This window comes from Octopus bimaculoides, chromosome 22 (genome assembly GCF_046866305.1).
Source record: "Octopus bimaculoides isolate indiv1 chromosome 22, ASM4686630v1, whole genome shotgun sequence".
NCBI classification, from domain to species: Eukaryota; Metazoa; Mollusca; class Cephalopoda; order Octopoda; family Octopodidae; genus Octopus; species Octopus bimaculoides.
In genome coordinates this window covers 12,544,169-12,663,705 of record NC_142949.1, presented here as the reverse complement: position 1 = coordinate 12,663,705, position 119,537 = coordinate 12,544,169, and the positions used below count along the sequence as shown (strand labels likewise).

Sequence of the window (119,537 nt, the reverse complement as noted above, 5' to 3'; positions counted from 1 at the left end):
GCAGGTCATGCTACTCCAGACTGATGACGAGCAAAGACTCAGAAACATGTCTCTGGATGCAGGCTTAGCTGGATGGAGGTGCTTGTCTCCCCCTTGTAAACATAAGGACACAGGAAATGTGTCAAGGCCGACAGGAAGCGGTGCAGCTTCCTAGGTCTAACCAACAGTATTAGTATTCCCTTCAGGGGACTGTCACATTAAGTTGACAGCATACAACTACTGTATTGAAAATATTATTTGCAGATTTATGGTATAATAAAACAGAAAAGTATATATATATATATATATATATATATATATATATATATATATCATCATAAATATACAGGGATTAGCATTGAGTTGCTTCTCCAACATACTGAAAATTTAGAAATAGCAGTCAAAGAACTACTGATTCTAAACTACAAATTTTTCTCTAAACGGATGGCGATATTTATGGCAAACATAGAACAAAAAACCGGAGGGAGAAAAGCATAAACAAAACAAGTCTTTAGTTAATCGGATACGATCGTTTCATGGTTAAGAGAATGAAAATTTCTCTATTCCAAATCTTCAGTCCGATATTCTGATAAATTTGAAAGTGTCTCTAAAAAAATTCACGGTAACTTTTGGCCATGCGACACCAAAAATCAACGATAAGAAAGGCACTTACGAATTCATCGGCTAGTGAGTTCAGGCATATGTGTGCCATAAATATCGCCATCCGTTTAGAGAAAAATTTGTAGTTTAGAATCAGTAGTTCTTTGACTGCTATTTCTAAATTTTCAGTATGTTGGAGAAGCAACTCAATGCTAATCCCTGTATATTTATGATGATAAATGGTTTTACCGATAAAGGTTTTTTCATACTGAACTACTTGGCAAAATTGTTAATTATATTATTAATTGACGATTCCCTGCCCTTATTCTTGTATATATATATATATATATATATATATATATATATATATATATATATATATATATATATATATATATATATATATATATATATATATATATGGGCATAGGTGTGTTTGAATTGATTTTGTGGAACTCTTTTTGCTCATGTACTCTAACCTATTATGGTTTTTAAGAATTGAACTTTTGGGATGTACTCTTGTGTGAGGGGAGTAAAAAACTTTTTTTTAATATTTTTAGTCGATTGATATTTTATTTTATCTTAGTTTGTTTATTTACTTTTTTAGTGGCATGACACGGTTTAGAATTTTTATGAATTTTTAGTCGTTTATATTTACCTTTTTTTGATAGGCCGTTCTATATATTTGTATTTTATTCACATATATATTTTTACCTTCTGTGTTTTTATGTATATTATTATTATATGTTTAAGAACCATGGTAATATTTATATGTGATCAAATGTTAGAGGTATGGTGTTATATATAAAGTCGTTGACTCGAATTTGATGTCTGTTCTATGATCAATGTTTCTTTATATGTGTGCGTGTGTGTGCGTGTGTATGTATGTATGTATATGTATATGTATATATATATATATATATATATATATATATATATATATATATATATATATATATATATATATATATATATATATATATATATATATACCTGCAGGAAAATGGTTTAACTTCCAAGAACATTCATGCTGACATGGTTGCAACATTAAGCAATGACGTTCCAGCTTTTATCAAAAGAGCAAAAGTGGGCAGGAGAATTTAGAAAGGGAAGAGAAGGTCTTGAAAATGACCCAAAGTTTGGGTGTCCTGCAACTGCCACCACATTGATCGTGTTCACCACAGGGTAATAGATAACACATGATTGACTATAAATCAAATACCCAATGCTATCAGCATATCCTGCGAGAGAGTTGAAAATATTCTGTAAATGTAACTCATATCCATATAGAAGTAAGAAGCGATTAAGTCGTGAAAGTAAAGGGGTATGTCTACTTAGGGCACACAGTGAATAAGTACCGAGACATGGATGCTGAAATCTCAAAGAAAATAAGGGGAAGGTGTTTACTTCAAGAGAGGATGTACTCAAAACAAAGCTGGACAAGTCCATACGTGCCAGATACTTCAAGAGCATCGTCCTACCTGCGCTCTTATACACAAGTCAAACATGGGCAACTACGAATAGGAAAGAACAGCGATTGGCTACAATGCAAAAGCCCATGGGACAGATCCATGCTAGGAATATTATTACTATAGCACATTGGAAATTAGATCATTCGAGAACGGAATGGAATGAACAATGTGAATACAAAGTACCGACACAAGCACGAGGTAGGATCATGCAATTTCAGAATGGTGTCTAAGAGATGGGAAATGGCCATTCGGGAAGACGATCTAATTAATCGATTTGAGAGGAGATGGAAAAGAATGGCGCAATCAAGAAAAAACTGAAAGCGCATTGTGACCAGCGATATATAGCAACATCTAATGGCCAGATCGATACAATGATAATTATTAACATATTAGAAAAGTTAAAATATATTTTACCTTAAAGCACAGAGTAAAAAGAATTTTTTTAACGACAGGCTCGTCAAGAGAATGTAGCTTCTCAATGACTCGTTAATGAGCGAATTATCAAATAAAAGAACAAGAGATGCACTTAATATCGTCACAAGAAGCTGGATTCTACAGTTTTTCTTCAGTACATCATCTTGGGTTGCATCTGGACACATCATCAATGATATTTCTTGGGGTCATTGGGTAATTCAATTTTTTTCAACATCAGATGCCCTTACCTTTGTGACCCAGAAACGTTTGATCAAACCGAAGCTTGTATTCAATTACCTCAAGTAATATTAATCTAACTCAAACTTCCGTCCCCACGGCCAACCTGATACCTTTCTCTCTATAGGCCCTCGGATGTCAACCATACTGTAAACTCTTGCAACTTTTCACTCATTTACAGAAGTTGTCTCCTATATTTGCAGATATGAATTAGTCTTAGCTATTCGCTTCAATTTCCTTTTTAATTTTTACTCTTTGCCTAAATAGATTTTAACTTTAAAGCCATAACGATGTCTCCACGTCATAACTTTATCGGACAACGTCTGTTAAGGGAGATAACTTTTGTAAGCAACAAGTCTAAGTGGAGATAATTCATACTTTAACCGCGCTTGTTTCTATTTCTTGATGAAGTTTGCCTAACACTTCAGACGACACTAGAAAATTGAAAAAATTACGTTAAGCAATCCAAAGCTTAATATATATAAATACATTACGTAAACCTGATGAACCTGAGATGAGGCAGCAGTCACTTTGATAGTACTGTAGATTGATAATTTTAACACATTCCTGTTTTTGCGTTTTTTTTTTGATATTTTCAACGACGGCTTCGTTATATCACGTCTCAATCTACAAAACATGCATAAACTTTCTTTCAAAAAATGTTAAGGCTCATTTTCGTTTTCATGATAAACCAAAGTGTTTTATTGATTAGTATTTTAAATCTGATGGCAAACTAGCAGAATCGTTAGCACACCGGGCAAAATTATTCTGACTTCAAATTCTACGGAGGTCGACTCTGCCTTTCATCCTTTCAGGCTCGATAAAATAAGTACCAGTTACACATTGGGTCAGTGTACATAACTTACTCCCTCTCCTGAAATTGCTGGCCTTGTGGGCTAAAATTTAACACCATTATTCTTAATCTTGAGATGTTATAGTCTTATGAGACGAAATCGTCGCAGGAGTGGCTGTGTGGTAAGCAGCTTGCTTACCAACCATATGTTTCCGGATTCAATTCCACAGCGTGGCACCTTGGGCAAGTTTCTTCTACTATAGCCTCGGGTCGACCAAAGCTTTGTGAGTGGATTTGGTAGATGGAAACTGGAAGAAGCCCGCCAAACTATACATATATATATATATATATATATATATATATATATATATATATATATATATATATATATATATATATATGCATGTGTGTATATGTCTGTGTTTGTCCCTCCACCATCGCTTGACAACCGATGCTGGTGCGTTTACGTCCCCGTAACTTAGCAGTTCGGCAAAAGAGGCCGATAGAATAAGTACTCGGTTTACAAAGAATAAGTGCTGGGGTCGATTTGCTCGACTAAATGCGGTGCTCCAGCATAGCCGCAGTCAAATCACTGAAACAAGTAAAAGAACCACTTCTGGTCGGATGTACCATATACGTATAAGAAGATTTTCCCAAGTTAAAACATAAAGTCAAAAAGTGATACCCTCCGTAAGCAATTAGAATTACGTTTCCTCATGCTTAAATTTTGGCACAGGGCCAGCAAGTTTAAGGGGAGGGGCTAAGTCGATTAAATCGATCCCAGTGTTCAACTGGTACTTATTTTATCGACCCCGAAAAGGTCGAAAGACAAAGATATTTGAACTCAGAACGCTGAGTCGGACGAAATGCCATAAACCATTTCGCCCGGTGTGCTAACGATTCTGCCAGCTCGCCGCCTTAAATAATTGTAAAATGTTAAATGTTTATTTGGTAGAGGAGTATGCGTGGGTCTATGGTAAGAAGTTTGCTTCCCAATCACATGGTTCCAGGTTCAATCTCACTGTGTGGCACCTTCACCACATATCTTCTACTGTAATTGACGGAAACTGAAAGCAGCCCGACGCTTTACAAATATGCGTGCGCGCGTATGTGTGTGTGTGTGTGTGTGTGTGTGTTACAACTGCTTGACAACCGGTATTGGTTTGTTTACGTTTCCACAACGTAGCAATTCGGTAAAAGTGACCGATAGAATAAATATCAGGCTTTTAAAATAGGTGCTGCAAGTCGATTCGTTCGACTAAAGCCCTTCTAGGCGCTGCCCCTGTATGGTCGCAGTCTAGCGACTGAGACATGTAAAAGATAAAAGAAGTATACAGTACATCGTTCATTCAACATTGATGATGTTTAATTGTGAAAGATTTCGATTTCGAATACAAGGGCCCCGAAAAGGGGTTCCTCTGAAGGATCTCTGGAGTAGTGTTACTAGATATGATGCGTAGGGTTAGGGATCAAGGAGTTTCTTCGGGCCGAACCAGTGCTTCTCCTCACTGAACGGTCACAGCTCCGATAATACAGACATGTGATTAAAATGTCGCGGGAAAGAATTTCAAAACAGATTCTTCAAACCGAGCCAAATGGCAAGAGACCCAGGAACTGACCAAGAACGAGATGGTGGGAGAATATCCATGGTCTTAATTGGTGATGCTTAGGAATCCAGCCAGAAAATGTATTGCTTCTGAAAGGACCTTATGGAGACAATACCTGAGGACTTTTCTCCCGTGACTCTTCCAGGAATAAGGAGCAGAGAAGATGGATAGAGTAATGACTAGATGAATGGAGGGAGAGAAGGAGTTGATAACGGACGGACGGACGGACGGATGGACGGATGGATGGATGGAGGGAGGGAGGGAGGGAGGGAGGGATGGAGGGAGGGAGGGATATTCCAATATCTCATGATTTGGCATTGTACTGTAAGTGTGACGCTTGTGTTCTTCCTTTGAGTATTATTGATGCAAGTACAACATCGATTTTCCGGAACCTTTGGTTCCAAATTCTTTCTGGATTATTGATTTGTTCCAAACCAGAGATAGTAAGTAACCTTTAAATTAAACAAATATTAAATTTATTTAATTAATTTAATGAAATACAGATACCAGTTCATTAGTATAAATGATACGAGTTTACTTATACTGTACTGTGCAGAGTATTATGACACAAGACCACCTCGTAAACTAGTCCGGTGGGCACAAGAACTTGAAGTTCTTCCTTGTAAATTAGGGCGGATGAAAAGACGTTCCAGATCATCAGGGCCTGGAAAGTCGTTGTTGCCTCTGTATCGGTAAGCTTCTCTGAAAATCTATATCATAAAAATGGTCTAAACCTTAAGATCAAAACACTAATGTTATATTAATTGTTTTTTAGTACCCAATAAAACATAAGACATAAACTTAATTTAGCCATAATGCTTGTTTAGTGATATTAATCATTTAGTGATATCAATCATTAGTCGGAATATATGTGGATTAATAAAGTAATAATCATGTCTTTGTTACAACCGATTAGTCTTTAGTATTTATTCTGCTATTCACATCAACCTCGGGTCGCAGTTTATAAAAGACAATTTTGAACGTTATAAGAATTGCATAAACCTTTGAGAGAACGTGAAATAATTCTTTGGGGGGGAACAATGGATCTCGAGGCACATAAGGTTATAAATAACGGCATGTAAATATTAGATTGAACCCCTTTGAATGCAAAAAGTTCAAAGCTGCTTCTGGGATTCGAAACTACATCTGTAGACATGACAGACTTCGACTCTTTCTGTCCAAAAGGGTTTTTCAACATGGTTTATAGACGTAGGAGTGGCTGTGTGGTAAGTAGCTTGCTTACCAACCACATGGTTCTGGGTTCAGTCCCACTGCGTGGCACCTTGGGCGAGTGTCTTCTACTATAGCCTCGGGCAGACCAAAGCCTTGTGAGTGGATTTGGTAGACGGAAACTGAAAGAAGCCCGTCGTATATATGTATATATATATATATATATATATATATATATATATATATATATATATATATGTATGTGTGTGTATATGTTTGTGTGTCTGTGTTTGTCCCCCAACTTCGCTTGACAACCGATGTCGGTGTGTTTACGTCCCCGTAACTTAGCGGTTCGACAAGAGGACGATAGAATAAGTACTAGACTTACAAAGAATAAGTCCTGAGGTCGATTTGCTCGACTAAACGCGTTGCTCCAGCATGGCCACAGTCAAATGACTGAAACAAGTAAAAGAGTAAAAAAATAAGAGTATGCAGTTATCTATAGCGTTGTGTGCTTCCAGATCCATTGTTCTAGAAAAAAAAAAGAATTATTTCACAATCTTAAGCGGCAGCGCTGTTTGTGTATAGCACGGATGTGTAGCTAAGACGTTTGCTTTCCAGCTATTTGGTTTCCAGTTCAATCCCGCTTCTCGACACCGCGGAAAGTGTCTTCTACCACAGCCCTAGATTGGCCAAAACTTTTATAAATGAAGAACGGTTCTTAGACTTAATCGGTCTCTGGTTTAAAACTATTATTTAGTCTTTCAGCGCTTTTCAGGAAAGGAACTCCGAGTGAACCAAGTTAGCATGTTTTAAAGGATCTATTTTCAAAAGATGTAGTAATGAAAATACCTTTGTAACGCAAGATAATACCTTCGTAACGCAAGACGCTACAAAGTATATCAGCTAATTACAAAGAAAGATAAACTACACATCAAAATGTAATATATGATTGCTGTGGGCATCTTATTCGTCAAATATGGTGGCCGGGCTCCTGGCTTACTCGCCTTGGTGGCATTTCACTCATCGGTGACCTCTTGCCGTGTCCTCAAAAATTTCAGGCCTTGTGTCTAGAGTAGAAAAGAATATATCATCATCATTTAATGTTCGGTAGTACAGTGAAAGTACGTGATTAAAATAATAATATTCTTTTCTACCCTAGGTACAAGACCTGAAATTTGTGGGGAGAGGGCCAGTCGATTAGATCGATCCCACTATGCAACTGGTACTTAATTTATCGACCCCGAAATGATGAAAGGCAAAGTCGACCTAGGCGGAATTTGAACTCAGAACGTAAAGACAGACGAAATACCGCTAAGCATTTCACCCGGCACGCTAACGACTCTGCCAGCTCGCCATCTTGACGTAAGCTTCAATAATAAACTGCGATAGGTGAGCTGCGATATGGTGAGGCATTCCTGTATTTTGTTTGAAGGCTGTCAATGAGGCACCATAAAATATACGTAGCATATTTGGCTAACGTTAACTCGAAAATAACAGCAATTGCTTTAAAATCGATACATGGGGCTTCTACAGGCGTAGCTGCTCTCTTCTTAAATTCAATTTATTTCTGAAATAAGCCACCTATGATTGGATCTCAAAGAAAAGAAAGACTTGTGGAACAATCGATTGGAATCTGATTAGGGTTAGGATTATACCTCATTCCTCACCAACACCATTTATGTGTGCATTTATTAACCTCATCAAAAATCAAATATTGAATGGCAAAGAATTTAATGAAAGTTTGGAAGAACTATAACTGGAATATGGTGATTTATTGTAGCATTATGTGGTTCACTGATTAAGCAAAGTGCCATATTATGAACTGAAAATGAAAGAAAATACTTAATGGCTATTTAAGCTTTACCTAATATGGAATTAGAGGTTAGAGGATTAAAATGGTTAAATGGTAGTTAGATTTGGAATTTTGGGGCAATCACTAGCCATGGAAAGAATTTGATTTTGGAATTACAAAGGCCAAATAATCTTATTGGTTCACTTTTCGCTCGTTTCAACAGTTTTGAATCAATGCACCAACTGTCCGTGAGTCAGCTGTAAAAAAGCACTCATCCTACATTTTCGAATTCCAAAAGACCAGAAAGCAGAATCGATGATGGAATGTTCTATAGACTGTTCCAAATTCTGAGATTGATTCCATGATTTACAAAATTCTGACTTCCAACAATGAATGTGCCGAATTCCTTTTGATGTGGTACCAGGTGAAGCTCCTGGCAATTAGAATTAATTCCTTGAATTTTATATCTAAATTTACTTGATTATAGAATTTGGTTCTATATATTCATTTACTTGTTTCAGCTCGAGGGTTGTGGCCATGCTGGAACACCGTCATTGATGTTGCTACATTTTCATTAATCCTCCTTAGTGAACGAGGGAGTTTGATGTTGCTGCCTTCATTTGTGTTTCCTGTCATAAAGTTGGTTCATTCGGAACTCTTGACAACAAAAGGTCCAGTTCTATTTTCAAGGCCTCTACATGCACCCCGTGTAGGTCTCTCGAGTCTTTTGGGGGCAGACTGCAGAGCTGCCGGTCCTTGGACCCCAAACTATTGCAGTATCTGGTCCAGTATTTTGATGACAAGGGTAGGATCTTAAGAACTATGCAATGTTACCTAGTTCTGGATATATTAAATATTGGTTGTTCTTGTTGCAGATACTAAGTCGGGATCACATTCTGCCGTTTGTTGGCTGATAACCAAAACCCAGAATTCCAAACACATCATTAATTCTGAACTGTCTGTTAAAATCATTTTTAATAAAATGATCCACGGGAATTAACTCTTTTTTACTGTGGTTATTTCCCTCAGATCTACGGTTTCCGGTTTAGGCAAAAGACCAGCAGATTTTCGAGGAGAGGTGACTAGTTGATACCACTGACCCGAGTGTTTGACAAGTACTTTACGTTACCGATCCTGAAACGATGAAAACCAAAGTTAACCTCGGCGGGATTTGAATTCAAAACTAAGAACATAAAGAATTAAAATAAATACTGCTAAGCATTTTTTTTCAGCGCTGTAACTTAGATATATAAAATTTCAGACGATCAAAGTTTTCCAACGGACATATCTCATACGCTGTTTTATTTCACAGTTCAGCGGTTTTGATGCTGAAACAGAGGACATCCATCATCCGTACTGATCCTTTGTTCTCTCCAAAAGATCAATATTTAAATTTAGGTGTCAGCGATTTGTGTGCAATGGTTAGAAGAATTTCCACTGGCCAGTATACATAAAAGAAAAATATTTAACATGACAAGGTTTTTACTGACGACACAAATAAACGCATTTAAACAATATAAAAATACAAAAATATTGGGGTCTTTTTGCATCAAATTTGAATGAATTTACTCAAGTCTTAATTTATGACACCCAGAGAAATAAGATGCAAAGGATGCTACTTTACCATGCGATCAACCGCAGTATCCGTAATGTACACTGAGAAATGACCGGTTTGGGCTATGATTTGGATTATAGTTTAAGGTTAGGGTTAGGGGTTAGTTTTACGGTTATCAGTTAGGGTTCAGGGTTAGGGTTAAGATTGGAGTAAGGGTTAAGGTTAGACTGCTAAAGTGTAAATGGCCAGGTAGACCGCACTCTAAAGTTACGGTTTACCTGGTCATGCAAAGTTGATTCCCTTTGCATTGTAAATAAGAATGTAAAGAGGCTGGAGTAAATATTATAGTGTAAATCACCCCTTTAGTATGTTGGAAACTACTAAGGTTCTTTTGAAGTATATATTATGAGCTTCAAAATTTGGTGCATTATTTTCTATCTTGAAGAGACCCCACGGTTGACACGGAATTTGAAAACCGTGCAACCAGCCGAAAGGGTATTAGTTAGTACCCGATCACATGTAGTATATCGCTTCTTTCACAAAATAGCGGGTTCACATAGATGAAAGTGGATAAAGAGAAATCGTTTTTGTCTACTGGTCATTGAATTCGATCTTTGGTTCTGATTTTGAGCCGCATAAAATGTCTGGATCGCAATAATGCATTTCATACATTATACACAAGCATCTACCAAACGAAGAAAATATTCTAGAATTTTGAGGCTTGATATGTTGTATCCAATTAACACACACACACACACACAGAGGAAAATTCGCAGGACCCGACATTTTCTTCCTAACTTTCTGGAAAATAGGTATTTTTTAATGAAATTTTATACAAATACCTTTCAAACAGTGTAGATTATGATTACAAAGAAATTTGTCGGCAAAAATTTTCGGAAGGGGCGAGGGGAGGAGTTTTGGAAAAACGGAGTTTTGGAAAAACGGAGTTTTGGATCAGACGACCCACATAAGTTGGAATTTTTCCGTTTTGGCGGGTTTTTTCCAATATTTTTCACCAAAATCTTCAGAATGATGGGAGGCATCTTTTTCACGTCAAAAATTTTTTTTTTTTTTTTCACTCCCGCCACTCTCTCAACACACCTGTCCGAAACGATTTTGGCCATTTTTTTTCGCTACGCACCCGTGCGAGAAGCATTTTTAACAATTGTTAATAATTTCAGAGGAAAATGTGTGATTTAAGGAAGATCTGGCTGTTGTTTCTAGCACATCTCAAAACCTCCCTCCTCGTTTCTTTCTCACCCACACATCTATTGATGTTTTTCAGTATTTTCCTCCCCACAAACAATTTTTATGGAATGATGATGCGAAAGTAACACACATGTAGTCCCAACCGAGCGAGGTCGTGTTGTATGTGTGTGTGTGTGTGTGTACGCGTAGTACCAATGGCTGGTTCACAAGCCCCAACATGCTAGAAATAGCAGTAAGAATTATAACCATGATACACACAAAGAAACGCGCTTCTCTTTCTCTCTCTCTCTCTCTCTGTTATAAAGTTTTATGTCCCATCATGCTTGAAATAGCAGTGAATCACACACACGCACGAATAGTCTGTGCAGAGTGACCTCGCTTGCACCGTCAACTGAAAAAGCGCCAAGCGATTTCCCCTCTATCCACACTGTTGAAAAATTCTAGGTTCGTAGCTTATGACTGATGCTGCAGTGTGACCCGATAAAACTCCTTAACAATCGGTTAATTTAGATGTAAACATGATTCCATTAACTTTTATGAGTTCAGTTGAAATCCTTCCTGCAATAAAAGCGAACGACGAGCACCGACTTACACAATACAGGATATTATTTGTGGTCGCTTACGGACGAAATAAACTAATAGACGTAGTAGCTTAAAATGTTTTATGCAGTTTTAATTAAGTACCGAATAAATATTATAAAGTAAAAAGGATATCTATTTAATTTTACATAAATTTTTAATAGCATTTTTAAAACACCTTATTCAGTTACTATAACACACACACACACATACAATGTGGTAGTGGTTCTAAGCGACCTTCACTACCGCCATATTTATGTTGTGACGGAGTCGGCGAAATTTTTACCTCGATTCATTAATCAATTAACTAATTAATAACTGTTATTTTTGATATATTATTAATTGATCGCCATGGCGGATGCTGCGGCCAGGTCATTACAATATGAGTACAAAGCTGTAAGTATTGTTTCATTGGTTTTGTGTTGATATTTTAAATGTCTCCACACGTGTCTTTCTCGTTTGTTTTGCTGTGTTACCAATTGTTCCTTAATTTGACTTGTACAATATTAATTATCGTTCTATTAAAACTGGATGCCCGATATTTATGTACCTGAATACCGAAGTAACTTAGATTAGAGGAGTAATTTTTTTTTATTTGCTTTGCAACCTTAATACCGTACATTTTGTTGACCGAAACTGAAAGCAATCCTATCATAAATATATATATATATATATAGTTTGTGTTTGTATCTCATCAACGCTTACCAACTTGTGCTTGTTTTTTACATCTCCGTAACGTAGCGGTTCAGCAAAAAGAAACCGGTAGATTAAGAACCAGGCGTGAAAAAACATAAGGTACTAGGGTGGGGAGGTCAATTTGTTCGACTAAAACCCTTCATAGCGATGCCCCAGCATGGTCGCAGTCTAACGACTAAAACAAGTAATAGATAAATTAAAGATCAAATGGGTTGTTTTTTTCTTTTCTTTAAACTGAATGTTGAAAGGATAAATACGTCACTGATGTAAACTTGTGATCCAGTTCAATTAGCAATTACTAATATATTTCTCTTAATTTGTTTAAATGAGAGACAGGCTAATACAATAAGAACCTTGATGTTTATTCTTTGTTATTCCAGAAGTTTTATGTAATTTCTTTATGTGTAAGATTAGTGTGGAAATGGAATTTTTAGGGGAAAAGCGAAAGTAGCTTCCCATTAATTTGTGAAGATATTTTGAACGGAAATTTGTGATTTTAACAATTATAAGAAAAGTATTACTGCCTTCAACACAAATTCATTAATGTATAATTGTCTTCTTTGTGTTGAAAAATCGGCACAATTTTTATAAACGATGGGGCTAATATTCTTAACATTTAATTTGCGCCAAATGTCAGAATCTTCTGTGGTGTGGAGGGGGGGGGATGTAGGTCATTGTTCAGAGAGTGCGCCTATGTATTCACTGGTCCTGCTCGAAAGAGCTGTCAAAAGCCCCTCAAATAACACGCTACCTTATTTTTTTTAAATGTAAGAATACTTTGGATAAGGAATACAACGGGTGGAAAACGGTGTTATTATATATTGGGGAAACTGGTAAAAATTTGACTTGGCTTTTTTTTTTTAATTACAGAAACAAATGAGGGCGAAAGTAAAGAATTCGCACACCCGGTGTTTAAGGTTAGGGTTTTTGTTACGCTGAAAACGGGTGGTGTACGTATTCTTTACTTCGGCCACAAATGAGTAAATACTTCGAAATCGGTAAATTCAGTTGTTTGGTTATTGCGAGAGAGAAGCTACGAAAACATATTTTTAAAATATATAAATTTGGGGAATTTTTTTTTTTTTTTAACTATCTGTTTTAAAACTACGAGATAACGATTTTACACACGCACACACAATTTTCACTGTTCGTTTTTTTTTTTTAATTCACCCCTACACACACGTACCGAGTTCCGCCAAATATTTCGTGATTCCAAATATTTATAAAAGTAATGTCTAATGAGGACTTATATATATATATATATATATATATATATATATATATATATATATATGCATGAAGTGGATTCGATCCACTATAGCTAAATTTAAATCAACACTGCAACAGAACTTTTCCCACGGTGGAACAATAGTTTTTCTCTGACAGCAGTTTAATATTTTCCAGATGCCTTTATCTAGGCCGAAACAATGTCTTCACCACTTGACACTTTCTAACCTCTTCTACTCCACGAAAATCTAGAATAGAGATAACAGGACCACCAACTCAATCCATTGTTCTCAATAATATATCTATCCTTCTGGATTGTTATAAAAGCAAGGAAATCTCAAGAAAAATTTAGTTTAGTCACCAGTCGGTGACGACTCAACTAGTTTAATGAACGGACATCTAGAGTCATGGTCACAAGCAGGCAGCCCTCATCGCCACAAACAAAACCCAATTGTTACAATTGGTGGGATCTTGCATGCATGAAGTGGATTCGATCCACTATATATATATATAATAGTGTGTGCACACGTATCATTCAGTCGGCCTATATAAATGTAATCCTCCTTATTTGAAACCAGTTTGATAAATGCCAGTGCACAAAACTTTCGGCCCTTGGGTCACTTTGTAACTTTTGCCAAATATATATATATATATATATATATATATATCATTATGATCATTTAACGTCCGTTTCCTATGCTGGCATGGGTTGAACGGTTTGACAGAAGCTGGCCTGCCAAAGAGCTACCCAGTCTCCTTGGCTTCTACAGCTGGATGCCCTTCCTAATGCCAACCACTTTACAGAGTGTGCTGGGTGCTTTTACACAGCATGGGTGTGTTTACATGGCACCAATACAGGTACTTTTTACATGATACGAGCCCACAACATTAGGAATGCTCACCTGTAGAGGAATGCAGGAGACATGCCTGTATGCAAGGACAACCATGATTTTAATTAGCTTGATGTGTCTTCTCAAGCACGGCAAACTTTGAGGAGTCTCATTCCACTGTCATCCCCTCTGTGAGTCCCAACACCTGAAGATCCTTTTTCACCCCATGTCTTCCTGGATCTACCCTTTCCTCTACGTTTAGGGATTGGTACCTCTTCATGCAGCTGTCTTCGTTCATGTGCCTTACATGACCATACCAGGGCAGTCTTCTCTTTTGCACACATCTGATGCCTCATATACCCAGTTTTTCTCACAAATTACTTCTCCATTGTATTTGTGCACTGACATTACCCATCTAGCTGAGTATACTGGCGTCATTTCTTTCAAGCCTTCACATATCCTCAGTCACAGCCCGTGTCTCACTGCCATGTAGTATAGCGGTTCATACACAGACATCATAAAATCTGCCTTTCACTCTTTGGGAGAGGCCCTTCATTACCATCAGAGGCAAGAGCTCTCTGAGCTTTGCCCAGTCTATTCTTAATTAAAACAACTATGCTTTCAGAACAACCTCCATCGCTTCTAACTTACCCATCTAAGTAACAGAAACTGTCTACTACTTCTAAGGATCCCGTCCCCTGACATTTGAGGGAGTCTGTTTTTTGTACATTCCTGGTGTTTAATGTACCTGCACATCTGCTACTTGTAAGGACTACTTTCTCTGTTAGTCGTCCAGTAATACTGCTGCACCTCTTGCATGTCCATGACTTGCACTGAGTACACTGTAGGGAGTTTCTCCTGACACCTTTTCTACATATTGAGCAGGGCCGTCTCCCTGAAGGGAATCTGTGATTTGTCTGTTTTCCTACCTATCAAGACTCTCGTCTTTGCTAAATTTATTCTAAGGCCCTTTGATTCCAGTCTGTGCTTCCATACCTGGAATTTCTTCTCTAGTTCTGGTAGAGATTCACCAATAAGAACTGGTTTAGAGGAGCTTTATGCCAGTGACCTTTTGAAGTATCTACTCATTTGTGGCGGAAGTAAAGAATACGTACACCACCCGTTTTCAGCGTAACAAAAACCCTAACCTTAAACACCGGGTGTGCGAATTCTTTACTTTCGCCCTCATTTGTTTCTATAATTCAAAAAAGCCACATCAAATTTTTACCATTTTCCCCAATTTTTAATAATGCTGTCTCCCACCCATTGTACCTCTTATCCCAAGTGTTCTTACATTTTTTTAAATAAGGTAGCATATTATCTGAGGGGCATTTGACAGCTCTTTCAAGCAGGACGAGTGACTACATATTCATCATCATCATCGTTTAACGTCTGCTTTCCATGCTAGCATGGGTTGGACGATTTGACTGAGGACTGGTGAACCAGATGGCTACACCAGGCTCCACTCTGATCTGGCAGAGTTTCTACAACTGGATGCCCTTCCTAACACCAACCACTCCGAGAGTGTAGTGAGTGCTTTTATGTGCCACCGGCATGAAGGCCAATCAGGCGGTACTGGCAACGGCCACGCTCAAAAGGGTGTATTTTACATGCCACCTGCACAGGAGCCAGTCCAGTGGCACTGGCAACGATCTCGCTTGAATGTCTTTACAAGTGCCAGGAAGGAGACGCTGGGTACAGGTGCCCTATTTTTTTGTACTATTCTGGTGTTTAATGTACCTATGCATCTGCCACTTGTAAACACTTGGGTTTGAAAATTTTTTTCTTTGTAATCATATGAATTCCCATGTGTAGAACACAAATTCTCAAAAATTTTCTGAAATTTCCAAAAAATAAAAATGTTAGGAGGGGTTAAATGGGGTGCTTAAACCAGAACTCCACTTTTCTTTGTAATAAATACTCTTTAAAATCAAAGAACACCTGATTTACTATCTTTACAACCAGTGCCAGACCTTAGTTTGGTAAGAATAGCACCTGTTCAGTCTTTTGCTTAATCCATTTTCCCACTTAAATGTTTTTTGTTTTTCTGATTCAACTTTCAGAATTCCAACCTTGTACTTCAAGCTGATCGATCTCTTATTGATCGAAGAGCTCGTGATGAAGCCACTGGTGAAGTCATATCATTGGTTGGTAAACTGGAAGGCAGCCGGATGGGGGACAAATCGAAAAGAACAAAACCACCTCAAATGGAAGAACGCAAAGTCAAGTAAGTATTACATGTTTCAGGATGTAGTTGTGTGTATTTTATATTATATGCTTCTGTAAGAATGTCTATTTTTGGTGCATGCATGTATAAACAATGCAATTTACAGCACATCCTTCAAATCATACAAATATGAAACCGGTTGAGTATATTAATATAATTACACTTTCGGTGCATTTTCAACTTGTTTCCTCACACACCCACATATGTTTTGCTACCAGTCAAAAGCTTCGCATACCAGAAGTCAGCAAGTGTATGGGGTCATCAGGAGAGAATGCACACGGTTTCAGGGCCTACCTCTCAGTGGCATCATTGTGCACTGGCCCTTCTCATTGATATGAGGTCCTGCTTGCTAGATCAACTGGTTATCAAATAAATCTCAATATTCTTCTAGCCATCGCTCATTGTCTTTTTTTAACCAAATACAGTGGCTAGCCATCAACATCATCATCAACATTTAGCATCTATTTTCCATGCTGGCATGGGTTGGATGACTTGAGAGGAACCAGCAAGGCCAGGGGCCGCACAGCATTTCATAGTCTGTTTTGATATTGTTTCTACAGTTGGATGTCCTTCCTAGCACCAACCACTTTACAGAGTGTACTGGATGCTTTTTACGTGTGTGTGTGTATCCAAGATCAAATAAAACTAGATTTGATTACTAAATTAGATTTTCATTATAATATCATAAAAAAAATTTTGTGACTTAATCTCCAGTTTTATTCTCTTGTAATCTATTCAAAAGTGTTTTAATAGCAAATTAAGATTGGTTGACAAATTATGTTTAGTACTTGATGGAAAATTAGACGTAGTTGGAGTTCTAAACAAACCTGTTATGCTATTTCATTTATATATATATATATAATCATCATCATTGTCGTTTAACATCCGCTTTCCATGCTGGCATGGGTTGGACGGTTTGACTGAGGGCTGGCAAGCTCCAATCTGATCTGGCAGAGTTTCTACAGCTGGATGCCCTTCTTAACACCAACCACTCCGAGAGTGTAGTGGGTGCTTTTTATGTGCCACCAGCTCGAGGACAAGTCAGGCAGTACTGGCATCGACCATGCTCAAATGGTGCTATTTACGTGCCACCAGCACAGGAGCTAGTCAGGTGGCACTGGCAACGATCATGCTCGAATAGTGCTTTTTACGTGCCACTGGCACAGGAGCCGGTTAGGTGGCACAGGTGCCAATCAGGCAGTACTGTTATCAGCCATGAGAACAATTTCACTTGCTTCAACAGGTCTTCGCAAACGCAGTTTCTTGCCCGATGATTGAAGGGTACTCTTAAATGGGCTGGTTACGCTGCACTGGCATAGGCCATGATTATGGTCTCACTTGGCTTGCCGGGTCTTCTCAAGCACAGCATATCTCCAAAGGTCTGAGTCACTTGTCACTGCCTCGGTTAGGCCCAGTGTTCAAAGGTCGTGCTTCACCACCTCATCCCAGGTCTTCCTGGGTCTACCTCTTCCACAGGTTCCCTCAACTGCTAGGGTGTGGCACTTTTTCGCACAGCTATCCTCATCCATTCTCGTCACATGACCACACCAGTGCAGTCATCACTCTTGTACACCACATCTGATGCTTCTTAGGTCCAACTTTTCTCTCAGGCACTTGCACTGTTGTGTATGCACACTGACATTACACATCCAGCGGAGCATACTGGCTTCATTCCTTGCAAGCTTACGCATGTCCTCAGCAGTCATGGCCCATGTTTCACTGCCATGTAGCATGGCTGTTGACACACATGCGTTATACAGTCTACCTTTTACTCTGAGTGAGAGGCCCTTTGTCACCAGCAGAGGTAGGAGCTCTCTGAACTTTGCCCAGGCTATTCTTATTTTAGCAGCTACACTTTCAGAGCATCCACCCCTGCGACTGACTTGGTCCCCTAGGTAATCGAAGCTATCAACTACTTTTAGTTTTTCTCCCTGGAATGTGACAGAAGCTGTTTTCCGCACATTTTCAGTGTTTATTTCTCCTGAGCATTTGCCACACACAAAAATTTGACAAAAGAACAAAAGTTATGTAATTGCTTTCATTAGCTTACATCTGTTTCAGCTTTATTAGGCTCTGTTGAAGCTATAAGATGTCACTCTGATAACCAACTCTGTGAAAAGTGTACCTGGTGGTAGGCCTGCTTTTAAATATTGCCCTGATGGTGTCTGCATCACAGATCATCATAATTATCATTTAACATACATTTTTCATGTTGGCATGGGTTTGACAGTTTAACCAGAGCTGCACCAAGTTCCTGTCTGATTTGGTTTCTACAGCTGGATGCCCTTCTTAATGCCAACCACTTTACAGTAGGCTCTGGGTACTTTTAATGAGGCATTGCACAAGCACAATGTACCAGCACAAGATTCTTGCAGGCCAATTCTCTTAACCTGGAGGAATGGTCTTCACACTTCTGCTGTGGAGGTTGGGTCTTCTTGAGAGCACAGCAAGGCATCAGGTATCTTGGTCTTTTGTCATCTCATCTGAAAGGTTCAGTGTCCAAGGTAACCCTTCAGCACTTCATTCCATATCTTCCTTGGCCTCCCTCTTCCACTTGCTCTATCCACTTTGAGAGTTCAGCACTTCTTTATGAAGATATTGGCACCCATTTGCATCACACAACCAAACCAACACAGTCTTCTTTCTTGCACACTGCATCTTGCTTCTAATGTGAAGTAGAGCAATTTTGGCAGTTTTTTTAGTTAATGGTCTTGACCCATGAATCACTGCCCTTGGAAGATATTCTTGCAGGGCAGTTGTTTCTCTAAAGAAGCTTTCTACTTTGGGCCCTCTTTTGTTTTGTTTTTTGTGTCTACTAATTCTGGTCCTCTGTATTTGGTTCAACACTAATAACTTTTCTGGATCGTGTAGGAAGCCATGGGTTCTTTCTTTAAACTAACGCTCACCTTTATTTTGCAATGTGCAGACGTAAGAAACGTGATGAAGCAAAAAGAGAAGTGATGAAGATGAAAGGAACAACATTGTTGTCAGAAGGCATCAATGATATGGTTGGAATCGTCTATCGGCCAAAGACCCAGGAGACTCGCCAGACCTATGAAGTTCTGCTGAGCTTCATACAAGCTGCTCTTGGAGATCAGGTAAGTTGTATATATGTTGTTTTGAGGTTAAGTGCTTGCTAGTAATCACAATTATATGATAGCAGAAGATTGAGTCCCACTGGTAGTCCAGAACCTGTTTCAAACCTCCAAGGAGTGAGATCAACATGAGCAATTGGCCGAAACATGATCTCTTCAGGCCTAAATTTTAATATTAGAACATTATTTTGAAAATTTCTAATATATATCACTCAGTAATGTTTTGTCATAGCAGGGCCAGTGGGTGAAACAATTCCATACAGATTGTTTGCCAACATAACATGGCAGTCCAGGTTTAGGACGAATGTTGCTGTAATTTAGCCCCAGGAGACATCGTCTCCAGTTGGCTATACAACACGATCTATGTCCTTATATTTTTGAACAAGGGACACAGATCATGTCATATAGCCAGCTGGAAACGATGTCTCCTGGGGCTAAATTACAGCAACATTCGTCCTAAACCAGGACTGCCATGTTATGTTTGCAAGCAATCTTTACTACAAAGTACTGTTGCTAACTATCTCTCATGAGATTAAAAAATAGTAATTTTCTAAACAATTCCATGTTTAGTAAAATTGAGAGGATTTTGTATCAGCAGACTAAGAAGAGAATATAATGATCAACTTGTGGAAGTCATTGGATATCAGATTGGGGATATGAAGACTTTTATGAAAGAGTTGCTTTGGTCTGGGCAAGTCGTCCAACCAGGTAGATAGATGAAGACTATGACATCGAACTGGTGATGTTGGGAGCAATGAAGAGAAGTTGGAGGAGAAGGGAGAGGATGATTATTGTCAAGGAGATTTTTAAAGTTATGATTATTATAATGTTTTTTTGGGGTTTTTTTTTTTTTCAGCCACGTGATGTTTTGTGTGGTGCTGCTGATGAAGTCCTTTCCGTGTTGAAAAATGACCGAATGAAAGACAAAGAACGCAAAAGAGAAGTCGAGAGTTTGATTGGTTCCCTTGCAGACGAGAGATTTGCATTGCTTGTGAATCTCGGCAAAAAGATCTCTGACTGGGGTTCAGAAGAGAAAATGCAGACAGGTAATTAATAACTTCTATTCAGATGGTCTAATTAGTTTGAGAATTTACTTTATACCAAGCAGAGCTCTTAGACTATGGAAGGGAATGGATGAAGTCCTGCAGACAATTGAGTTTATTTCTAACAATGGCTTTTTTCCTGTTTTTCTCATCTAAATATGAAAAACTGACTGTAATGAAGTGTTTGTAAATTGTGTTGATTAATAATTAAACAATTCTTGAAAGGAAGGAATTAAAACCATGACTTTGAAAGTGTGTATTGTGTAGTGTTTGCCACATCTTTGTGTGGTTTTTAGTGGCTTGTCTAACTTATATATTAAACTTTGAGAAGTTTATCTTATTGACTGGAAGGGAGCAAATGGCTCTCTCTCTCTCTCTCTCTCTCTCTCTCTCTCTGTTTTGTTTCTCACCTGTTCTACTTTTTTTTTTCCAGATGAGAATATTGATGAGACATACGGAGTTAATGTTCAGTTTGAGGAGTCTGAAGATGAGGTAAAAATATGTCATTGTGGTCTGAGATTATGGAAGTATGGCAGTGCTGTGAAATTATGTTTTATGTCTGCTATATTTCTGTTATATGCTTGCTTCACATGTATTTCAAGTGTGTGCTCCTTCCATACTTTACTGTTTCATCTACAATAGAATTGAAGAATTGGAGTTTTACTTAATTTGACAATGTCTTTAGAAGCTGGATGCTTTTCCTGTCACCAACCAATGCTCAGAGGGCTTTACAGAAGTAGTTGACATAATCCACATTAGGGAAGAGTGTATTAAAAGTATCGTAGCCCGAGTTAAAACAGGATGGGAAGAAATTGAGGGAGTTATCACATCTGCTGTCAACAAGAGAATTCTTTCTCTCCTTGCAAAAGGTGGATTGTAAGAGGCATGTGTATGAAGTATGATGCTGCATGACAGTGAGATATGAACACTAAATGCAAAGGATGGGTGGAGTTTGGAAAGAAACAAGAAGAGCACCATCTGTTGAATGTGTAATGCTAATATACATGAATGTCAAGGCAGAGATGAGCTGAGAAAATAAAAACTGGACTTAAACCAGCCATATCTGACTCAAATACTCTTTGTTTTATGTTCAAACCCTCTAGATCTGGCCTCTCACACCTACCAAACCAAGTTGGTCTAAATATAAGCAGTGACATCACCGAAATCTAAAAGCTGCATGAGTAATTCAAAGTAATGTAAATAAATGATCGTTACATTTGACGGAGTAATTTGAATTCTAAAATGTTAAGAGCTGTCAGTTGTAGTGTGCAAGAGAGATCTGTAGACTGTTCTAGACATGTATATGGATGATGATAGGTGAGTGAGGAAGAGCCAGGAAATTTACATGGTTGGTTGGCGTTAGGAAGGGCATCCAGCCATAAAAGCCATTCCAAAACAGACATAGAAGTTTGGTGCAATCTTCCGCCTGGCCATCTCCTGTCAAATTGTCCAATCCATGCCAGCATGGAAGGAAGACGTTAAACAATGGTGATGATGATGATCCAATGGAAAAGAAAGACCAAGGAAGACTTGGGTGGAAATGGTGAAGGCTCATCTCAAGACTACATTCCTCATACACAAAATATTGGTCATGTATCTAGTGATTTGAAATCTATACAGGGACATGACTGATTTTGCAGCAGTTGATGATGTTCTACCTCTTTTAATCCTGACTTATTTGCATAAGGACACTGAAATTTTCTGTGACCATTTTTGATAAGCTTTTCTCTCCCAAGCCTTCATAACACGCTTTGGTTTATTCTTTAGTAACATATCATGAAGGCAGAAACACTCTGGTGACTTGCTGTGCTTGAGAAGACATGTCAAGCTAAGTGAAATCACAGTGGCGACCAGTGCTAGTGGCACATGACAAGCACACATGTCAATTACACATAAAAGGCACAAATGTTCTGGTGATGCATAAAAGGCACCTCTGCTAGTGACGTGTAAAACGCACCCACTACACAATATGGATTGGTTGGCATTAGGAAGAAGAGCATCCAGCCATGGAAGCCAAGCCAAAACAAACGGGAGTCTGATACAGCTCTCTGGCTTACCAGTTCCAGTCAAACCATCTAACCCATGCCAGCATGGAAAACAGACGCTAAATGACGAGGATGATGATGATGCGAATATTTAAAATCAAATCTAACACCATGTACAAAACCTGCTGAGGATCCTCTCTCTTTGTGAAGATCAAGTTAGTAGACAACTTACCTGAATACAGTGTCCCAACATGAAAGAAGAAAAGACCAATATATGCCCTTCGCAAATAAGTTTCAGTAGAGGGTCCAGTGGTTTGGGGGTTAACTCTTAGCTTCACATTTTGTTTTAAATATTTGCACCTTCATATTATTATGTTTTAATATATCATCAGAAACGTTAGCACAGCGGGCGAAATGCTTAGCGGTATTTTGTCTGTGTTTACGTTCTGAGTTCAAATTCTGCTGAGGCCAACTTTGCCTTTCATCCTTTCGGGGTCAATAAATTAAGTACCAGTTATGCACTGGGGTCGATGTAATCGACTCAATCCCTTTGTCTGTCCTTGTTTAGCCCCTTGTGGGCAATAAAGAAATAAGAAACATTAGCATGCCGGGTGAAATGCTTAGTGGTATTTCATCTGTCTTTACATTCTGAGTTCGACTTTGCCTTTCATCCTTTTGGAGTCGATAAATTAAGTACCAGTTACGTACTGGGAATCGATCTAATCGACTGATCCTCCTCCCCCAAAATTTCAGGCCTTGTGCCTAGAGTAGAACAGAATATATCATCATCATTTAATGTCTGTTTTCTGTGCTGGTAGGAGTTGGACTGCTTGACCAGAGCTGGCAAGCAGGGGAGCTGCTCCAGGTTCCAGTCTGATTTGGCTTGGTTTCTATGGTTGGATGCCCTTCCTAAAGCCAGTCTCTTTGCAGTGTGTGCTGAGTGCTTTATACATAACAGTTAGTATAGCTGAAGAGTTGGAAGAATGTTTCCACCTTTATAACAGGTATCTAATGTATCTTGGAGGTTTAGTAATGAAAAAGTTATGAATAACATGGCAGTTGTCTCGTAAGAATTTACCCTCAGTTATTATTGTGCTGTCTGTTAATCTGGTAAAACAGATAATTCTACTTGGGTCAGAAAATTGTTGATGCACCTGTAGTAGTCATATTCTTTTACTTGTTTCAGTCATTTGACTGCGGCCACGCTGGAGCACCGCCATTCAGTTGAGCAAATCGACCCCCAGGACTTATTCTTTGAACCCTGGTACTTATTCTGTCGGTCTCTTTTGCCGAACCGCTAAGTTATGGGGACGTAAACACACCAGCATCGGTTGTCATGGGATAGTGGGGAGACAAACACACACACAGAGATATATATATATATGACGGGCTTCTTTCAGTTTCCATCTGCCAAATCCACTCACAAGGCTTTGGTTGGCCCGAATCTATAGTAGAAGATACTCACCCAAGGTGCCGTGCAGTAGGACTGAACCCGGAACCATGTGGTTGGTTTGCAGGCTACTTACCACACAGCCACTCTTGTGTCTCCATTAACTAAAGGGTTTGTTTTTTTTTTGTATTTATATGATTCTTTTGTATTTTTCATAGGATGATGCTGATGTTTTTGGTGAAGTCCGTGAAGAAGAGGAAGAAGAAGATGAAGGAGAAGAAGCTGAGATGGATGCAACTCTCAGAGCAAATGTACCTAAGTTCTTTTCCCCTCTCAATTGTTTAACGATTTTTTATTCTATGTGCACACTGACACTGCTGCTATTTCGAATACTTTAACTCTTCAACTGCAAAATTAAATTTCATGATTATTCCAGTGTTGGGATTTTAGTTTTGATCACATGGCTTTGATTGTCTTGATTGCTGTTATTTGCCTGAAGTGCAACTGCACAGAGTTCTGTTCTGTTTGCAGCACAATGTGTTCAGTGTTGGTTTTTAGTTTGTCGAGACTGTGGCAATTCGCTGCATAAAACTGTTATTGTGTTGAAGTTTGGTTTTGCTTACAATTTAACAATCTTTGTTTGTATTGTAGATGACTTTATTTTTAGTTGATTAAAACCTTTTAAGCTTAAATATTCCAGTTTGGGTTTATAACATCCAGTAATGATGTTAAGCATCTACCAAAAAATAAGAATTGTACAAGTATTTGACTTTATTTTTGTTTCTTGTTTTGTGCAGTTGGCAGAAAGAGAAGAAAACAAGAAGAAACTAGAAGGGGGACTTCATCCTCGAGACATTGATGCTTTCTGGCTGCAGAGGAAGCTCAATAAGTATTATCCTGATGATCCAACAGTGGCACAAACCAGGTCGAAAGAAATCTTAGAAATCCTCAAGGTACGTGTGTGATGCAGCTCATTCGTTCTTCATCCAGACTCGCCTGGATGTGGATGGAGAGTTATTTGAGACAGGGTTTTACAGCCAGATGCTCTTCCTATCACTAACCCTTACCAGTTCTTCAGGGAACAGATCTCTCTATTCCACAGGCCTTTGAAAGTACTGAGTGACCAATCGCAATGTCATAATTCAGATTTGCTCAAGCAATGACAATATAAACATGTGTACACACTCTCACACACACACACGTGTGTGTGTATAATCCAAATAAGAAGACAGAGTTTATCAAATCTTTAATGACGAGTTACAATTGTTTCTGTACCAACTCTATTTTTAACACCAGTTCATGTAAAAGTCCCTTGCAAAAAAGCTAGATGATTGCAGTTTTAAATATTTGGGTGGTACTTCTTTGGACCTCCATCAAAGATGTGCTCTTACATTGTGCATCTGCCAAGCATTGTATTTTCCTTTTATTCATATATATCATCATCATCATCATCGTTTAACGTCCGCTTTCCATGCTAGCATGGGTTGGACGATTTGACTGAGGACTGGTGAAACCGGATGGCAACACCAGGCTCCAGTCTAATTTGGCAGAGTTTCTACAGCTGGATGCCCTTCCTTTCTGTTCTCCTCATGGTGTCTTTGTGGTTTCACTTTCAGAATGCTGTTGACGATCGAGAAGCTGAGAACCAATTAGTGATGCTGCTGGGAGTCAGTCAGTTTGAGTTTATCAAAATTCTGAGACAACACAGACAAATGGGTAAGCATGAATTTCGTAATGTTGTCATTGCTGTTGTTAAGGATGTTCTTGTTAGTGGGGTTTGGTATGACATATTTCTTATGACCACACACACACACACATTCACATCCTGGACCAAATGTTGAGGAAGGTCACTTGGTTGCTTGGCATAAAATCAGACATACTCCAGCCTCTGGCCCACAAGCGTCCTCTCTCTGTCTTTTCTATTGATACTGTAATGGCCTCTATTCTTCAAATCTGGCTGGTCTCATGCCACCACCACCACCACCACCACCACCACCACTCATGCATTCATGACCCACTCATCTCTCCTCCTCCCACTCCCCTTATGTTCACCATGCCTGCTCCTAATGCCACACTAACCTTTAGACCCAGTTCCTTCATCACTTGAACATCAGCTGTGGTTTAAATAGCACCAATCAGTTTAATGCTTCATTCTCTTCAGAGTGGATTAAATAAATACCAGACATGCCATGGGGTAATTTAAATCACATTCACTTTTTGTTTTTTTTATATATATACTTGTGACCTGCAAATGTGATAAATCTAAGAAATTTGTCACTTTTTTTTTCTTTTTCTTTTCGTACAGTATTGTATTGCACGTTGCTTGCTCAAGCCCAGAGTGCTGCAGAGAGGAAAGAAGTTGAAGAGAAAATGGAAAATGACGCAGACCTGTCAAATATCTTGATGGCATTGCAAGCCACCGAGAAAGAGGACATTGTCAGTGAGCAAAGGGCTCGCAGACATCAAGCACGCCAGTCTCGAATGGCTGCAAACATGGAGCCCATGCTTGCAAATGGTGTAGACCAGGTAAGCTCCAGGAATTTTGTCAGGTCCTTCTACCACCACCACCATCCCTCCTTTAAAATACAGTGTAATAGAATTTCTAAATATACCATATATTAATTCTGCTGTTGCATTTTCCTTGTCTGGGGCAATATTTCTGAATGAATTATTATTTCTTCAATCTACTTGGCTGACAAACAGGTTCCACTTCTGACTTTATATTTGAGTGATCAGCTGTAGGAAAGAAAACTTAGGCTTAAAAAACAGTTCCTTCAATATGTAAATGTCATATTGTGTAAAAGAGAATCTGTGCCATTACTGAATCATCATCATCATTGTTTAATATCCGTTTTCTATGCTGGGCAGTTTAACTGGAACTGGTAAGATAGAGAGCTGCACCAGGTTCCAGTCTGAATTTGGCTTGGTTTCTATAGCTGGATGCCCTTCCTAACACCAACCACTCCACAGAGTGTACTGGATGCCTTTTATGTGAGACCAACATGGCTGTGTTTTACATGTCACCGGCACAGGTGCGATGCCAAGTAATTTTATCTATCAAAATATAATATTGGGGATGCAAGTATTCTTGAACATACCTCCTGGAGTGACAACCATGCCCTGCAAACTTACAGGCCACCTTGCCTGGGATATGGTGAAGTCATGAGACTGCAGCATGGCAGATTGTGAAGAGGCAGTGGAGGAGCTCAACTGAGCTAACAGTGCTTCTTAACATTGATGCTGAACCGAAGAATCCTAAAAGATCAATGGTCAGGATCACCAATCTCTGTCAAGAGAGTAACTGCAACGCATCCATAGCGTCCCTGGTTGTGTAATCAGTTAATGAGTCACTGTGACTCAAACTCCCAATTGAAATATGAATAATAGAATTGGTTGGCAACAGAGAGTTGCAGGAATCTGTGCAAATAGCACAAACGGAGGAGGATCAAAATTTATGTGAACTAGAAAATTACAATTTTTAAATCTCACAACGTGAGATATTCAGCAACAGTACTTTTTATCAACATAACATGGCAGTCCTGGTTTAGGACGAATGTTGCTGTAATTTAGCCCCAAGAGACATCATCTCCAGCTGGCTATACGACATGATCTTGTATTATTATTTAAGGCAGAAAGCTGGCAGAATTGTTAGCATGCTGAGCAAAATGCTTAGCGATATTTCATGTCTTTGTGTTCTCAGTTCAAAATCTGCTGAGGTCAGCTTTGCCTTTCATCTTTTCCGGTTCGATAAAGTAAGTACCAGTTGAACACTGGGCGGGGGTCAATGTAATCAACACATCTCCTCCTCCCAAAACTGCTGTCCTTGTGGCAAAATTATCAACATCATCATCATCATTATTAACATTGTTGGTTTTTTGTCAGGTTATGAGCCAAGTGCAGTTGTTGGACCTAGATGACTTAGTCTTCTCCCAAGGAAGTCATTTGATGGCCAATAAGAGATGCCAACTGCCTGATGGTTCTTTCCGGAAGCAGCGCAAAGGTAATTTCTCATATTTTTATTGCCTTCATACCTTTTGTCCCTTGATGATTTTTTTTTTGTTTTTTTATATATTTTGGCTTATGACAGAACATAAATGTTCTTTGTACAATGTCCAGGAAAGGTTTTCTTTTAAACGGTGGGCCATAACTCCCTCCCTCCCCCCATACTAGTGTTCTGTTAGTCTTGTTTGTTAAAATACAAACACAAATGCTGGGAACCTAAGAGTTGTCCTGTATTGAACTCCTAATCAATGTATAACAAATGCTAATTAAAAGCTGCCAGTCACATGGTACGCACAAGTTTTATGTGACCTTGTCTGTTTTTTTTTTTCCTTCTCTGCACTCCTGTCAGAATTGAACCCACATACAGACATTCAAGTGCCAGAGAGTCCTCAAAGCACTCATTGGTAATCTTAAGTAGTCCCCTGATACCTTTTACCATATTTACAGAATATTGGAATTTGAGTTTTTATCTTCTTTTTTTCCTTTGTTTACCATTCTTTGTTGTGATTTATTCTCTGCAGTTCCTATTTGGACCCTTGAATTAGAATATAAAACAAAAGGAAACCAGTAACAGGTTTTGAGTCTTTAGGAAGACTGGGTCGTGTTTCTTCTGAAAGGGGAAGTGGTATGGAAAGAGGTGGCCTTGTGCCCCCGGTGATAAGAGGTCAAGCTGTGATACAGGGCAGAAACAGATGCCTTGCAATAGAGGAGACACATGGATACCCCAGTTGTTGGAGACAAAATGGTGTTTAATGTGCCAGGGCCTAAAATCAAGGTATAAGGAGGTGAGTCTAAGTGGTATGGTACGGAGGATAAGGGAGGGGGGTAAGAGGAGGAGAAGGGGAATACAGTAAGTAATGAACACGGGCGTATAGGAGGCTGACAGGATAGCAATGATACAGTTGGTGGTGGGCAGCGCAGGAGTGGAGATGTACATCAATATTTGTGTTTAAATACAAACAGGTGATTATGGACAAGTTGGTAACATACACTTAGGGGCAGTCTCAGGTAGTTTGGTAACATAGGACCAATGGCTGTCTCTGGTAGGTTGTTGGTGAATGGACTAAATGTTTGTTGCTATGTATATGAAGGTACCTGGCCTGGTGGTTGGGGTGTTGCATTCTCAATCGCTAAATCAAGGGTTCAGGTCCTGAACTGGGGCAGCATGTTGTGTTCTTGAGCAAAACACTTCATTTCACGGCACCCTGCAGACAAGAGGGTGACAGAATTGCTGGTCCGATGGCAGAGATATTTTACAGTATATCTCCTGGTTCTCTACATTCTGAGTTCAAATCCCAGCTGCCTGGAAAAGGCAACAAGAAACCACTCCAGTATTCATCCCAGGTTTAATCATTGTAGCCAAAGTCTGAGAAATTTACTTAACAATGGCAGGGGAGGGTGCACGGCCCCACACCACCTCAGGTCATATAGAGAGTGCTGGAGAAGGGTCACATGCACAGGGCCTGCCCATGGGTAGGTCACCACTAGAGTCTATATGTATTTAGGTAAGTAGTGGTGTGTGTGTTTTATATATATTGTGAGAGTATCCACTCTGAAATAGAATCTGGTCATGGCCAGTTGGCAGTGTTGCTTAAATAAAGGGCTGGTTCCAAAATACAATGATGTGTGTGTGTGTATCAATATGGCTTTTATATCAATGTATGTGTGTGTATGTGTAATCTATGTTTGATATACAGAATGATCAGAACCACAATTACACTGTGTTGTGGTCAAGAGTCACAACACCTCCTGCAAGAATAGACTTGACCGAACGACTATAATGACAGACAGAGTAGGCATTAATCGCAGTAGGTCATGAGGTGTCGTTTTGGTAGTTTGTTGGATTGTTACATTGTTACCCTGCTTCATCATCATCATCATCATCATTGTTTAACATCTGTTTTCCATGCTGGTATGGGTTGGACAGTTCAACTGGGGTCTGAGAAGCTAGGAGGCTGCATCAGACTCCAGTCTGATCTGGCAGTGTTTCTACAGCTGGATGCCCTTCCTAATGCCAACCACTCTGAGAGTGTAATGGGTGCTTTTTACGTGCCACCGGCACAGGAGCCAGAGGGGGCTGGCATCAACTCTGTTTGGATGGTGCTTTTACGTGCCACCGGCATAGGAGCCAGTCAAGGCAGCACTAGCATCAGCAACATTTGGATGGTGCTTTTTATGTGCCACCAGCACAGAAGCCAGTCGGGGCAAGGGGGCTGGCATCAACCATGTTTGGATGGTACTTTTTACGGTTATAGTGTAAACAAGTGTCATCATAACTAGTGGTGATACAACAATAATTGCTGACGAGTAACTACGTTACAATACACTGTAACAAAATTTTTATTTTATCTTGTTTTTTTTTCTTTGGTCAGTAAATGTTATTTCCTATTTGCTTTTATCTAGAAATCAAAGGTAATGGCTACTATTCCCTTCAAACTTAGCTTTTGTGACCAGGACATCAATGTTTCGAAACTGACCAATTTTCCATTACATTTCAGTCAGATTCAGCAGTGAGTTGCTGAAGCAGAAATATCATTATAGCAAATATTCTGCTCAATGCTGCAAATTTGCTCATCAGTTGCTTGACCTTAACCAGTTGAGCGTGTCCCTTGGTGGCTGACGATATATGCCTCTCTGATCATGAGCAGGAATAATGGGGGAGCATCATAGCCATGTGTTGAGAGGGATTCTTTTAAGGTTTGAATAAATTTAATAAAAGCCAAGTTTGAAGGAAAGGAGTCAGAGCAAATAGGAAATAACAGTTGCTACCCAAAGACAAAGATTATGTAACACAGTGTTATGGAACCCTTTCTGCAAAGCTAACAATCTCTTTTTTATCTCAACAGGATATGAAGAAGTCCATGTTCCTGCCTTGAAACCCAAATCATTTGACCAGAACGAGGTACATGATGAGACAACTTTTTCATTTGTTGTGTCTGTTTCTTGTGTTTCTTTTTTCTTCTGTTCGTTATAACAATTACTGTAATCAACTTGATGTGACTGTGTGGTTATGAAGTGTGCTCTGAAACCATGTGGTTTTAGGTTCAGTCCCTCTATGTGGCACCTTCTGCAAGTGTCTTCTATTATAGTTTCAAACTAACAAATGTCTTGTGAGTAGATATGCTCAATGGAAACTGCGTGGAAGCCTGTCCATGTACACGTGTGTGTGTGTGTGTATGTATGTCTGTGTAAGTGATTGTTTGTATCCCTTGTAACTTAGTAGTTTTGCAAAAAGATACCAGTAAGATATGTAGCAGTCTTTAAAATAAGCACTAGGGGGTCGATTTCACCAACCAAAACCTTCAAGGTGATGACCCAGCATGGCCACAGTACAATGACTTAAACAAGAAAAAAATAAAGCCTGACAGGTACTCTATGACCAAAGTAAGTACCTTATCATGTAAGTACCTTGACAGTAAACTTATAAAAAATACCTTTTTCGTTAGCATTTGTTAATTACTTCTCTGCACAGCATTCATCAGTGTTGGCGCTTCCTCAAGAAGTGGACCATTCTACCATTGAGTGTTAATTGTCTTGGAGACAGAGAATACTGTACCAGCAGCTGTTTTGGTGATAGCCGTGTTGATGCACTACCTGCAGTTTGGAAGATGTCCATTGAAACACAGGAGATGAATGAATGACATAGTCACATGACATGTCCAAATTCTCATCTAGTTATTGAAGACCTATTCTAGTGCAAGTGAAAGAATATGGTAGCATCAGCTCCTTTAGTGCTAACCCTTATTCACTGGCTAACTACAGTCTGAAAGAAGTCCTTGGAGTACAGAAGGTGAATGAATGAATATGCTCAGAGGTGTCAATTTTTTTTATTTACCTCTCAAAGACACTTGTGAAGGTGTCTGGCCTAGTGGTTAAGTGTGTTGCTCTCATGATCATGAGATTGTGGTTTCAATTCCCAAACCAGCTGTACCTTGTGTTCTTGAGCAAAACATTTCATTTCATGTTACCCCAGTCCACTTATCACTAAACAGGTCACCCTGCAATGGATCAGCTTCCCAATCAGGGGAAATGTTGGCCTGCTTGCCTAACCAGTGAGGTGGCATTATTCAAAAGCTAAAACAACACAAAGCACATTGTGATCAGAGATGTGTAACAACATACAATAGTCTGGTTGATCACGATCATGTGATCAAAGATGCATACTCTAGTGATTTTCTATAAATTAGAATGCATTAATTTAATAACCCTTTCAAAGTTTAATGAATACTTTTATTTATTTTCTTATTTTCTATTTTGAAGTGTTAACGGTTATTTTATGCATTTATGTTTTTCTTTCTATTTTCCTCGAAGACTTTGATTCCAATTGAGCGCTTACCAAAATATGCTCAACCAGCTTTTGAAGGCTTCAAGAGTCTGAACCGAATACAAAGCAGACTTTGCAAGACTGCTTTGGAAACATCTGAAAACATTTTGCTGTGTGCCCCAACAGTAAGTACCATCACAGAAGACCCTTCTCTAAACATATTGTATGTCCATTAACCCTTTTGATACCAACCTGCCCAAGATTGTCTTTGATTCTGTGGTACACACTTCTTGTTTTAACCCTGTATGGAATTGATCATGCATTATCTTGTAGCTTTGAGATTTTGAAGAAGTAATCGTTCATTTTTAGAATGATATTGTAGGGATAGTGTGAGGGGCCAGATCTGGTCAATTTGAACATAAAACAGGTCGACTATTTTGACCAGATATAGCCAATTTAGATACTAAAGAGTTGAAGTGATCTAAATTTAAATTTCCAATTAAAATTTCTTGCTAATTTAATGTTCTAAATAACAGGTTAATAATGACCAAGTTTTTTTACTATATTCGTCATTATTTTCAAAATTATCTATAAGGTAAACAGTATATTTCAAGAAGAATATGGTAATAAAGGGGTTAAACATTCTATGTTCCAAGTGGCAAGAATACCGTATTATTGGCAAGTGTTCTCTTGGTTGTAATGAGTTCAAGCCCTTGTATAAGTACCACTTATGGAAGTATGATCTCAGCCAAGCAGGTCTGTTATAGGACTCATTTCTTTTAACAGTTTCTTTCATTACCATAGGACCTTCAATTTGTAAAGATACTTGTACATAACCTGGTTCTTTATCAGCCAATCCCTGAAGTGGGAACCAAAACAGGGACTTATTTGATTTAAGAAATGTTGGGAGGTCAGAAAAAATATTTCACCCAACACTCTAGTCATGTTCTTTTTTTTATATATAAAATTCAATTGAAGAATTTATCTATCATCTCTATATAACATTCTTTTTTTCCTTCTAGGGTGCCGGTAAAACCAATGTGGCATTACTCTGCATGCTGCGAGAAATTGGTAAACATGTAAACAATAATGGTACCATTAATACGGATGAGTTTAAAGTTGTTTATATTGCACCCATGAAATCTCTTGTACAAGAAATGGTTGGAAATTTTACTGAGGTAAGTTTATTTTCAATATATTTTTTTGCTTCAATTATTTTTATACTTTAATATAGATTTATATATTTTACCCTCATAATTCTTTTCTTGCCAACTATTTTCCTTGGGGACATACCCCAACACATCCCTGCCATCATCTCTCTCACTATCACCCCCTTTATCTTACTTTTTAACTCACTTTCTTTTGTTTTCCAACTGGAATATTCTTATTATAAATAGCTTAATTGCTACATAAAAAGCACCCAGTACATTCTGTTAAATTACTTGTGTTGGGAGGGACACCAAGCTGTAGATACCATACGAAAGCAGATTTTGAAATTGGTAGAGCTCTCTGGCTTGTCTATTCTTGTCTCCTCTGTACCTTAAATCTCTCAACTGACACAAAGCCACACATCCCTTAATACTACTCCCCCACTTCCCAGTTGAAGGGTTTTTGTCTTGCTAGGTACTTGGTGACCCTGTTGGTGATGGTGTCATGTAAAAAACACTGGTGTTCATGCCTTGTAAAAAGCATCCAGTACACTTTTGTAAAGTGGTTAGCATTAGGAAGGGAATCCAGCCATAGAAACCATGCCAAAACAGAGTTAGAACTTGGTGCAGCTCTCTGGCCTGCCAACTCCTGCTTTACTATCCAGCATGGAAAATGGACATTAAATGATGATGATGAACAATGTAAGTATTAACAAGTGTCCCCAGATGTTAATTGTTTTAGAAGATGCAGGTAAACAAGACACCTGACAAACCACAAAAGGAATCCACCACCACCACCACCCCTTCAACAATCACAGTCAAGAAGCTGAATTATTTATACAAAACCCTTATCCAGGTGCTTCCAAGGCAAACTTCTTGATCACACAATCATCTCTGTACCTATGGGGAGGAGAGCATAACATTGAGGTTAAGAAGTTTGTTTTAGAGCCATGTATTTTAGAGCTTACTTCCATTGCATGGTACTGTAGGCTGGTGCCTTCTACTATGGTCACAGACTGACCAATACTTTGTGGTTAAAATTAGTACCAAGATTTGAGTCAGTTGAATTGGTGCACATAAAAAAAGGAAAGGTAAGTGGCACCAAAGACTAATGGGTGATGTTAGCAAGTCCACAAGGTCAGTTGAATTGGTGGGGTTGGTTGGAGGAGGGAATACATAGATGATGACAATGTTCAGAGAAAAGTAATAAATGTTATGATTTTGGTTTTAAAATTATAAAAGTTTACTAAAATTTCCATAAGGGTGAAATTAAAGGCCCCATCCAGAAATTAGTGGTCATAGTTTCCAATTTCCATCAGTGCCAAATTATGTAGAGTTGCCATAACACAAGGGATGTCTAATTTTAATTACACATTTTATGTTCTTACATTCTTCTAGAGATTGAAATCATATGGTTTGAAAGTTGCTGAACTGACAGGAGATCACCAGTTAACGAAGGAACAGATTACTGCAACTCAAGTAATTGTCTGCACTCCAGAGAAATGGGATATCATCACTCGTAAAGGTGGTGAGAGAACCTACACTCAAGCTGTGCGACTCATGATTTTTGTAAGTTTCCTTTTACTCATGTTTGCAGTTTGATTTTCTTTCTCTAATGTTTTTAATATTTTGCAACCAAATCTCTAAAACGTTTTTAAAAAAAGCTCTTTTGCGTTGTTAAAAGTGTGGAACTTGTATCTTAGATCTCAGATTTGAAGTTTGTCTCAAAATGTTGTCAACAATCACTTAATCACGTCAATGATTTAATCATTATTTAGTACTAGCTGACCACATGCCATCAAAAATGACGGCTAATTATAGTATTTTATATATAAATAAGGTACATAATAATCACACATATAAACATTCACATACATCCCTTGTACATGCACACACATATACTCACACACAGTTGAAACGCTAATTTTTTTTCACCCCTTCTTTTCTTTTACTCCCTCTCAGTCAGGGCTATTACTCTCCTTCACTGAATTACTATTCTCTCTCCTCTTCTGTGCCTGGCATGATTCTGGACAAATATATATATATATATATATATATATATATATATATATATAAAAACACTACGCTCGTTATTATATTAGGAAGTTTTGACTGAGTCTAATAAGGTAAAAAAAAAAGTGTCTACTCTATAATGAAGAAAGCTGTTTATTAATTAATTTGATGTTTATCACTTGCTAAAAGAAAGCAATTATTAAAACTTACATTGTTTATAAAATGTGGTTGTCAAGTTATTTTTATTATTGAAGATTTCAACCACAGGAAACTAATTTCAATTCATATCAAGGCTGGTTTTTTAATTTTGTTTTAACTACACGGTAGCTTTCCCTCTTCGACTTTTCTACAATTGTATCAGTAAAAACATTTCTCCGAGCTGTAAGTTTGATCCAGCATCATCCTAATCATATTGATTCCAGTATTCTCTCGTATTTGTCGAATGTTTTCAAAGAAATAGAAAGCTGAAGAATATGGAATAAGAAAGTCAAAGACTAGTGGACCTCAACTAGAATGCAATCCCAAATCTCTTCACTTATTGTATTGGTCAGTTCCATCCAAACTGACCTGCGACTGCTCCCTAATGATTGATCATATTGACATAATTTCTATGTGTGCGGTGGGAGGAGAGGGGGGGGTACCCAGTCAATTGGATTTACCCCCAGTTTATTATAGGTACTTACTTTATCAGTCAAAACAAGATGAACAGTAAAAGTTGGTTCCACCGTGATTTGAAATCAGATCATAAAGGAATTCAAAGAAATATAGGCACCCTTACCATGACTACCATCACAGTTAGTGATTTCAGATAGCAGACTCTTCTGTTACTTCAAAATTTTCTGGACTGCAACATTTCCATTACAGAAGTTGCCTGTAATACAAGACACTCGGTTTTTCTATCTTTGCTGCTGTTTCACCATAGTTGGGATGGCAGAGGTAACCTTATAATATAAACAGCAATCATTATAATCATCATTCCTTCTGTATATGTTTTCATTTTCTTTCTTTAGGATGAGATCCACTTGCTACATGATGACCGAGGGCCTGTCTTAGAATCTCTTGTATCCCGGTAAGGGCTTCCTTTTCTTACCTTCATGCCAGCTGGTTTTTTTTTTTAATCTTGTTATCTTTTCCTCGTGATTGCCCATCAATAAATTGAACTGTTATTTCTAATGTCTCCTCTGGTAGATTGTCTCTTAACCCTTTAGCATTTACACCACTCATATCCAGCCCAAATATTCTATGTGCTTTATGTTCAAACAAGACAGATCCATCCTCTCACACCTACCTAACAATGTTATTCTAAAACATAAACAATCACATCATCAAAATCTGAAAGCTACAAGATAACGTATAATTCAATGCAATGTGAATAAAAAAGCATTACATTTGATAAAGTAATCTAAATGCTGAAGGGTTAAACAGTCTGGTAATCACTTAGGCCATGAGGTTACTTTATAGGTAGTTTGCTTCCCAACCAGATGGTTTAGGGTTCAAGTCCCACTGCATGGTGTCTTTGGAAAGTATCTTCCAGTGTAACCCCAGGCCAACCAAAGCCTTGTGAGTGGATTTAGTAGACAGAAAGAAGCCTGTCATTGCATGTGTGTGTGTCTATATATGTGGCTTTGTGTCTATCCCCCACCACTGCTTGACAACCAGTGTTGGTATGTTTACATCCCTATAACAGTGGTTTGGTAAAAGAGTGAGATAGCATAAGTATCTTCTTTTAAAAAATAAGACCTGGGGTCAATTCATTCGACTAAAGATTCTTCAAGGCAGTGCCCCAGCATGGCCACACTCTAATGACTGAAAGAAATAAAAGATAGAAAGAGAGGAAATTGTTCATCTTTTTTTTTTTTTTTCTTTCTCTCACCACAGAACAATCCGGAACATAGAAACAACTCGGGAGGAAGTTCGTTTAGTGGGTCTCAGTGCCACACTCCCCAATTATGAAGATATAGCAACATTCCTTAGAGTTGATGCCTCACAGGGCCTCTTCTTCTTCGACAACAGCTACCGGCCGGTGCCACTGGAACAACAGTTTATTGGAATCACTGAAAAGAAAGCTGTGAAACGATTTCAAATTATGAATGAAATTGTGTACGAAAAAGTAATGGAACATGCCGGTAAAAACCAGGTACCTACAAGTAATAACTCTTTCATTAATAGCCGTCTATGGGTCAAACCCATGCTAACAGTGGGAAAAAAGGCTACTAAATGACAATGATGGATTGTACTTAATGTATATACATAGTTGGTAGGCCAGTTATTGCAGTTTTTGTCCCAAGATGACAACTGCTATGGACTTGCTGTGTTGAAAACAATATTGGAAGGAGACGAAAATTTGTCCCAGTGAAAGTGCCTGGTACATTTCACCTGTACGTGTGACTGGTTGAGAGTCCACACCAATGAAAAAGCTCAAAAAGGCCAGTACACATCTGGTGTTGTTGGCTGCTACTGGCATTTGTTTCCATCTAATATTATTTATTGCATTTTTAACAGAGCGACTCCATGAGAGATGTTATCTCAGAGCGAATACCATAGTAACTGGCCTATCAGATGATGTATATACATTAAGTATGATACATAGGTGGCTATTTTAATCTAATATTGTCTCAGTTGTATATACCAGATGCTGTCACTGATGCTTATTAACTGATTCCAGTGGCGTTCTCATTTGTGCAAATTTTCAGATATATTTACAAATCTTCAATTCAATTTTCGTGTGTGAAATGCTTCCTAAGCAAAACCCTGGTTCTATATTTTCCCTCCAATGTTGTTTTACAGGTTCTGGTTTTTGTTCATTCCCGTAAAGAAACCGGCAAAACTGCCCGTGCAATTCGAGACATGTGCCTTGAGAAAGATACGTTGGGGTCTTTTTTGAAAGAAGGGTCAGCTTCTACTGAAGTATTAAGAAATGAAGCAGAGCAAGTGAAGGTACTGTGGAAGAAGTATTTTCTTTGGCTTTTACATCCTGTTGTGATAAAACGCATAATATATAGGTGCTGGCATGGCTGTGTTGTTAAGAAGTTTGCTTTGCATGGGTTCAATCCCTCTGTACGACCAGTGTCCTGGGCAAGTGTACTGTAGATCCAGGCCTGCCATTTTGTTTTGCTTTGCAAGTGGATTTGGTAGACAGAAACTGTGGAAGCCTGCTGTGTGTATGTGTCTTTTACTATAACCCCAGGCTGACCAAAGCTTTGTGAGTAGATTTGGTAGACAAAGACTGAAAGAAGCCCATCATGTGTGTGTGTGTGTGGCTGTCCTTGTCTTGACATCGCAGCATCATCATCGTTTAACGTCTGCCGTCCATAATAGTTGTAAATGAGATGTCGCCATCATACAAGCTGTGTCGTTTATTTCCAATATTCTGCAAAAAGATGTCTGGCCATAGAGAAATAATTCCATCTCAAAAAACTCCACCCTCTGTAAGCATGGAAAAGTGGACATTAAAGCAATGATGATGATGATGATTAATATTAATGTTGATATTATTGCAAAATATATTGAAATCAGATTTATTCTTTTCCATGTTTATTCTATGTTGCCTGTTATTTCACTTCAAAACTTTTCTTTTTTGTTTTCTTAGAATCTCGAGTTAAGAGATCTGCTTCCATATGGTTTTGCCATTCACCACGCCGGAATGACTAAGTAAATTCTTTTTCTATTCTTCTCTCTCTCTCTTTCTTTTTCTGCCTGTCCTTTTGTCCATTGTCTGTCTGTCTATCTTCCTCTATGTGCAGTTATTTTCAACTATGTGTAACTCAGCAAACTGTCTTTGTCTTTTCCTACAACTCTCTTAGTTTCATCTTACACACATTACTAACATTTGTCTGCTTTTGTCATCATTTTTCTCCCCTCATCTTCTCCACATTCACTGTCAACCTGGTAAATTGTTTTATTTCTTGTTCACTTTCTTCCAAATATATATATATATATATATATATATATATATATATATATATATATCAATTCAAATTACGATAACTGTAAACAGACAAAGTTTGCTTTTAGAAGCGTTGAGATGTATTAAGAAAATAATTTGTTCTCAAACGCAGAAATGCTGATAGAACAGTAGGAACAGGATAAAATATCCATATTTTGCAGAAAAATTGGTCAGTAGCCAGTTGACAAATTTTTCCTGCTGTTCTGTCAGCATTATTCTACGTTTGAGAATAAATTATTTCCTTATCTGTATCATATGTATATAACTCCTTCATTTCATGGCAGCTTTTACGATTGTAATCCTCACTTTCCAAATATTATTTCTGCCAAGCAGTTTTGTTATAATTTTACAGACACTATATTTTAATCATCCTTTTTCTTACACATCTCTTCCAACCTTTTGTCTCGAACATTCTAGTCTCTACACTTCACGTCTCCCTTTCCCTTAGAAAAGCACTTAGAACCTGATGAAATATCACAGCAAGATTGATGCTTGATTTCACATGCATTTTTCCGTGCTAACATGGCTTGGACAGTAAGTGGTTTTTGTGGCCGGATGTTCTTCCAATGGCCAACCATCACCTGTTTTTCAGCTAAGCACAGGGCTTCAGGTGTGCAGAACATCTGGTTATCATGTTAAAATTGAATGTCAGAACCAGCACTGCTTCACTCAAATGGTGGCAAATGAAATATTTATGGACATTTGCATACGCAGACACACACACACATCGCGTACAGTTCGCATTTAACAAATACACTTAGGATAGTAGTGGAGGATAATGGAGACCTGCCCAAGGTACCATGCTGTAAGACTGAACCCAAAACAACATGGTTGTGAAGCTAAAACTTCTTACCAACCCATACAGCCAACTCTTCATAACACTCTGGATGGATGTTAGAAACCCTAGGCGTAGACTTAGCCCTGGTGGTTAAGTTCTAATTCTTATTTAACTAAAGTTCTCTTTGTGACCCCAACACCTTTTCTATTCAGTTTTTGTGTCGCTTCTTACTTCATTATTATAATTACCTTTAAAAACCCGTTTATTCTCTTTTCTCTTTCAGGGTAGATCGAGCTCTTGTGGAAGATCTCTTTGCAGATCGTCACATTCAGGTGTTGGTGTCCACCTCAACCCTTGCTTGGGGTGTTAATTTACCTGCACATACTGTAATCATCAAAGGAACACAGGTGTACAGCCCGGAAAAAGGAAGATGGGTTGAATTGAGTGCTTTGGATGTTATGCAGGTAAGTCTCCTTGACCAATATTTAAACTCTTCCATCTATTCAGTTTGGCAGAGACTAGAATTAAAACGGTTTGGTGGGTATGCTACTTGATTCCTTGTTCATAGGTTATCAACTGTCAGCAATTGGCGCCAGATCATTTGGGAATGTTGTCTGCTGTAGATTGGTGTCTGATGAAGGATTTGCTTCATTTGATGAACATCATGAAGTTTTTAAGAGCTTCTTAAAACTTAGGTATCATATTACAGTTTTGAAAATAGTTATTTCATCATCATCATAATTGTTTTAGCCTAGATTCTTCCCTGTTAGCATGAGATTGCAGTACAGCATATCAGATCTTCACCTGTCTGAATCTTACTTCATCTCTATGATGACAGTATGATATAAGATCTGACTTCTGAAGTAGTTCAGTCAAGTATGACTTAACTCTTTAACATTTAAACCTTTAATGACTTCAAAAAAAAAGTAAGTAAATGTTATAATAGAATATAATTATGATGCTAATAGGAAGAAAAAGTGGAAAAAGAAAACGATTAAAAACTATGTAAAAACAAAACATTTAAAATGGTACTGCTTAAGAGTGGGGTTCAGTGCAGCCATTTCATTATCATAAATTTTATACATTTCATGTCATGTTTTATGTTTTTGTCCCCACTGTGGTGTTGTGTCTGTCCTTGTATTGTCCCCTCTGTGTTAGAACCTAAGTGCTTGTTATAAAGAAATAAAACATTTAAACCAGCCATATTCAACCCAAATATTCTATCTATTGTGTGTTTAAGCTGGCTGGACCTGGCCTCTCACATCTATGAGATCCCAAAGCAGTTATTTACTGTCCAAAACTCAGCTTGGATCTTGTGTGACATGAAAATATGGATACTCTTGGGGCCAACATACTCAATGAATGTATTGAGGCTAATGGAAGGAAGAGTGAAGAATGGCTTTTCGTGTATTTTGTTGGCATGAGGCCATGTAGTTAGGAAGTTTGCTTTGACATCCCCATGGTTTAAGTTTCAATTTCACCGCGTGACCCCTTTGGTGAGTGTCTTCTACTATAGGCACAGACCAACCAAAGCCTTCACAGTGAATTTGTTAGGTGGATACTGAAAGACTTCCATTGTGTGTATGTGTGTCTCCTTACTTGGACATTGCATGCTTGCTGTAAACAAATACCAACACAACACAAGCAGTGTCTTTTGTTTGAAATCTTCTGTGAAAACACATCTGACCATTTTACTATTCATGTTTGAGGGACCAACCCTAACCCAAACTCTCGCTTAGAAACGAGTGAGGGTTGGCATCAGGAAGAGCATCCAGCCATAGAAAATAACTCATAATGCTGCCACTGCTGACCTCACCCCCACTTTGTCTCCATAGTTGTTGGAAGGCAGCAGTGACTAAGCGATTCTTCTCAGTGCCAAATAGTGACCATATAAAATTGCAAGTTGGAATGAACATGGCAAGTTGCAATTGATACTCAAAAATGCCACATGTTACCTGAAAACCATGAGCTCATAAGATTTAGCCTTCTCCCTTCACTCTTGACCCTTTAGCATTTAAACCAGCCAAAATATTCTACCCATTTCATTTGAAACCAACCAGGTCTGGCCTCTCACAACCAACTCTACAATATCATTCTAAAGATTAACAGTTACCTCATCAAAATCTCCAAAGCTGTGAGATAATCCATGATTAATTCAAAACAATGAATAAATATTACTTTTGACTGAATAATGTGACTGCTAAAGGGTTAATCATCACTAGTTTCAAGTTAGTTTGTTTGTCTTGTTTAACTTTCCATGTTTCTCTTCTTTTATCCAGATGCTTGGTCGAGCAGGTCGGCCCCAATATGACACAAGAGGAGAAGGTATCATGATAACAAACCATAGCGAACTTCAATATTACCTTTCACTCATGAACCAACAGGTAAGGATTTAGTGAGGTTTCTTTTCCTTCTCCCCACCCCCTTATCTCTTAATATTGTTAATTAGTTAGGTTAGAAAACATTATATTTGTCTTAATGTGTTGTCAGAAATTGTATGAAAGGATAAAAGACAATGTTGACCTCAGCTAGGTTTACAATAAATAATTATTATAATACTCTCTACTATGGGGGGGGGGGGCTAGTCGATTACATTGACCCCAGTGTTTCACTGGTACTTATTTTATTGACCCCGAAAGGATGAAAGGCAAGGTCAGCTTTGAAGGAATTTGAACCACTAAGCATTTCATTTGGTGTGCTAACGATTCTATCAGCTCACCTCCTTAATAATGATTACAGGATTTTTTAGGATTTCTCTACCAAGTTTGTCCACACTATTGAAGCAAAAAAATCATATATAATTACAGAAGACCAAAGAAATAAACAGTGTGTAAGTTTGTAGGCAATGAAAAAGGTTGAGGTGGTTCCCAGTTGTTGTTAGGGCACTTGGTACTGTGAGTACCAAAATTGAAAACTATTTTTAAAAAATCGGGAACTATATCAGGGTGGAACACCTGTAAAAGACAACACTCTTTGGAACTGCTAGAATACTTAGAAAACTGGTTGACAATTGAAAGTGCTACATCAATGCACTGGTTGTGGACAGATGTCACCAGTATTACACAACCTGCAACAAATACTGTATAGCAAGTGGAATAATAATAGCAGCAGCAATAATTCATTTATTTCATTGTAGTAAAAATCCCTCCAAATAATTATATGTTTATTTTATTTGTCTTTTTTTTTTTTTTTTTAAATTTTTTTTTTTAGTTGCCCATTGAAAGCCAATTCATAACAAAACTTGCTGATAATCTCAATGCTGAAGTGGTCCTTGGCACCGTCCAGAACATGAAAGAAGCCATTAATTGGCTAGGCTACACATACCTCTATATCCGCATGCTGCGTTCTGGCCCTCTTTATGGTGTTAGTATTGACCACCAGAAAGACGATCCTGTTTTAGAACAGAGACGGAAAGACCTCGTCCATTCAGCTGCATCTTTACTCGACAAACACAATTTGATGAAGTATGACCGTAAAACTGGAAATTTTCAGGTAAGTCTTTTGAGTCTTATTTCTTTGCAAAAATAAACACCATTTTCTTATCTAATGAACAAATAGCAATGTATCAATGCTTCATCTTGCACTGAAATATTTCTGAGCTTAAACAAACAGGTCCAACAACCCAAAAATTCTGATTCCCAACTAGTTGGGTCTTATTCATCTTCATTGCTGTCAGAACCATACATACAGTCTGAGATTGTTTATGTATCAATTGTCTAAAAACTAATTATTCACTTGGTTGGAGTTTATGAATTAACATCAGAAGTACAGAGATAAATGATACTCAGTTGAGTTTGTAGAATAATGCTAGGAGTATACAGATAAACGATACTCGGGGACCAAATTTATTCCAGTGTATCTTTATTGATATTAACGAAAGCCAAATGAAACTCACTTTGGTCAAAATTACTCTTATTCAGTTATCAGATCAATTTGTTATGATTCCACATTTATTTTGGAGCAAGGTTTTAGCAAAAAATGTTGGTCAAGAAAACAGGTTGCAGTTTCAAGTGATGAAAATTTCCACATGTTCTTACAAATAAATGTTTACATGAAGTTGAAGGTCTTTGCGCAAGAGGATTTCACAGGTCTGAATTGTATTGGATTAACCCTTTAGCATCCAAATTACTCTGTCAAATGTAATGCTTATTTCTTGATATTGTTTTGTATTAATCATACATTGTCTCATAGCTTCGAAAATTTGTATATGCTTTTAGAATGACATTGTAGGATAAATGTAAGAGACCAGATCTGGTAGGTGTCAACATAAAATAGGTAGAATGTTAGGAGTGTGGATATGGCCAGGTTAAATGCTAAACGGATAAAATTTAAAGAACTCCTTTGGAAACGATGCCTTGAATTCTTTGCTTTTTCCTTTTTTTCAGGTAACAGAACTTGGTCGTATTGCTAGCCATTTCTATTGTAGTCATGAAACTATGGCAACATATAACCAACTTTTGAAACAAACTCTTAGTGAAATTGAACTCTTCAGGGTTTTCTCATTGTCTTCGGAATTCAAAAACATCACTGTTCGTGAGGTAATTATTGGTCTTGTCTTTTATTTTCATTATCAGTTTTTATCGTTCATTGGGTTTCTTTTCCCTTCCACATTGAAACATCAGAACAAAAGTCTGTTGTGAGACTCTGTTAATATCGTAAGATTGAAGGCAGCGATCCGGAAGAATCGTTACCACACCAGAGAATATGCTTAGCTGCATTTCTTCAGATTTTATGTTTTGAGTTCAAATGCCGCCAGGGTCAATAAAATAAGTACCAGTTGCGCATTGGGGTCAATGGAATTGATTTACCCATTCCCTGAAAATTGTTGCCAAAATTTGAAACCAATATTGTAAGGTACATAACTCTGCTTGTCTTGATATGCCTGACTAAACAGGAAAAAAGGCATTTATTCTCTATGGTTGAATAGTTTGTAGGAAAGACACCGAACTGTAACAGTAATTGCTCCAACATGTAGGCCATTTCTTTTATGCAAGCTTCAACAACAGTTGGTTTTTTTTTTTTAATATAATTTGGTTTATTTAAAGTATTTCATCATCATCATCATTATTTTTACAGGAAGAAAAACTGGAATTGCTAAAGCTTCTTGAACGTGTACCGATTCCAATCAAGGAAAGTATTGAAGAACCCAGTGCCAAGGTAAGTGTTAGCTTTTCATTTGTTGAAGCTGTGTCTATCTTGCATGACTCCCTCTCTCTCTCTCTCTCTCTCTCTCTCTCTCTCTCCCCCACCCACCCACCCCCTCTGTTTTTCTATCTATCTATTTCTGCCTTTATGTGTGGTCAGTATGCAAATGTGCCAGCATAGATACAGGTGTAGCAATGTGGATAAGAAGTGCACTTCAGTGTCTTGTTTCTATGTGCAGCGCCTTGAGCAAGTGTCCTCTACTCTAGCTCCAGACCAGTCAAAGCCTCCTGATTGGATTTGATTGACGAGTGTGTGTAATATATATATATATCATCATCATCATCATCATCATCATCTAACGTCCGCTTTCCATGCTAGCATGGGTGGGACGATTTGACTGAGGACTGGTGAAACCGGATGGCAACACCAGGCTCCAATCTAGTTTGGCAGAATTTCTACGGCTGGATGCCCTTCCTAACGTCAACCACTCCGAGAGTGTAGTGGGTGCTTTTACGTGTCACCCGCACGAAGGCCAGTCAGGCGGTACTGGCAACGGCCACGCTCAACAATTTCACATTAATGTGAGGGGTTACTCTATACATTTGTAAAGTACAAATTTATTCTTCAACAAGAATGTTGTTGACAGTGACTTCGAAGTTAACTGACTAAAACCTCAAAGTCACTGTCAACAATATTCTTGTTTAAAAATAAACATAAATATATATAGAGAGAGAGAGAAAGAGAGAGCCATAATGGACCATTGAACTCCGTACACTTTTCTCTCCATTTTTTTCCCTCTTAATCCTTTCTGTCGAAGAGCATTGGCTTGAAATGTAAAAGACTTTTCTTTTTGAGTGTTAAACTAATACACCTACTTGTTGTTCCTACACCTGTCTTCGTCTTTTGTTCTTTTGTAAATTTGAACTAATATATATATATGTGTGTACGTATGTATATGTATGTGTATATATATCCAAATTGTGGCAGGTAAAATTCAAGCTACATATGTTTCCTGCTCAAAGCTTACAAACTGCTCGAAGTAAAACCTTAAAATACTTCAAATACCTTAAAAACCTTTAAAATATCTTAAAGGCACAAAACAGACTGCGCATCATCATCATTTTGCGTCTGCTTTCCATGCTAGCATGGGTTAGACAGTTTGACTGGAACTGGCAAGCCGGAGAGCTATACCAAATTCCAGTCTGGTTTTGCATGCTTTCTATGGCTGAATGCCATTCTTAATGCCTACCATTCCAAGAGTGTAATGGGTGTTTTTATGTGCTACCAGCATCGGTCATCATTATGCTTTCACAGAGAAGAGTACAAACTTCCTACACTTAGATCCCTGATCTTATTACTATGTATATATGTGTGTGTGTGTGTGTGTGTGTTTGTCTATTTCCATCTCCTTACTTTGAAATTACATACTGATTGTAAACAAACATCATCAGCAAGCAAGTTAATGCTATTTGTCTGTAATGTCCTGCGAAACTATGTCCAGACTAAGAGAAAATATTACTTTGTTCAGCAGAAGGTGAATGTTGGTGACAGGAAGAGTATCCAGTTGTAGAAAATCAGTCTCGGTGAATTGCATCTAACCCATGCAAGCATAGAAAAATAGACGTTAAAATAAACAGTGATGATGCGTCAGGTGCTAGGTTTTGGGTTGTTATGATGGAAGTTGATTTTGCAATTGTGACTAATACTGAAATTTTGAGCTGAAATGTACCACTATTGGTACATTTCTAATCTAATATTTGTGTAACTTGCAACTTCCCATTTTTAAACTGCCTCATATTTACAGTTCTATATTTAAGAGATGAGGAATTATGTATATTATTTACATTTGACATATTTGTCCTCATCTTGTTTGTTGTTAACACAACATTTCAGCTGATATACCCTTCAGCCTTCATCAGGTGTCATGGAGAAATTTCAAACCTGGGTTCTCATTCCTAACGTATTTTTCAATGTTATTATTATTATTCAGGTCACTGCCTGGAATCAAACTCGAAATCTTGGGGTTAGTAGCCTGCACTCTTAACCAAACTATATGGCATAATGGTTAAGAGCGTAGGCTACTAACCACAAGATTCCAAGTTTGATTCCAGGCAGTGACCTGAATAATAATTTAATAATGATAATAATAATAATAACATCGCAAAAATACCTTAGAAATGAGAACCCAGGTTTGAAATTTTCGCAAGACACCTGATGAAGGCTGGAGGGTATATCAGCCGAAATGTTGTATTAACAACAAACTGGATGAGGACAAATATCCATCAAATGTAAATAATGTGACTCATAATTAATTCAGTATTTCCACCTTCACTTGATCACCCTTGGTGTTCTTTCCTCTCTTTCAGGTGAATGTCCTGCTACAAGCCTACATCTCACAATTGAAACTGGAAGGCTTTGCATTGATGGCTGACATGGTATTTATCACTCAGTCGGCCGGCCGGCTCATGAGAGCTATTTTTGAGATAGTCTTACATCATGGTTGGGCCCAGTTGGTAGACAAAGCCCTCACACTCTGCAAGATGGTTGACAAGCGAATGTAAGTTGAGATTCATTAATTTGTTTCATTTAGTGAAGGTGCATGGCTTAGTGGTTCAGGTGTTCAGCTTACAATCATAAAATTTGTTGTGCCCTTGAGCAAGGAACTTGATTTCACATTGCTGCAGTCCACTCAGCTGGCAAAAATGAGTTGTGCTTGTAATTCAAAAGGGTCAGCCTTGTCACATTCTTTGTTGCAACAAATCTCTCTGAGAACTACATTAAAGATATGTGTGTCTGTGGAGTACTTAGCCACTTCCACATTAATTTCACAGGCAGGTTGTCATCTTATCCGACTGAGCGCCAGTTGTAACGTATTTTGTATTTAACAAAGAAAGCTGTACATTAGCAGTTGTTACAGCAATAAAGAAAATGGCATACAGCATTACGTTCTGAGTTCAACTCCTGCTAATGCCAATATTGTCTGTTTTCCTTCTAGGTTCAATGAAATAAACTACCAGTCGAGTGATGAGCTCAGTTCAACCCTTTTTGTATCAACTCACTTGAAACTGTCCCTCATTCTTTGATACAAACTTCCTGTTTAAAGTTATTTTAATCACAGCCTCTCATCAGAATGTCATGTTCATTTATACCCCAGACACCAGATAATGACAAAATTATTTTACTAAATTTTTAATTATTTTCAAAATTACTTGAAACAAAGACAATGTCTTTCAACAGAGATATGGTAACAAAAGAGCCAAACCGTTTGGTACCAATTCACCAGAGACTACCCTTGGTTCTATGGTGCAAACTTTCTAATTTAAAGAAATCTAAATTTAAAATTTCCCATTAACATTTCATGTCAATCTATGTCCCAAGTACAGCTTAATAACGACAAAATTATTTTAATAAATTTTTTTTATTATTTTCAAAATTAATTGAAACAAAGGTAGTTTATTGTAACAGAATTATGGTAACGAACGGGTTAATCAACTAACCTCTTCCCACAATTTTGTGACCATTTTCTGCATAATAAATCATTAACTGAAAGAGGTACAGGGATTGTTCATAGAGAATCAATAAGTGATCAAGGCTGGAGTATTTTCTGGACATAAAGAGGAAACGTGGGGTTACCACAAAAATCATCAAATATTGATGGTGGTAGGGTTAGCATGGACAATCCTACCATAACTTGAGGCTGGTTCAACAATAAGCAGAGTTTGCATGGTATGTAGTGTATGAGTCTGGATTAAATACAGTTGGAATGGTTAATTATGTTGACGATTGGGGACTTGGGGATTTATTAAAGCCGAAGGGCAAGATGGGGCCAGGAACTGTTTTATTGGCAATGGCCTGCATCTAACAGAGTTCAGTGAGTTCAAGACAGATATTGAAATTGCTCTGCTTCTTCTCAAGATCAAAACCTTGATGGCATTTGTTTACATTTTTCATGTGGTAGAGCAACCTGCTAGAAATACCAACCTAATATCCCTATTTTCAAAGAACAGGGAAGGTAAATATTGGATAATGTAGTCCTGAATACATAAGTGGAGGGGGTGGTCACAAGTGGCACACTTATGACTATAGTTGGGCTCAATCACCAATTGACCAAAGGTGTAACACATTACCATTTAAACCAGCCACATCAGGCCCAAATATTCTACTAGGTTTATGCTTAAAACTGGCCAGATCTGGCCTCTTACACCTACACTACAATGTCACAGTAAAAATAAACAAGCAATACATTTTATAGAATAATCTGAATGTTAAAGGGTTAAAACAGTTGTGGTTTGGGTTCTCTTTTTTTATATATGTTCTAAGGTAAATAAATATGAAAAATATATTGAAAAACTTTGCTTATGTTGTCTTATTAACCCTTTAGTAATTAATCTAGCCATATCCCAGCTCAAATATTCTATCTGTTTTATGTTCAAACTAGCCAGATCCAACCTTTCACACCTACCCTACAATGTAATTCTAAATATAAACAATCACATCATTGAAATTCCAAACCTATGAAACAGCAGTTGATCAATTCAAAACAATATGAATAGATAAGCATTAGATTTGACAAAATACCTTGAATGGTAAAGGGCTAAACTAACTGATGTTTTTTTTTTTTATTCCAGGTGGCAATCCATGAGCCCTCTGCGTCAGTTCCGGAAAATTCCTGAGGAAGTAATTAAGAAAATAGAGAAGAAGAATTTCCCCTTTGACCGTCTGTACGATTTGAACCCTAACGAAATTGGTGAGTTCATACGAATGCCAAAGATGGGCAAGACCATCCACAAATACGTGCACCAGTTTCCCAAACTGGAACTTTCGGTTCATATCCAACCAATCACACGATCCACCCTCAAAGTCGAACTGACCATCACTCCTGATTTCCAATGGGAAGAGAAGGTTCATGGCCACTCTGAGGTGAGTCTTTCATTTATTAATCTTCAACAACGTATGTAAGTGCAAGCATGGCTGTGTAGTTAAGAAGCTTGCTTTCCAACCATGTGGTCATGGGTTCAGTCCCACTGTCCAGCACCAAGAAGCTTGCTTCTCAACTACATGGTTCCAGGTTCAATCCCACTGTGTGGTAGCTTGGGCAGGTGTTTTCAACTACAGCCTCAGGCCGACCAAATCCTTGTCAGTAGATGATGATTTATATATATATATATATGTGTGTGTGTGTTTTTGTGCCTGTGTTTGTCTCCACCACCACTTGACAACTGGTGTTGGTGTGTTTATGCCCCCATAACTTAGCAGTGCAGCAAAAGAGACCAATAGAATAAGCATCAGGTTCAAGAAGAAAATAAGTATTAGGCTCAATTTGTTTGGCTAAAATCCCTCAAGGTGGTGCTCCAACATGGCCACAGTGTAATGACTGAAACAACTGAAAGATAAAAGATAAAACAGATATCCTTGGACTGACCAAAACCATGCGAGTGGATTTGATGGACGGAAACTGAAAGAAGCTCATCTGTTTGTGTGTGTGTGTGTGTGCATTTGTCTTGTCTTGACATCACACAATAGATGTAATGAAGCCTTGTTGTTATTCACACAGTGCCATTTTGTTTCCTGTCTGGTCATGGTGAAATATTTCCCTTTGCTTGATAAACAGGAAGGGCATCCAGCCATAGAAAATCTACTTCATTTGAGATTCTGTCTGACAAAGCAGCCAGTACACACTATGGAGTGGTTGGCATTAAGTAAGAAGGGCATCCAGCCATAGAAACCATGCCGGAACTGACAATGGACCTTGGGTCAACCCATGCCAGCATAGAAAACAGTCATTAAAGGATGATGGTGATATTACAAGCATGGAGAAGTAGATATTAAAACAAAATAAGTCTTTCTAATTTTGACACAAGGCCAGCAATTTTAGGGGTTGGGGTCAGTCAGTCACATCAACCCCAGTGTTCAACTAGTACTTATTTTATTCACCCTGAAAGGAAAAAAGGCAAAGTCAACCATGGTGGAATTTGAACTCAGAACATAAAGAGCCAAGAGAAAAGCCACTAAGTATTTTGTCTGATTTACTAATGATTGTACCTTTTCACCGCATTAATAATAATAATTATTATTATTTCAAATTTTTGCTACAAGGGCAGTTTGTGGGAAGGTGGGGATTTGTCAATTACATCAACTCCAGTGTTCAACTGGTACTTATTTTATCGACCCTGAAAGGATGAAAAGCAAAGTTGACCTCGGCGGAATTTGAACTCAGAATGTAGCAACAGGTGAAATACCGCTAAGCATTTCGTCAAGCGTACCAATGATTCTGCCAGCTCACCACCTTAATAATAGTAATCCTTTCTACTATAGGCACAAGGCCTGACATTTTGTAGGAGGGGACTAGTTGATTATATCAACCCCCAGTACTTGACTGGTACTTAATTTAGTGAAGCACCAGGGTCAATAAAATCAACTAGTCCCCCTTCCCCAAATTTCAGGCCTTGTGCCTAGACTAGAAAGGATAATAATAGAATGTTTTGCAAATGTGTGTGTAAAGTAATTTTTTTAAAAATGTTTTCCATTGACCAATATTGTTATATTCTGCTATTTACCGATTCTTGTTTTCTGGTTCTTCAGGCTTTCTGGATTCTGATTGAAGACGTTGACAGTGAGGTTATCCTTCATCATGAATATTTCTTACTAAAAAGGTAAATGGAAATCAACTTAATAATTCATCATCATCATCATTGTTTAACATCCGTCTTCCATGCTAGCATGGGTAGGACAATAATTGTTGTCATTAAAGTTAACATTGGCACCAGCTGACAATGTAGAATCCAGGCTCTGGAGCTGTAATTGTAGCTAGATTCATCATATCAGTGATTAAAGTTTTCTCTTACATCCTTTGTAAGACAAATGAAATGCTGCTAAGCATCTTGTCTGGCCTGCTAAAGATTCTTCCAGATTGTACCAAATAATTATAATATTGATTTCAAATTTTGGCACAATGTTAGCAGTTTTGGGGGAGGAGGTAAGTCAATTATATCAACCCCAGTATTGAACTGGTACTTATTTTCATCGTCGTCGTTTAACATCCAATTTCCATGCTGGTATGAGTTGGATGGGCTGACTGAGGGCTGGCGAGCCAGGAGGCTGCACCAGGCTCCAATCCGATCTGGCAATGTTTCTACAGCTGGATGCCCTTCTTAACGCCAACCATTCCAAGAGTGTAGTGGGTGCTTTTTACGTGCCACCGGCACGAGGGTCAGTCAGGCGGTACTGGCAATGACCATGCTCAAATTTGTGCTTTTTACATGCCACCAGCATAGGAGCCAGTCAAGTCGCACTGGCATTGACCAATCTCGGATGGTGCTTTTTAGGTGCCACCGGTGCAGGAGCCAGTCAGGCAGCACTGGCAACAATCACACTCAAGTGGTGCTTTTTACATGCCACTGGCATCTACCATGCACAAATGGTGCTTTTTAATTGCCAATCAGGTGGTACGGTCATTGGCCACGATGACTTATTTTATCGACCCCTAAAGGATGGCAGAACTCAAAACATAAAGACAAATGAAATTCGACAAAGCATTGACCTCCATCTAGGGCTTCTCAAGAACCCCTACGGGCCCAGGATTACTTTGACCTACAGATGCATGCTGATAATAGACCCATTCACTCTTGCCATTTCCATTGCTGTCTTACTGGAGGTGTGGGGCAGCTCTACATCTACCCTCGCCTTCTTTTCCCATTAGAACTTGAAAAATTCAACGAAGGTGTGAAAAACGGTTATGGGTTAATGACAAGAAAGGCATCCAACTGTAAAACAATGCATCGATAATATATTTGTCTAACCCATGATGCCATGGAAAAAAAAGAAAAATGTTAAAACAAATGAATCTGTTATATCTCAATAATGTTTTTCTACAATCTGGAAATACACGGATAGCAAGAGTCATCAAGTTATTTTCTAATCTGTAAAGAATATTCAAGTTATTTCCAATTCTATAAAAGTAATCAAGTTATTTTCCATTCCATTTAGCAAATTTAACCAAGATGAACATGTGGTGAAATTCTTTGTTCCTGTATTTGAACCTCTTCCACCACAATATTTCATCAAAGTCATATCAGATAGATGGATTGGTAAGTCCTTCTCCGGTTTTGTATTTAGCTTGTAAGATTCTTTATGTGAATCCGTATGTTGAAACAATTTTTTTTTTTTGTGTCTAGGGAGGGTCATTATGCCAATATAATTAACACACACACACTGGTTCAATTCCACTCATTTATAAAATATCCAATTTTTCTGTCAAAGTTCTTTTGTTGCTTTTTTGCAACCTTCTCAGTGACTATCAACTCTGTCCATTATATGTCCGTTATTGACTCTGCCCTCTATAACGGACAGAGTTGATAGTTACTGAGTCTCTGAGAAGGTTGCAAAAATGCGAGGAAAGAACTTTGACCAAAAAAATTGGATATTTTATAAATGAGTGGAATTAAACCAGTGTGTGTGTGTGTTAATTATATTGGTATGAGGACTTCCCTTAGGCACAGCAAAATAAGTTCTTCTCTTTCTTTGGTATTTGGTAAAGAATTCTTTTGCATTAAAAAGAGAGCAAAAAGTATTGAGTGTGGTTAATGTTGCAAACTTCAAAGGAAGTGTGTGTTTTCCCACCAAACTGTTTGGCCAAAAGTTCTAGAAGGGTGGCTTACGGCTATAAAAGCTGGTAAATTCAACTTCAGGCCAGAGCTACTCAGCTGTGTAGAAGAATCTGTCTCTTGTCTCAACAACATGATCTCTTCCCCTCTTTTACTTTTCTTATGTAACATGCTTATGTCCTACTCATCGAGCAGCACCAACCTTCACATATATTGTTGTGTAATGCACATTAATTTTATGCAGTGATAAATTTCTTTCACTACTTTCATGATATCTAGCAAGTCATATTACAGATTCCTGTTATGTTTGTTTAACATTGTTCTGTTAATATATTAGGTGTCCATTTGTGAATATAAACAATGCCAGTTAATAGAATATTTGAAAGCTCATTTAAATTTTAGTGTAGTCTGTCTTCACGCACAACCTGCATAACATTGTGAACAGCCAACGAAGAATATATGACAAACCCCACCACACTAAAATAGTAATGTTGATGTTGAAGACTGGACTATGGCCAAAGCAGCTATTGCAAAAGCTGAACATTCCACAAACACCTTTGCTCCAGGTTTTTCTTTAATTTCCAGGTGCTGAAACCCAATTACCAGTGTCATTTCGTCACCTGATCCTGCCAGAACGGTACCCTCCTGCCACAGAACTTCTCGATCTTCAACCATTGCCTGTTTCTGCTTTACGAAATGCCACTTTTGAGGCTCTTTACAGTGAGAAGTTCCCATTCTTCAATCCAATTCAGACACAAGGTTTTTATTTTTTTTATTTTTCATTTTTTTTCTTTCCTTCTTTTTGTTTGTTGTTGAGGTGAAATTGTCCAATAGATAATCAACTGAAGAGTCCATCCCTGTAAATATGTTCCTTTAGGCAAGAGACATGGCCTAGTTTACCTAGCTGTAGATATGTTCCATTAAATAGTAGAGGTTTACCACAATAAAAGCAGTCACAACACTACAGTTATTGTTTCACCGGTTCACGGTATTATGTCCAAAAGAGATTTTGAGTTCTCTTGTTGTCATTAAAAGGCCCAAATGTTCTATAGTGATAGGTATAGTCTTGAACCCTCTTCAACAGAGTGAAATGGTTTTTAGATAGATTTTCTCCAACTTCACTGAATTGGTCAGACAAATATTTCAGTGGGTCTGCCTCGATCAAATGGATAATCCACTGATTATGTTTATTAGATATTCAAACTTCACCATAAAGTGATTTGAATCCTATAATCTGTATTTCCCTCAACAGCCATTTTAATGTCTCCAGTTGTCTTGTCTGTTATTTTATCATTGACTAACTCATATCTGCGAAACTGATTCACAATTGTTTTTTAACTAATTCCACCAAATTACAGAATATTCTGATTTCATATCCTGAGAAATATTATTTGTATAGTTATGAATCTCCATTTATATATATTTATCACCCTCATCTTCATCCCATCTCTTATCTTTTGTGGCTCATGATAGGTCTTGTGACCATACTAGGTCAGGTCAGGTCTGGTCTGGTATGGTGACATGTGCCATTGTTGCACATTGCTGCGAACACCATTTGTTGCTATTTAATCAGGTCATCTTGGGTAACCCTCCAAGCAGTGTCCCAGTCAATTCCCTTCTCTGCAAGATTCTTCATCTGCCGTGACCATGTGGCATGTTGTCAACTAGCACGAGCTGTTGCCTTAGCTGGATCCTTGGAACACGATATGCAGGATCCAACTCAGAAAATCAAACAACTTGACCAAACAGCTGCATGGGGACCAACATGCCAAAGAATAGACCCATCGTTCCTTCTGTGTCGTAAAAAGTTGACTAAAAGAGGTTGAGGTAAGATTTGCACTCTGACCTCATAAAACCTTCACCAGCAAAGACTACCCAATCAGACCCATCAAGTTTTCTCCTGCAGGGCATCACTGTGGCTGCCTGTAAGGCACTTCACGTGAAGTGACTGGGGCAAAGCAGTCAGGACCTCCATCCACTGAACAGGGAAAACCCTGGGCAGGTAGGGTTGGAGGATTGTTGCCTAAGTGGTGTAACTGGTATCATCCACCAGGAATAGGGAATCTCAGTCTAACCTGATGAGGATTATTTGGGCAGGGACCTGCAATGATCTCACTTTGAGAGATGACTCCCATACTGGGTAGAGAATTCTTTTTTTTTTTTTGTCTGATGCCTTATTGGAAGCAGGAGGGTACTATAACTAAGATTCTAAAGCGGATTTGCATGAGAAACAGGTGGGATTGAAGAAATTGAAATTTTAAAAATGTTCTGTTGCAATTCTCTAAGTATTTTTCTTATTTTTTTCTTTGTCTTTCACTGAAACAATTAGTTTTTAACGCCATCTACAACAGTGACGACAATGTTTTTGTCGGAGCACCATCAGGAAGTGGCAAAACTATTTGTGGAGAATTTGCAGTTCTACGAATGTTGTCCCAGAACCCTGATGGCAGATGTGTTTATGTGACATGTTTGGAAACTCTTGCCCAACAGGTTTGTTATACTTTAAGATTTCATATTTGTTCCAGTGCTGGTGCCAAGAAAAAGAGCACCTGGTGCACTCTGTAAAATGGTTGGTGTTAAGAAGGGCATCCAGCCCTGGAAACCATGCCAAAACAGACAAAGGGGCCTGGTGCAGCTCTCTGGCTTGTCAAATTGTCTAGCCTAGTGATTCACAACATGGGGCATATGCCCTACCAATGGAGCCTGAAAAAATTGTTGACGGCCATGATGCCGTAGTTGCCAGGCACAAGGTTCTTGTTAAAATGGTTCACTTTTATTTTCTTCGTCAATAATGCTCTTTTTTTTTTATTCAGTTCTTAATAAGAGAGTTACCAGTGGATTTTTTTCTGTTAAATTATTGTGATAAAATATTAAAAATTAAGTTGTTTTTTTCCAACCACCATTGGGGCATACATTTTCCTTGAAAGTTAAAGTGGGGCCAGAGGATGGGAAACACTGTTCTAACCCATGCCAGCATGTAAAATGGATGTTTGAATGGTTGTGGCAGTGGCTGTCATCGTTATTATCATCCACTGCAAAGTTTGCCCTGAATAAGTCCTTTGGGTGAGGGGACTAATTAATATTAGCTTTACTTTTAACCCTTTTGATACCAATCTATCCGAGACCATCCCTCATTCTAAAATCATATAAATTTAAAACTTTCCTATGTTCCAAACACCAGCTTTAAAATGAGTGATATTTTCCTAAATTCTTCATTATTTTCTAAATTAATTGAAATGAAAGCAGTGTCTTTAAATAATAAAAAATATGATAACAAAAGAGTTAATTAAGATAAGTCTTAATGTGATGCATTTCAGTGTCACTGAGATGCTATTAAGATCAGTCTCAATGTTGTTTGTTTGTTAACATCAATAGGCGCCGATGTGGTTGTGTGGTTAAGATCTTTGCTTCCAAACCACATGGTTCAGGGTTCAGTTTTACTGCATGTCACCTTGGACAAGTGTCTCCTAATCTAGCCTCAGGCTGACCAAAGCCTTGTGAGTGGATCTGATAGGGGGAAACTGAAAGAAACCTGTTGTATGTGTGTGTGTGTGTTTGTGTCTATGTTTGTCCCCCACTACTGCTTGGCAGTGCTGATGTGCTTATGTCCCCATAACTTAGCAGTTCAACAAAAGAGCCCAATAAAATGAGTACCAGGCTTTCAAAAGTAAGTGCTGGAGTCGATACATTTGACTAAAAATTGTTCAAGCTGGTGCCCCAGCATGGCCACAGTCTAATGACTGAAGCAAGTAAAAGATAAAGATATCCCTTGCTAGCCTGGATGTGGACGAAGAGTTATTTTGAGGCAGGAAATTACTGCTGGGTACTCTCTCTGTCACCAACCCTTGCCAGTTTTTCAGAGCAGACAGTCATAATGTCCACCCCATTAGCACTGTTTTACTCAACTAGAGACAAGGTAGAAGAATATCCATACACACACACACACACACACACACACACACATGATGAGAAGATTTTAAAAATTTAGTTCCCTAACTAATGTTATTGTTGCAATAGATACCAAATTCTTTATTTTCATCTGCCTGACAGACAATTTAATTATTCTTATATTTATTTATTTATTTATTGAACTCTTTTTTTTTTTTTTTCAGACCTACACCGATTGGTACAACAAGTTCTGTCTCCAGATGGGCAAAAGAGTTGTGTTGCTGACAGGTGAAACTGCCACAGATCTCAAACTACTTGCTAAAGTTAGTATCTTGCTTATTAATTTATACAATTAATCATTTGTGAAGTCTCTTACAAATTAGTCTGCACTGGCTACACACTGTGGAGCAGCTGGTGAGAGGACGGGCATCCAGCAGCTAAATGTTACATACTACCACTACCCTATAAAAAAAAGAAGGACTCCCAATAAAGAAATGACTATGATGACCCTTCCGATCCATGCCAGCATGGAAAGTGAATGTAAAGTGACGATGATGATGATGGTGCTGCCACTGCAGCTACTGGCATTAATGACATTCATCCAACATATGTTAAGATGGTACCAATGTTTATATTGACATTTGGTTTGCCCTGGTCCAAAGAAATTATCAATTATCTAAAAACAGTTATTCATTCAAATGTAGATTTTTTTTTAAATTTATTTATATGAAATTAAATACATTTTTGGAGGTTTTTTTATAACAAAAATTTTATTTATTTTTTTTTGTCTTTGTTCTTTGAATTTTAGGGTAACATAATAATCAGCACACCTGAGAAGTGGGATGTGCTTTCTCGGCGCTGGAAACAGAGGAAGAATGTACAGAGTGTCAATCTATTTATTATTGATGAGCTTCATTTGATCGGAGGTGATGTTGGCGTAAGTACATCCTATTGATCTTTTAACACTCTCCTTTTGACTTACCTTTATCAATGTCTTGTGTCTCTTTGAACACCTGAGTAGACACAAAACATTGATAAAATTGTGTGTGGAAGGCCCATGGCCTCGTGGCTAGGATGTTGAACTTACAATTGTCAGATTGTGGGTTTGATTCCCTGGCTGGGCAGCATGTTGTGTTCTTGAGCAAAACACCTCATTTCACATCACACTCCGACTTTATAAAACCCTCACCAGCCATGACTACCACACAGACTCATGGGTTGTAGGATTGTCACCTGAGTGGTGCAGAGACATCATCTGCCAGGAGTAAGGAATCACCAACAAATGGTAGATGCAGCAACGAGTTGTTAGAGTACATGGCCCCTGCCAACCATTGAGGGAAGGGGCAAGTTGATTATATCAACACCAAGTATTTCACAGATGTTTATCTTATCGACTCTCAAAACCTGAAAGGCATAGTGAATGGGGACAGCATTTGAACTTGTAATACCAAGAGCCAAAAGAAATGCCACTGAGCACTTTGTCCATTGCAGTAATGATTCTGTTAGTTTACCTCGTTAATAATAACGATGGACTCTCTTGTCGAAGATGATGTTTGAGCATTCAGCCTTTTTGCCAAACGACCTGCACAAATGATTTGTTTATAAGGATGAAATGTTTGTGCCAAACATTAGCTCACCTGCCCCGCCATCAAATCAACATTGTCTGAACAGGTGCACTGTGTATGTGATGAAGTGTTTTGCTGAAGGACACAGCGCACCACCCAGTCTAGAAATTGAATTCACGATCACTAGATCATGAGTGCAACACCCTAACCACTAAGCCATGTGCCTTCACTATTAATGATAATAATGATAATCCTTTCTACTATAGGCACAAGGCCTGAAATGTGGTGGGTGGTGGGAGAGATAAGTCAATTACATTGACCCCAGTGTTTTATTGGTACTTTATTTATCGACTCCGAAAGGATGAAAGGCAAAGTTGACCTCAGCAGAATTTGAACTCAGAGCATGAAATTGATGAAATACCACTAAACATTTCGCCTGGTGTGCTAACCATTCTGTCAACTCACCACCTTATTAATAATAATAATAATAATAATAATAATAATAATAATAATAATAATAATGGTAATGATAATAAAAATTCTTAATTCTTTATAATTTTGGCGCAAGGGCAGAAACTTTTAGGGGAAGAAGTAAGTTGATTAATCAGCTCCTAGCTTCTGTGGAATTTGAACTCAGGACCTAAAGAACCTGAGCAAACATTGCTAGACATTTTGTCTGATGCTCTAATGGTTCTGCCAGTTAACAATCTTGACCAACCTTAATATAAAGTAATACAAAGCTACCCTCTGAAGAATTTGAAAATGAAATGGTAAAGGGTGAAACTTGAGACTGTTTTCTCATGTCTTCTACTTCACCCCCACCCCCTTATACACCTTCTCCTTTACTCTTTCTCTCTCTCTTTCTATTTACAGCCAGTTTTAGAAGTGATCTGCTCTCGAATGAGATACATTTCTTCTCAACTAAACCGGAATATTCGAATTGTGGCTTTGAGCTCATCGTTGTCCAATGCTAAGGACATCGCACAATGGCTCGGCTGCAGTACGGGAGGCTTTTTCAATTTCCATCCAAATGTTCGGCCAGTTCCTCTGGAATTGCATATACAGGTAATCTTTGAATCTAAACATTCAAACAATCCTTCTGATGAATTCTTTATATCATTATCATCTTTCTTTTATTTTCTCTTCATTTTTTCTTCCTCTGTTGCCTTCAACTTTCGTCTTTTTCCGTCTTACTTCTTTTTCTCACCTTTTTCTTGTTTCCTAAATTTTTAAAAATTTTATTCTTAATTTTTAGAGTTTTTTTCTAATTGTTTTTGTAATTTATTTTGATTTTTACTTAATAATTTTCTTTTTATTTATATCACTGCAGGGTTTTAATATCAGCCACAATGCATCCCGCATCGTTGCCATGTCCAAGCCTACCTACCAAGCCATCCTGCGGCATTCCACTAAGAAACCTGTCCTGGTGTTTGTTCCATCTCGCAAACAAACTCGCCTCACTGCCATCGACATTTTGACCTTTTGTGCAGCTGACATGCAGCCCAATCATTTCTTGCATGTGCCACAAACCGATCTGGATCCTTTTGTTAACAAGATCAATGATAAGGTATGTATAGGTTTGTGTATATGTAAAGAAGTGCTGCTCTCTAACTGTGGAACCTGTGGTAGAGGTAGACCCAGGAAGACATGGGATGAAGTGGTGAAACATGTTCTTTGAACTCTGAGCCTCGCAGGGGCAATGACTAGTGACTGAAACCTTTGGTAATAAGCTGTGCTTGAGAAGACCCGTCAAGACAAGTGAAATTGATGTCATGGCTGATGCTGGTGTCACGCAAAGAGCATCTTTCGAGTGTTAGGCCTCACGGAGGGAACGACCGAGATCTTTGGCATTATGTCCTGCTTGAGAAGACCCTTCAAGCCGAGCAAAATTGCAGTCATGGCAGATACTGATATCACACAAATGGCACGTGTGCCGGTGGCCCATAAACGCACCCATTACACTCTCAGAGTGGTTGGTGTTAGGGAGGGCAGCCAACCGTAGAAAACCATGTGAAATCAGACTGGAGTCTGGTGCAGCCAGCCTTCAAGTGTACCAGCCCTGGCCAAACCGTCCAACCTATGCCAGCATGAACAACAAACGTTAAATGATGATATGTATACAGTCTGATCTGCATCATTTTATTAATAATATTAATGGTAAAATACATATAGGTGTGTGTGAATATATATAGTCTGATCTGGGTCATTTTGATAATATTAATGGTAAGGTATGTGATGATGAGGAAGTGTGTCTATGCTTGTAATCCGATCTGGAGTCTTTTATTAATATGATTAATGATAAGGTATACATAAGTGAATGTATGCAGTTGTTTGGCTTTTCATGTCAGTAAGAATGAGAATGTATTTTCACAAATTGAATTCTTACACTTCATGCAATCAAGCTACTTAATCTTTGTCATTTTTTTAAAATTTCAATTATTATTCTTGTGCTTTTTTTATATATCATCATCATTTAACGTTTGTTGTCCATGCTGGCATGGGTTGGTAAGCTGGAAGGCTGCATCAAGTTTCAGTCTGATTTGGCATGGTTTTCTACGGTTGGGTGCCCTTCCTAATGCCAACCACTCCAAGAGTGTAATGGGTGCTTTTACGTGCCACCAGTGTCTGCCACGACTGCAATTTTGCTCGGCTTGATGGGTCTTCTTCTCAAGCACGACATAATGCCAAAGGTCTCGGTCATTGCCTCCGGGGGGCCCAGCATTCAAAAGGAACTCAGCCACTTTGCCTCCAGGAGGCCCAACACTTGAAAAGAACTCAGCCACAACTTCTTAAATTTTCCCATCCATGTTGTTCTGTTAAATTTAATTTGAGCTTCCTCCCTACTCCCTCCTAGAACCTAGTCGTGTTAGCTCGGAAGCCAAGTCGCACCAGTTAAAATAGTTTATTGAGATTGAATATCTAGTTGTGCAGACATGTGATACAAAGAAAGATGTATGCAAGGTCAGAGATGTGAGGTTGTTCATGGAGAGGTCCTTTACAGAAAGCAGACAGGACAAAGTGCTAAGTCTGTGTGTCAGGTTGTATAAACGTGAGTTGAAGGAGAATTGATTTGTTGGTTCTGAGTTTGGCCTGTAGGGTTAAAGAATGTCCAGGTAGTGTTCTTGTTTGTTTTGTTGATGTCGGGATGGTTTGTGTCTGTCTGTGTCAATTACTATTAGGTTTTTATTTGATTGTTACTTTGGATGTTTGATGACATTTGCTCTTCTGAAAACATGTTATTGTGGTCTTGCTGGAAAGAGTTGTTCTTTTTGTTCTTTTTCCTTTTTTCTGTTTTTTTGTTTGTTTTTTTTTATTCTGATGGTGGTGGGGGTCATTTATTTCGGCCATTTATATTCATTCCTACTCTGTTTGTTTGGGTGAAATGGGTTTTTTTTACATATTTTAAAAGCATCTGTTTTTGCAGTCAGTTACTCTTCCTAACCCAAATTACTTCATCCCTGAATAAAGAAAACTTTCAGGGGTTTTTTTTTTTTTTTTTTTTCATGAACCTACAACTGGAAAGTCCACCATCTTAACCTTGGATTCATTGTATCTATAATGAATTATCTATTATGCACATTATATGTGTAAAATTTGGATTTTATTTTTCATCTATGTATATATATATATATATATATATATATATTTATTTTAAATGTACATATATTTTATATATGACAGACTTTAAGAGAGACTCTGTGCAATGGTGTAGCATATCTGCATGAAGGACTCAACGATACCGAACGCAAAGTGATTGAGCAACTTTTCATGAGTGGAGCAATACAACTGGTGGTAGCTTCCCGCAATCTTGCCTGGGGGATGACCATGACGTCTCATCTGGTCATTGTGATGGACACACAGTACTACGATGGCAAAGCACACTCGTAAGTAATCGTTTCAAGTTATATATGTGAGATCTGGCTGTGTGGTTAAGAAGCTTGCTTCCCAGTCACTGGGTTTGGGGTTCAGTCCCACCTGCATGGTTTTGGGGCGAGTGTCTCCTAAGCTGGCCAAAGCTCTGTAAGTGAATTTTGTAGATGGAAACTGAAAGAAGCCTGTTGTATACTTTGCATGTGTCTGTGTTAGTATCTACATATCTTGACATAGGATGATAGCTGTAAATGAAAGTCACTGCCCTCTCTCTCTTCCCCCCCCTCTCTCTCCTCCAGTTCTCACATCCTTAATGTTCCGCTGGGTAAAAGGGTAGGAGGGTAAAACAGTACCTATCACTACTTGCCTATATTCTCTGTCAAACAGACCACTAAGGTTTGTTTTTTAAAATAATGAAAAAGCTAGTTAAAAACTATGTCATTAAGTTGATATTTGGGAAAATATGAAATATTGAAGAAAAGTTTTAATTTACAAGAGATCATTTTAAAGCAATGTCATTCATTATGTTGCTTGGAAACTGGTGAGTGTTGGCCCAGAAGAATAGCATTCCCATGAAGAAACTTGTCTAAAAGTCTTACACAGTGGCACTGAACCCAAATCTCTTGATTATTAATTGAACTTCTTAGTCTTCGTTAAGAACAATTCTGGACTGTTTAAAACTACTATTTAGCCGGGGATTATGCAAGTGTGTTTGTACAGACATTCATTCATTCATGCATGCATGCAAGCAATACACACAAGTGATCAATTGAACAGATTGTCTATAAAACCAAATGGGTGTATAGGAACTAGCACCTACACACCCATTCGGTTTTACTGACAATCTGTTCATTTACTCATTTGCTCATCTGCTCAATTGATCACCTGTTCCTATTTGCTTATATGCTTCCATACCCTTGTTTTTGCAATTACCAATTACTAACTCTTTCCACTTGATAACCTGTACCACTAATACATGTGTGTGTATCAATCCAATACATTCGAATAAATAGACATGCTGGAATGTTTACCAGCTGATGTCTGTCGATTTCAAATCCTCTCCACTTTCTTATTTGCCATGTAAATCAAGGGTAAACCACTTTTTACCCCCACCCATATATAGTACTCAGTTGTGAGATTGTCATGCAATAACTAGCACTTGGGTATGAATAACTGGGTACACTACCAGCTGTATATTGGATAGGTACTATCCCCTAGTTGGTTTTTCAACCTCTAACTCACACAGAAATATATGTATATGTATATATTACATATGTATATACACCGCTATACTCTGGTGTTTTGTGAAATTTTTTCTGGAGAACATTATTTTTCTTTGTGGTTGGGTCATTGATGACCTCTTTCTAGCATATAGGATGTCCACCTAGTGGTCATCCCTTCTTATACACATGTAATACAATTTTTCTGAATTTTCAGATTTTTTATATGCTAGGCCACTTGGTTTTAAATTGAATTAATATTCAATTTATCACCCACTATATATAAATAATAATTTATATATATATATATATATATATATATATATATATATATATATATATAGTTTAAACATGAAAAGGTAATTCTACAACCTGATTGTTTAGTAACTGAACGACATAACCTGTTGAACAGATAATGGATATGGATATGGTATTGTGTATAATTATTATTTTGTGATTGCATCATGACATTTTATTTTACGCATTTATTGTACTTTTCTGTCACAGTTATGAAGATTATCCAATCACAGATGTGCTGCAGATGCTCAGCCGTGCCAACAGACCACTTCAAGACCAGGAAGGGAAATCTGTTATACTCTGCCAGAGCTCTAAAAAAGAATTCTTCAAGAAATTTCTCTACGAACCTTTACCTGTTGAAGTAAGTATGTGTGTGTGTGTTTGGGGTCTTGGGAATGGCTGCATGGTTAAGGAACATTTGCTTCAGAACCCTCCTGCTTCAGTATTCATTCCTACCGTATTAATGCTGCCAGCCAGTTTCCTGTAGAGTAGCCACAGGTTGACTAATGCCCTGGGAGTGAAATTTGGTAGACAGAAAAATGGAAGGTGTGTGTGTGTGCAAATGATTGTATATTTCTTTTGTTTTGATAATGTGAACACTGTTTGTAAACAAAGAAACAGTCTGTTGTTCGACATACGTGGGGAAATATTACCTTGCTTGGGTTAGTGTCAGAAACAGCACCCACTCATAGAAATTCTGCCTCAAAAAAATCTCATTCCACCCATGGATACAGAGAAAAGTGGATTACAAAAGCTTATTCTTCACTCCAGTATGGCCACAGCCTCAAGGCTGAAACATATAAACGAATAAAAGAATATATATCTTTTTTATCGCTTATCTTTTACTTGTTTCAGTCATTAGACTGCGGCCATGCTGGGGCACCACCTTGGAGAATTATTTAGTCTTATAAATTGATCCCAATAGTTATTTTTTAAGTCCAGTACTTATTCTATCAGTCTCTTTTGCCAGACCACTAAGTTACAGGGCTGTAAACACACCAACACCTGTTTTCCCATGTGAAATGGAGACAAATACCCATGTTTCCATGTGGCATGCTTCAACATCTTTGAAGATCTCTCTACATGAAACCATTGGTAGCCTTGTTAAAACCCCTAAATAAAGAATATTTATCCACCAATGCAGTGTTGAACATTCATTCTCTCTGTTTGATATTGGCATATATATGTGTGTGTGTATGTATGTATATTTACTGGTGAAGGGGGTCTACTTTGGTTGTGTGGCAGTGTTTGTGGACGCTGAGCTTGACAGGATTTAGTATTTGTCCAATTTTCAACAACTGTGAGCTGAAGTGGTCACTATAGTTAGTGTGTGTGTGTATTGTATTATGTTTTTAGTATCTAGCTTCTTTGTATTTCTTTCTTTCTTTCTTCCTTCCTTCTTCTAGAGCCATCTTGACCATTGTCTCCATGACCACTTCAATGCTGAAATTGTAACCAAAACCATTGAAAATAAACAAGATGCTGTGGACTACCTCACATGGACTTTCCTCTACAGACGGATGACACAGAACCCTAATTACTACAACTTACAAGGTAAGCACTGCTCGCATTCATTGTATCATTCCTCTTCAACAGACATGTTCATGGTACAGTTATGGATTCAGATCTAATCAACCATCCGTCACTGCTCATTGTTGGTATTATTATTAATAAGGCAAGGGCTGTGAGCTGGCAGAATCGTTAGCACACCGAGCGAAATGCTTAGCAGTATTCCATCTGCTGCTACGTTCCGTGTTCAAATTTCATCAAGGTTGACTTTGCCTTTCATCCTTTTAGGGTTGATGAAATAAGTACCAGTTATGCACTGGGGTCCATATAATCGACTAGTCTCCATCCTCCAAAACTTTCCAAGGCCTTGTGCCTAGAATAGAAACAATTATTATTATTATTATTAAGGCAAAGGCGGTGAGGTGGCAGAATCATTAGCATGCTGGACGAAACGCTTAACGGTATTTCATCTGCCACTACGTTTTGAGTTCAAATTCCACCGAGGTTGACTTTACCTTTCATCCTTTTGGGGTCGATAAGTTAAGTACCAGTTGAGTACTAGGGCCGATGTAATCGACTTAAGCCCTCTCCCAGATTTCAGGCCTTGTGCCTATAGTAGAAGGATTATTATTATTATTATTATTATTATTATTAAGAAGGCAAAGGCAGAAAGCTGGTAGAATTGTTAGCCAGCCAGACAAAATGCTTAAAGGTATTTTGTCTGTCTTCATGTTCTGGGTTCAAATTCTGCTGAGGTCGGCTTTATCTTTCATCCTTTCGGAGTCGATAAAGTGCCAGTCAAGTACTGGGGTCAATGTGATCATCCTACCCCCGCCCCACAAATTTCAGGCCTTGTGCTTATAACAGAAAGGATTATTATTGTAAGGGGCGACCTGGCAGAATCATTAGCACACCAAGCAAAATACTTAGCGGCATTTCACAGCGTTTTATCTGTCTGTATGTTCTGAGTTCAAATTCCACTGAGGTCGACTGTACCTTTCATCCTTTTTGCGGGGTCAATGTAATCGACTAGGCCCCTCCCCCAAAATTTCAGGCCTTGTGCCTATAGTAGAAAGGATTATTACCATAAGGCAGTGACCTGTCAAAATCGTTGGCATGCCAGGCGAAATGCTTAGTGGTATTTCGTTCGTCTTTATGATCTCTGTTCAAAATCCGCTAAGGTCAACTTTGCTTTTCATCTTCTCAGGGTTGACAAAATAAGTACCAGTTGAGCAGTGGGGTTGATGTAATCGATTAGCCCCATCTCCCAAAATTTCATGACTTGTGCCTGAAGTAGAAAGGATTATTGTTATTATTTCTCTTAAGGTAAACAAGCTGACAGACTTGTTAGCATGCCAAACAAAATGCTTTCTGGCATTTCGTCTGTCTTTACATTCTGAGTTCAAACTCCACTGAGGTCAACTCTGCCTTTCATTTTCATTGGGTAGTTAAATTAAGTACCGGTCAAGCACTGGAGTCAATGAAATCAGCTAGCCCCCTTCCCTCAAAGTTTCAGGCCTTGTGCCTATAGTAGAAGCCATTATTGTTATTATTTCTTTGTAGTTTGATATTAGTTTCTACTGCACTGCTTGGTGCAGCTCCACGTTCCTGATGCATGTGCAGCATTGTCTTCTTGTTTTTGTGGGGATTGGGGGCTCATCCTATTTGACCGTTTCGGGGTCAATAAAATAAATACCAGTTGTACACCAGATTGATGTAATCAAATTAATGGCCCTATGCCAAAATTTGAAATCATCATCATTATTATTATTATTATTATTAGTAGTAGTAGTAGTAGTAGTAGATATGGAAATGGTAAACTGTTTGTGGTGTATAGTTCCATCCTTTACCTTCTGTGTTTCCAATGTGGTTGAGATTAACTTTGTCTTTCACCAGAGTTGACCAAATAAAGTACCTGTCAAGTACTGGCATAAGTGTAATTAACTTTGCCCCTCCCCTCTGATTTGTTGACCTTGTGCTAAAACTAGAACTGTTATTACTATTGTTGTTGTTGTTGTTGTTGCTCTTTCAGGTGTGTCACATCGTCATTTGTCTGATCATCTCTCAGAATTGGTGGAGAATACAATCAATGATTTGGAACAGTCAAAGGTAAGGACAGAGAAAAGGAAGTTAACAATTCTTATCACATTAACAGGGAGCAGTTGGGCCTGGGCTATAGGCACAAATGTAACTATAGGCACAGGCATAGCCATAGGCACAAGGGTGGCTGAACATACAGGTGTGAATGTCTGTTTGCAATCCATATGGTTTCAGGTTCAGTCCCAATGTGTAGTGCCTTGGGTCTCTTCTATTTTTTCCTCAATCTGACCAATGCCTTGCAAGGGAATTTAGTAGATGGAAACTGTGTGAAGCCCATCAAGGATCTAAGTGTGTGTGTGTATGTTGGCATGAATGTTCATAATTCATGCTTGTTACAAGCATTCACACAGCGTAGGAGTGGCTGTGTGGTAAGTAACTTGCTTACCAACCACATGGTCCTGGGTTCAGTCCCGCCGCGTGGCATCTTGGGCAAGTGTCTTCTACTATAGCCTCGGGCCGACCAAAGCCTTGTGAGTGGATTTGATAGACGGAAACTGAAAGAATCCAGTCGTATGTATGTGTGTCTGTGTTTGTCCCCCCACCATCGCTTGACAAACGATGCTGGTGTGTTTATGTCCCCGTAACTTAGCAGTTCAGCAAAAGAGACCGATAGGATAAGTACTAGGCTTCTAAAGAATAAGTCCTGGGGTCGATTTGCTCGACTAAAGGCGGTGCTCCAGCATGGCCACAGTCAAAAGACTGAAACAAGTAAAAGAGTAAAAGAGAACAGTTAAATTATATATTATGCACTTTATTGTGTTTTGTTATGCATGTGATAACCGGGTTTGTTGGGAAATTGTCTTGTATGAAAGTGATCTGTGGAGCAAAAAAATGTTGGGGGTCTGTTGTCTTTTTAAATAAAAAAAAAAAAAGAGGAACAAATCTGATGATGTAATATTTCTTGGTGCACAAAGCGGTGAGCTGGCAGAAACATTACCATGCTGGACAAAATGCTTAACAGTATTTTGCCTGTGTTTACATTCTGAGTTCAAATTCTACCAAGGTCGATTTTGCCTTTCGTCATTTCGGGGTCGATAAATTAAGTACCAGTTGCGTGCTAGAGTCAATCTAATAGACTGGCCCCTTCCCCAAAAATTTCAGGCGTTGTGCCTTGAGTAGAAAAGAATACTTCTTGATGCAGAAATCAGTGGAATTGTCATAGCTGGATTAGCTTTGATCAGAATCAACCTGGGTTTAATCAAAGAACTATTTGGGAAACTGAAATTAAACAGCAACTTTGTGGAGGCCTGGAGATTGGTAAAAAGATAACTAGCTAGTTAGTGCAGTTCTATATTTATGAGATGAGGAATTATGTACATTATTTGCATTTGCCCATAGGCATATGGTGTAGGGGTTAAGAGCGCAGGCTACTAATTCCGAGTTCGATTCCAAGCAGTGACCTGAATGATAATAATAATAATAACATTGAAAAATACCTTAGGAATGAGAACCCAGGTTCGAAATTTCCCCCAAGACACCTGAAGAAGACTGGAGAGTATATCAGCCGAAACATGTTAACGACAAACAAGATGAGGACAAATATCTGTCAAATGTAAATACTATAGCTAGATAGTCCTAAGCACAAATCTTAAGGTCATCTAACTGCCCCACCCATCAACTAGTCTCTCACCTCTTACCACTCCTATCTGATGTTAATCTCCTTGGCACAACTCTATAATTCTACACACACACACACACACACACACACACACACACACTTTGTCATTATATACATAATGTTTTCTCTTGTTTCTCAGTGTATCAGTGTTGAAGATGAAATGGATGTCGCCCCACTCAACCTGGGTATGATTGCTGCCTATTATTACATCAATTACACAACAATCGGTAAGTGAGAAGGATTTCTGCCATATTTGTTTAACGTCTGCAAGTGAAAGGAAACCAAAATATTGCTTTGTGAGAGTTTTCAATGGTGTTTTATCTGATGCAACATTTGTTTCCTGGAACTATAAATATAACTCTTGTTATGTCACCATATTTTGTGGTTAAGGTATTCAGCTCAGGATCATGAGGTCGAGAGTTCGATTTCTGGTGGTGCATTGTGTCCTTGAGCAAGACACTTTATTCATGTTGCTCCAGTTCACTCACTCAGCTGGCAAAAATGAGTAGTATCTGTATTTCAAAAAGGGCCAGCTTTGTCACATTCTGTGTCACGATGAATCTCCCTGAGACTTGTTAAGGGTACTCATGCCTGTGGAATACTCAGCCACTTGCATGTTGATTTCATGAGCTGGCTGTTCCATTGATCGGATCAGCTGGAACCCTTGTTGTCGTAACCGACAGAGTGCTAGAGTTACATAGAATTTTGTATGATCACCAAGACTGACAGAGCCATACCAAATAGCCGTAGGATTGTGTACCAAGCTGTAAATGCTAACAAATTGACATTAATCTAGCTATTGAAAGAAAGGAAAAGAAATATTTATCTAAATGTTTAGCATTCAGATTATTGTGTCAAGCATAATCCTTATTTATGCAAATTGGTTTGAATTAATCATGCATTATCTCACTACTTCTAGCTTTCAATAATGTGACAGTATATTTTTAGAATGACATTGTATGCTAAGTGTGAGGGGCAGGATTTGGTCAGTTTTGACGTAAAACATGTAAAATATTTGGGCATGGCATGGCTGGTTTAAATGCTAAAATGACCATTCCATTTGACCATATTACATTCTGTGATGACTTTTTTTTTCTTCAGAATTGTTCAGCATGTCTTTGAATGCTAAAACTAAAGTGAAAGGACTCATTGAAATCATCTCAAACGCTGCAGAATATGAATCCATCTCAATCCGGCACCATGAGGACCAAGTGCTGAAACAAGTCAGTTTTCTCTCTGTCTAGTTATTTTGATTAATTTTTTTTTTGTGTTGTAATCAAGCTTAAGAATTAATTATCAATTTAAAGAACTACATTTTGGTTTGAAAACATTGATAGCATCAGGGTTTATATTTTGGTCACATGGAACTCTTTTATAAAAGACACAGTAAAGGATTTAGTCTGTCGTTAAAGATTTTGTTTTACCTCATCATGCTAACAATGGTTCTTAATTAAAGTCATTTCAAACGGAGAGAGAGAGAGTCATTACCATCACCCTCCCCATGCACAAACTTCCCTCACTACTTCCTTGGTAATTTATTTTGTTGACCCCAAGACAATGAAGGATGTAGTTGACCATGGCAAAATGATTTTTCCGACACTCTAATGATTCTGCCAGTCCACTGTCATTCATTATATTAATGTGGCAAATATATTATCTTGAAGAATGAAGGTAACAAACTGGTGGAATTGTTAGCATGCCAGGCAAAATATTTTGCAGCATTTCGTTCATCTTTACGTTCTGAATTCAAATACCACCAGGGTCGACTTTGCTGTGAAGGAGGCAAACTTTGTCATTATTAAGCTGGTATTTGGAACAAATTAGCATGGAATTTTGATGGAAGATTTTAATTTAGATCACTTTAAAATGGGAAGTCTGAAAGTGATAGAACCAGGGGTAAATTGGTATCAAAAGGGTTAATGTTAAATCATGTTTATGTATAATTTGAGATAAAAACAGGTAACATGTATCCATATTCCAGTTCTTTATGATAATTCTTCTTCCCTTTATTGTTTCAGTTGGCAACACGTTTGCCCCACAAACTGGCAAACCCAAAATACAACGATCCCCACATGAAAACAAACCTGTTGTTACAAGCCCATTTGTCTCGGCTGCAGTTATCTGCAGAATTACAGTCAGACAAGGAACTGATTCTGAGTAAAGTAAGTCTTGCTAATTCCTAATTCTCTCTTTATTACCTGAAATAATGGTCTCACTCTTGGATTCTATAAACTAACAGAGACAACAACAGAGAAGAATATGATAGAAGTGGTGACAGGTCAATGAATGTTCAATGAAATGGAATATATAATTTCAATACAGACTAACCATTAGGATCTTAATTTGTGTGAAGTTATATGGCTTGGTTGCTAAGCAATCTTTGAAGTTTTATGAAGACAAAGCTCAAATGTTGATTGGTTGACTATTGAATGTTTTATCCAATGAGAAGACAATGCTCAAATGTTAATTGGCCAACCAGTGAGGAGATAGGACCAAATTGATGAAGTCACGTTTCTTATTTTCCATGCAGTAGACAAATTTTATTTGATAACATTTATTTACATAATAACCGTTACTAATTTGGTAACCAGCACAGCTTAGGAATAAAGTGAGTGAGAAAATGACAGAGAGAATGAGTGTGTGTTTAATGTGTATTGCATATCTCTTTGCAAATTCCATCATAGGCTCTCCTCAACCAATTGTACCACACTGAGTATTTAAAAGAAAATGGTGTCTTATACTTATTTACTGTTTAGAAATTTGTGTAGGAAAAGGATAGAGCAGGGTCCAAGTCAGTTAGCAAGTGACTGGATAGTAGGTTAAAGATTATGAAGCTAAGCCAGAGCAGGCCTGAAGTGAGAAACAAGGTGCAAATGTATCTAGCCTGGAGAAAAATGGGCATATAATATATGCTAATATATGCATACACACAACATATATATATATATATAATATACATACATACACACATGCATTCATGTATTCAAACGTATTGTACTTACCTGTTTTTTTATATATATATTTGTGTTTTTGTAGGCTATTCGCTTAATCCAAGCTTGTGTGGATGTACTGAGTAGCAACGGTTGGCTGAGTCCTGCTCTTTCTGCCATGGAACTTACTCAAATGGTTACCCAGGCAATGTGGAGTAAAGATTCCTACCTGAAACAGCTACCATTCTTTACTAACGAAACCATCAACAGATGTCAAGAGAAGGTATTTGCTTTTTAACTATATTCGCCTCTTGAAGTTTCTTTCTGTCTTTGGGACGATAATGAAGATTTCCTTTTTGTATGCCTTGAGAATTTGGCTGACCAACTGAAAAATAACAAACTTATTCTCTGTGTGTGTGTGTGTCTTTTGTTTGTTCTTATTTAAGTCTGGTACTTATTTCATTGGTCTCTTTTGCCAAACCATCAAGATTATGGGAACATAAACAAACCAACATTTGTCAAGTGATGGGTGAAGACAAACATAAATACAAAAACATGCACACGCACACATAACGGTTCTTTCAGATTCCATCTACCAAATCCACTCACGATGCTTTGGTCATCCTGAGGCTATAGTAGAACACACTTGCCCAAGGTGCCATGCAGTGGGACTGAACCCAGAACCACACAGCCACACCTGTACCTATAAAAGAAGACTTGCATTGACTGGGAAATGAACTGAGCCCACCTCTTTGGCAGGCAAACATTCTACCACTGGTTGGGGGTGGGGGGGGGGGGGGGTCTGTGTGCAAATGTTTACAATCTACTGTGGCATCATCATTTGTAGCTAGACTGCAACCAGGAGCATTTGTTGATGTTTTCTATCAACAAATCATTTCCTTGCTCAGAGCTGAAATTAAGTTTTCTTTACTCAAAAAAAAAAACTGTTAAGGGTTGTCAAGAGGAAGGGCATCTGACTGTAAAAATCCTGTGTCAAGTCCCTCCCAATCTAACCCTTGCCATCCTGGAAATACAGACATTAAGCAAATAAATTGTGGTGGTGGTGTCCCCACTTCTGCATTTAAAGACACTGAAGGAGTTGAACTCTTCACTGTAATTAACCATTTAGTATTCAGACCTGCCGTATCCAGCCAAAATATTCTCCCTGTTCTGGGTTCAGTCCCACTGCATGGCACCTTGGGCAACTGGCTAGATCTAGGCTCTCACACTTACCTTGCAATCATATTAAACAATCATATCATTAAAACCTCTTTGCTACAAGATAATCCATGGTTAATCCAAAACAATGTAAATAAATAAGCTTTACTTTTGACTGAATAATCTTGAATGCTAAAGGGTTAACGGAGCTTCATTCTACAGTTCCAGGTCCCTGCTGAATTTTTTCACTGGGCTCCTTGAGTGCTTAGGTGTCTTATCTCCCTATTCATTGCTCTCAAAACAAGTTTCAGTAGCAATAGGATTTGACATTCCTATCTTTTATGCATTTCATGCAACTTTTCCTCTAAATTCTTTCATTTCTTCTTTTCTTCCTTCATTCCTATCCCTTGACCGTGTGGTTTTTGGGGCATTTGTTGATGTCACAACCAGATTGTGCCACTTCCCTTGGTCTTCTGTGAGTTTGGCAAAATTGAGGCCCACCCACTTTTTGATGTTAGCCTGAGTGACATCCACTCCAGAATGGATTCTGATCTGGTTGTCATCATAATGAATGTATGACGGGCAAGTTAGCTTGGCAGCACCCATTCCCCTCCAAGCTGTTGGCCCCTACCTGTGACTTGCCTTAGCCCTCTTTCATCTCAGTTTTCAATAATTGTAATTCCAGTGCCTTCTAGGTTGCAAAAATCAAAATCAAATTATTGCATAGCAATACTTTTTTGTTAATTTTTATTTTCTCACTATTTTCAAATTACAATTTGAGTTTTAATTACTGCAAAACAATACTATTCCAATTACTAAATTATCCCTTTAGTATTCAAACCAGCCATATCTGGCCCAAATATTGTATCTGTTTTATGTTTAAACTGGTCAGATCCAGCCTTTCACACCTACCCTACAATTTTATTCTAAAGATAAACAATCACATCATTGAAACACCAAAACCATGAGATTATATAGGATTACAGTAATCCTTCGCTATATCACTGTTTATTATTTAAGCTTACATCGATTCCTCCGTGGTGTTGTTTTGCTTTGATAATAAATAAATATATACAAATTATAAAAATAATTTTAAAAAATATACAGTACAGTAGTGTTTCTTCTTGGCGGATTTTCACCTATCGCAGGAGGTGGTGGTGTTTGGAACATAATACCCACCATAGTTGAGGGATTACTTTAATTCAAAACAAAGTGAATAAATATTACATTTGGCAATAATCTGAATGCTAAAGGGTTAAAGAATGACTATCGAGGTAAGTCTTCAGCACCTGATAAGAGTTCTAATCTCTGGTGGGTAAGGCCTTTCACTGATTGCATTCAGAGAGAACTACAGGACCAGTCAGTGAAACAAAGTGTTAAGGGCCAATGTTTACCCCCCTGGTCCCTGGTATTGAGTGAATGGCCAATAAACTTATCCTTTGACCACAGTACCCACGTTTATCTTAGATGATGTATTACTGGAACCATGTGGTTGATAAGCAAGCTATTTATCACACAGCCGCTCCTGTGCCTATAATTATAATGCAAAGAGGAGAGAAAGATGCCGTTGTTTGGCTAATTGTTGTTCTTTTGACAGGGTCATGAAACTATATTTGATATCATGGAGATGGAAGACGATGAGCGTAATGCTCTGCTGCAGTTGTCTGACACTGAAATGGCTGGTGTGGCAAGGTTCTGTAACCGATATCCCAACATTGAGTTGACTTTTGAAGTTCAAGATAAAGACATCATCAAAAGGTAAACTTATCCATTCTCATTTGCTTCTCTTTTTCTTTCCTGTTCCTTATTGATATACACACATCACACAGATCTCCATTGACATTTCTGAAGATTTTTGTTAGGTTTTCTATGCTAGCAGGAGTTGGACAGTTCTGCCAATCATGCACATAGACACATTGTCATCATCATCATTTAACATCTGTGTCCCATGCTGTCATGAGGTTTGACAGGATCCAACGGGTCTGAGGACTGCATCATGCTCCAGTGCCTGCTTTGGTATCGTTTCTATGGCTGGATGCCCTTCTTTCACAAAGTGTACTGGTTAGTGTTTCCAGTGACACCAGTGCTATTAAGGTCACCATGCTGCAGTGGTCAGGGAAGCAGCTTTATGCTTGGAGGGGTTAAAGTATGAAAGAAGGGACCAGAACAAGTTTTTTCCCAGTAAAGAATCTCCATGGCTACTTAAATTATAGAAAGGTGGCTGAGAGTGATCAGGGTGGAACTGGAAATGGATAAAATAAGGGTGAGGAGACATCAGGGTGGACAGGTGAATGGGGACAACAAGGGCCAGGGGTAGTAATTGCAAGCTACATCATTACATACCCATATTAAACATGTATAGCTTATCTTCACTATTTATTGCTGTTGGTGGGATTAGAAAGCTTTAATCCTATGAAGAACTGGCGTCTCATTCAAAGCAGTGACCTGTATTCGAGGACACGACACAGAAACCAGGACAAGCTGTGATATGATGAGACAGGCTTTAACTGACTTATCTCAGGTATTGACATAACTTCAATTAGCAATGCTGATATCTCTGTGGCACACTGACCTACATTAAGTCCTGTCAAGGAGTTTCATATTATTTTACTGAACCTGAAACTACATTTATTCTTTTTCTTGTTTCAGTCATTTCACTGCGGCCATGCTGGAGCACCGCCTTTAGTCGAATCAAATCGACCCCAGAACTTACTCTTTGTAAGCCTAGTACTTATTCTATCGGCCTCTTTTGCCGAACTGCTAAGTTACAGGGACCTAAACACACCAGCATCGGTTGTCTAGCGATGTTGAGGGGACGAACACAGATACACAACATATACACACGCATATATATATACATACGACAAGCTTCTTTCAGTTTCCGCCTACCAAATCCACTCACAAGGCCTTGGTCGACCCGAGGCTATAGTAGAAGACACTTGCCCAATGTGCCACGCAGTGAGACTGAACCCAGAACCATGTGGTTGGTAAGCAAGCTACTTACCACACGGCCACTCCTACATTTGTAAAACAAAGTGTTTTTTTTTTTTTTTTAACCATGCTTTCATAATGATGTACGCATTTCTAAAATAATTCTTTCTACTATCGGCACAAAGCCTGAAATTCTGTGGGAGAGGACAAGTCGATTATTTCAACCCCAGTAGTGTTCAACTGGATCCTATTTTATCAACCCTGATAGGATAAAAGGCGAAGCTGACTTCGGCGGAATTTGAACTCTGAATATAAAACCTTTGTGGCATTTCTCCCAACTTTACATTCTGAGTTCAAATTCTGCCAAAGCTGACTTTACCTTTCATCCTTCCAGGGTCAAAAGAGTAAGTACCAGTTGCGCACTGAAGTTGATGTAATCCCACCAAATTTCAGGCTTTGTGCCTGCGTGGATTGTTTTACAAATGTATCATCGTGGAGACCACATTGCAAACATATGCTTTCCCAGTTCATTCTACTGCACAGCACCCCTTGGGTAAATGTCTTTCACCCTGAACCAAACAGAACTTAGCACATGTATATGGTAGGCAGAAACTAAACAAAGCGCAACACACACACATATGTTTGTGTGTGCGTGTCCTTGTCTTAACATCATGCAGTAATTGTGAAACAAATCTGTCTCTTGTGCTGTTTGTGTGAAAAAGACTAAGGGAAGTATCACCTAGCAAACAGGTGAGAATTGGCAACAGGAAGAGCATCAGATCACAGGTTATCTGCCTCAACAAATTTCATCTGATCTATGCAAACATGAAAAAACTCATGTTAAAATAATGATTGTGTGATTAAGAGAATGCATAATTGCCGTGCTGAAATGTTTCTGACCAGCATTCTGACTGAAAATCTAGAGATTTTGGATGAGTAATTCATACACACCAGTCGTTGCAATGTAAAATATATTCTAAAACAATATTTGATATAATAATTGACAGGGCCATGCTATTTTGTTTCTGTTGTTACTGACTTTTGGTTAACATATATTTTGTCTACAGTGGTTCTACTGTGAATGTACTTGTCACACTTGAGAGAGAAGACGAAATAACTGGACCTGTCATTGCTCCGTTTTTCCCACAGGTAAGAATTATCATTATCATTATTATTATTATCAAGGTGGTGAGCTGGCAGAATCGTTAGCATGCCAGACAAAATGCTTAGCCGTATTTCGCCTGTCTTTACGTTTTGTGTTCAAATTCCACCAGGGGCGACTTAGCCTTTCATCTTTTCTGGGGTTGATAAATAAGTACCAGTTACAGACTGGGGTCGATGTAATCGACTGGTCCCCTCCCCCAAAATTTCAGGCCTTGTGCATTTAGCAGAAACGATTTTTATTAAAGGTGGTGAACTGGCAGAATTATTAGCACATGCTTCGTATTTTGTTTGTCCTTACATTCTGAGTTCAAATTCTGCCACGGTCGACTTTGCCTTTCATCCTTTTGGGGATCAATGAATTAAATACCAGTCAAATACTGAGGTTGCTGTAATTAACTTACCCTCCTCCCTCCAAATTTCAGGCCTTGTGCCTACAGTAGGAAGGATTATTATCATCATTCTTAAGATGGTGAGCTGGCAGAATTGTTGACGTCAGACAAAATGCTTAGCTGCATTTCATGTCTCTACATTCCGAGTTCAAATTCCACTAAGATGGAATTTGCCTTTCATCCTTTCAGGATCAATGAAATACGTATCAGTCAAGTGTTGGGCAATTCCCTTCCCCCCAAAATTGCAGGTCTTGTGCTTATAGTAGAATCGATTATTATTATTTCCAAGTGTGGTGTATTGGCAGTATCATTAGAGCATCAGAAAAAGATGTTTGTCTTTTCTCCCAGCTCTGCATTCTGTGTTCAAACCCTACCAAGTTCACCTTTGACACTTTCAGGGTCAGTCAAATACTCCCCACTAAGATTGCTGGCCTTGTACAAACATTTCAAACCATTGGTATTTCCAAGTAGATTGCTGGAACCATCACAGCATTGGGCAAAATGGTTTTTTTTTTACATTACGAGATCAAATTCTGCCAAGATTGGTTCTGCCTTTCATTCCTCTGGGGGGTCAACATAGTTAACGATATTAAATTTTTTAGGGCATTAGAGTTGCAGAACTGTTTCAGCACCAAAGTGCTATGGGCCCCCATATTTTTTCCTGTTCACTCTATGTTCTGAGCGCTTTCATCCCACCAGGGTTAAGAAAATTAAAGTACTTGTCAGATATTAGACTGGACACCATCAACTAACCCCTCACACATAGATTTCAAATCTTGTGCTTATATGTTTGAAACAAATTATTTTCTTTCTAAACACATACATGAACACTGTAGTCTAGTTTTATGTTATGTAATTTTATCTCTAAGTTTACTTAGGTTGTGTCAGTTTAACAATTCTTTTTATAACTAAAATGCCTTTCTTTTACTCCAAGCCTTACATTCAATTTGCTTAAGGGTGCACCATAATCTCTTTAATGAGATTCATACTCAGCTCCATCCGATATACAGTCCATTACCTTCTCTTCGTAACTAAACCTCCAGTTATTTCAATGAATCCAATATACACAAATATATAATCTAATCCACACTGAATATTTGTACAAATATACAGTTTGTCCATAAATTACCTTTACAATTTGAAATAAGGATAACTCCGAGTTTATTAGAAACATCAGAACACTTCCACGTCGGCTCCATTAGTTGCACACACATCTAGACGATAAATGTGCGAAAGTTGTAAAGATAATTTATGAACGTTCTGTATGCTATACACAATGAATATGTAGTCAGATGCATAATCTACACAATGTAATCTTTCTCTTTCTAGAAACGAGAAGAAGGATGGTGGGTAGTTATTGGTGATTCCAAGACAAATTCCTTGTTATCCATCAAGCGCCTGACTTTACAGCAAAAAGCCAAAGTAAAACTCGACTTTGTGGCCCCAAGTGTGGGACACCACAATTACATTTTGTTCTTCATGAGTGATGCTTACATGGGCTGTGACCAAGAATACAAGTTCTCAATTAACGTCAATAAAGCTGAAGAAGAGGACGATATGAGCAGCGGCGATAATGCTAGTGACATGGAATGAGCACCGACAAGTGTTCGAATTCTTTAAATCAGATTTCTCTGTACAGTTTCCATTAACTTCTATATTCTTATTGAACTGATCTAATCAATATTTACAAATCTTTATCCATAATTTTTTTTTTAATCATTAAAATCATTTGTTTTTCTATTAATTTTTGACTTGCTTTGTAATAAAACTTCACTTTCTATGTGCAAAACAGTGGAATTGGTATAAAGAATCTGTTTTCCATGCTGGCATGGATTGGAACAGGTTGACAGGAGCTGTCTAGGCTCCAATTGTCTGTTTCAGCATAATTTCTATGGTTGGATGCCCTTCCTAATGCCAACCACTTTACACAGTACCAGCATGGGTACTTTTGATGTGATACCAGTTGATTGCCTCAGTCTGCTTGGCTGTTAGGTGTCAATTGTTCAACCTCAGAAAAGGCTCTAATTACGTCCTGCATGTGGTGTACAGCATCTGATGGGAAATGTATCATCCATTACACACACACATTTATCAACCACAAGTTGCATACAACACCCTTTAGCATTTAAACTGGCCAGATTTGGCCTCTCACAAGATTTGATAGCAATGATTACTGTCGAGTGTATTCAGCCAAATGAACGAGAGCATGATATTAGACTTGCAAATCAGTTTGGATCCTCGAGTTTCTGCTGCTAAGGTCTTACGAAAGACAAAGAATATGGACCTTCGTTATTGCTATAAGCATAATACTGTGGACTGAACAAGGGAGGCTACTCTCTCAGATCGAAATAAAATCAGATATTGTAGTTCTTATTTTGGACTACATTATACGTGTCCATGTTAAGCATTGATAAAGACATAAGGGTGGTTGAACCCAATCTGATTTGGATCTTAAAGTGCTGGGCTTACCATCTAGGAAGATAGCGAGTCCCAATGACTTGTTTAGAGAAGTAAATTGTGTTGTTGGCTTAAGAGAATACATTGACTCACTGTGTGCACAGAAGCAAGATTTGGATCCCGCAAGCCACAGACTTATCTGAGAGGTATAAGAATTGATAAAGGGTAGCAGAGAACTTTCTAACAGAGCTGCCCCTATATAATTGTCAACCAAATTACTGTTCACAACACTGGAGGTCAACAAATGCGTTTAAACTGCTACCAGAATACATTAAAACTTAGCAATTCTCTGAGCCTGAGTTTTCTTCATCTGTAAATGGAAATCACAACAATGGTAAAGGGTTCTAAGACATTAGCTATGTTCTTACCATTTACCAACATAACAAAACCCCATTTCAACAATTTTACTGAATTATTTCTTTGTTGTAAAATTCTAAATCCACATTCAGACAAAACTGAATGACCTAACCCAGTTGTCATTGCCAGGGATGACCCAATTCTGGTCAAGTAATGATTCTAAACGTTTGAGATGCATTGTTAACAAGATTGTAAATTGCTAAACTCCCTATTTAGATGAGATTTAGAGTTTGTACTTAGATTACAAGTCTGCTAGATGAGAACCAATCATGGTCAAATTTATATGTCACTAATGAAGACAAGTGCCAATTTTTGCTCACAGAACCATGAAATAATTTTTAAAAAACAGCAAAACAAAAATCTTACGGTATTAATCAGCAACAAAATAATTTAATACAAAACAAACCATGAAATTATCACTTTTAATGATTTTTTTTTCTCAATGTAACGCGACTAACAGGTTTCCCTTCCTTTTGTCTTTTAAGTCCATTATACAGGTCCAGGAAACTGTTAGTGGAATATATAATGGCTCAAATATTATTTTAACAGATATACAGATAAAGAGAAACAATAGTTTGGGAAACAAAAATGCAACTGGCTTTGTAGTCCAGAATGAATTTGTTGGTGGGGAGGTGGGGAGGTAGGTTTAAGAACCTGTGATATATTTCTAATTATTTACACGTTATCTAACCAGTTCACACTAAAATCACCTAACTGATGATAAAAATGGACGGACTAGACTTTCTAGTCCCTTTTGTGAGCAGATCAGCTAGACTACACCACCACCACCATCATCATCATCATAGTCTTCACAAAGATTTTAAAAAAAATTAATTATGTTACTAAATAAGCATATTAATGATGTTAATTTTTATCTGTTTTTTCTTTGTCCTCTTGTGATTCTTCTGTTTTTGTGCTGGATTCTCTTTCAGAAGCCATCTGTGAGAAAGAAAAAAAAAATTATATTTTAGTTTATGGCGAAAAATTATGAACGAATTCTCAGAGAAGTGGTTCCTGCCATTTACTCCTTTTTGTTTAATTTAACTTTAACAATCTGTGCCAAGTGGCATGAGACCAAGGAGTAGAACAAGATGGTTGGATAATACCCATGGGTCTCAGTTGATCTCTTAGTAATCCAGTCAGGAAGTTTAATGACAGTTGCTTCCGATAGGGCCCTATGGAGGGATTACCTGAGGACTCTGCCCCACAATCTTCTCAATAGTGGACAGAAACGGGACAAATGCATGGGAATAATTACCAAAAGTGCCTGATCAACTCTTAGCAATGTTACAAAATGTACCCTGTACAGCTGCATACATCTCAGCACATCATTCTAATTAGTAATGTTGCATTCCGGGAACATATATCCCACCCTCATTTTTTAATATTTCTTTTTATTTCATGCAAGGATTTCAAAACTTACAAATAATCCATTATTTCCAAATTTGGAACTGGTTTTAATACTGAAACATTTCTGCAATTCAGTCTAAGATATAAGAACTTTCCTCAAACACTCACCTTTTTATACGCCATTTCAAATAACTTGAGTGACGCTTGCTGCAATTCATTGGTGGCAGATTTAATGCTTTCTCCAGTTTCTTGGTCTTTGTTACCTAACACAGTCTTCAAATTGGTAATTTTCTCTCGTAATTTGTCACACTGCAATACAACACACCAAACGTTAGTTCACTCTAACAACATCACCTTATTTCTAAGGTCTTTGAGGGTTTCTTTAGCCAAACAAGTGATTTTAACCATATAGTACTTCAAACTGAACACATGTGGCCAAAATATTCTACCCATTTTATGTTCAAACTGGCCAAATCTGAACTCTCACACTTACCCTACAATGTCATTCTAAAAATAAACAATCACATCATTGAAATCTCAAAGCTATGAGATAATGCAGGATTAAATCAAAATGTGAATCAATAAGAATTACATTTGACAGAGAAACCTGAATGCTGCTAAAGGGTTAATAACCCAAATATTAATGAAATGGTTGTTTAACACTGTTCAGTCAGAACTAAACCTCTGTCAGCCTATGGCATGGAGCTAGGTAGCCCTACACCTAGATCTGATTCACTAATCCATATCTCCAAATGCTGGATTTTAACACCAAACCCCATTCCTTACTAAAGTTTCTTCTTAAGAGCTACGTATTATTTACAAGCAAATATCCTTCAACGCGTTAAACATAGGCAGAGGTATATCACCCAATAAGTTGATGTCAGCCTTGCAACTAAGAATAAAAGTTAGAAGTGGAGGCATGTGGCATGTAAGATTGATTTCAATTCCTGGACTGGGCAACACATTGTATTCTTGAGCAAAACACTTCATTTCACATTGCTCCAGTCCACTCAGATAGCAAAAGTGAATAACCCTGCAATGGACTGGCACCCCATCCAGGTGGGGAATCCCACCATGGAATCCAACCCTTATGAGTTGCCATGCAACTATTTATGAATCCCAGTTCAATTCCAATGCAAAGCAACTTGTGTAAGTGTCTTCTATTCTAATCTTTGGAAACAAACTCAGATGACACATTTTATACAGCGTCTACAAGCGTCCCTCTGAGAAAGAAAAATATGAACTGATTCAAAGTAGTGAGATTGATATATATTCAACTAAAACCCACAAGGTAGTGCCCCAGCATGGCCACAATTCAATGAAAAGAATATACTTGTTCCAGGACTTATCCACATTTTTTGTCTCTCTAGCGTGAATGAAGTTGATATTGGAAGCTACTTCTAGTCTTGGCACAAACTGAAATAATGTGTGAAGCAGCAGATCCCTTTTGATTCGTTTTCTACCAGAGAAACAGGATTAGTTCAACAGATTATAAAAACTAGGTTTATCTGCCATCAATACTGCAACGAAACAAACAGAATATGAAAGACGAGAAAAAACCTACTTCATCTTGAGGTAACTGTTCTTTGAATTCTTCCATCTTGGATTCAGTGTCATGGATGATTCCTTCAGCCTGGTTGACAGCTTCCACAATTTCCTACAAATAAAAATTTTTTTTAAATTGAGCAAATTTATTTAGTTAACCCTTTCCTTACAAATTTGAGGGAATAGGGTGGGGGTGAAACGAATGAACCCAGTAATAAAATGACTGCTGGTGTTTCAAACCTAAATTAACATGAAATTTTGAAAGAAAAATTTAGTTTTAATCACATTAAAAAGGGGAGTCTGTATGAAATAACCAAAGGTGTTATCAGGCAAGTTGGTATCAAAGGGGTTAAACACATGATAATCCAAGCCATTGAATCAACAGTGCTCCCTCTCCAATCAATACAGCCCCTCCTCTAGATGCTACTGAAAAGGTAGCCCCTACCAACAACATCCCTCTTTCAACACCCTGTCATGAAAACAAAAGTGAGTAGGACAGTTGATAATGTAATCTAGGAAACAGTGTTCCTGAAAACAAAACATTGAGTGCCATGTCCAATCAAGATTGACAACAGCTCTTGGGGATAATATAGGAGTTCAAATAAGTGTATCTAATCCACCAAAATGAATCCTTGCTCTGGGGGTCATTATTCCCATAACTCCTTGTATCAAACTTGTTGCTTAACCCCAGGTCAGTCTCCATTTTGCAGATCTACGATGAAAGACTTGAACAGCCGCTAAGAACTGGTCATTTATGGAATGGCTTCATTATCCAATGTGTCTTGCAGGCCATATGGTGTGTTTTTAAGGAGATTTGGCAGCAATTTTAAGCAATCCCAGAGGCTCTTTCGTTGGTTTGTTCCTCAGAGGCAATCAGCCATGCAGTGGAACCAATAATTCCATCCACCACATTTTGGTCTATTTGTGAATGAAGTAAACCAATAAAACAATGGTTAGTTGTTTGCAGGACACTTGGCTGCTATTTTTAGCAGGTCTAGTAGTCATGGAGAGGGTCATATTGAGTCACATTGTCATTTAGGTTCAGGTCAGGACTAGAAGTGTGATCAAACATATTCCATCCGTGACCATCCCATCTATTTCAAACAACCTATCTCTAGTATCTACCTCAATTAGCCAATTTATCTAGTATCTGCGTAAATTATGCCCACATATTATCATTTTCTCTTCAGGTAGGTAGGGCATGATAAAAGGCAGGGGAACCACTGCTGGCACATCAATTACTGTCACAATACCTTTTTCTTTCTGTCTTCTTCAGCAAACTTCTCTGCATTCTTAACCATATTTTCAATTTCATCTTTCGACAAACCACCAGATGACTGAATGACAACTGTAAACACAAACAACAAAATATCAGAAACAAACCACAAAAAAAAATAAAAATCATTAACACATCAGAAATTACAGTAATTAATCATCAATGGAAAGTGCAAAATCTCATTAGTACATTTGTAAAAACCTGATTTCACTCAGTATAAAGTTGAGTTACACTGTTCAACATGTATTTTATATGATATCCGAGCTCTGCAAATTTCTAGAAATTATTTCTCACCACCACCACTCTCTTGGTTTTTCTGAAAATTTTCACTCTGGACGAAAAATGAATACTAGTTTCACATAGTATTTTAAATTCAAAAGATTTTTGAAAGACAGCAAAATGTACGGTGAACATAAAAACCACATGTGTATAATTATGAACCGGATATCTCTACCTGTGTGAGAAATATTTCCCAATGAACAGAGCAAAGTTATCCATAAATACACACATATACATTGTCTGTTGTCATCATTTAACGTATTTTCCATGCTGTCATGGGTTGGACAGTCAGTTCAACAGAAGCCCCACAAGCCAGAGAGGTTTGCATCAAACTCCAATGCCTGCTTTGGCAGGGTTTTCTACAGTTGGGTGCCCTTCATAACACCAACCACATCAGACTGAATTGGCTGCTTTTTCCATGGTATCAGTACTAGCGAGGTCACCAACTAACTCACAAAACACCCCCACCCTTCAACCGCATGGTGGCAGAGTTGTACTGAGGGAGGCGGTTTTATGCCACGTGATGAGAGGTAAAAAGTGAAAGAGAGAGAGAGAGAGAGAGAGACAAGAACAGGGGTCTTGCAAGGAAATATATGGCTACTGATTTTACAACTGGACACTTTTCCTTTCATTAAACCCCATTTTTCAAGAGGTTTTTGAAGGAGTTTTCACATCACCTGTCTTTGAAAACAGATATATTGGACAGGAAAATATCAATAGGAAAAGCACAGAATGTAAATCTTCACACAGATACATGTACACACATGCACATACATGTATACACACAACTACCTTTGTAGTTTCCATCTACTATAGTTCACTTATAAGGCACTGATTGGTCCAGAGTGACAGGTGCCATGCAGTGGGACTGAACCCAAAACCACATGATTTAGACTCAAACTTCTTAGCCACAGTGGCACTGTGTGTGTGTAAAAGATGAAGTACAAGTAAGAGCAATTGCAATTTGTATGTCATCGAAGCCAACTGTGCCCTCCACTGAAGTAACATCAGTGTCTGGGAGGAGAAGCTTTAGTCTTGTCATAAGAGACCCTGGTAAGGAATTACATCTAAGGGGGGGAATCACAAAAGACGGCCATACTCAATAGCGAGTTGACAGACACCATGTGTCTGTGTGTGTTAATTTAATAATGGAATGAAATAAAGACGATTTCAACAGAAACATTTTAACAAAACAGTTCAAACTGAAACATATCAATGGAACAATACATGATATTGTTTGGGAGTATTTAAAACTGTTTCTCATTCATTCCAGATAAACTTACTCAAATTTATTCCTTTCAAAGAGCTTTTAAAAAATAAATATTGCAGACCCCAGTCATTTGGAAAACATACAACACGTTTCCTGGTAAAATAATATTAAACATGCTATAAATCTTGTTAGGTTTCCTAAAACCAACACCATATATATATATATATATATATATATATATATATAATAATAATAATAATAATAATATTATTAGGGATAGAAAATCCAAATTTACGGGTAAAAACTCAAATTCAATTTATTAAAAATTAAAATTAAATTAAGTTTCACAGTATAAAATATAAATATATAGTTTTAGGGAAAAGAACCAAGGTTCATGAACTCATCGATATGTGATAGTGGATTTTCATTGATGAGTTCATGAACTTTGGATCTTTTGCCTGAAACATATATATACACACACACACACGAGGGTGAGTCAAAAAGTAATGCCATTTTGTTTAGGACAGGTATAATTACCAACACAGAAACATGTATCATACATCAAAATGAAGCTGGTCCTCTGTGGATCACATCCCTACTTCTCAACATAGTCACCGTTTCTCTCAATAGCGATGTTCCACCTTCAAATGAGAGCATGTATCCCTGTCCTGTAAAATTCTGTTGACTGTTCTTTGAGCCACTTCTTCACTACAGTTTTCACTTCCTCATCACTGGAATAATGTTTGCCTCTCAAACCCTCTTTCGTGGGACCGAAGAAATGATAGTCCACCCTGAGTAATTGCTAATGGTACATGCCTGAGATATATATATATACACACACATAGCGAGAGAGAGAGAGAGAGAGAGAGAGAGAGATACTTACTCTGTTGTTCTTTGCCAGTGCCTTTATCTCGTGCCGATACATTCACAATTCCGTTCGCATCAATATCAAAAGTAACTTCAATTTGTGGAACACCACGAGGTGCTGGGGGTATACCGATCTTGAAAGGAGAAGACAACAAAGCATTAGTGTTATATAACAACCAACTGACCAACCACAGACTACAGCCAAACAGCATTAATAGCAGCAGGAACAACAATCCCACAATGCTCTCAACGGAATTGGCGAAACATCTTTGAAAAACAAGTGAACTGCATTGGCCTAACCCTTTAGTATTCAAACCAGTCGTATCTGGCCAAAACATTTTAATGGGTTTATGTTCAAACTGGTCAGATCCAGCCTCTCACACTTCCTTTGTAATATTGTTCTAAAAATAAACAATTATGTCATTGAAATCTCAAAGTTACAAGATAATGCATGACTAATTCAAACGAATTTGAATAAATAAGTATTACATTTAACAGAGTAATCTGAATGCTAAAGGGTTCAGAAAAACCAAACTACGGATAATGAATCTCTCATCCACAGCATATAGACAATAGTGTATATACAACAAATGACAACACCATATACAAAAGGAACAGGATCACCTGATGAACAAGAGTGTGTATTGTTTACACAGAGGCCTGGGTTGGTGCGTTGCAGATGACCAGTCACCGAAAGCAGATCGCGGTCTTGGCAAAATCATCAGAGCGCAAAATGTTTTCGGCAACCAGCCTCCACTAACGTCGTGTTGATGGTACAACAGTAAATTACAGACACTACAACATCAACCACAACTACTGCCCCCATAACGATGGCTTAAAACGGTGGAATGATAATGAAAAACAGCCAGCAGCAGAAAGAACAACAAAAAAAAAAAACATGAAATACAAACAAATGAAAATGTATCCATCAAATCATACAAGTGGTCAGAGGATACACAAGAGAAGCAAAATATGGATAAACGATGTGAAGTTTATCTAAGATACTAGGGAGCATATGTAAGTCTATATATGTGGATACACTTTACATTTACAATGTATTGAAATGCTTATATTCAGCCGGGTAAGTTTCACATTATATATTATTTAACGTGGGGATTTATAAATCCAAACGGGATCCTCAATGAGCACTCCTGCTAATACTGGCCAACAGATTCTAAGTAGAGTTTACAACTCTATACAAAGTGAAATTCTAGGGATAAATTAATTACAGAGTAGAATATAATAACCTGAATTAGCCCTTTAGCATTCAGATTATTTTATCAAATATAATGCTTATTTAATCACATTGTTTTGAATTAATCGTGTTATCTTGTAGTCTTGAGATTTTGATTATGTGACTGTATACTTTTTAGGCTAACATTGTATGGCAGATGTGAGAGGCAAGATTTAGATTGAACATAAAACAGAATATTTGGACTGGGTATGGGTGGTTTAACCGTTTGGCATTTAAGCTGGCCGTATCAGGCCCATATATTCCACATGTTTTATGTTCAAACTGGCCAGATTCAGTCTCTCACACATATTCTACAATATCATTCTTGAAATATACAGTCAACATCATTGAAATATTGAAGCTACGAGATAATTCAAACCAATTTCAATAAATAAGCATTATGTTTGACCAAATAATCAGAATGCTAAAGGGTTAAATGCTAGACAGTTAATAAATTTTAAAATATATAAGTGAAGGCACGTTTCAAATTGATAGCCATTTTTGGTAGATGAAATTTTTGCACAAGAGTAAAATTTATCAACGAGACATCCATAAGCTAAGTAACTTTTCCTAATAATTTCTTTAACTTTGGATAAAGCCATGTAGTGCTGCTGGCATGGAATAAAGTTATAAACAGGCTTACATGAATGAGGCAGCACTGCACAAGAGACAATGTAACACAAACAAGTAAACATAAAAGAATGTAACACAAACAGGTAAACATAAACAAATGTTAACAGACAGGTGTAACACAGACAGGTGTAACACAGACGTGTAACCGAGACTCACCAACTGAAATTGTCCAAGAATTTTGTTGTCTCTCGCCATTTCACGTTCACCTTGGTGGACTTTAATTTCAACTTGAGTTTGACCATCAGCAGCAGTAGAAAATACCTGACAGGTAAAAATAATCCATTTGAAAATGATGTAAGAAAACTGGAAATTTCTGCATGGGGAAAAGATTGAATTGATTTAATAAAACCCACCAAAAAATAGCAATACTAGTTTTATGACCCTGGAGGGAACAAAAAGGGGAAGTTAATACAATACCATATTTCTGAGGGGAATTTATATTAGTTGGACTGGTGCCCTCATCCTCACTGTCGCTTTCACTACATTCTGGCTGTTCTATGCTCCAGCCTTCTTCAGGTTTCTTATGTTGAACTCGATTGCTGTATTGGAATTTTGATACAGCAACCAAGTTCTACACAAGAAACCTGAAGATGGCTGGAGCATACAACAGCTGAAATGTAGTGAAAGCAACAATGAAGCTGAGCAGAAGTGAAAGTGAGCTTAGATGGAGTGCATCATCAACCCAACAGCAGAGAGAGAGATGAAACTATTACAAACTGTTATTTCTGGCTGACTCTACCAATTACACGGGTCAAGAAGGGCTTGTAAAGGACGTGGGAAAATGCCCTTCATCCAACATCATTAAACGTCCATTTTCTATACTGGCATGGCTTGGCTGGTTTGACATGAACCAGGAAGTCAGAAGACTGCACCAAACTCTGCTGTCTGACCTGGCAAGGCTTCTGTGGCTGGATGCCGTTCTTGATGCCAATCCAAGAAACATGCACACATTCAAGAGATAATACAAGCTAAAGCGAACTGCCTTATAATGTGCAGAGAGATGACTAAACATTCATGATTTAGTATGGTAAATATGACAAAATAGAGAAGACCTCAGAAGGCTTTGGAATTCTACCTCTTCTCTAAACAAGTCAATGAAACAAAGCACAGAATGGAATATATATGAAGTGATTGTAGAAAGTACTTCTTTGAATAACAATCAGTTTATCTCCCATCTTACTTGTGTAATTTCGTTAATTGCAGTCAAAAACAGACATCTGAAGGAGAAAAGTTCTGTATAGTGTCCCTTCAAGGTAACTGCTAAATAAATAAAAATATAACCAACAAAGAATGTGCCAATAAGGGAGCTTCTACTCAGTTGCCTGATCTGCTTGGAATAGAAACCAAAATTTCTGCCTTAAAAAATTAGGGAAGGACACATTAGATAACAAAGGCCAAGATACTCCTAAAAAGCTGGATGGTCACAGCTGGACTGTCCCTGATCATAGGTCTGCTAACCGTTCTAATGGTGCCTTGTAAATACTTACCTGGCTCTTCTTTGTTGGAATGGTTGTATTCCTGTTGATGAGTTTGGTAAATACACCGCCAAGAGTTTCAATGCCGAGAGAAAGAGGTGTGACATCCAACAACAGAACATCAGTAACATCTCCTGCCAACACACCACCCTGGAATGAAGAATAGAAAATAATAATAATAATAATACACATTCCTGCAAGTGTTCAAGAATTCCACTCTAAGATTAAATCAAGTTCAAACTAGAAACTCAAATAGGTGAAAAGCGAATACTGAGAGAAGGAATCTTTGATGCTTTTGAGATTGGAGTTCTAAATTCTTCTTAATTTTTTTTTTTTTTTTGATTTTTTGAAATTGTAAAGGTAGTTTATGGATACCTTGTACATCTACCAATGAGTATATTGGTTATGGGCTACCATTGGTCAGATTTTGTACCTAACCAATGCCTCTACTCAGAAACTAGGATGCATCTGGTTACTCACATGATTCAGAAGCACCAACTCAGACTGGCCATGAAAACCAAAAAGGAAATCAATTATATACCACCATTGCTGTTTAACTGTCTACTTTTCCAGGCTGATATTAATCAATCATATGGAATCCAGAGAGCCAGAGTTCTATGGCTGGATGATCTTCATCCATTTTCAGGCAATGTAATGCTTTGCTTTCGTCTGGTCAAGTTTTCACAGAACATGTATGATGGCAAAGTTTTGTTTACAATTATCATGCTATGTCCAGACACGAAAACAGACAGACACATAAAGCGAATGATAGGCTTTTTGCAGTTTCCATCAACTAAATTTATTCACAAGGTTTTGAGCAGTCTAGGACTATAGAAGACACTTATCCAAAGTGTTTGAAACCATGTAAAATGCCCATGCTGCACCATGTCAAAAGCTCCCATGCTGGTGCCACATAAAATACACCCTGTACACTCCATAAACTGGTTGGTGTTAGGAAGGGCATTCAGCCCTAGAAACCTTGCCAAAACAGATAATTGGAGCCTGGCGCAGCTCATGGCCTAGCCTGCTCCTCTCAAACCATTCAACCAGCATGAAAAATGGATGGTAATGATGTTTTCTTGTTTTAACATCATGTACTAATTGTACACAAACTTCACTGTCATATATGCAATGATGTCTGCAGTATCCCATGGAAACATGAAGGGGAAAAAGATTACCTTCCTTAGAAACAGGAAGAGCAACTGGCCAGTGAAATTCTGCCTCAGTATACTTATCTGGAGCATGGAAAAGTAGACATTAAAACAATGAAGATGTATTAAGTTTATGTTCACCAACTGAAATTTCCTGACATCATGTTTCAATGAGATTCTAATTTAGATATGAATATTTAGTACAGATGGTTGTAGGTAGTTTGGAATTAAAAGGGTTAAGAAACTGAAGGCGGATTGGGCTGATGCTCACCTGAATGGCAGCTCCAATAGCAACAGCTTCATCAGGGTTCACAGATTTACTAGGACTTTTACCAAACAGATCTTTGACAACTTCTTGAACCTATGAAAAGAAAAAAAGTGGATAATTATACTATTAAAGCTCAGAGATTATTATTATTAAGCACCCACTACACTCTCTGAGTGGTTGGCGTTAGGAAGGGCATCCAGCTGTAGAAACTCTGCCAAATCAGATTGGAGCCTGGTGTAGCCATCCGGTTGCACCAGTCCTCAGTCAAATCGTCCAACCCATGCTAGCATGGAAAGCGGACGTTAAACGATGATGATGATGATGATGATGATGATCAATGAAGGGAACTGGCAGAATTATTAGCATCGTGCACCTTTTTGGAATAGCCTGAGCAGTTGTGGATTTGACATCACAAAAGCAACATTGCTTTCTTCAACGTCACATTTTTTTCTTTTTCTACTCTAGGCACAAGCTGCAAGATTTTTAGGAAGGGGGCCAGTCAATTAGATCAACTCCAGTACTCAACTGGTACTTAATTTATCAACCCCAAAAAGATAAAAGGCAAAGTCAACCTCGGCAGAATTTGAACTCAGAACGTAAAGACAGACAAAATACCGCTTAGCATTTTGTCTGGCGTGCTAACGTCTCTGCCAGCTTGCCACATTTTCTGAGCCCCCCCCCACAAACTTAAACCCAACTCATTTGATCAACATCAGCTTCCACTCTGCATCATATAGACTTCAGTGTATATAGGGAGTCGTGTAATTTTTTCCTCTCTCGCATACACATATATTTGGTTCCCATTCATATGTAAGATTAATCCTCGTTACGACTTGCTAGCACTCATTACACTACTAATTAATTTCAATGTTTTTGTTTTATAAACTTGCCTTCTAAATATTCTTTATTCACGCCTCTTTACGAAATCACTGAAAATGGATTCTTTCTATGGATTGTCTCTAAAAAAACTGCTAACTACACATGTTATGTTACAACTTGAACTTCATGTTACATATGGGAGACATTCCTTCCAACTTACATTAGTGACTCACATGTAACATTGGAAATTCCACAGAATAAGTCAGCACATTTGAAACATTATATTAATATATTGAACACAAGCTAGGAGTTTCAAAAGATTCTTTTGATATCCTGCCATTTAATAAGGTTTTGCTTATCGACCTCCTTTTAATACATTTGACAGATTTGATGTGTTTTTAAAAAGATAAAACTTATTCATATATATTGATTAAATGTTTATTGTAGGAAAGATTGTTTGCCAACATAACATGGCAGTCCTGGTTTAGGACGAATGTTACTGTAATTTAGTCCCAGGAGACATTGTCTCCAGCTGGCTATACAACACGATCTGTGTCCTTATATTATCGAACAAAAGAATCTAGCCAGATGCAATTATTGTGGAGGCTGACACATCCTACATGTGATACATGTTCAGTTTTTGAAAAATAATCCTTTCCAGCTGTCATCTACCTTAGCACTTCTTCCAGCTCTTTATATTCAAATCACTGAGGTCAGATTTGCATTTCATCCTTTTTGGGGGTCAATAAAATAAGTACTCAACTACTGACCCCCTCCCCCACTTCCTGCCAAAAAAAATTACCAGCCTACTGCCAAAATTTGAAACAAACTATTTTATTCTCATTAAAAAGGAGGGGGGGGTTGTATTTTTGGGGGTTGAGAACTACTAACAATAAGTCCCAGTACACCTTCAGTGAAAGGAGAGGATTGATTTAGGCCAGAGGGACAGCAACTAGTGAGCTATGGAGGCCCTTTTATAGGGTTGAGTCAGTGACCAGTAGGCTCTCCTTCCCATTTGATTTCAATCTAGAAAACATTCATCTTGAATTTCTGCAAACCAGTGACTTTAGGGGAAAAATAAAGAAAAAAGACAAAGCTGCAAGTTTCTTTATCATTCTGGTAGTCTTGAGATGACCTAAAGCATTGTCCACCAGTGTGTCGGTAGTTCATTGCAGTTGTCAGAGAATTAAACTGAAGGTGGCTAAAGAGAAGCAAACAAAAGTGCAGAAGACGACTTACTTTTGGCATACGGGTCATTCCGCCAACTAGAATAACATCACCAATGTCAGATTTCTTTATTTCTGCATCTTGAAGAGCTTTCTGACATGGAGCCATGGTTCTTTTCACCAAGTTTTCCACAAGGGATTCAAATTTGGCTCTTGATAATTTCAAATTCATGTGTTTTGGACCAGAAGAATCCATGGTAAGATATGGAAGGTTAATTTCAGTCTGAAATAAATCAAAAATCATAATAAATTACAATTTACAGGAAAACCTTTTGAATAATCTTGCATTTTCATTACTTTCGGGGTATCCCCCTGACAAGAAACAATATTTATGAAGTTCAATTCACAAGCACGTGATTTCAGGTTCAGTTCCACTGCACAGCACCTTGGGCAAGTGTCTTTTTACTATTACACCTGGGCCATCTAATGTCTTGTGAATGAATTTGGTAGATAGAAACAGTGTAAAGCCTGCCATATATCTGTTGTGTTCTTGAGAAAGATGATTCATTTCATGTCAGCTGGCAAAAATGAGTTGTACTTGTAATTCAAAGGGGCCAGCCTTGTCACACTGTGTCATGCTAAATCTCCCTGAGAACTACATTTAAGGGTACACGTGTCTGTGGAGTGCTCAGCCACTTGCATGTTAATTACACGAGCAGGCTGTTCTGTTGATTGGATCAACTGAAACCCTCATCCTTTTAACTGACAGAGTGCCATATCAATGACGTTTTAGTTCAAACATAAATACATAATACATACAGAGAAATATCTTAAAATGATGGTTTAGTCGTGACATAAAATGCAGCTCATACCTGCAGGGAGGAACTCAGTTCAATCTTGGCCTTTTCTGATGCTTCCCGAAGTCTTTGCAATGCCATGATGTCTTTGGACACATCTACTCCTTGCTGAAATAGTGACAGAAAATTAAGTTACATTAAAATATTTTATTTGAAGTATTTACATCATTAATTTAGTTTAGCTCTTGTTGTTCAAACATTAGCAATCCTTAATTGCTAATGTATATATCAATATGCTACGGCCACTGTCATATGATCAGATGATGGGAGAGGTCGAGAGAGAAGAGTGTTAGCGGTAAGAGATAGGAGAAAGGGACTTCTACTGTAATGTGATTAAATAGTTAAATGTGATTAAGTAAGAGAGAGAGATGGAGAAACAGACCTAGAATGTGTTTAGTTCAGGGGTACGCGGTACAGTTGAAAGGAGAGGAAAAGAGAGAGGGACGAGTGTGTATTTACTGAATGGAATGTGGGGCAGGAAAACATTAGAATAGTCAATTGATATTTATTTCTCAATGTGAGGTGAAACACAATAGATAACACAACAAAGTAGAAAATGTAAGAATAAAGTTTCCAGGGATGTTGTTTCTTGAGATTGCATCTTCAATACTAACTGGGTGGACATTTTACATCATCTCAAGAATCACAGGTTTCAGGAAAATACAGAATTTCTAAAACCACTGTAGCCATTATACTACATAGCGTTGTAGACTGCTTCAGCATAAATAATGTCTGTTAGAGAGACTAATGCACCTATACTGCATTACACAATACTAAAGACAGTACCAACAACTGTAGCACGTACATGTCATCACATGATGTTAGTAAGCAGACCAACAACTGCAGCCACTAAACTAGATTATGTTGCAGACAATATTTTGTAGCCATTACATTAAAGAATTTAGTAAGCAGTCAACACCAGTGAGTGTAAACAACAAGATTTTTGTTTTGAAGTAAACTTTTTAATAGTTGTAAGAGATGGACAATACAAAGTCACCAAACCACGACACCAATCACTGCCTCAAATACATTCTTTTCCACTCTAGGCACATATCTCGAAATTTTGGGGGAGGAGGCCAGTCGATTAGATCGACCCTAGTACGCAAACTGGACTTAATTTATCGACCCCGAAAGGATGAAAGGCAAAGTCGACCTCGGCAGAATTTGAACTCAGAACGTAATGACAGACAAAATACCGCTCACCATTTTACCTGGCGTGCTAACGTTTCCGCCAGCTGGCCACCTTATCACTACCTCAAATATATTACAGGTAGTTGTAGTGGTGGTGGTGGTGGTGGTGGTGGTAGTTGGTAGACAATGAGATTAGTGGTGGCCATCTTACAATTTTCTTGATCAAGATTGTAAGAAGCTTCTGTTTGTCTCTCAATAATTGGATACAAGAGTTGCAGTCAGTATGAAGCAGAACAGACTGTCGACATGAACTATGCTCTTTAACTTTTAAACAGTGAGAAAGGGTTGCATAATTGTGTCCCAAACAGGAGAAACAAGAATATTTCTTTGTCTTAAGGGTAATTTTTATACTTATTTTCACTTCCACCCTTTAGCATTTAAACTGGCCGTGTCTGGCCCAAATATTCTACCCATTCTATGTTCAAAGTGGCTATAATTAGCCTCGCACACCTACCCTACATTGGTATTCTAAAAATATGCAATCACATCATTGAAACCTCAAAGCTATGAGATAATGCATGATTAACACAAAATGGTATGAACAAATAAGTATAACATTTGACAGAGTAATCTGAACACTAAAGGGTTAAATGAGTACAAAAACTATGAAAATTGATATCTTGACTATCTTAGATAATAAAAATAAAGACAAAAGGGCAAGAAAATCACTTAAGCAAAAATTCATTTGAGATTCCTGCAATGTGGTCATTTAATTGTACAAATGAAGAAAAATCAGAGCAATTTTTCTCCTTTCAGAGCTGAAACACCACTTCCTTGTGTGCTATCAAGAGAATCATCCTCAACCTCATTTTATGATGAAGGAAATTCAGAAGAAAAAAACTTCTTTATTGCTGTATAAATCTTTCCTTTGCAACTTGATTCCTCCCATCGATAAGGGTCATTTGTGCTTCGGCACATTTGATGGACAAGACACTCAGGCATCAGCTGATGATGACCATATCTATGTAAAATTTTTGAAACATTAATTGACGACGTCCACTGTTTAAGGGTTAAAAGACATTAAAATTTCTTACAGACATGCTGGTGGTGGTTTGCAGAGTAGCTCTCATCTGCTCTGCTTACACAGAGAAAACATTAAACAAGGATATCTAATCATGACAGTTGAAGCTTTCTTGCCAGATACACTACACTAAAATGTAGGAGATATCATACGAGGATCCCTACATTTATAGCTATCAAAGGGGTTTGTTAAAAATTTAGTTTCTAATTGTAATGACAGTAGCAATACTAATGGTGAAGGTTGTGAAAAGCATTGAATTAGTGTCAACCCGTTGGAACCCTATTTGAGGGCAAATATCCTAACAGCTGTATTCAAAAAGGTAAGCAATATCATCATCATCATCGTTTAACGTCCGCTTTCCATGCTAGCATGGGTTGGACGATTTGACTGAGGACTGGTGAAACCGGATGGCAACACCAGGCTCCAATCTAAATTTGGCAGAGTTTCTACAGCTGGATGCCCTTCCTAACGCCAACCACTCAGAGAGTGTAGTAGGTGCTTTTACGTGTCACCTGCACGAAGGCCAGTCAGGCGATACTGGCAACGGCCACAAGCCAGTCCAGGGGCACTGGCAACGATCTCGCTCGAAAATCCTACGAAGGCCAGTCAGGCAGTACTGGCAACGGCCATGCTCAAAATGGTGCATCTTATGTGCCACCCGCACAAGAGCCAGTCCAGGGGCACTGGCAACGATCTTACTTGGCTTGCTGGGTCTTCTCACGCACAGCACATATATTATTTAACCCTTTTGTTACCATGTTTCTCTTGAAATACACTTTATTTCAATTAATTTTGAAAATTATGAAGAATTTACTAAAACATCTTTGTCATTACTAAGCTGGTAATTGGGACATAAATCAACATAGAAGCTTAGTGAGAAATTTTTATTTAGATCATCTTAAAATGGGAAGCTTGTATCAGAAGCAAGGCCAGTCTTGGGCAGGTTGGAATCAAAAGGGTTAATCTTTAGCAAACTGACCATATCCAACCCAAATATTTTGTTTTATATTAAAACAGAATCAGATCTGTCTTCTCACACCGACCCTACCATGTCATTTTAAAACTAACTAATCACATCTCGAAGCCACAAGACAGCACAAGATTAATTCACAACAGTGTGAATAAATAATTATTACATTTAACAGTAATCTAAATACTAAAAGGTTTCACAATAAAGAGCTCTTTGTACAAGACTAACATCATACAACATGGCTAATTGCAGCACCATTTCAGGTGCACAAGGCTAATAATATATATTTGCATACTTACGTCTCTGAGGAATTCTTTAAATAAGAATGTCATGAGTGTATTATCAAAGTCCTCCCCTCCAAGGAACGTGTCACCGTTTGTGGATTTCACCTCAAACACACCTTTCTGAATTTCTAGAATGGAGATGTCAAAAGTTCCACCGCCAAGATCATAAACAGCAATCCTAAAATACAGAAAAATATTTCCAATAATTTTAGGTTAGAGTTCAATAACAAAACATTGATTTTTCATGTTGAATGAGGAAAAAAGCCAACAGATCATATATTCCATCACTTTCAGTTGTAAAATTCCTACCTATTTTTCTACTCTTCCCAACATTTGGCAAAAGAAAATTAGCAGCGAATATGATACATGTGAAGGTGTCTATTCTAAATAATCACCTGTAGGCCAGGGAGAAAACTTTTGCCCTTGGGGGACAGAGTCACAGATTATGTAGGGTTCTTTTAATGGACTCCAAACAGCTAACCCTCCCTACAGGGAAATCTCAAGTTGGAATCTTGCTGGTTTTTGTTTTTGTTATCCCTTTTTACACATCATATGCTAACCACCCCTTCACAATTGTATACCTTTCCTTAAATCCCTTGTGAATAAAGACATCATCATCATGTCAAAATGCTTAGTACCATTTCTTCCAGCTCTACACTGTGCACTCCAGGGCGATAAAGTACTAGTCAAGTACTGGAGTCAATGCAATCAACCCCCTTAAAACTGCTGACCTTCTGCCCAAATTTTAAACAATTATTATTATCATCAAGGAGGTGAGCTGGCAGAATTGTTAGCATGCCGGACAAAATGCTTATTGGCATTTTGTCTATCTACATGTTCCGAGTTCAAATTCCACCAAGGTCAACTTTTCCCCCTCCCCTGAACTTGCAGGCCTTGTGCCAAGATTTGAAACCATTATTATTATTAAGGTTGTGAGCAGGTAGAAGCATTAGTGTGAGGGACAAAATGCTTATTGGCATTTCTTCCAGATTTTTACATTCTAAGATCAACTTTATCTTTAATTCTGTCAGAGATGATGTAATTGACTTTCTCTCTACCCCATCAAAATTGCTGGCTTTCTGCCCAAATTATAAAGAATTATTATTATTGTAATAATAATAATAATAATAATAATAAAAGAAGTAAAAACTTACACTTTATCCTCAGTTTTGTCCATTCCATAAGCTAAGGCTGCAGCTGTTGGTTCATTTATCACACGCAGCACATTTAAACCAGCAATTTGGCCTGCATCTTTGGTAGCCTGGAAACAAAAGAGAAACATCAAAACACTGAAAGCAGCAGAAGAGTATTCTAATACCATTTAATTCGGAGCAAATAATTCCACAAGAAAATAATCTGTAAAGATATTATTGATTCTGTTATTATCTAGTGTAACAATTTTAAAATGATAACAGAATCAATAATCTAGGTGATTGCAGGCTCCAAAATAAGCATTAAAGAGCTGCAGGATTAAAATTAAGCTAAGGACATATTGAGTATGTTTACCTGCTGGAAATAACAGTCAAAAATTTATTTAAATACCATTTAATACAAAATCTCTTCTTTCTTCAAGTATCATGCCAAGCAATAATTAATAAGAAATGCAAACTAAAATATGGATAAAGAAATTCTTCATAACAAATCCAGACATTGCCACAACATTATTCGTAGTGTACTATATTCTATACACGCATACATGTATAAAACATATACACACACTACATCACTGCTGTAGAATTATTAGCCATTATTAGTACTAGTATTATTTTAATATATGTGAATATATCTATATACACACATACACACTATATTACTGCTACAACAGTAATCATCATCATTTAACGTCCGTTGTCCATGCTGGCATGGGTTGAACGGTTTGACCGGGGCTGGTAAGGTGTAAGGCTGCGCCAGGAGCATGTCTGATTGGGCATGGTTTTTTTTGTTTTTTTTTTTTACAGCTGGATGGCTTTTTAATGTCAACTACTCCAAGAGTGTAATGGGTGCTGTCACGTACCACTGGCACAGGTGCCATTTTTGCATGACACCGGTAGCTGCCACGACTGCAATTTTGCTTGGCTTGAGGGGTCTTCTCAAGCACATAATGCCAAAGATCTTTGGTCATTGACTCTGTGAAGCCCAACACTTGAAAGGAACTTAGCTACTTTGCCTCCATGAGGCTCCACGCTCAAAAGGAACTCAGCCACCTTGCCAAAGGTTGATTTTTTTTTTTTGTACGTGCCACCAGCACAGGTGCACTTGGCCCGATGGGTTCTCTTAAGCAGAGCACATCGCCAAAGGTCTCAGTCACTAGTCATTGCATCTGTGAGGCTCCAAGTTCGAAGGTCATGCTTCACTGCTTCATCTCATGTTTCCTTGGGTCTGTCTCTACCACAGGTCCCATCCACTGTTAAAGATCAGCACTTCTTTACACAACTCATCCATACACCAATAACATTACAACAGTAGAAAAACACTTACCTGTCTCTGAGAATCATTGAAATAAGCAGGTACTGTGACGACGGCATTTTTAACTGAGGTTCCAAGATAATTCTCTGAAGACAGAAATAAAACATTTAAATAATTCACGAACAGAACAAGTTTATGGAATCAGATCTACTAAAATCCACTATGATATGCAGTTTATTTGTATGATATATTTAAACTGTTTATATCTGACCCAGATATTCTGATTATTTAATGATGAAACTGGCTAGATCTGGCCTCTCACCCCTACCCTACACTATCATTCTAAGAATAAAGTCACATCTTCAAAATCTCAAAGCTACAGAATAATGCACGATTAATTCAAAGCAATGTGAATAAATAAGCATTACATTTGGCAGAATAATCTGAATGCTAACGATTAAACATAACTCTATACCTGTTGCTCATGAGGATAGCAGGGAGAGGAGTGGGTCTGCAATAACCAAAGGTGGGGAAGGGGTTAAATCTAATTAAAACCTTCGTAAATGATTACACAAGGACAGAAGGTTAACAGTATTACCTTAAAGCCTCTATCATTGACCTTGATGTATGTTTTTTTTCCATACTGGCAGACAGTAGCTGAGTGTTACTAAGGTAGTATTCTACAAATTACATACCATTCTTGATGCCAATCCCTACTTGTTTTTTGAGTTAAGCTACTTCATCTCCGTACTACACAAAAGATATCACTGAAAACTCAAAGAATAACGCCAGTGGCCAGTATTCTCCAAACGCACTCCAATTGGCAGACCACATATATACGGCTAAGATAGCGTCAACATTATTATACTTCACCGATAGAAACATGGCTGTGTGGTAAGGAATTTGCTTCGGAACTATTTGATTTTAAGTTCACTTCTACAGCATGACCCATAGGCAAGTGCCTTCATGCTGGCCGAAGCCTTATAAGTGGATTTGGGAGATAGAAACTGAAAGAGGTCTCCCATATGCATATGTGTGTGTGTGTGTGTGTATGTGTGTGTGTATGCATATTATATATGTTTTTATATGTGGGTGTAGCATTGTGTGATAGTTGCAAAAGAACGTTACCATCATTCATACAAGTAGTGTTCTTCGTTTCAAATATTCTGAGAAAGCGTTTGGACATAGGAGTGAAATATTACTTTATTTGGAAACATATGGGGCGACGACTAAGACATCTGGCCACAAAATGTCTGTCTGACCCATGAAAGCATGGAAAAGTGGACATAAAGACAATGAAGAGAACAAGTAACAGAACTATATCTATGGACTAAATTCTACTTCCCATTAAGCCATTTATCGAAGAAGAGGATTTAGAAGGAGTTGTTACCTGCTGTTTCCTTCATTTTCATCAAAACAAAGGCTCCTATTTGGCTTGGTGAGAACATTTTGCCATTAATTTCAACCCAAGCATCTCCATTCGAAGCTTTCACTATTTTGTAAGAAACAGAAGACCTACAAAAGATAAAAAAGATAATTTTATTAATCAGTTGATTGATTAGAAATTACAAATGACAAAACATTGAAAAAGCTTATACATAGCTGCTCGACTTACTCCAAAGTAACGGTTATTCCTTCTACAACAGCAATTCTTAGAGACAAAGACCATATTGTTGACTAAGGGAGCAAATTGATGAAGTCATCAGTATTGGATTATCTCAGAGTCTTTATTCCAGCTCTCTACATTCTGAGTTCAAATCCCACCAGGATCGACTTTGATCTTTTTTTTTTTCAAGGTCAATAAACAAAAAATACCAAAGCAAAACAGTGGATCAATGGAACTGATATAGCACCAGATAAAATGGTATCTGTTCTGATTTTTTGTGCCCTGATAGCAGCACCTGTACCAAATTGTATTGACCCAAGTTAGCAGCCTTTCTCTTTAAGTTGTGGAGAAGGAAAAACTTGCATGCATCAACAACTGGCAGTATTCTTGAAAAAAAAAAAGTTTTACGCAGGCCTACACATAGATGGGTAGATACCTGGTCAATACTGACCAAAGGAGACCTTACAGTAAGAATGGGATAGCAAACGACAGAAAAATTAGTCAGGTGATTCCAGGACATAAGTCTGTTCAGACAAAGAGACAGAGCCAAACCATAATGGCCACTCAATAGATTCTTCATGAAATTTTACAGCTCAAAGACTGAGACCAATATTGTTTTACAGCTGTTTCATTATGATTGCAGGAATTGATTGGATTTCCAAGTGTCTCAGCATTTTTTGGCAGTACCTAGAACTTGTTGGTTGGAGCTGGCTCAATTCATCCTGAGTGAATGCCACTGGAAGTACAAGTGCTGAGAATTTTGAGATTTTTTTAAAACCATATTCCTGTAGAAATTACACTACCTTTGTTCCAATTAATTTTGAAAAGAATGAAAAATTCAGTAAGATAACTGTTGTTACTAAGCTGATGTTTAGAACATAAATTAAAAAGAAATTTTGATGAAAGGTTTTAGTTCAGACCCCTTTAAAACAAGAATGTTGTATTATAGAACCAGGCCACAGTCTCAGACATGCTGGTATTAAAGGAGGTTAATCTAAAAATAGAAATAGAATTTTAAAATAAAATCAAAAATACTCACAAATCTTTCTGTACATTTTTATCATCAAATCGTCTACCGATGAGCCTCTTTGTTGCGGAAACTGTATTTCTGGCATTAGTGACAGCCTGGCGCTTGGCAGGCATTCCAGCCAAACGTTCACCATCTTTTGTGAAAGCTACAACAGATGGAGTTGTCCGTGAGCCTTCTGCATTTTCCAAGACTTTTGGTGTCTTTCCTTCCATAATAGAGACACATGAGTTTGTGGTCCCCAAATCAATACCAATGACATGGCCTTTAACCTTGTCTGACCTAAAACAAGAAAAAGAAAAGAAAATAGTGTATTAGAGAAATTATGTCAAAGAATATAGAAGACAAAAAATTAATTCAGACGAAATTATTTTTGTCAAACAATCTGAAGAAATAATGACCTGTGTGTTTTTGACAGCACTGAAAGTGGTTTAGGTGTAACTTGGTTGGAATCATGATCGTTCTTTGACTGCCAATGTAAGAAGTCAGGAGATATAAAGTCCTTTTTTTCTTTTCTTACACAAAAGAACCCATTTGCAGAGTGAATATAGGTGTGTGATCAGACGTAGTCTTTGGTGAATGAACATCAAGATAAACCAAATATAGAGATTCAAGCACGAAGCTTTCTATATAATCATCCGGTGCTAAGAGACATTTTAGCACATTTGCCAATACATTGCCTCTCGCAATACAATCAATAACGAAATATACAAAGGTTGAGTACATCTGGCTTTATAGATCAAGTAGATTGTATCTATGCATGTTGTAGAATGCAACTGTCTCAAAGACTCCTGTCCAATCTATACCAGCCTGGAGAGAAACAGGTATTAAAATACTGACATGACACTGAAAAGAGCTTTTAGAACTTCTTGAAAATAGTTCTACCTCAATCAACTCTTCTTCCACAGCTCAGTTTAACACCCCCTCTCGACCACCTGGTGGTACCTTCAGCTACATCCACACCATTGCCAGCATGTAGGTCAGACCTTTGCCCAAGGACAATGTCATGTCTTTAAACACAGCGTCCCAAGTGCTATGGTTTCTGCCCTGCCACCCTTGAGGTGCTCTCAAAGTCATGAATGCTGTGCTTTCCTCATCTGAACAAAATTAAGAAAAAAAATGATAATAATGATCCTTTCTACTATAGGGACAAGGCCTGAAAATTTGAGGGGAGGGGTTAAGTCAATCACGTCGACCCAAATGTTCAACTGGTAATCATAAAAAGAAACTCTCATACTTACGCATATCGTCTGTTATATCCATTTATGAAAGAATTCTTCTGCAACAGAGAAAATGGTAAAATTTAGAACAAAAGTCACATGAATATTGCTGTAATGACGTATAAACAGTAATAAGTAGATCTGATTGATCAGGGTGGACTGGAGTTGAAAAAAATCAATACCAATAGCAATGTTTCTCACATATATTAACAGCAGATTCTTCAATCAATCGGTTTTCTATTCTGTCAACAGTAATCAATACTTCTGATACACACAGTTTGAGCAATCTAACAAAAATGGGCATTCACCTTAAGAAATGCTTAGCCCTTTAACATTTAAACCAGCCATATCCAATCCAAATATTCTACCTACTTCATATTCAAACCACCCAGATCCAGTCCCCCTCTGATATCTACCCTACAATATCATTCTAAAGACATAATCACATAAATCTTGAAGCTGTGAGATAATGCAAGATTAATTCAAAACAACGTGAAATAAATAAGCCTTACATTTGACAGAATAATCCTAATGCTAAATAACGGATTAGTGTGTAAGTGGCTCAGTATACAACCCTAACCCTAACCCTAACCCTTCAACACAATTCTCAGATATGACAGTATGTGGCAGGGCTGTACCTATGAATTACAAGTACAATCCATCCAACAGGTTTCGGTATAGTTTCCTCTTACACAATTTCACTCAAAGTATGGCTTAGCCTAAAGCTACCAAAAGTAACACAGGCCCAAGATTGAACCAGGGATCCTACAGTTGCCGTAAATAATGGTTCTAAATTTTGGCACAATTACAATGACCCCCAGTGCTCGACTGATACTGAAAGGGATGAGAAACCATGGCAGAATTAGAAGACAAAAACAGACAAAAATGCAGCGTTGCAACGATTCTGCCAGTTTCCCTCTTTAAAATGCTATAAATAATGAAGAAAGGAAGGAATAGCCATTCCAAAGAATAGACTGTAATTAAAGATGTTAACATTTTTGGAGCCAGTCAGTTCTACCCTAGAATAACTTAATACCACAATATTAATATTCTGTATATTTGTATGTTTCTGTAATAAATATGTAAAAAATCTAAGAGTTAAATATAATTTTAAAAAAGTCAAAGAAAAACTAATCAGAGGAACAAAAGGATTACAAGAATTTTTACACTCAAAGCACCTTCAGATTCTCCAATCCAAGACAAGCAAGATTGATATGATTGATGTTAAGACAGGGGAAGAAATTAAGGGTTGATGTTCTAAGATTAAATTATAGTGATTTAACACTATATCCGGAGGAGGTGGGCTCTGAGAGCTCCCTCTCATTTTTTGCATTACTTCTGAAAGAAAGCAGATTTTTCTCTGAAATTTGGTAACTCTTCCTAAACTTTATCCTGTTAAATGCCCACATAACAGATTTTGAAAAAATTTCTTGTTGCCATAGAAATTACAGGAATTGAACAGGTCGTATAAAATGATATTTGTTAGATTTTTTTTTTTTTACAACCAAAACAATAGCAAAAATTTTGTTATGAAAGATGTTTGTCTATTAACTGCATATATTCCAGATTTCATTACCATAACAAATAGTTTTTTTAAATATTTCAAGAAGCAAAATTTTTTTTTTTTTTTTTTTTAAATTGGGTGAATTTGATGACATCACACAAATGCCAACATCAGCTGATATTTTGAAAAGTATTAACATTTTTTTTTTCTATGCAGTACATATGTATCTCTGCAATGTTTCATAGTCATAACCTTAGTGGTTCTAGAAAGAATTTTAAACTATAAAAGTACTAAATTTTTACACATCTCGGTACAACTGATGATGTCATCACAAAAATAGACGTCAATGACATTTTTGTCATGCACAAACGTTTGCCTATCAATGGTCTATACACAAACCAAGTTTCATTGTTAAGGCATTAGTGGCCCAGGGGTGGCAGAGCCCCCAACCCCAGATTTAGGAAGCCCTTAAAACCCCTATATTTTATAGGGTTAAACAGTCAAGATGAGGAAGGAGAAGAACAGTAGAAGTAACAAAACATGGAGGTGGTATGCAACTGGCCGATTCCAAGGAACCAGAGATTTCGATAATGAAGAATTCATTAAAATAACTTTGTGATTATTATTCTGGTATTTAGAACATAAATTAATATAATTAACATCAAATTTTGATGGAAGGTTTTAAAATAAGTTTGTATCACACAGACAGCTTGGTACCAAAAGGGTTAAAGACTATCATAAAACGGAATCAGTTGCCATTTTCTACTGATTAACCCTTTTCTTAGCATTTTTCTGTCTAGTTTGTTTCAATTAATTTTGAAAATAACAAAGAATTTCATTATCAAGCTGGTATTTGGAACATAAATTAACATGGAATTTTGATGGAAGGTTTTATTTTAGATCTCTTTAAAACAGAAACTTTGTATTATGGAACCAGATAAGTCTTTTTGCCAATTTTGGTGAAAGTGTTAAAATAAATTTAGTGAGCATCAGAAATATATATTCGTGAAGAAAAGGCAACGTTAGTCTTGTAGCAGAGACAGCAGCTGCAGAAAAGTTTAGGTCTTATTAGATCACTTGAATGAAACACAGACTTCATTGTACTCAAAGTAAGTTGTGAAAGAGTACAGTAATGTACAATATTCTTTTCTACTATAGGCACAAGGTCCGAAATTTTGGGGGAGGGGACCAGTCAATTAGATCGAACCAGTACGTAACTGGTACTTAATTTATCAACCCCGAAAGGATGAAAGACAAAGTCAAACTTGGTGGAATTTGAACTCAGAACATAAAGACAGACGAAATACTGCTAAGCGTTTCGCCCGGTGTACTAACGTTTCTTATTTCTTTATTGCCCACAAGGGGCTAAACATAGGACAAACAAGGACAGACAAAGAGATTAAGTCGATTACATCGACCCCAATGCCTAAGCATTTTGCCCGGTGTGCCAACTCACTGCCTTAGTACAATATTATATGAAGAAGCATGAAAATTTAGCATTTCAAACTAATTTTATTGTCTTTCATACGAATTGGTGCCTCAGCAATTTTAGTTAGTTAACCGAAATTTAACATGGCATGGCTGTGTTGTAAAAGGTCTGTCTACTTGCCAACCACAGGATTTGGGGTTCAGTCCCACAACATGCTACATTGGTTAAACGTCTCCTATAGCCCTGGGCTAACCAAAGCCATGTGAAGAGATTTGGCAGATGGAAACTGAAAAGAAGCCTGTCGTGTGTGTTTGTGTCTATCTCTCCACTGTTTGAAAACCAGTACTGGTTTACTTACAGCCATATAACTTAGTGGTTCACTAAAAAACACCACTAAAATCAGTAGCAAAACTTTTAAAGTATTGGGGTTTTATTGATTGACTAAAACCCTTCAAGGCAATGCCCCAGCATGGCCAGTCTAATTTGGCGTCACAATCTGTTAAATGCCAGCTTTCATTTGTTTGCTCATTTATTTTTTATGTCTGTTTTCCTATGCTAGCATGGGTTAGATAAATGATTAAAGCATTGTTTCACAAGCAAATTACTCTTCCTGTCACTAAATCATCCTTGTTCTACAAGTTGAAGGATTTCTTATTCCACACTTCTTCAGAAGTGGCAAGTCAACAGATGGTTTGTTGGCAGCGGAAATGACAAGAATGTCACTGCTTGGGGTTCAACAATTTCCGGAAACGCACAAATGGAAACAAACACACTGTTTAAATATAGATAGAGATAGACAGAGAGATAGATAGAGAGAGAGAGATAGATAGATAAAAATAGAGAGACAGAGAAATAGAGACAGAGAAATAGAGATAGATATATATATATATATATATATATATATATATATATATAGAGGGAGAGAGAGAGAGAGAGAGAGAGAGAGAGAGAGAAAGAGAGATAGATAGATATAGAGAGAAATAGAGATAGAGAGATGGATAGAGAATGAGAAAAACAGAGTCAGAGAGACAGAGACACAGGTTTGGAGGGAGACAGGTTTGGAGAGAGACAGGCTTAGAGAGAGAGAGAGAGACAGGCTTAGAGAGAGAGAGACAGGCTTAGAGAGAGAGAGACAGGCTTAGAGAGAGAGACAGGCTTAGAGAGAGAGAGACAGGCTTAGAGAGACAGTCAGATTTAGAGAGACAGAGATATAGTGAGATATAGAAAGAGAGATATAGGGAGAGACAGACATAGAGAGATAGATATAAATCTAGATATATAGATATATAAAGAGGGGACTGAAAGAAGGACAAATAATGAGAGGTTACAACACAATAGACAAAAAATCGAAAAGTGTTGGGCAAAATGCAAATACAAAAAGATAAAAGTTGTACAAAGCAAATTGTACACAAAACAAAAAGGAAAAAAGAAAAGAAGATTGACATTTCGAGTGATCTCTTTATCAAAGTAGAGTAAAGAAACAAAAAAAGATAAGAGAATCACAAAAAGAAACGATACACACACACGATGGGCTTCTTTTAGGTTCCGTCTACCAAACCCACCAGGCTACTGAAGACACTTTGCAAAGGTGCCATTCCGTAGGACTGAACTGAAAGCCATGAGGTTGGGAAATGATCTTTTTAATCACATGACCATTCCACACTAAAGAAACAAAAAACAAACAAAAAAAAAGGCCTGCTGACCTATATTAAGGTTTTCTCTTTGACACAAAATTATCTTTTGGTGAGAGGTTGGGTGAGGGTAGGGGATATTGTTAAATGAAATCAACCCAAGTGAATAACAGGTATTTATTTACTGACACTACACATCATGTGGGTCTCAAGTGTGTGGCATGAAAGGAATGGCCAAATGTAGTGGGAAGATTCAAGACAGTCACGTTTATTTATAAGACGGTATTTAGTGGTGGGCATTAGGAAGGGCATCCATTCAGAGAAACCCTGCCAAAGCAGACAGTGGAGCTTGGTGCAGTTCTCAGATTTGTCAACTGCTGTCAAGCTGTCCAACCCATGCCAGCATGGAAAAACAAACGTCAAATGATGATAATGTCGTGAGGAGTGTAGTTAGGAAGCCTTCTTCTTAATCATGTGGTCTTATGTTCAGTTTCACTGCACAGCCATGAGCTTTGTATGTCTGCCTGTATGTACACTCTTATTCTTTTACATGTTTCAGTCATTTGACTACAGCCATGCTGGAGCACCGCCTGTAGTCAAGCAAATCAACCCTAGAACTTATTCTTTGTAAGCCTAGTACTTTATTGGTATCTTTTGCTAAACCACTAAGTTACAGGGACATAAACACACCAACATTGCTTGTCAGGCGATGGTGGGGGGAACAGACACACACACACACATATAACAGGTTTCTTTCAGTTTCCATCTACCAAATCCACTCACAAGGCTTTGGTTGGCCCGAGGCTATAGAAGACACTTGTTCAAGGTGCCACACAGTGGGACTGAACCTGGAACCATGTGATTAGGAAGCAAGCTTCTTACCACACAGCCATGCCTGCGTCTATGTATGTGATTACCTTTGTCTAGACATCACATGGTGCTTTTTAAATGAATATTATCATCAAACAAGGTGGTTTATTTCCAGTCTTCCCTAAAAGAAAAACCTGGCTAGCTATGGAAAATATTATCAGTGGTTCCCAAAGTGGGCGGTGGAAAGTTCCAAGGGGTCGATGAAGAAAAGTGGTGATAATGGAGTAGCCAAAAGGGGGTGATTGATGTAACAAAAATAGGTTAATTAGTTTAAGCTTTAATTGTGAAATGCAATGGCTTTGAATTTGCTTCAGAAAGAGGTCTATGTTTGTGGAGGTCTAGCCTGGGTGCCAGCAGCCCGAAAAAGTTTGGGAACCGCTGCCATAGATATTCTGCCTCAACAAATTCCTTCTGATCCATGCCAGCATAGAAAAGTGGACATTAAATGATAATAGATGTTGTTCCAAAGTGACAGCAAGACTATAAAAAGATGCCAAGAATGGCCAAAGTTCACATTATAACCTAATACTGTCATTAGAGGCCCCAGAAGAGAAAGTTTGTCAACAACTAAACCATAAAAAAATTAACACATGACAGCATTGAATTCCAACTATTTTAGATTTTTATAATAAATTAGAATGGATCTATTTGCTTCCAAGAACTGAAGACTCATTGTTTTGCTACTTGTTCATCTCTGGCGGTTTCTTTTTCTATAGTCTCCTGTAATTCAATGTTGCAATGGCAGAAATGTTCACACTTCATTCTGCCCTCCTGCAGGCTCGCTTGCCATCCTATCTAGTTGGCAAGCATTAATGGCAAAGGTCTTTACCTCTTTTCTATAGCTTCACGTGCAACCTAAATGCCTAGCTTTATTCATGGAAGTGTTTTTTTTTGTTTTTTTGCACAAGCGCAGGTGTGGCTGTGTGGTAAAACATTTGCTTCCTAACCACATGGTTCTAGGTTCAGTTCTATTATGTAGCACTATTCGCAGGTGCCTTTTACTATAGCCCCAGATTGACAAAAGCCTTGTGAAAAGATCTAGCAGACAGAAACTGAAAGAAGCCCATTGTAGTGTGTGTGTTTGTGTCCCACAACCGCTTTACAACCGGTGTTGGTATATTTACATCCCAGTAACATCCCCGGCAAAAAAGATTGCTCGAATAAGTACTAGTCTTTGAAATGTTTGTTAAACACAAACTCAATCCTTTGCTTCCCAGACAGGATAAAAGTAAGAACAAAAAAAAACCTATTATTGTAACATTTATATTATATTAAATCTAAGACATCGTATGTTTTACATGTGCTGTTTAGCCCCAGGTCAGCTCCGATCCATCCGGCTTCCAAAGACATTTTAGGCATAAACATCTTGTCTTTTTCCCAGACAATGTATCCAGGACTACATTATTCAATAAGTCCCTTTTCATTCTTAAGACGAAAGGGTGCAATCTGACTGAGTAATCAAAATCACGTAAGAAGCCCTCCCATTCGCCTATTATTTGCCCGTGTGTCCATCTCACTACTAACCCAGCCAACACAATAACCTTTCCGTGTTGCATTAATTTATTTTGACGAGGACAAAGAGAGGATTGCCGACTGAACCAAGCCTGGCTAAAATAAAGATACAATCGCATGACAAAACTGGAACCCTGAACAGCAAGAAACAAAACTTAACCGATTTTGGAACAATGGTCTCGTCTGAGAAGAGAGAAGAAAGAAGGTTTGGACTCTTATTTCCACAAAAGAAAGACAAATATTAAATAAACACTAGCGACATAAACGAAGTGAAAAGCTTCGACTAGGAATCGAAACTGCGACATTAGTGGTGATTGCCGATAGATTATCAACATTTGCTTCCAATAGTACATAATATTGATTTATATTAAGGGTAGCGGTTATTGTAATTGACATCGGCACCCGGTTAAATTTAGTGGCACCTTTCTTTTTTCACCACCAACAGCGAAGAAATCAAAAAGTAAAGATGACAGGAATTGAACCCGAATACACGAGGGAGAAGTTAAATCGATTGTGGTAATAATAAAATTAATGTTAACTAAGTAGTTTAAACACTGATTCTGAAGAATCAAGAGCATTAGAAGGAGCAATGAGAGGGAGAAAGAGAGAGGAGACAAAGACATCCCCCCCCCCTACACGAAGGTCAAAATTTGGCACGGGTGGAACGAGATATCTCGCAGATAATTTTCTTAATAGTTTAAGATACAAGAAAAAGAAAAACTATGCTTTTAATTAATACTAATTAGTAAAAATTTATTTCGCATTTCAATCCAGATTAATCAAATAAAAGGCATTGTAAACGTTTACACAAGTTTCAGGTTTAAATTGAAGATGGAAGGTAGAAAGTCCTTTAAATGGTTTTTAGGGGATTTAAATAGTTAAATGGTGTTGAAGGAAGACAATGGATGTTTCGTCCCTGCATTTAAATACAGCGGGGTGGGGGGGATATCCCTTCAAAGGATCTAAGACAATAAGTACTTGTAATTATTGTTAAAAACTGTACCTAATTAAGTCTTATATTTCTGAAGTTAGTCATTTAAAACATTTAAAATAAAAAAAGCTTGAATCCAACGGATTATGTTATATAACGTTTGGTGATGCGGATATATGGAAATTATTAACACAAAAATAAAAAGGCAAAATATAACGAAAAGATTTTCTTTAAACATATACCTGGAAAACACGGTCAATATTATATACATACATATGTAATATAAATACATATATATAGTCACACACACACACGGGTATGTGTGTATAGAGTACATCGAAATTACTGACCACACAATAGAGTGCGGAGGTGGGGGTGAAAGGTGGAACAAAAGGTACTCGATCAAGATGAGGGGTACAATTAATTTTGATTTCCTCACGGTTATTTCGGGCAATTTACAAAACTATACAAAATATCTATAATTCATACAGAACCCATTCGAAAACAGGTACGAAATAAGATTACGGACAATCGTACTTCTTTTTTTTTTTTTTTATTTACGGTATTTTAAAGAAGACTTCGAATGATCGCCGCTTTTATTTCATAATAAAACATCTTCCACGCGTCTATCGAATATATATATATATATATATATATATATATATATATATATATAACATGTACAGATCATAGACAAAAATAAATTTTGAGTTAACCAATCGTCATAATAAAACAATATATTTACATTTTTATATATACCAATTTAGAGATTTTACAAGTGTGGTTAAGTTAAAAAAAAATGTTAAGCTTACTTTAAAAAATAAGATGCCCTACTGACAAGCCAGGGTTTGGTTGACCTTGTGGGGGTGACTACATCGTGCTTATATAAATGCGCACTTGGCCTGCTTTTATCACAGAATGATTACTTCAGTGTCTATGAAGTAGGGTTCGTATTCATAATTCCCTTTAACAAGTACCTGCCCCTAATAATTTAAAACCAATAAATCGTATATACCTACATATATGTATTATACCCCATACATGTATATATAAAGGTGTCTGGCTGCTACGGTATAGGGACGTTTGTAGGATATATGAAATGGACGTATATTTTAATAAGTGGTAAACGTTCTCTAAGCATAATGTTATGTAATTTTAATGGTTTATATAATGTGATGAATAACTACCTAAGTTAATTAAATTCTAAACAAGTCTTTGGTACGGTAGACGTATGTAAGCATCAAACACACATTTACGTACATCATACACACACGTGTATATATGTACGTGTATATATGTATGTGTGTGTGTGTGTATATATATATATATATATATATATATATATATATGAGCGACACGTGTGCGTATGTATGTATATATACATGATTATGTATACTACATCGACACAAATATATATATAGTTATACACACACATGTGAGTCTATAAATGCCTACAAACCAGGTAATTCCTATCACCAACATGTGCGTATACTAAGGCGCAATACCGGTCGTGTGTGAGTGTATATATATATATATATACGCATATACATACATATATCCGTGTATAATTAGCACAAGGCCTTTTCCAAGAAAAGTGTATCATGAGTAAGTATAAAAGAACGTGTGAAAAGATGGAACAACTATAGAGGACATTGTTTAAGGGAAGAAAAACGGGGAAGAAATAGAAATAGGAAGAATCAGAATGAAAAAGATGGTCTCCTTGCTTACCGATTTCGTCAATGTAGAAAATAGATTCTGACTTCTGCGAGAACCAATTACTTTGTTCTTCAGACAGGAATGTAACAATATTCGACTGGTTTTCAACATGATTGCCACAACAAAGGAAGAATAAGGATCCCCAACTGAAAAAGCACAGCGATCCAACAAAAACCCTGATTTCCTCCACACACGTGTGACTGAACCGAGACGTTTTCTACTGTAAAGAAGAGGGTTCGATTGCGCATGCGTGCCACTGACCTCTTGTTCATTTCCGGAACATTCTCACTGTTTCTGGTGAAATATCTCTCGTTATTGCAGAATATTTTTTATCTTGTTGCTCTTATTAACGTTGTTGTTACTTAGGCCCTCCTCCTCACCCTGCTATGTCACCTTTGATTAAGAAGACTTTTCATTAAAATAGATTCCACTCGTGGCAATCCCTTCTGTATCTCAGGCATTACGTAGCTAATATAGTACCGGACCTCGGATTTTATCCGGCTTCCAGAATTCCGGAATTTCCAAAAATCCAGAAATTATAAGCAAAACACCTACCTGTATTGAGTACACAGAAACTGTTTTGAAGATGGTTAATTTACAAGCAGCATGTTAGTAATTTCGTTCTGTAGTTTTTACGTCGATTTATCGAGATTAAACGGACTCTGCTTTAGAGAAATATTAATTTGTGCCTGTATCTGTTAAATAAAAACCATGTTGTTTACTTTTCTTGATTTAATTCTCTCCCTATAAGCATCATACTGTATACATGGATCAGTGTGAAATATTTTAAGGACTTTAATATCAAACAAACCCTACTTTAGAAATGTATTAATATGAATTTGTTAAACTCAATATAGCTCTTTACTTTCCATAGCTTACTTTATAATTTACTGGCAGAGATATCCGGCATTGCCTGTGTTACCTGCAATTGAAGAATTAGACTTTTCTTTCATATTTTCTCTAATGAACTGGAATATCTGTGATTTGAATTTCATCAAAATTGCAGATGAAGAATTTTAATGAGGGTTCTTTCCCCTCTTTACACACCCTAACAAAAATTCTAATCATGGCACATTTATCCCATGATACTCATCATTATGCCCAGATTCCAAAATTTAAATCTTATGGAACCTATTAAAAGGTTTTTGCTCCTGAAAAATGGAGCACTAAAATGTTGGAGTTAAGGCCCCAATTGGCGGGGAGGTATCTTTAAGTCAACCAGAGAAGTTGAATTGTTTGAATCTTTTTAACTTGAGTCTTATAGCTATTGTTCAAATTTCTTTGAAATCTGAAATGTTAGTCATTAGTTACCCTATTAATCTATACAGGCAAATTTGACCCTCAGCGAACAAAATAAGACAGCGACACACTCAATAAGATAATACTGTACCAGACCAGTTATCCAGAAAATTTGACACTAGATATGTCCTGGATTTCTAGAGACACCCTATGTATACATTCATCTGTCTATCTATATATATAAAGATGAGAATGTGTGTCTGTCTGTGTGAATCCCTAAAACTGAAATGTTCGCTGAATTTGTAAAAGGGAGCAAAGCTAGGAAACGAAAAGATGAATGATCACAATAAGCAGTCAGCAACCCTACCCTAGTCGTTACCACTCCCCAATGTAAGATTCCTCACCAAACAGGTGACGGGCACAGCCGTAAGATGCTTTACAGATGTATAGCAATTTGAAGGACGTGACCCAACTCAAATAAACATTAACAACTATGTGACGTGAGGGCTAAGGGGAAGTGAAAATGTCACCTCTGAAGTTTGCCAATGATCACTATGCCGATAGGTAACTGGACAGAATAAATTTGCAATCTATAAATCTCTTTGAATGACCAGTCACTTATCTGGGAAGGCCTTGAAAACAATGTTACCATCTGGGGACTATCTCTGATAATAAAATGACTCAAAGTAGGTCTGCAACCAAATAACTTTACTCAACACTTTGCAAGTGAATTAGTGGAGGCAAAGATGCCTCTCCTTTACTTGACAATTTATGCACCACATTGCAGAAATCACAATCTAAGCAAAGTCTTACACTGGTGTACCACTGAGTTACAAATAATGCTCATCTTTTATGCTTGGGTGACCCTACAGCTTCCAAGAGTACAATTGTATTCGTCTTGGCTTAGGAAAAATGACTAAATTGTGGGTGTTACTAACTTCTAAGAATTTGAAATTTTAGAAATATTGCTTCATTTGTGTGTAATATTTATGGTTAAAATTTCATCAACAGCAAAAATATATGAATTTTCATAAGGGTTATGACCTCATTTTTGCCCCCTCACTTTCAAAGATATACAGCATTACATCTGTCCTTATGCATAGAATATAATTTCCAAATTTTATAAAGATCCATTCAGTACTTTTGACCTAGTTTTGGATCAGAAAAAATGACTAAAATTTAAGAGTTCAGGCCCCCGTTAGGGGGTGTTAGAATCCTCATGAGAAGCGGAAAGTTTTGGGAATACTTCTTGATGTGCGTCAATTACTTATGGTTGAAATTTCATCAACATCAGAAATTTAGGAATTTTCATGAGGGGTCCTGCCCCCTTTAAGCCACCTCAAATTCAAACCAAACACTGCATTATACCCACACATACATTGAATCAAAGGTTCAAATATCATAAGGATCCATTCATGAAATTGTGTGAAACACAGCATTACCCTTCTCCCTAGGCTTGGATTTTGTGTTCCAAATTTCATTAGGGTCGGTGCAGTAGTTTTCAAATGCATAAGTAACACACGAACACACATTAAGACATTGACTTTTATATAATAGATATGAATATGCACAAATACATACGTGTGTGTGTGTGTGTAATACACAGATAGATTGATAGATACAACTGAGAGGACAAACAAAAATATGAGACACTAATTTCAAGAATTTTTTGTCAAATGAATGAACTCCATGGCTTTTTTTTCTTTTATTTTGATAAGCCTGGAACTTATTCTATCAGTCTCTTTTTGTCAAACCAGTAAGTTATGGGGATGTAAATAAATGAACAGCAGTTGTCAAGCGGTGATGAGGGAGAAACACAGACACAAAGATACACACATACACTTACATATATACATATATATATATATATACTAATATATACTTTTGTTATTTACACCACCTGTCCTCGTCTGTTGTTATTTTTTGTATATTCTCCCATATATATATATATATATATATATATATATATATATATATATATATGTATATATATATATATATACGATTGATTTCTTTCAGTTTTTGCCTATGAAATCCATTCACAAGGCTTTGGTTGGTCTAAAGCTATAGCAGAAGACACATGCCAAGTCACCACACAGTGGGACTGAACGCAGGTCCATGTGCTTTGGAACTAAGCTTCTTACCACACATCAACACCTGCACCTATATATATTTATGTGTGTGTGTGTGTGTGTGTATAAATGTATGTATATGTATGTATATATGTATGTATGTATTTCTACTTCCTCCCTTTGTTTCTCCCTCTACCACTCTCTCTCTTCCCCTTACACCAGCATGGTCACATCCTTCTGGTCAATAATCCTTTTTTTCCTTGGCTATCGCCGAGCAAACACGCGAACTCACTTCGTCCCTACTTTCAAGTTCGTGCTTCACAGCGTTCATACACACATAATTTTTCTTGTCTGGCCGTAAAGCATTTTCTGTTTGTTTTCCTGTCTTGTTTTTTGTCCGCCACTACATTCCTCCATGGCAAGATTTAATTTGCGTATACAAATTTAATCTGTGGTCCATGGGATGAGCCGTTTTAACGATGCGTCCTGCCCAAGCTCTTCGAAACGCCAGTGTTAAAACGTGAGTAGCTGATGAAGTAGAATGTTCTCTATGTGGCTTGTGTGTTTTCTCGTCTACGTTTTGTTTGCAATGTCCTGTACCCAGATATGCACCCATACATACAGGTGGATGCCGGTATGCACATACCTGTACGTATATATGCATATACTCATTTACCATTTGTTTTTATATATATATATATGAATAAATATATGTATGCATATATATATGTGTATATATTACATATATATGCATACATATATGTACACATATATATACACATATATACATGCATACATATATTTATACATATATATATATACATATATATATATGCACATATATATAAACCTATATCTATGTATATATACATGTATATATAGACATCTATACATATACATCTATATATATAAATCTATACATCTCCAGCTACATATATACATCTATATATATATATATATATATATATATATATATATATATATATATATATATATATATATATATATATATATATATATATATATATATATATATATATATATATATATGCATACATCTATATATATATATATATATATATATATATATATATATATATATATATATATATATATATATAGATTTACATCTATATATATACATGTGCAGATGTATACATATATATGTACATAATATACTATATATATGTATGCATGATTATATGAGATAATAGCTTCACTTTAATAGTTTCACTATCAATAGTGAAAGTATCTGACATTACAATAGGGAGATGTTATTGCTTCACTTTTGACACGTAATACTGAAATAATGGAAGATATAAGATATTGCTCTGGGCTCGCATTAGACATGAAATTGAAAATTGTTTTGGCCCATGACACTACCTGGACCCTAAGTAAGGCATGTGTGAAATTTCAATGAAATCAGTTGTGTACTTCTTGAGTTTTAGGGATTCACACAGACAGACACACATTCTTATCTTTATATATATAGATAGACAGATGAATGTATACATAGGGTGTCT

General features: G+C 37.6%; 2 protein-coding genes and 1 non-coding gene across 3 annotated transcripts; 2 read left to right on the top strand and 1 right to left on the bottom strand.

Moving 5' to 3' along the window:
* Positions 1-11,651: 11,651 nt before the first annotated feature.
* LOC106873134 (U5 small nuclear ribonucleoprotein 200 kDa helicase) lies at positions 11,652-80,185 on the top strand. The gene is made up of 44 exons (XM_089339729.1): positions 11,652-11,806; positions 16,227-16,390; positions 19,317-19,488; positions 20,342-20,531; positions 20,962-21,020; positions 24,122-24,214; positions 24,701-24,856; positions 25,520-25,619; positions 26,209-26,429; positions 27,786-27,903; positions 30,752-30,807; positions 32,217-32,354; positions 33,192-33,347; positions 34,716-34,886; positions 36,341-36,399; positions 37,209-37,467; positions 38,118-38,267; positions 38,920-38,981; positions 40,338-40,518; positions 42,334-42,438; positions 43,265-43,546; positions 44,440-44,592; positions 45,131-45,211; positions 47,566-47,756; positions 49,828-50,119; positions 51,782-51,852; positions 53,186-53,286; positions 54,388-54,561; positions 56,132-56,292; positions 57,915-58,013; positions 58,499-58,627; positions 60,129-60,320; positions 60,586-60,822; positions 62,937-63,139; positions 64,853-65,003; positions 66,049-66,196; positions 68,184-68,260; positions 70,009-70,096; positions 70,971-71,092; positions 71,888-72,031; positions 72,906-73,082; positions 75,555-75,715; positions 77,956-78,037; positions 79,771-80,185. Exons 1-44 carry the CDS (start codon positions 11,762-11,764, stop codon positions 80,032-80,034), a joined length of 6,435 nt encoding a protein of 2,144 aa, XP_089195855.1. The 5' UTR covers positions 11,652-11,761; the 3' UTR covers positions 80,035-80,185.
* LOC149131401 (small nucleolar RNA SNORD36) lies at positions 40,683-40,753 on the top strand. Its single transcript, XR_016238026.1, has one exon. It is a non-coding gene; the product is annotated as a small nucleolar RNA SNORD36 (small nucleolar RNA).
* A 1,478-nt stretch (positions 80,186-81,663) lies between the features above and the next one.
* LOC106873137 (stress-70 protein, mitochondrial) lies at positions 81,664-114,927 on the bottom strand. Its single transcript, XM_014920364.3, has 17 exons — positions 114,716-114,927; positions 105,132-105,169; positions 103,903-104,172; positions 102,648-102,772; positions 101,330-101,403; positions 100,006-100,112; positions 98,867-99,029; positions 95,401-95,493; positions 94,602-94,811; positions 92,547-92,636; positions 91,137-91,274; positions 89,806-89,910; positions 87,799-87,916; positions 85,404-85,498; positions 84,170-84,262; positions 82,774-82,914; positions 81,664-82,194 (listed from the first exon to the last, which is right to left on the bottom strand). The coding sequence occupies exons 1-17, from the start codon at positions 114,812-114,814 to the stop codon at positions 82,120-82,122; spliced, it is 2,034 nt and encodes a 677-aa protein (XP_014775850.1). The 5' UTR covers positions 114,815-114,927; the 3' UTR covers positions 81,664-82,119.
* Positions 114,928-119,537: the final 4,610 nt, after the last annotated feature.

What these genes read in the sequence shown, in the direction of transcription:
- LOC106873134 (XM_089339729.1), top strand. Translation starts at nt 11,762, where the DNA reads ATGGCGGATGCTGCGGCCAGGTCATTACAATATGAGTACAAAGCT. An exon ending in TTTCCGGAAGCAGCGCAAAG is followed by an intron (nt 27,904 to 30,751) that starts GTAATTTCTCAT and finishes TTATCTCAACAG; the next exon opens with GATATGAAGAAGTCCATGTT. An exon ending in TACGATGGCAAAGCACACTC is followed by an intron (nt 63,140 to 64,852) that starts GTAAGTAATCGT and finishes TTTCTGTCACAG; the next exon opens with TTATGAAGATTATCCAATCA.
- LOC106873137 (XM_014920364.3), bottom strand. Translation starts at nt 114,814, where the DNA reads ATGTTGAAAACCAGTCGAATATTGTTACATTCCTGTCTGAAGAACAAA. An exon ending in TTCTTGGACAATTTCAGTTG is followed by an intron (nt 87,917 to 89,805) that starts GTGAGTCTCGGT and finishes TCTCCTTTCAAG; the next exon opens with ATCGGTATACCCCCAGCACC. An exon ending in TTGAAATGGCGTATAAAAAG is followed by an intron (nt 82,195 to 82,773) that starts GTGAGTGTTTGA and finishes TCTTTCTCACAG; the next exon opens with ATGGCTTCTGAAAGAGAATC.